Raw genomic sequence first — 144179 nt, 5'->3', positions numbered from 1 at the left:
TTTTCATGTATATCCCTATAGATAAAGAAATGGGCTCTGTGGAGTCTATGAAACTAATGCTTCTAGTTTGGAGAGCGAGGTCCTTAATGTTCAATGTATACCGGTTAATTCAGTGACTACGGTATTTGCTGTGCAAACAGGATACTTCCAGAACCAGGCCTGCCATATACCTTGCTGTGCAGCCTTTTTAACAAAATCACTTCGCTTCTACCAGATGCCAGTTTCTAACAAAAAGGAGAGCTGAGACTAGAAGAATCTGAATAGTCCGTGATGCTCTGTGAAACATCAGGGTTGTTGTCCTTGTGTCACTTTCTACGTCTAAGCCTCTGAAATGGGATCGGTCAAGGTGATGTGGAGAAGGGGCTGGTGAGTACGAGATTGGCATTCAGTGACCTATTAATGAGATGATGACAGAAGCCTTAATCCCAACCACCTCAAAAATGTCTAACGCTGATCCTCGGAGGAACCTGAGACTCCGCAGTGAACAAGCACAAGCTATTGGCGAGACAAAGCAGTGTGTTCCAGCGTGGAGGGCAGCATCCTTTAAGGCGGCGACACTGAACGTGATTTCACAGTAGCTCCTCCCAGGCTCCTGGTTGGAGTCACTGCAAGGTGGGGTCCCCGGCATCCTGGCCACCCCGGACCAGCTGAGCATGGCCAGGTGACGCTCCCAAACAGTGGAGATTTCAGGACAGAAATGACATCATGGAATTTGTTTACTGTGGCCTTCCCTCAATGACCTGAGTTTAAGAAGACAGCCTGTCACTTGGACTTGCCACAAAGTGAAAAAATGCTGGCTCTGGAGTAGGAAAAACTTGGATTCCAATACTCTGCCATTTGCCAGCACTATAACCCTGGGTCAGTGACTTAACCGTTCTGGAGTTCCCTCTCTCTCCTCTGTAATGTAGGGGTGATAGAAACAAGCACCCCACAGGACTCTTATGAGGACCAAATGAGATCGTGCAAGGGAAGTGTTCGAGCTTGGACCTGGACCACAGTAACCCTGAACACATTTAGCCATTAACGTAGCTCTTTTAGGCTTTACAGCCTAATACATATTTGAAGCTTTACAATCACATGGTCTCTGTTGCAACTACTCAGCTCTGCAAAGACATTCCAAGAGTGGCCCCAGACTCGAACACAAATGCACTGTCTCGTGTCCCCATAAAGCTTCACTTGTGGATGGGGAAAATCTGAATTTCATGTAATTTTCACGTCATGAAATATTGTTTTGATTTTCTCGCAACTCTTTGAAGATGTAAAAACCATTCTTAGCTTTCAATCCATATAAAAAACAGATGGAGAGGCACCTTTGGCCCCCCAGTTGTATCAATTACCAATCCCCACTCTACAAGAATAAAGACATGGAAAGATGTATAGACCTGTCCACCATGTTATAAAATATATTAGGGATCTGCAATTAGAAATTTAGTTGAAAACAATTTGCTATAAAACAGAATTTTGTTCATCTTGCACCATATCTAAATAAGTTTAATTTTCTTAATATATAAAGTAATCTACATAAGAGATAATGCCACGGTAATATTAAATAGCAAGATTAAAAATCTTCAATGACTTGTATGAAGTACGGAGGAGATTTTTGAGTGAATGAATATTTTATTTTTTCTAAGAGATGAATAATGAACAAAACTGTTGCAGCTTGTCACTAGGTGAATGTTTTAAACATTCTGAAGAGTTAAGAACTTAAAATTACACACATACACACTTTTATTTCTGAAAGGTGAATCATTTCAAAATTATCAAATGTTACAATATTTTCTTAGTATTTGTATATAAGAAAAAAGGGAAATATAATTTACATATAAATACATACATAAGGGGCGCCTGCGTGGCTCAGTCAACAGTCGGACTCCTGATTGCGGCTCAGGTCGTGATCTCAGGGTCATGAGATCAAGCCCCGCATCAGGCTCCACACTGGATGTGGAGGCTGCTTGAGATTCTCTCCCTCTCCCTCTGCTCCTCACCCCAATCCCTACGCGTGCCCACTCTCTCTCTTTCAAAAAAATATATACATACAGAAATATCAGTAAAAATAGTATAGCTGATAACTCCAATATTTAAAATATTTTACCAAAGCACTGTTGTACACAGTAGTTAAACACTACTATCTAGCCTTCAATTATTTTTCCTTCAACTACAAGTCATTTAAAGGTAAAAAATATTTAAATAAAACACAATGTCTAGCTACATTTAACGAACTCTTTGTATGTTTCACATCCAAGACTTTCAAATTGTCATTTTCATCTTAAAAGATAACATAGGAAAGCTACATTCTCTTCACTGATAGATGGTTAGTAGTACCAGAAAAACTGCCTTCTTTGAAAAAAATCTTTTTAATATGGAATCTAATAAAAATATAGATAAGATAGTTGAAGCCTGACATAGACATTAGGGTTTCCAGCAAAAATACATTAAAGCATAAAGAGCAAATATTAAAACCACCTTTAGTATTTTCAGGACATCAAGATCATCATTTTAAAAGTCCTAAATACTGCCTATAGGGAAAGGTGAAAAACATTTCCTTTTGATTAAAGAGCGTGATAAAATCATTTCATATATCTTTTATAATATAAATCTACATTTGACTGTGGCGGGGAGCATGGCGGGTATGGGCTTGGTTGTACTAACAGCACATTTCCACGTGGTACGATAGTCACGGACTTCTGGCTGTGCCTACCCACTCCTTTGCCTCTTTAAAAGGGCTAATAATGCTCTAAACTTCCTGCCGTCTTTATAGAGAAACATGAAACTGTCACAGGTGCTGGACAATAAAAGGGTTATGTTTTAAAAAAGGAAAAAAAAAGATATCCCCTATCTAGTCAATAAATCATGTGGTTTCACTAAAACGTGAATTTGTACCTTTTTCATAATTATTGGGTGGTTTTTACAAAGATAAACCTGTTTCCTTAGGGGGGGGAAAACCTTTTGCCAATCGTAATATCTTCATTCTGGAAAAAGAAAAAAAGACTTTTTCTTTGAAAATAATGAACTTCAGCGCCTAGCTAGATGAATGTTCACTGACATACTCAAATGAAAACAAATTATTGTGCTTCTAGAAACGAAGTTTTTTCACTAGCGCAGCCTGAGATAACATCTGGAAACTGTCACCCAAATGTTAAGATTCAGCAAGCATCCGTGTACAGAGTTGGACCTCCCTTAGTGCCACCACCACCAAAGGGACTGTCCAAAGGGACAGATGGCGTTCTGCAGGCTGGTAACATCATCTCGTGTCCTCTGCTTCCAACCATATGTTCACAAATGTTTGAATTTATATTTAAACTCAATATCATTTAATGGTGGTAAAATGCCCAAGCCTGCACGGGACTGGTCCAAAGGGGGACATTTAACCTGGCTCTCCACAAGCTCCAGTTCAAAATAGGAAAGCATCAGAATCAAAAACTGCTTGATTTCCTGGACAGCAAATATTCTTCCTGGACATATTGTTGCTCCTGACCCAAAGGGCATGTAGTAATACTTTAACTTGATTCCATTACTATAGAACGTGGTCTTTGTCTTCCCGTTTTCATCAAGGTATCGATCATATTTAAAGGTCTGCAATAAAAATACAAAGAAAACAAATCTATAAGCAGAGTTAAAGGAATTTATCTGTTTTTTGACGGGGATGCTCCAAAGAGTAATTTTCTTTTTTAATCCAATCTATCAGTAATTTAGCAAATTCACCAACTTGACTCAGAAAGTAATAAGGAATAAGAGTTTAACAAGAACTGAGTGGAACAGAAAAAGTTTTATTATACCTTCCATCCTGCCTGGGTGACTAGTTCCTCCATTAGGCAGAACAAGAAGGAAAAGTTCAGATTAGAAACTCGAAGAGCCAGTATATTAGACTCTAATTCCCTGGATTTGGGAGCAGGCAGTTGTTAAGAAAAAAGGAAGGCAGCAGCTTTATTATCATGATTGCAAACATAATCTAGCAGAGATGATGGGATGACAAGTATCAGGAATTTTAAAATTCAGGCCCTCATCCAGGTTTTCCAAAATTTATGAATATTAGACATAATTAAGAAGACAATGCCTCTGGTTTCAATGGTTAAATCAATTCTGCAATGGGAAATTTCCTTTTTATTTTTTTAAAGATTTATTTATTTATTAAAGAGAGAGCACGCATGCCCATGAAGGGGGCAGAAAAGAAAGAGAGAGAGAGAGTGAGAGAGAGAGACATAATCTTAAGCAGTCTCCCAGCCAAGCACAGAGCCCAACACAAGGGGGCTCAATCTCATGACCCATGAGATCATGACCTGAGTCCAACGTTTAACTGACTGAGCCACCCAGGCACCCCGGTAAATTTCCTCTTTATTTCCATCTGGATAGACATCACCTGGATATGGAATTTTGATGAACTTACCAAAGGGTCTGGGTAGATTTCTGGATCCAAATGCATTAACTGCGGATACAGAGCTATGATGTCATCTTTGCGGATGTTGTAGGAACTGTCCTGGAGGTGCAAAGTGAAATCCTCTTTAGCAGTCCGGATGTTCAGGGAGGCACTGGAGAGCCTCAGAGACTCCTTGATGATGCTATCTAAATATTTTTAAAGGAAGAAACAAGGAGAAGGAGGAAAGGAAGAAGAAATCAAGTATTTTAAAGGCCTCATAATATACAGTCTGAAATATTGCTAGCAGCTTATAACACAAGCTGAACAAACTAGGGGAAGCTGGCCAGATAAAACTTTCCCCAATTTTTTTTCTGTTGCCACTATGCTGTAATCAATGATTCAGTTGTGTCTGAATGTAGTTTTTATCTGATCATCTGAGTTTATGAAAATCATTTCATAAAGATATAATCTTCTTGGTTAACAATGGCAACTAGACTTTTAAAATTTTATGGAAAAATAATCTTATTTCTACATGACACTAGACATCTAATACAATTGGAAAAATCAGCAAATCACTTTTACGTGAATTATTCAGTTTATTACTTCTGAGATTTAATATACTGATACCATTTTCATATAGAAATATGTTTCCAGACGTTTAATGCTGCTTCAGTTCAGTGTTTCTAAGACCCCATTTTTATGATTACACTACCTGATGGTGTATGATAATGCCCTACTGCCTGATAAAGGGTAAGGGACAAAAAGAACCACCCTCCAAATAGCTAAAATGTGCAGATCCAATGAGAAGGTCTAGCCCGACCTCCCAGCCTCTATCCTTTTAACGGTCATGTTTTAGGTGGTCATCATATGATTGTGTGTAAAATCACAACATGTTAGCCTTTATTTTACAAATGAGAAAAGCAAGTCCCCCAAAATGAAGTGACATATCTGGGGTCATCTGTGGGGGGCAGACCCAGCATAGAACCTATGCTTCTTGTCTATGTCCCTTCCACTAAGACCTGCTGCCCCTGACAACATGTACTGGTTTCTTTCCTCAAGAGAAAAATAACAAAAACAAAAAGAAAACTTTTTATCACTATAAAAAGAGAGTACTTTGGTATTTCTGTAAAACACAAAGAAGCACAAATAAGAAACTCAAAATAATCTTCAATCCTATCACTCAAGCCATGCAGCTAATTGTGGTGTCTTGATGGTACTTTTTCCTCCTTTATTTCATGAAAATGAGTAATATGCTCCCATCAGTCATAACATCAGTGGTAAGGGTAATAATAATAAAGGAGACAGAGGAGGGCAGGGCAGAGAAGCGGTTGAGAAGGTAGGGTCGAGAGTCTCACATTAACACTGTATCTGCAGGTACGAACTTAGCCTCTCAGGGTCAATTTCCTGACCTGTTCTATAGAAACTACTCTCCAGTCATAGGATTTCAGTGCAGATCAAATGGGACAACACACTTGAAACACTTAGCTTAATGCCTACACGCAAGTACATAACAGATATTGACAACTGCTGTTTGTGGGACACAGTGAATGAAATGTAACACAGTAAGCATACCCAGCACTGGCATGGCATTCAGTTGCATTTGATTTAAACAAATGAGACTGCCGTCAAAGCTGATTTTTTGGCCAGCATTCTCTAGTGTTTTATTCACTTCTTCAGTAGCTGCTTTCATTGCTTCAGGGCTCCTAGCAAAAGTGGAGAAAAGAAAAGATGTACAGGAAATAAATGTTTTCTAGACCCAAAGATCTGCAAAGAGATAGGAGTTTTCCACTTCTTTTAACTAGGTGGTCAGGATACCAGAGAAGGTGGAAAAGGGACATTCCCAATTACTTTTTATTCCCTTTTGTAACTGTGCCAAAGCCCTTGGATATTAGCAATAATTGTTGCCTTAAAAGGCCTTGCAACATAAAAGTAAAACTTTGGCCATACTTTTATAAATAAATTATTGTAATAAGGATTAAATGGTCAAATTAGTTATATACATAGCAATTGAGAAGGAAATTTGCAGGTGAGATAACAATTACAAAATATTAGCTAAATTGCAAATGGATATCAAAATTTACTCTTAAAACCCATGCCACAATTTCAGGTAGGACAACAGCTTTTCCGTTCTTATACTGTTCTAACACTTTAACTTGTAAAATGAATGCTAGGTCCTTTCAGTGCATGGAGATTTACTGGATCCTTAGTGCCATGGGGAGGGATCTATATAACACGCTTGCAGTAAACTGAGTCTCAGAAATGTTTGGTAAGTATATGTGTGACTGTCATAAAATGGCTAGGATTACCTTTATGATATTACATTGATGTTGTAACCTTACTGAAAATATATGAATTTATTTTGGACGGAGTTCCCTCAAGTAAAAACTTGGGAAGACATTTAACATTTGAGACAGGTTAGTAATGGGTTTTTATATCTGAAATTGTTTCCAATTTTTTTTTTGAGAGAGAGAGAGAGAGCGCACGTACACACATGCATGCGTGAGAGGGTGGGGCAGAGGAAGACTCTTGAGCAGCCTTCGTGCCCAGGGCAGAGCCTGATGTGATCTCACAACCCTGAGATCATGACCTGAACTGAAATCTAGAGTCTGATGCTTTACCAAATGAGCCACCCTGGTGCCCCTAAAAGTTTTTTAAATTAAAAACATAAAATTATCAGCCATCAGTGGAAATTTGGCATTCCCAATGCTACAGAATAGTCATTTTGTGTCCATATGAACTAAACTCCCAATTTAACCAGAATAATCCTGTAAACTATTTGAATATCAAATTTCCAAAAGACTGACACTTTGGAACAAAATCATGTTATGTAAAGTATATGTTACATATAATGTTTCTGTTATATACATTTAAAAGGCAAAATTTAGCCAAAGCCCATCAATAATAAGCAGTAGGATAGCTCCGTAGCTAAGACAGAAATTACTAATGGGGTGGAAACAAACTGTTAATACACAAAGAACTAAGGCATAAGCACTGCCCTCTCACTGTCCCCAAGTCAGAATCATTTAATACATTTTTATGATTATGAAGACAGAATTCATCAAGTAGATGTCATGAGGAACAGCCTGAGGTTGTCTGGGCCCAGGCAGCCTGAACGGACCCTATGCAGTGCATTCTTTCCCCCTGGAAAGGTCTCTGCTTCCACAAGATGTGTGTACCAGGCATGGTTGCTTATGGTTTTGTGAGGATTGAATGAACCGATACATGTTAAACACTTACAAAGTAAATATCACATTCTTGATTGATAACATGAGAAAATACCATGACTCTTTTTTTTTAGTTAAAATAGTAGCTTTTCTACTTTCAATTAAAATAAAGAAATAAATGGATAAATTGCTAGTTACCTAATCATTTGAAATAAGCTCCAGAAAGTTGCCGGGATTGTGTTTGCTTGTGACGCCCAGAGGATAGCGAGGTGTGTCTTAGCCTTATCCGTGTCATCTAAGGTGGAAAGCATGTCATTCAGAAACCTGACCAGTTCCGAGATGTGGTCTCTCTTTCCGAGGTTCTCATGCCTCAAGCCCTCTGCCAGTTTTTCCCTAGCGTGGTGTGCGGTCTTGAACACATGAATGGGGAGGCCTGCTACCAGAGCCGGAAAGATCTTGTCAAATTCCTTGAAGTGGTCAAGGTTATTCAAAATGAGTCTTTTTTGTGCATCTTGCCCTGTAAGATCTTTGCCAAAGAGAGTTAAATACCCAGCTTCAAACATCACTCGGTAGCAGAATGAATACATCCCTTCTGTCACCCAGGCAGGCATCTTTGATTTAGATACCAGCGGACGTCTCATGACAAGTTGGAGGTTCTCCATCATGGCTTCTGTGAGGGAATTCAAGCCATCACCCTGCAGGGTTTTGACGAAAGTTTTACTTATATTATCAGTGGTATTTCCATCACTCGGGTCAATACTTCTGTGCCCAAATGCCTGATGGTAAACGAAATGTGTGAAAAAAAAGAGATTAAACCTGACACAGTGCTAGAAAATGGCTGAAAAACAGATCAGATACTTTCATAATTCTCTACTTGTTAAAAACAGGGCAGGAGGGAAATTGGCCTTTGCACATACAATTCCGTAGCACTTTCCAAATAAATGGCCAAATCCTACCCTTCCTGGAAGGCCAAGCTGCAATTCCAGCGCTTCAGTGAAACTTCCCTCAGCCACACAAGGTGTCCATTTCTTACTTTGCTTATGCTACTGCATATATTGGCATGTTAACTTGGTATTAATCCATAGTTGTCTCAAGCATCAGTTCTCTTCTCTATTTTTCGTACATGTACTGTAACCAGATTTTAGTCTACTTAGAGCCAAGATTGTGTCTAATATTTCCTTGCAGAGACTCACTAAATATTGGCTCGTTGCTTTCTCTCTCAAAGAGCCTCTCAGATTATTGTTAAACAATGGCAAAATATCTGATCAGCTGCTTAACAAAATTAAACAGTTGTGTGGCATAAGTGTGCTAAAACAATTGTTCAGTGCTAGGTTTCCGCCACATGTGCTCTGGGAGTTATGTAGATGTAGTTGACATGAGGGAGTTTGTAGCCATCTTACTGATACCGTGCCATCTGCCCCAGTAGAATATTTCATTTTTATTTCATTCTAGGTGGTTAAGGAATGACAAATCTATACCTATTTTGACTTTTGAAATGATTACTACCAAAAGCTTCTGTCTAATTGAATTCATTATATTTCTAAGAATCTCCACGGAAGGATATCTCTCAACATCTCTATTTTTAAGTCTACGTACAGCAAAAGGCTAAGTAAACTGACAAACTAAAAAGTAGAAAACAAGCAGAATGCTGTATAAATGGGAAACTGGTTACCTTTGCAGAAGTAGCGAAGTGAAACTTTTTCCAATCCAAGTATTTTCCATGGCACAACACCTTCTGGTAGGACAGGGGATTTGTGATGAAGTGGACATAGTTTCCCATCAATCTGCAAGTGAAAACGTGACCATGTTTCCTTTGATTTGCTCTCAGGAACTCAAGAGGATTGGCACCAAATTTCAGAGCACATCCCAGGTACGGAATCAAGCCATTCTCCAGAGGTGGTTCACCCATTTGTCTGTAAGACACAAACATATGATAAGTATGGGAAATTACACATTGCTTTTTTTACTTACACCTGATTTAAACTTTCACTACTGACTTCAAACTTAAAAACCCTACAGTTATAGATCGTTCTTTTGTTGATGGGGTCCTGCTCTTTTACTAAAATAATGGGTTTTATTAACCTAGTAATATGATATGTTGGTAAAAATGATTGCTAAATCCATCCATCCGTCCATCCGTCCGTCCATCCATCCATCCATCCATCCATGCATTCCACAAACATTTATTGAATGTCTACTATGTGACAGTCACTTTTTCCAATGATGAGGATAAAAGGATCAACAAGGCCTAACAAGATTCTTCCTCTCAGTACAGATGAAACTACATTCTAGTGTTTACATTTTTCCTAAACATCATTTGCCTGAGTCTCTCAAAATGTTTTACTTGATCGCTTTCTTTAAAGATGTAGAATACTGAATTGCAGAGAAGATGGCAAAATTGAAGTTTTTAAAATCTTCATAGTTTAAAGATATTATTATTCTACAATGATTGTTGAAGATAAGAAGAATCTCATTTGAGAAATTAGCTTATTATAAAAAGAAATTAAATAAGGTGAGAATTGACAGGATTACCAATTGTGATTTAATACTCTTTCATGCTATTTGTTGTCTCTTTTTTATTGAAGCATAGTTGACATACAGTCTTTCATGTTATTTTGAATGTTTTTATTAAATAATATAAATATTAATTTTCCAACATAAACTCCCATCCCTCTTGACAGAACAACTTAGCATAAAATAATTATGTTCATTTTATGAGTTCAAAGATAAGTAAGGTTAACTAAAACTAGAAATTATCGGACCTGAATTAGGATACCTTAAAGCACACACAACAGCAACAAAAAACAACCTGTAAATGAGAGAAACACATAGCAATCTACATAGCTGAAGATATGCTATGGGTAATTCTGTCTTTTGGAGATTGACATAACAAAATAGTTACATAGCCCTCCCCCAAATACTCTGAGCCAATCAGAAGGTAGATAAATACGGCTATGTATGTGACCCTATTTGTATTTCTTGTCTTCTTGAACCAGTTATAAATAAATGACACATAAATCAAAGTGATGTTACCTAAATTTAGCAGTTGCCCAATTTACCATAGTTGATTATCATTAATGAGAAGAAGGTAATAGAATGACCAATACAGGTCCTGTGCTCTTGTCCAAACCTAGGCTGAGTCTATTGAGCACACAAGAACTAGCTGAGAAGAGAACATTCATTTAGTCAGAGCATCTATTTAATCCTCATGCTAGAAAGAAACCCTTTCCATTGCAGATCCCACTTACCACTTACATCTTTCCTAATCCAGACTTCATCTTTATATCCACCCAGAAACATACCCAGAGACCTTATAAAATTTCTGTCCGTTTTGTTTAACAAGTTTGTACATTTTTTGCATGACCACGGGTATGTCAATACTAAAAGGGAAACACTGTCATTCAATCTTTTTTGTTAGATGTGATAAGATACCACTTCAAACTTTTAAATTATATTTTAAATTTAAAGTTTTTTTGTTAAAAAAGAAAATGCCAGTGAGAGTAAGTACAGAACACCAAATTTATTATGTAACAACAAAGGTAAAAGAACTTTAAATGGATGAACTAAAATGCAGCTTAAAGATAAAACTTTCCTTACCTTCTCCTCATTCCAAGAATAAGCCATAAACAACAGCACACTGCGACAACAATCCCCCAGATCAAAGATACGGTCATCATTTTGCAACTCTAATGCAAAACTTCTGGGGAAGACAGTCTCTGATTAGAAAGGTAAGGATGTCACTGAACAGAGACTCCAGCTAGACTTTTATATAAGGTAAGATCCTACACTTGAGTGACCAAAGCAAACAATTAACCATTTGTTCATCCTATTAGAAAAAAAAAATCACTGGCCTTGAACTAAGTCCACAGGTATCAGAAGAGGTTCCAAAACAATCAGAGACCTGCAATCCTTGATAAGTTGAAGGTCTCTCAAACAGATGCTGACTTAACATTCAGACCTGGTAACAACAGCTAATACTGCAAGTTTAGTAAGCTTATAAAAAAGACAAAACATAAACATGTTCATGATGAACATATCAAATAGCAACATAAAATATAATAATTTGAAGAAAAATAAGCATATGTTATCATCAAACTCGTGGTTGAATCTTGTTACCTTTTGAAGAAGAAATCAATTTAAATGATTAACAAGAGATATCATGGTCAAGATCAAAGGAAAGAGAACTGGGTGAAATGTTTCTGCTGCTTCATGTTTCAGTGCTTTTACAAAATCATAGACATTTTACTATATATAGTCACACATTACTTACCTAACATTCTCAAGAAAGTATCCCACATAAGTTCATCTTCCAATTAAACAGTTTATTTTAAGCATCACAATTTTATCAACCATCTTTGCTAATTGAAAATATGTTTAATTTTTCTAATTGTTAAAGTAATACAATTTCATTTCAAATCATTTAAGACTAACTGAAACATATCTTGGTAGAAAGTGAAAGTCAGTTTATAATTAACCTCCCCTACTACCGCCCACTCAGAAGCAACAACTGTTAAGTGTATGGTATGTATCTTTCTAAATTTTATTTCAATGTACACATATATAGTACTTGAGCATCTATTGTGTGCCAAGAATTCTTTAAAGGTATTCTGGTTATAAGTGTTAACAAAATGGACAGATTTCCTACTCTAATGGAGACTCTATTTCAATAAAGAGACAGATATTAAAATATAAGGGTTATGAATAAAATAAAACATGGTGTAGAGAGTATTGGGGATGAGAGCAACTTAGATATGGTATTCAGGCAAGGGCTGTCTGAGGAGGGGACATTTAAGATCCGAATGACAAGGAATGATTAATCAAGTGAAAATCAGAAGGAAGAGAATTCTAGGAAGAGGGAACACCATGAGCAAATGGCCTGAGTCAAGGATGAACTTGGTGTGTCTAAGAACCAGAAGGAAAGTAAGATAGATCAGAGCAGAGGCAATAAGGGGAAACTTCGTTAAGGTATAAAGACAAGAGCTTGATGTAGACAAGAACTAGCTCATATACAGCAATGCTTTAGAGTCAGGAGAGACAGATTTTGGAGGGCAATGGGTCAAAATACAATCTTTAGTTCTGTAGATTGCTGTGTGTTGTCAAGTTGACCATTGAACTTAAGAGTCTGAAGCAAGGAAGAAAAACCAGGTTAGAAATAGAAATCTCAAGTCTTCAGCATTTGGATGGTATTTAAAGCCAAAAGACCTTCTAAGATCACCAAGGAAGACAATAAAGCCCAGGAAAAGAATAGAGTCCAACACCAGGCCACAAAGCGCTCCATTTATGGAGGTCAGTCAGAGAGCAGGAAAAGAGGAGATAGGTAAGGAAGAACCAGGAAGAAAACCAGGAGAATATGGTGTCACAAGAGGCAAAAGGAGAATGAGTGCTGAACTGTATCACACGTTACTTTGAGGTCAAGAAAGATGACAAAGAAACCTTGGATTTGACAACATGGATATAGTTGGTGAGTCACACATAAACACATAGAGATGGGTTATACTGAATGCTTTTTTTTGTTTTATAGCATTAAAAAATGAAAACCACGTTATGGACATTTCCTGAGAGAGAGAGATTTTTTATGTGTGTATATGTCTCTTCACTTTTAATGTGTGTATAGTCATCCATTGACTAAATCGGTTAACTGATTCCCTACTGATGGACATTTGGTTTGTTTCCAGATTTGAGCCATAGAATCCACAGAATTATCTCATGCTTTTTTGCCTCCTTAAACAGAGACCGCAAATCTTTTTGTGTTTTGCGATCATAATTATTAATATCAATCATTGTATGGCAGTACATAGATTTCTCAATGAACTTAGGTTTTTTTAGGGCTTTGTGCATATTAAATGTATTTAGAGTGATGAGATTTTTTGAATTACTCTATTTTTTCTCTATGACTCTGAAAACTAAAACTTTACAGGCAGGATATTATAGTTAAAGAAAGCACCAACTTAATATCTGAACAATTTAACCCTTTAGAGTCACCTTTCAAACAAACAAGTGAATACAAACAAAACACCTAATGGAAAGGGGGCATCGGACCTCTAAGTATCATCTTGCAACTTCCTGTGAATCTATAATTATGTCAAAATTAAAGATTTTCAAATGGCGCAGGGGAAATACATTCACAACCCTGGGAAAACTTCCTTAGGATTTGTCTCAGAACCTTACAAATTCCTTTTAAATACAGCCTGGTTAGTATTTATCTCTATTTTCCTTACCCTGATATATTCCTTTAACTCCGTCACTTACTATCCCTCTTCTATACAACACAAACCCAGGAAAAACACACATGCAGTTTCCTTCAGTTGGCTGAGGGAAAGCTATGGCTTGAATATCAATATTCTTATTTTTTTCTTGTTATAAACGGTCTGTGTGTTCCTTCTGAGGATGTCACTTCTTGCTGCTGTCACATGGCCACAAAGGGCATCCATTACATCCCTAATAGGCTGCTTCTAATCTGATAAGTGGGAATGTAGATGCTTGTTACAGTTGTCAAAACTATTCATAGGCTTCATGGAAATACCTAAAAGATTTCCTGATGAGACAAGGATGTAAATTTTCATGCATGGATTTTAGGACATCTCCCTGTGTTCAGCATCGTGCTTGGAGTATCAGGCGTTAAATAAATGCTAGCTGAGTTGGAAAGCCCTTTTCTTGCCTTTTTATTCTCCACTATGTGCCAAAATGTGAAACTTTGTTTTCTCCCGCTCCCCTTCGCTCTCTCCCCACACTCATACAACTGAGTGACTCCCTCACACACACGCACTCATACTCACCCACATTCACACTGAGCACCTGCTCCTTGTGTCAGGCACCGCATCAATACTGTGGACACTGTGGTAAAGGAGGCCGTGAGCCCTGACCCTGTGGGGCTTCCACTGCAGCGGGGAAAAAGTAAGTGCCCCAATCCACAAAGAAGGACGTTCTAGTTGCCAGAAGACCCAGCACGATAACTGAGTTTCTCTGAACTCTCTAATCCCTCCATTGCCTGTCAATTCCCTCTTTCTTTGAAGAGAGTAGCATAGCGTTCATGCTTCCTGACGTGCGGAGGAAACCCTTGTTCTGAGACTCAGAGAATGTAGGACCCAAGTCCAAGACCCCATGGCCGCGAACAGATGTTTACAAAACAAGGAAACTCAAACTAGACCAACAGAAAGTAATAAAAAGAACAGCTGGAGCTATCAGGTTCTGTAAACTGATGACACATTTAAGTGGTTTCCATTAAGAAATGCAGTAAATATCGTTTACATTGAACTTGCGCATCAGTATGATTGCTTTAAATAAAATGAACTGTGAAAGGGGCCAGTTGAGTAGAACAAGTTGCTTTCCAGAATTTGCAAGTCAGACCAGATTGCCTGAATTAATGCAATGCTTTGCATTTTTTCAAGAGCGTCCCAGTTCCCATGGATTAAGAATGCACATCAGGTTCCTAATTCAGGGTAAGTCAGTGGGAGACCAAAGTCGAATAAGCTGGTGAAATTTTGTTATGATTAATTTGGGGTTTTTACAATAAGCATTTAGGAAACATGTCTATTCACACTTGACCCACATCATCTTTTTTTTTTTTTTTTAAGAAACTAAAAATCCCAACTCTGTTATGGCAGATAGAGATATCTCATTCTCAAGTATAGTTTTGAATCTTAAACACATGGTGTTGAGGTTGTAAATGCCTAATATATACACGTGTCCATTGAACAAATAACAATTTTACAAGACTAGAGAATAAGAAGGCGTTGATAAGTCCTGATTCAGAGAATCATGAACATTCTTACATTAGTTTTGAAGTTTTTACTTTTTAAAAGCTTCTAACATATACTTTCCTACTTGAATAATCAGCTCAGTTGGGCAGGGCAGGTATTTTAACTGTTTTAAAGATGAGGAAAGGGGCGCTTGGGCCCCTGGATTCTCTCTCTCCCTCCCCCCACCTCCTCCCATGCTCTCTCTCTCGAATAAATGAACGAATCTTTAAAAAAATAAAAATATTAAAAATAAAGATGAAGAAAGGGGCACCTGGGTGGCTCAGTCGGTTAAGCGTCTGATTCTTGATTTCAGCTTAGGTCATGATCTCAGTGTCGTGAGATCGAGTCCCTGCGTTGGGCTCCATGCTCAGGGGAGAGTCTGCTTGAGATTCTCTCTCTCTCCCTCTCCCTCTGCCCTCCCCCCTAAGCAAGCATGTTCACATGTGTTTGCTCTCTCTCTCTCTCTCTCTCAAATAAGTAAATAAATCATTTAAAAAAAAGATGAGGAAATAGAGGTGTGAAGGTTTAGTGGCTAATGTTGCATAACTTGAAATAGTTCAGATATCGGAGTGGAAGCTGGAATTAAATTTAGGTTTGCATTCTGACTCTACCACTGACTAAGCATATACCATTGAACAACGTGCTCTCCTCTCCAAGTCTTTGCTTTCTTATCTGTAAAATAGGGATGATTATAGTGCATGACTCATAATATAGATGTCAAGGTGAAATAACGCAATGTGTGTAAAATGTTTAGCCCAGGGTTTGGCACAATCAGTGACCCAAAATGTTTGTTATAATTATTAAGTAGCAAATCCAAGACAACACCAGATTCTTCAGAATTGAAGCTCAGCATTCTTTCCTTACAGCTCAGAACCTCACAAGAAGTTCATTGCAACCAGAGGGCACTTGATTACACGTTTAAGAAGGAGTAAGTGTCCGTATTCAGACATAAAATTGATTCATCAAACATGTTTCAAACATTCCGTATGTAGAAGGTGCTATTAAGTAATGAGGGAGAGATGAACAGATCATTTAGCAAATACCTATTTCATGCATTCATTCATATTAACGGCACTTACTTTGTGCAAGGCACTTGCTAGGTGCTGAAGATACAGAGGTAGAGAAGACAGGCAAAGTCTCTGGTCTCAAGGGGATACTGCCAGTCAACAGGAGAACAAAGCCAATGTTTGATTTCTGATAAAGAAAGCATTGTTTCTAGTACCAGAGAACGTCAGGCAATACATTAGTGTTTTGTGTTAAGATTTTCACAGGCTTGCTTCATTTGATCCACTTGGTACTATGAGATGGACACTATTGTCTCCCTTTGTAGATGACTCAGTGCTGTGAAGTTCTGTCCCCACACCCCCATGCAGCCCCTGTTCTGCTTCACTGTATCACAGAGAGAAGTCCTTTTTCTTAAGTTAAAGGCAAGCCTGAGGATCTAGAATCCAAGAAGGCTAAGTGGCTGCCTTGCTTTTTTCATGGGTCTCACCTTAATCAGAACTTTCTGGAGCTTAATCCAGGAAGCTCAACTGGACAGCAAAAGAAGAGAAGCAATGGTTCACTGGACTCACTGGGCCCAACCAACCTAGCCAGGAGGGTAAGGGGGCTCAGGAAGAGAGAGAAAGGAGAATGCAGCCAGAGGAGAGGGAATGAGCTGAGCCTTTTTCCACTTTTTCCCCCCACTTCTTACTTGTAATGAATAGTACTATGAACATTCATGTTCAAGTTTTTGTGTGAACTTTGAACTACATTTCAGATTTCCTGGGGATATAGCTAGGATTGGATTTGCTGGGTCATATGGTACCTTCATATTTAACTTTTTGAACTACCAAACTGACTTCCAAAATGGCTGCACCATTTTACATTTCCAGCAGGAATGATTGAGAATTCCAATTTTTCCATGTCCTGGTAAACACGTACTATTGTCTGCCTTTTTGAGTATAGCCATCCTAGTGGGTGTTAAGTAATATCTCATTATGGTCTTGATTTGCATTTCCCTAGTAACTAATGATGTTGAACATCTTTTTATATGATTATTGGCCCTTATAAATCCTCCTTAGAGAATTCAAATCCTTTTATTTGTTTTGGATTTTCTGGATCTCTTACATTTCCATGTGAATTTTAGAATCAGGTTGTAAATTTCTGCAAAAAGCAAAATGTAGCTGGGATTTTGATAGGGATTGCATTCGCTCTGTAGATCAATTTGGAGAGTGTTGTCATCTTGACAATCTTTTGATTCTTAACAGTCTTTTGATCCATGAACGTCGGATGTCTTCCCACTTATTTAGGTCCTTAATTTTTTTGATGATGTTTTATAGTTTTTAGTATACAAATCTCACATGTTTTTGTTGTTGTTAAATTTATTCTTGTTATTTTATTCTTATCGGTGCTGTTGTACAGAAGGTTATTTTCTTAATTTCATTTACAGATTGTTCATTGCTAGTGTATAGAAATAAACTAATTTGGGGATGTTGATTTTGCATTCTGTAACTTTGCTGAACTTGTTTACTAGCTTTAAGAAAATTTTTAATGGATTCTTTAGGATTTTCAATATAGAAGATCATATCTTCTAAAAATAGAGGTAGTTTTCCTTTCAAATATGTATGTCTTTTATTTCTTTTTCTTGCCCAAGTGCACTAGATATAATTTCCTATATAGTGTTGAATAGAAGTGGCAAGAGTGAATGTCCTTGTCTCATTCCTTATCTTTGAGGAAAAGCTTTTAGGCTTTCACCGTTAAGTATGATGTTAAGTGTGGTTTTTCATAGATACTTTTTATTGTGTTGAGGCAGTGTCCTATTTCTAGGGTTTTTTAAAGGATTTTATCATGAAAAGTTGTTAGACTTTTGTTAAATACTTTTTCTGTTGAGATAATCGTGTCATTTTTGTCCTTCTTGCATTAATATGGTGTATATCATTGATTAATTTTCATATGTTGAACCATCTTTGCATTCCTAGTATAAATCACATTTGTTAATGGTGTATTAACACCTTAACAAAATATAGCAAACAGTATTTTGTTAAGGACTTTTGCATCTATATTTTTAAAGAATGCTGGTCTATAGTTTATTTTACTTGTAATATCTTTATCTGATGTTGGGATCAGATAATACTGGATTCATAGAATGAATTGGGAAGGGATCCCTCCTCTTCTAATTCTTAGAGAATATGTGAAGAGTTCGTATTATTTCTTCTTTAAATGTTTGGTAGAACTCACCAGTGAAGGTGTCTGGTTTTGGGATTTTCTTTGTAGGAATTCAAAACATTTTTATTGTCAGTCTTTTTTCTTGTTATAGGTCTATTTAGATTTTTTATTCCTTCTTGAGTTACCTTTGATAATCTGTGTTTTTCTGGAATGCATCCATTTCATCCAGGTTATCTAATTTATTTGTATACAGTTGCTTTTAGCATGACCTTATTTCTTTCCCCCTTTTTATTTCTGTAATATTGGTAGTAATGTCCCCTCATATATTCTTCATTTTAGTAAGTTGAGTCTTCTCTCTCTTTTTTTGTCAGGCTAGCTATAATTTCATCAATTTTATTAATCTTTTCAAAGAACTAACTTTTGGTTTTGCTGATTGTATTTATTGTTTTTATTTATATTTCATGTATTTCTGCTCTGATTTTTATTATTTCCTTCCTGCTGCTTGCTTTATGTTTATCTTGCTCTTACTTTTCTAGGTTCTTGAGGTGGAAGTTTAGGTTATTAATTTGAGATCTTTCTTTTTTTTATATAGGAAGTTATAAGTTTCTAAGCACTACTTTTAGTGCATTAATTTTTGGCATATTGTGTTTTTAATTTCATTCATCTCAAAGTATTTTCTGCTTTCCTTTGTGCTTTCTTCTTTGATCCATTGGTTATTTAGAAGTATATTATTTAATTTCTGCACATGTGCCGAGTCCCCAGATTTCTTTCAGTTATTGAATTCTAATTTCATTCCATCATGCTTGGAGAATATGCATTGCATGATTTCAATATTTTAAATTTATTGGGACTTATTCTGTGGTCTAACGCATGTCTGTCCAGACAGTATTCCACATGTATTTAAGACTTTGTATTCTGCTGTCGTTGTGAGTGCTCTGTATACATCTATTGACTCTAGTTTGTTTATAATTTTGTTCAAGTCTCCTAGTTCCCTTTTGGCCTCTTATCTATTTATTATTGGAAGTTAAGTACTGAAGCTTCTATTACTATTGAATTGAACAGCCACTCCTTTAAATTCTGTCAGCTTCACTTCATGTATTTTACAACTCTAATGTTAGGTGCATATATATTTATAATTGTTATAATTTCTTGATGAATTGACCCTTTTATCATTCTGGAAAGTCTCAGTAATAATTTTCTCTTACATTTGCTTGATTTTTCTCCTATTAATGTACATTTTTAGAAAATATTAATCATGTTCCAACCATAGCACAAACCAGAAGGTAATATGAAAATAATTTAAACATTGATTGTTTTAGAGTTCATTATTTTTTTCCCTAGCGTACAAATATATTTGTGTCAGAAATCTGGCTCAGTATCACATTTAAAGAAGTTAATGCTCATATTGCTCTCTAGTGGACAAGAGTGCACACTGACGCTTCCTCTGTAGTGAAGGAAACCAGACGAAGCACCCATAACTCTCACTGATGGAACCATAGACTAGTGTCCTAGGAAGTACTATATAAATCCAACCTATAGAAACAGAACCAGTCTCCCACTCCACATTTGGGAGCCAGCAAAACCTGGACTTGAGGAAGCCTCCATTTTGTTGTTGTAAGCCAAGGCCCTGGGATTTACAAAAGAATACAGTAAGACCACTAAGGGGCAGTGTAACCAAAACAAGGTGAGTTCAGTCCTTTGATGAGTCACAGAAACTGTACCAGGTGAGTAGTCACACAAAGGAAAATTTATTTGCCACAAATAAGGAGATCATAGGGAATAACTTCCAAAACTGTGACTCTCCAAGTGAGGGTAAATGGATTTTCTTTTGTTTAGGTTTAAGATAAATATTTATTTTTATTTATTTAATTAATTTTTTTTTGACACAGAGAGAGCGAGAGAGAGCACACGCAAGTGTGCACATGCAAAAGCCATGGGTGGGGGTGTAGAGGGAAAGGGAGAGAGAATCCCACGCAGGCTCCATGCTCAGCATGAGCCCAATGTGGAACTTGATCCCACAACCCTGGGTTCATGATCTGAGCTGAAACCAAGAATCAGAAGCCTAATCGACTGAGCCACCCAGGCACCCTAGGATGAATATTTAGATAGGGAAGTGCTGTCATTATATGTAGAGGTGAGCAGAAGGTCACTCATGTGCCTTAAAGGAAACATGCCTATACACACATTATGTTATGTAAATGAGGCCCGGTGCTCCTTCTTGGGTGGAGATTTTAGTATTATAATGTCGTAAAGATAATTGTCAGTCATTCCAGAGGTCACTCCATGGCCCCTCTGTGGAGGCATAAGTCAGGGGTTTAGCTCAAGCTGGTTTGGGTGGTCTGGGCAGGCTAGAGGTCCTGTCAGGGCAGTTGCTATCACCTGAGGGGTGGTTTTGCTTTCAGCTAGCCTGAGTTAAGAGATAAGCTGGAAAGAAGAGCTTTAAAAAAAAACAACATAGGGCAAAGGTTAGCGAGTACAAGCTAGTGGGCAGTAAGGTCAGGTCCCGGGGTCTAGCTGGTGACAGCTAAGCTCCAAACCCAGAGATCCTAGGATAAGTTCATTTGAGTTTTCCTGTTTTCAAGCATGTGGACAAAGAACAGAAACCCAGCAGTGGGTCAGGTAGTCAGTGACAACTTCCACTTGACTCATACTGACCAAATGGTTGTTTTGCCAGGCCATGGTACTGGGTCTATACATAATGCTTTTCCTCTCCTGATTGCCTTCAAGATTTCTTTAACTTTACCCTGAAACAAATAATACATTATATGTTAATTAAAAAAAAAAGATTTCTTTAACTTTGGTTCTTAGGAGTTTGACAATGATGTTTTTAAGGGTTTTTTTTTTTTTTTCTTTAATAAATTTTTGGCTTGTGGGGCACCTGGGTAGCGCAGTGGTTAAGCATCTGCCTTCGGCTCAGGGCGTGATCCCGGCGTTATGGGATCGAGCCCCACATCAGGCTCCGCTAGGAGCCTGCTTCTTCCTCTCCAGCTCCCCCTGCTTGTGTTCCCTCTCTCGCTGGCTGTCTCTCTCTGCCAAATAAATAAATAAAATCTTAAAAAAAAAAATTCACCATGAGAGAAGGGAGACTCCATACTAGGAACTCTGATCAATTGGATGACTCTAGCAGAATATATGACTGAGGCAGAAAGGGCCTCTGAAACCAGGCCTCCATATAAGGCAGCCGTGCTTTGGCAAAAATAACTGTGTGAATATAAAACCTTAAAAGCCACAAAATAAAATATAAAGTCTAAGATACGCTGCAGCCTGTACGGGAATTCAGACAAGTAGCAACAGCATAGCAGGGATCCATCTGACTCTATGGAACAAAGTCTGTTTGATTTTAACTAATTTTTAATACAGGTTTAGGTTTACCAAAAAAATGAGCAGAAATCAAAGAGTTCACCTATACCCGCCCCCCCCACTTTCCCCTATTATTGTCTTGCATTGACGTAGTATATTTGTTATACTAATATTGAACTAATATTGGTACATTATTATTAACTAAAGTCCATGGTTTACATTGGGATTCATCCCTTGTGCTGTACAATTCTATGAGCTTTGATGAATGCATGGTGTCGTATAGCCACCATTACAACTCCACTGATTCGTTCATTACTTCCTCCCTGACAAACCCCTCCCAGCCACAATCTTTGTACTGCTGCTGCAGCTTTGCCCTTTCCGGAATGTCACAGAGTTGGAATCACACAGTATGTAGCCTTTTAAGTTTGGCTTCTTTCAGTTAACAATATATGTTTAAGATTCCTCTGTGACTTTGCATGGCCTGATAGCTCATGTCTCTATATTGCTGAACGATATTCCATTGTATGGATGTCGTGATGGTTAATTTTATGTGTCAGTTTGACTGGGCCATGGAGGGAAGCCTGGAAGAGGAAAGCGGGCAGATGTTAGATTAAATATTATTCTGGGTATGTCAGTGAGGGTGTTTCTGGATGAGATTAACATTTGAATCAACAGACTGAGAAAGCAGATGGCCTTCCCCAACGTGGGCAGGCCTCATCCAATCCACTGAATGCCAGAATAGAACAAAAGGCTGAGCCAGAGAGAATTCAGTCACTTTGCCTGAGGGTCTTCAAGGGGGACATCAGTGTTTTCTTGCCTTAGGACCCAGACTGGAACTTCAATCATCAGCTCTCCTTCTTAGGCCTTTGGACTACAGATGTAGGACTTTTTGGTCCCAGGTATATATTATATATTTAAGAGAAGAACAGAACAGCCCAGACAGAGAGCCAGACTAACTTATACTCCTCCATATAAGGCAACCAAATATTTACAAGGCCAAATGGGAAAAGGACGAGAGCTAAGGGCAAATGACAAGCAGTGCTCCATCCCTTGGGACTTGTAAAACATTGCACCTAGGACATGTTCTACTTTCATTTCCAGATACATAATCAATGTTTCTTCCAATGGTTCAGTTTAGTGCCTAGAACACAGAGTTGGTAGACCTGGGAGGAATTGAAGGTGTGTGTGTGGAGCTGAGGTACACGGTGTTGCAGAATGGAATGGGAAAACCAATAATTCACAGTGTGAAATGTGAACCAGAAACATACTGTTTTATTATTGTTATTGTTTGCCGACTGAATCCCTAGGCAAGTGTACCTGGAGAAACACAGATTATATGTAGAAATGTCAAGAACAATGAAGGAACACTGCATACCCATTATCCCACCACCCAAACTTGACTATTCTTAGCTTGAAATTTAAATGTCATCATTAATTTACACGATTTTTTGGGAATGTTATTTATCTGAAAGTACTGAACATTGCTAAGGTAATTTTCTCCTCTTGTTTTTTTGAATAAATGGGAAAGGGAGTTTGAAATCCCAGTTTAAAATTCTTGTAAAACATTAAGCTAAAACAGCAAGGTCTCGGGTGAACCTGTTTTTATAAATAGTCATAAGCAGCTAAGAATTGGAGTCACATAAAACATTTATACTTCTTTCTGTCTTATGGTGGTAGGCAGAGTTGGGAAGTGGAGAGCCAGAAGGCAAAAGAAAGATAAGCATGGCTTCGCTTGGCAGTCAGCTGACCAAACCTTCAGGTTTTAGCTAGATTCTTAAGGAAGATTTTACATAGATTAGATACAATATCTTTCCAAGTATATGCCAGTGCTTTGTAACACATTACCCTAGCTCGAGGTATAGTTATGCCAACTGCACTTTTATGTCTCCAACTAATCGCGTAAGTACCCAACTGTCTAAATTAGGACATCTAATACCCTCTTGTAAGCTCTTCTCATCAAGAAGACATAAGAACCCAAAGAACCCACTTAATCCGAAAGGATCAGTCTTATTCTGAAACACCACAAAGGCAGACAAGTACGAGATCCCATCTGTTCACGAGGAGATGCTGGTTTTAAAATATTGTTGCCACACTTTATGGCACTATTAAAAACTGGCTCCTACTGACAACACCAAATGCTGACAGCGATGTAGGGTAACAGGAACTCTCATTCGTAGTTGGTGGGAATGCAACATGGTATAGTCATTTTGGAAGACCATTTGGCAATTGATTACAAAATATAAACTACCGTACAATCCAATAATCATGCTCCCAGGTGTTTTCCCAAATAAGCTAAAAACTTACGTACACACAGAACCCTGGCCACAAATGTTTATAGCAGCTTTATTCATAATTGTCAAAAATTGGAAACAACCAAGATGTCCTTCAATGAGTGAATGAATAAACAAACTGTGGTACATCTGCGATGAAGGATAGCTGGAAGAAAGGCAGGTAGAGACAAGGCCCCCCCCCCACCCTAAGAGGAAACCACCCTTAAAAGGATTTTATACCACCCTGGAAGGAGAGACCCCCCACACACACACTCTTTCCCATGTAATGGATGACAAAAACCTGATTAGATAGACAAAAATTAATCAGATTAAAACAGCCCACCAACAAGCCCATAACAACCCCTAGACTTAGAAATTCCGGTGGTGGCAACCCTCTCTTGTCCCCTCCCTCCTCGGGAGCTTTGTACTATCATTTTGCTATTGCTCAAACCTTGCTTCGCTGCCCACCACTCTTCTTCTGGTCTACCTCTTCATTCTCCAGAGTGGTGTGATCAAGAACTGCGGGCATCAAAGGAAGAGAAATCCTGTAACATCTGAATTAGGGTTCTCTAGAGAAACAGAATGAATAGAATATATAAATATATGTGACTTTTATTTTAATGTGGTCAAATCTCTGAGTCTTTTAAAAAATATGTTGTGCTATTTGCATCTTGATTAAATGGATCTATCCTATCCCAACATCTATATCTATAGATATAGATAACATATCCTTTATATTTGCTTCCAAAAGTTTTAGTATTTTGGGCAGTGATTTTTGTCTGCTTTAATTACTACTATAGTCCAAATGTCTGGAAGAGTGTCGGCACAAAAAGGGCAGCCAACATTTGTTAAAAGAGTGAAAGGAGGGGCACCTGGGTGGCTCAGTGGGTTAAGCGTCTGCCTTTGGCTCAGATCATGATCTGCATGGGGCTCCCTACTTAGCAGGGAGTTTGCTTCTGCCTCCCCCTGCTCTTGCACTCTCTCTCTCTCAAATAAATACATAAGATATTTTTTTAAAAAGTGAAAGGAGAGGAAATGTTCAGGGGAAAACAAAGTAAGAATAGAACATCAAAATGGTTAAGGGGAGATGGAATTTCTTTCATCTGTGCAAGGTAGAGAGCATTGCCTTGTGGCATATCTTTCCGTACTTATTGATTGGAAATCAATGGGTGCCTATTTAGGGCATGATAAATCCTTGTATCTGGCCATTATCCAAGACAAAGTGAAGTTAGCTGCTGTCTGACTCAGCTGCAAGATAAAACCAGGAAATAATAGCCTGCAGATGTGGGGCTGTCACGCATGAGTGGCTTCACCCAGCTGCTTAGGCATCACCCATTATGAGTTCTAAACTGGTTCCTGATTTGACAATATGTTTACCCTATTGTTAGGTGTGTTTAATGAATACCTTTATAGCCTCTTTATATTGCATTTACTTTTTATACAGCATTAGATAACACTTTTATTTTGGCTTTACACTGATAAAGATAATCTAAGTTTTAAGCTAGTGGACCCAATGAGGTTATTTCAGGCAATCATAAATTTTAATCCAAACATCAAATTCTCCTCTTGAGGTACTTGATTTTCCTTGAGCTAATGAGGAGATACTTTCCATAGCCTCACAGGCTCTGACCTTCAAAGCTGTATCAATCATGACATCAATTGCTTTCATTAAACCCACATTCATTGTCCCTTGAACCAATGCAAGAACTGTCTCGTATTGTCCCAAGGAGTAGCGGTATGATATGGCGCCCATTGCCCCTTAGGCTAAGAGCAAAGGCAGATCTTTTTCAGAAGCTGCAGTGACAGAAACCAGGGTTCCCAAACCGAGCCAGTGAAATCTCCCGTAGGATTAGCACGGTTGAGAGGGAAGATGTGAATCACTGGGATAAGTTAAAGATTGACATCTGGCTAAAAGAAAAATAGAAAACTGGTACTTCTTTGAATGTGAAACTTCTGGGCAGAACTTACATCTTTGCATACCATGGGACGCTGATATCATACCCAAGAACTGAGGACATACTTTTTATCTCTTACTAATTATCTTGCTTTTATCAAGTCTGCTTCCTGTATGACACACATATTTAGCATATCATGACTCACGGTTAAAGGTTACTTCCCAATTTATCTGAACATGTTCCATCATGTCACTGGTTGTCCATACCTGGTACACAATGTCTTCTGGCTGGGCCCAATGTTACGTCAGATAACCCCTAAGGATAGCTAAATATTGAGGGCTCCAACACATGCATTGTGAGCTGCGCAGAGCTGCAGCCTTACCCCCAAATTCCCACAGTCCCTACCCCACCCCCACTGGCCCCACCCTTATCTCCTCCCTCTGCTCTCTACCTGGATTCCAGCCCCTCTCCTGTCCTGCATCTGTCCTACAGCCAGATCAGAGTTCATGGTTTTCTATGCTTTCTTATTCCAGTCTGCATGTTTCTCTAGTCCACAGAGCTTTTAACTGTCGGAGTGAAATCTCTCCACCTGGTATTTCTCTTACGTCACACAAATATAAAGTTTACAGATTCTATCACTTGAAGTAGTATCAATGAGCACCTAGTGAATATTGTAGGTAGAAATATTTTGTAGATAGAATTTTGTAGATAGAAATATATTGTAGATAGAATATGGTAGAGAGACAATGTAGATAGAAATATTTAACCTATACTCGAATATTGCTGGGTTTATTCTGGTATACTTTCTCACTCCATTCACTCAGCGGTATTCCAGGCATCGTTTTAAAGTCTGATGTGTAGACACCAATTGTTATCATTATTTGTTTCAATACATTGATTACTGTCATCCATTACTTGAAAGAAGAGCTTGATCACGTCTCTATAGCTTGGTTTGCTCCCATAGAGCTCAGCCTCTTCCCACAGATACCTCCCAAACACATTACTGGGCATTTTTAATCATTAAATAAGTTGCCTGGTTCTCTGAATAGACACCATTCTGCAAGAGGACGATGGTACATATTCAGTCTTCCCCAAATATAAGGGTTTACAGATAATTGTAAGTCATGCCGCTTATCAATAGAGGGAGAAGTCACTTGTTTTAGCTACTATATATGCCAGGAACTCCAGCTCTGAAGAGTAGCTGCTATCATCAAGAGCAACAGGATAGGGCAAATGTACTGGAAAAGGAGAATAAAATTAAAGGATCAACTTCAAAGACTGTTGGAGCTTGGGTTATATTGTATTTACCACATATCCTTTTGTCAGCTTACTTGATGGTTAGCTCTCCACTTTGTGGCTTAGTTCCTAGATAGTTCATTTGGACAAAGTTAATATTCCTTTTTCACCTAAATCTTTTGTTACATTAATAAAGTTGTGAATCCTTATTCTGGTTTGTTCAGTAGATTGCTATCAAATTGTTTCCCAATTTATGTAAATAAGAATTTATAAAGACTAAGCAAACAAGCAAAGTTTGATTCTAATCCAAATAGTACATGATTAAAATCAAGTCTGTCCATTTTGTTAAAAATGGTAACTGTCAATATTGATATATGTTTCATTTTTAACATTTAATTGATATAAGAAAAATAATACCCTAAGATAGCTGATTTAGAACACTTGTTTCTATTTTTTCTTTGCCCCAGAATAATTTATAGATTTTATTTATTTATTTATTTATTTATTTATTTATTTATTTATTGCAAGAGAGAGTGAGCCCAAGCAGTGGGAAAGGCACAGGGAAAGGGAGAGGGAGAGAGAGAATCTCAAGCAGACTCCACACTCATCGTGGAGCCTGAAGTGAGGCTCAATCTCATGACCCTAGGATCATGGCCTGAGCTGAAATCAAGAGTCAGACACTTAACCCACTGAACCACCCAGGCAACCTTGTCCAAGAGTAATTTAAAAGGGTGATTATAAATTTCCAAATGGAAGTATTACATTTTGTTTTGATTTTTTATTATTTTGTTGTGCATTTCCACATTTTTTTGCATTATGCTTGAGAACGTGGTCTTATGTGAATTCTGATCTGGGAACTCTAAAATGATTCAATGTGGCCTAACATATCATCAATTTGGTAAGTATTTGACGTGGACTTCACAAATAAGTGTTTATTTTCACATATTAAGTGTAGGGCTTGCTATCCTTTTATTAATAAGAACTGTTAATTCCATTAAAATTTTTCAATTTTTACCATTCCCATTTTGATATTTTTATTTCCGAGTTATAATTAACTTTCCTACTCTGGTTGGGGATTTCTCATTTTCTCCTTGTCATTCTGTCAAATTTTGCTTGCTATATATTTGAAGGTGTATTGATAGGTACATTAGCAATTCATGATTTTCTCACTAATAAAGATTTTTGCCATATAGTCTAGCTATTTTTATTTTTATATTGCTACATTTATCTTCTTTATATTAGTGTTTGCCTTGTATATCTTTCCCATTCTTTCTGGTCACTTTTTAATGTAAGATTTTTTAATATCAAAAAGTTAGAATTTGTTTTTATCCCCCACAGTATAACAGCTTCTGCTTTTTTTTTTTTTTTTTTTTTTTTTAGGTAGGCACCATGCCCAATGGCTCACACTCACAACCCTGAGATCAAAGGTCACACACTCTACTGACTGCGCCAGCCAGGTGCCCTTGAGAGCTTCTACCTTTTCATAGGATAAAACTATTTCATGTTTATTTTTCTTTCTCATATCTTCCTATCCTACTTTTTATTTGCCAATTATCACTCTTTCTTATTCCTTATCCTCTTCCTACCTTTGTTGGACTGAGGGTTTTTTTCTCTGTATACTTAATTTTGATTGTCTCCTGTGGCATATATATAGACAGATAGCTATATCTGTCTATTCATAGATATAGATACATATTACATGTCTTCCTAACACCTAATATATATACTTATATATATAAAATATATGTATAATTTTAATATTAATTATACTTATATTTTTAATACATGTATTTAATTGTATTCTTCTAGTAATATCTAAAGATATTCAGTGTTTTTTTATATTCTCAAACATAAGAAAAACCAAACATGTTTGCCTTCCCTCAGTCTAATGTCCCGGAATCTTCTATGTGGAGATAATTTTAATAAGTTCCAGTTTGTTGTTTTAAAGCTTTGGCTGTTTTCACATTATACATCAATAATTAGACTTTATATGTTTTGCTGGTATTACCACTATTTTTCACATCCCACATATATATATAGCCTTCATTTTTATTTTATTTTATTTTATTTTATTTATTTTAGTACTTAAATGTGCATAGCAGTGTTATTCTTTTTTTAATTTGTTTATTTATTTATTTTAAGTAAGCTGTAGGCCCAATGTGGGCCTTGAACTCACGACCCCAAGATCAAGAGTCATGTGCTCTACAGACTGAACCAGCTGGGTGCCTCTCAGAGAGGCTTTCTTTTCCCCCATTATTTTTAATTAACATATAATGTATTATTGGTTTCAGAGGTACAAGTCCTTGATTCATCAGTCTTATATAATACCCAGTGCTCATTACATCACATGCCCTCCTTAATGTCCATCACCCAGTTACCCCATCCCTCCACTCCCCTCCCCTCCTATCCCTCATTTTTAGAGTCACTGTTTAATTTACTAGAATTTATCTATCCTCAAACAATTCTTTCAGGAAGAATGTGTGGCTATGCCCTTAGCTTGCTTATCTACGAGGGCTCTTCAGTTTTTCCTGGAATCACTTACCTGCAGCCATGTCTGGCTTATCTGCTCAGTTTACACGCTCAGTATTCTACTGAGAGGTGACCACAACTGCCCTTTGTCCACATGGAGAGAAGGAGAGTGAGTGTTCCTGCTCTGTATCCTGCTACCGTGGATAATTCTGCCAACTACCCCAGTGACTTTCTTGCTTCTTGTATTTACTTATTTGAGCTTGGAGTTGCTGTGAAATGCCCGTGTATTCAAACCAAAACTCTTCTGCATGTCTTTTGGGCTACAATTTTCTTCAGTAGTATTTTCTGGTGAGGGAAGAAGCCAGCTCAGCACCTCTACCCATTACTTAGGTGTTTCTGAGCGTCCCAGGGGAAGAGTTTGTGTAGCTAGGACCTGCCTCGCTGTGCTCACAGCGGCAGAGTGGCCTGCCTATTGAGTCAGATATGGCTCTGGCGAGCTGTGTCCAAAGCAGAGAACCTAAGAAGTCTCTTGTTTTCACAGAAGCCATATGCGCAAGGGTGGTATAGTAGACAGAGTGATGACCTTCTCAGGGTGTCCTTGTACTCATGCCCAGAGCTTGCAGAAGCGTTCACTTATGTGGCAAAAGGGACTTTGCAGCTGTGATTAAGGATCACTGAAGTTGGGAAGAATATCCTGTACAGTAGTAACAAGGGGGCCCAATGTAATCGTGAGAGAGGGGAAAGGGTTACAGTCACAAAAGCAAATGTGGTCACAGAAGCTAAGTTTGGAGAGATGAACTTTGAAGATGGAGGAAGTGATATGAGCCAAGTAGGCAGCTGCTGTAGGCAGCTTCAAAAAAGCAAAGAAATGAATTCTCCATGACAGAAGCCATATGCGCAAGGGTATGGGACACAATTCTGCCAACACCTTGAGTTGAGCCAATAAAACCCGTTTCGGACTTCTGACCTACAGAACTGTAAGGTAAGATATTTGTGCCGTCTTTAGGCACTAAGTTTGCTATACTTTGTTTGTACTTTGTTACAGCAGCAATAGGAAGCTCTCAGGTGGCATCTTTCCCCAGCAATAGTGATTGGGGGGGGGGCTCCCTATTCCCTGTGCTATCTTCAGTGTAGGTTGGTCCCAGCCAAACCAGCCAAAGCTCTTCAGAGAAACCTTTTTCTTCTTCCCTGTCCTGGAGGCAAGAGAATGGACAGGTGCCAGTTACCTCACAAATGGGAATCCGCGGAGGTTCGCACTTCCGTGGAACAAAGCTATCAGGCCGTGCTGGCTACTGTAATGGTAAAACAGCCCAGAAATGTCACTGGGGCTGGTGAAAGGTGAAATCTTGTTCAGGGATGTGGGGAGGAAGAAGCAAGCAAAAGAAAGGCCCTCTGCCCCGATGAACCCTCCTGAGAGCTGAGTAGAAGGCATGGTCCTACTGGCTAGGTTCTCTGTTCTGGTTACTCCCCCAGGAACTCCTGGCTGTGAGTCCATAGCAGAAGGAAATCTCCAGATTCAGTCCTGACAGTTCTGCACCCCAACGCTTAAGTGTGAAAGCAACCTGCTCTGACAGCTGTGTAGCACCAGGTGACCTCTGGATGCTGGGTCAGGTTCAGTCCCTGGGCCCAACCTCCCAAGACCCAAATGTGCCATCCCTTCATTTCTGTCTCTGCTTCAGTGTCAGAGCTGGCTCATCCTCACCTTCACAGTAACTCTACTTCAGGGTCCCCATTCCCCATACCTAGCTTGGTTGATTCTGGAAGATGCCTGCAACTTCAAATCTTAGGGAACAAGAATTAGAATAGAGCTTCCTTGGGGCACCTGGATGGCTCAGTCGGTTAAGCGTCTGACTCTTGACTTCGGCTCAGGTCATGATCTTGGGGTCCTGGGATCCAGCCCTGTGTAGTTATGCTCACTCTCTCTCTTTCTCTCTCAAGAATAAATCTTAACAACAACAACAAAAAAATACAGCTTTCTTTCCTCCAAAAAGTTTCTGAATCGCTTAACCTCTTCTTCCCCCCCCCACCCCATAAGAAAAATCTGCTTCAAGGTGATTTTTCTGTCCTGGGCTGACTGTGAAGCAAGTGGCAATTACAAAGAGAAAATTAAACAATGTAAGTTTGGGTTGTGTACTCTTTGGTAAGGCACCCTTCCATGATTGGGCTTGGATCCTTGTTTTCTGACTTACCATGAATCCTTATGACTAACTCTGTCCATCATACTGTCGTGTATCTTTCATGATAGAAATCAAGTGACACGGTGTCTGGCATATTGAAAATGCTTAATACAGATGAATTATTTTGAAGTAACGCTGTGGCAAAGAATGCTGATTGCCTTACGATATCCCTTCTCCCTTCTCCTTTAATAACAGAACCTTGGGAAGTATGCTTGGCTGTAAGATGATCTTTCTTAGACCCTTTTGCAATTAGATGTGGCCAGTGAATAATAATGTAACTATGCTCTGAGGCTTCTAAGAAGGTTCCACAAAAGGCCTGTGCCCTTTGGCCCATCTGCTCTTCCTCTTTCCTGTTGTTTGGAATGTAAATGTGATGGCCAGAGCAGAGCAGGAACTTTGCATCATTTTCTTCTGGATTATTTTTATGTGAGAAAAATTAATGTCCATATGGTTTAAGTCACTTTTAGATTTCTGTATGCAGCTGAACACAATCCCAACTAAATCAAGCATATTTTTCCTTGCTTGTAGAGAACAGAAGAAAAGAAACATGGAGAGAAGATTGAGGAAATGGGGAAAAGACAAAACAAAACAAACTAGTGTTAAGATTCTAGGGGTGGTGCAGTCCCTCAAGTCTTTCAAAGAACAAAACGTCCAATCTCTTCTGCTATCACATGTGTTTTGGTGACACAAATGAGCTCACAGACAATTGGTAAGCAGGGAAATGATATCAGTGTAATAATGTTGAAGTCACTTTGGTTGGTAAACAATTTTTCCCAGCATGTGATTTCCAAGAAATCAGGAGCAAACTTCCTCCACAATTAAAGAGCACGCATTAGCAACAACGTATGAATGCTTTAAGAAAGAAATCCTACAGACGTACTTTCCTTTAGTGAAAGCAAGAGCTGGATTACTGGTTTCAACAACTGCTACGTATTTCCCTACATTAAGCTATTTGCTGAAGCTGTGAAGACAGATAAGGAAGTTGCAACGATATTTCCTTCTGTATTTTAAATATTTTTTAAAGACTATTTATTTATTTGAAAGAGAGCAAGGAAGCAAGCATGAGTGGTGGGCAGAAGCAGAGGGAGAGGGAGAAGCAGACCCCTGCTGAGCAGGAAGCCCAGTGAGGGGCTTGATCCCAGGACCCTGAGATCATGACCTGAGCCGAAGGCAGCCGCTTAACTGACTGAGCCACCCAGGCTCTGTATTTAAAAAAAAATGATGAATCCTCCTGAATCAGATTTTTAATTTTGATAAATCTGGTCTCTTGGAAGCAAATGCCCCTATATTTCAAGGAAGAAAATGCAACTCCCCAGATTCAAAGGCTACATAAGGCAAATTGCTAGTGGAGACCAACTGAGCCACTAAAAAAGGGGGGGGGCACCTGGGTGGCCAAGTTGATTAGGCATCTGGCTCTCGGTTTCAGCTCAGGTCATGGTCTCAGGGTTTTGAGATTGAGCCCCACACAGGGCTCTGTCCTCAGAGCAGAATCTGCTTGAGATTCTCTCTCTCCCTCTCCCTTTGCCTCTCCCCACACTCACGGGAGCAGGCGCTCTCTCTCTCTCTCTTTCTCTAAATAGATGAATAAAATCTTCAAAAAAATAGGTATTTATTGTTTTTGTTAGTGCTCCTGTTATAAAGTTAGACAGTGTGGTCTTCCCTAACCCTATTATCCCATATGACCTTTTTTTAGCACATGCTTTTGTAGAATGTAAAGCCTTAAATGAATGCATACATGATTTTACTTAAAAAAAAAAAAAAAACTAGCTGTACTGGGAAAACAGTAAGAATGGCTCTAGAGCAAACTATAATGGATACAATATTCCTCTTTCACATCTTAGCACCAATTCTTCAGTCACGGTTGGCTTTCCAACCTGCTGCCTTTTATAATTTCATCTGCTTGTTACATCTAGAAAAAAAGTCTTAAAAAATGCCAAGCCTTAAGCCTTTTACCTTTCATGCTCCTTTTCTCAGAAGGCTACAAGGGGTTATGCTCTTCCAGAATGAGAGCATGAATGGAGGGATGTAGGAGTCAGGGGCTCAAGGCAGGAGAGCAGTGGGGTGCGGTCTAGGGTGATAGTGATGGGAGGTCCCCAGAAAACCTTCCTGGAACTGACAGAAGACAAATAGCTCAGATGGGGTTCTTGGAAATGCAAATGAAGGGATATGCTTGAGCATATGGAAAACTAACATTTAAAGGTATCTTGCAGCTCTACTGGGGACACTGGGAAGAATTAGCTGTAAGGCCATAGAGAGCCAGTCCTAACTTGATTTGAGAAACAAGAGATAGGACAATACTTGCATTTCCCATTATATAGTGTGGACCACACATCCTACACTGGCCATGAGGACTGAAGAATAAAAAAACGGATGCCATCCTGTTATATTTCAAGAGTTCCAGTAAAAACCCTGTACTCTTAGTAGGAGCTTTATTTGTCCTAAACACATGGAATGCTTCATGCTTTTGTGCCTGTGGCATAGCTCAGAGGGCTTCTCTACCTCCCAAAACTCTGGTCAGGAAGCGCCATCTCTGCACTTCTCCCAGAGACGTAAAATTCTGATCATCTACTCGCTCTTTCTGAGTATCCTTATCCAGACCTTTGGCTTTAAATAGCAATAGTATACTTAACCTACTTCTCCCAATTTCCTAGGCCAGGCCCAGATCTTGCTCCTGAAAGATTCCTTTATGCCTCTTCGACAGATACTAAGTTTATTGTGATGTAGGCCTCCCTTGAAAAGGGTGGGCCTTCATAGGGAAACAACCTCTTAAAATACACGCAAGTGAATACCTACTCTTCTCAAACTATTCCCAAAAATAGAATAGGAAAGAAAACTTCCAAATTCATTCTCTGAGGCTAGTATCACCTGGATACCAAAAACAAATAAAGATACCACAAAAAAGGGAGAACTATAGGCCAATATCTCTCATGAATAAGGATGTAAAAATTCTGAACAAAATATGAGCAAGCTGGGTCCAACAATACATTAAAAAAATCCTACACCACGATCAGCTGGGATCTATACCTGGGATGCAAGGTTATTCGATATTGGCAGGTCAGTTGACATGATACATCACATCGACAAGAGAAAGAATAAAAGCCATATGATCATTTCAGTAGATGCAGAAAAAGCATTCAATAAAGTACAACATCCATTCAGGATAAAAACCCTCTGCAAAGTAGGTCTAGAGGGAACACCTCAACATAATACAGGCCTTATATGAAAAACTGACAGCCAACATCATACTCAATAGTGAAACACTGAGAGCTTTCCCCCCAAGATCAGGAACAAGACAAGGATGTCCACTCTCACCACTTTTTTTTTTTTTATGTTCCAAATGTGATGGGTTTATTTTATTTTACTCTGATGCAAACCCAAAGATTCCACTACAACACAGAGACCAATATATTAAAAGGTCATGAAAAAGTGGTGTGGGACTCACAGGACATGATATACAAACTGGAGGATCGGGTCATTTCCTTTGTAACGTGACACTACATTGTTGCTGTGGAACACGTTTAAAATAACACTGCGGAACTCAGCGGAAATGTGGCACAAACGTCACAACTTCCAGGCATGCCTTCAAGTCCCTCCCTTAGGATGGACTCACAATTTCTAGACTTCAGTGTGGGGTGGAATACAATTCTTTGGAAGAATAAAAATTTTACACTTTTGAAATTTCACAGAATTTTAAGGCCAAAACATGGTGGGTTCTCTTTACCTCTAGGGACAAATCAGATGCTTTACTCAAAACCACTTTAAAGTTCTAGTTCAAATCCCAACCTAACCTTGTGACCTCCTGCTTTGAAGTTCATTCCGTCCATTAAAGCTGATAGGGTTGGTTTGATGCCTGGTCAAAGAGTCTGAGTATAACCCAGTCCAATCAGGCTGGCATTATTTATTTCAGCAGATAGAGAAGTTCTATAATACAGCTTATATTTAGCTGCAATGCCAAGAGGGGTGTTATTACTGCCGGCCATCCCAGCAAGGTTTATTGATGTTTTAATCTTCTCGTTAACCTTCTGTTAGATAGACCCTCCAAATTCAGTGCCATCATTCACATGAGTGTGCAGCTGGAAGTCTGCAGCCTTGTAAACCAGGCCAAAATTATTCTGTGACAGTTTGGATGTGACTGTGTCAAAACTCACCTGATAGCCAGCAAGCCAACCTTCAAAAGCTAACACAGCCCAGCCATAGATGGTTGGTCCAGAAAAATTATACCAACATTACTGAAGAAGACCTTCAGCATTGCCCTGGTGGAGCAGGCCCTCTGGTCGGAGATATGTGTAACACACCGACTTACTGCGACCTAGGAAAGGCCACCAAGGATGTCTTCAATAAAGGATATGGATTAGGCATGGTCAAAATAGATTTGAGAACCACATCTTGTAGTGGTGTGGAATTTTCTACTTCTGGTCATGCTTATGCTGATACAGGGAAAGCGTCAGGCAACACAGAGACCAAATATAAGGTCTGTAACTATGGATTTACATTCACCCAGAAATGGAACACAGACAATACTCTTGGAAAAGAAGTCTCTTTGGAGAATAAGTTGGCTGAAGGGTGAAACTGACTCTTCTCAAATACCGTATTTGTACCGAACACAGGAAAGAGGAGTGCAGAATTGAAGGCCTCTTATAAACAGGATTGTTTCAGTCTTGGCACTCTTACCACTTTTATTCAAAATAGTACTGGAGGTCCTAGCCATAGCTATTACAACACATAAAGAAATAAAAGGCTTTCAAATTGATAAGGAAGAAGTAAAATTCTCACTATTTGCAGATGACATGATACTGTGTATATAAAACCCAAAATCTCTACCAAAAAGCTACTAGAATTGATAAATGAATTCAGTAAAGTCTCAGTTATTGTACAGAAATCTGTTCCATTCCTATGCTCTAATAATAAAGCAGCAGAAAGTGAAAGTAAGAAAACAATCCCATTTACAATTACACCAAATACAATAAAATATCGAAGAATAAACTTAACCAAAGAGGTAAAACACCTGTATTCTGAAAACTATAAAACACATCTTGAAAGAAATTCAAGACAATGCAAAGAAATGGAAAGACATTCCATGCTCATGGATTGGAAGAACAAATATTGTTAAAATAGCTATACTACCCAAAGCAATATACACATTTAATGCAATCGCTATCAAAATACCACCAGCATTTTTCACAGAACTAGAAAAATCCTAAAATCTATATGGACCCACAAAAGACCCCAAATAGCCAAAACAATCTTAGAGGGAAAAAAAACCCACAGAGCTGGAGGCATTACAGTTCCAGTCTCCAAGTTATAATACAAAGTGGTAGTAATTAAAACAATATGACACTGGCATAAAAATAGACATATAGACCAATAGAAGAGAATAGGAAACCCAGAAATAAACCCATGATTATATGGTCAATGAATCTTCCACAAAGGAGGAATGAGTAAACACTGGGAAAAAAGTCTCTTCAACATATGGTGTTAGGAAAACTGAACAGCTATATGCAAAAGAATGAAACAGGACCACTTTCTTTCACTATACACAAAAATAAACTCAAAATGGATTAAAAACTTAAATGTGAGACCTGAAAGTATAGTTCCTAGAAGAAATCCTAGAAGATAGCACAGGCAGTAATGGCTCTGACATCGGCCATAGCAACATTTTTCTAAATATATCTCCTGAGGCAAGGGAAATGAAAGCAAAAGTAAACTATTGGGACCACAACAAAATAAAAAGTTTCTGCACAGTGAAAGAAACAATCAACAAAACTAAAAGGCAACCTACTGAATGGAAGATGGTATTTGCAAATCACTCATCCAATAAAGGGTTAGTATCCAAAATACATAAAGAAGTTATACAACTCAAATCCAAAAAACAAACAGTCCAATTTTAAAATGGGCAGAAGACATGAACAAACATTTCTCCAAAGAAGACTTTCAGATGGCCAACAGACACATGAAAAGATGTTCAACATCACTCATCATCAGGGAAATGCAAATCAAAACCACAATGAGATATCACTTCACACTTATCAGAATGGCTAAAATCAAAAACACAAGAAACAAGTGTTGGTAAGGATGTGAAGAAAAAGGAACTCTCGTGCACTGTTGGTGGGAATGGAAACTGGTGCAGCCACTCTGGAAAACATTATGGAGGTTCCTCAAAAAATTAAAAATAGAACTACCCTATGATCCAGTAATTGCACTACTGGGTATTTACCCCAAAAATACAAAAACACAAACTCAAAGGGATACATGTACCCCTATGTTTGTTGCAGCATTATTTACAATAGCCAAACTTTGGAAGTAGCCCAAGTGTCCATCAATTGATGAATGAATGAAGATGTGGCATATATATATGTATATATATATGTATATATATATGTGTGTGTGTGTGTGTGTGTATAGAATGGAATTTTACAAATATTTATAAATATTATAAAAAATAAAATCTTGACATTTGCAATGACATGGTTAGAGCTAGAGAGTATAATGCTAAGTAAAATAAGTCAGACTTGAAAAGACAAATACCATATGATTTCACTCATATGTGGAATTTAAGAAACAAAACAAAAGAACAAAGGAAAAAAAAGAGAGAAAGAGAAACCAAGAAACAGACTTTCAACTATAGAGAACAAACTGATGGTTACCAGAAGGGAGGTGGGTGGGGGGATGGGTGAAATAGGTGATTGGGATTAAAGGGTACACTTATCATGAGGAAAAATAATTAAATAAAATATGCGGTAGGTGAGATATCCTCTTTCTGGCCTTTGTTGCTTTTATTTACTTATTTTATTTTTGAGAGAGAGAGAGAGAGCAAGAACACACAAGCACACTCGAGGGTGGGGGGAGGAACAGAGGGGGAAGGAGAGAGAGAATCTTAAGTAGACTCCATGCTCAGTGCGGACTTGGTCTTGGGGCTGGATCCCATGACCCCGAGATCATGACCTGAGCAGAAGACCCTCAAACAACTGAGCCACCCGGGTGCCCCAAGTTGTCTTTAATTGCACGGGAAATCTACAGCTTCTCTTGTGGTTTTTAGCTACTTCACCGTGTAACCTTTTTGAAGGCATTTTCAGCGACAAAAAGGAATCCAGACCTATGTTAAAAATTTAACAGGTGGAGTGGTAAGAATGCAAATAATGCAACCAGGTGACAAACTATTCAAGGGTACTTTTGGGCATGGCTACATGAGGAGGCCGAAAAAATGTCTCCGCTTACTCTTTGGCCTGGCAGCTGAAATATTCTATTGACAGTGACTATTACAGAACTCTTAAGCTCTGAGTTGTTAAAATGTGAAAACCAATGTGGATCCTAGGACCAGAAAAATACAGTAATTCTAGAATTACAGAAAAATTTCAGTTTCTCGGGCATTGTGCCAGGCATCAAAGACCATTTCAAGCATTGCCCCAGCCCTCAGGAAGTTTCTATAAGATGAAGTAATGATTACACAGAAGAAACAACCAGGAAGAAAAGCAAAGACAAGACCACTTCTGATTACATGTGAAATTACATGGTAAGGACTCTGGCAAGAGCTGAAGGATGAGAGTGCCATCCAAAGGTCAAATTAATACAATTGCCTCATTATCCACACACAAGAGACCAAATGTTTGAAACTATAGTAATTTTCCTTATGAATACAGTTCAGAAATTATGCATTTTCCTGGCCATGTAAATGCGACTAATATGGTTGATTCTGAACATCTGGAACACTTTTGGCCGCGTGGAACTTGGAACAAAGCATGTGGCATCCTTTTTAAGGGTGTGTGCTTTCACAATTTAGGGAGGAATCCCTGATAGAATTCCACAGTTAAAAGCAAATACAATGTTTAATATGCTGTCCTGCATGGTAGAGGAACACCCAGCTAATAAATGATGGGGCCCAGGGTAACCCAAATGTCAATGTGGAACATCTCCTGTGGAATGTGGATGCATTTAGAGACTTCAATGATTTTGCTTTCTTAATAGAACCCAAATGCTCTTATATATTCCAGATAGTATCAAAAATTAACTCGAATATAAGTGGACTCAAAATATTATAGTGTTCCTTTAATGATTGTTGTGGTCACTGATGTAGAAAAACAGCTGTGTCCTCCCTTTTATCAACATGGCTATTTCAAATGGGCTATTGTAAATTCTTGTGTATTACTGATCATTTCTTTATGTTTTCTGTGTAAGAATTAGGTATGAAGTGCATTAAAATATATTTAAATTTTGCTCCTTGTAAGAATTATTCATTATGGTCAGTGAAAGAATATAGAAAATAGAACCTTGAAATAAAGCAAATGACCCAATTGACAATTGAAACGCTTTCTTTTTTAAGTCATATTTCACTCAGTTTGGCTTGCAAATTTTTCAGCAGCCACCTAAAATATTTCTATTTTGCGGAAGGGAGGACTTTCTAAATGCAGTAAAATTTAAGTTTTTTAGGGAAGCAGAATTCAACACACATCATTGAAAGGAGAGTCACATAGCATACTTTAAGTTAATTTAACTATATTTACAAGTTATGTTTAACTTATTGGTATGTCATCCAACCATATTTTTATTACCTATGAAAGGTGTGGCTCATGACCATGATAGAATTTTTAGTACTAATGACCGCTTCACTATGGCGAAATAATCTATGATGAAGGAATTTTAAAACAGCTTTGTAAAAGAGTACAAGAACACTAATTCAAAGGGATACATGCACCCCTATGTTTATAGTAGCATTATATGCAATAGCTAAGATACGGAAGCAGCCCAAGTGTCTCTGGACTGATGAATGGATAAAGAAGATTTGGTATATACATATAATAGAATATTATTCAGCCATAAAAAAGGATGAAATCTTGCCACTTGCAATGACATGAATGGAGCTAGAGTATAATGCTTAGTGAAATATGTCGGTCAGAGAAAGATAAATAACATGCTTTCAAACATATGTGGAATTTAAGAAACAAAAGAAAGCAAATAAACAAAGGAAAAAATAAGAGAGAGAGAGAGACAAATCAAGAAACAGACTTAATTATACAGAACAAACTGATGGTTGGGGGGATGGTTGAAATAGGAGATGGGTTGAAGAAGTGCCCTTATCGAGATGAAAACAGCGTGATCTATGGAAGCCTCAAATCACTGTATTTTTCACCTGAAGCTAATATAACACTGTATGTTAACTACCTGGAGTTAAAATTAAAGCTTAAAAAAAAGTAGCTTTGTAAAAATTGTGAATACCTGGGAAAATGTTAATTTAACAACAGAAACTATTCATATTTACACACGAATGTTCTATCATAAAATAACCAGTTATACTAAATCCAAACTTAAGAAGTAATATTTATTAAGAAATAATGACTCATTTTTCACAAGTGTCTTTACATTTATTCCTATGTTCTTTTTTTTTTTTTTTAAGATTTTAATTATTTATTTGACAAAGAGAGAGACAACCAGTGAGAGAGGGAACACAAGCAGGGGGAGTGGGAGAGGAAGAAGCAGGCTCCCAGTGGAGGAGCCCAATATGGGACTCCATCCCAGGACTCCAGGATCACGCGCTGAGCCAAAGGCAGACGCTTAACGACTGAGCCACCCAGGCGCCCCTTCCATGTTCTTTTTCAATAGGGAGCGCTCCTTGTGCATTTAAAAAGTGACTGAATTGACAATATATAGTTTATATATTTGTTTTTCAGGAAGATATTCTTTTAAGTGAGATTCTCCAGAATGTACATAAACAAATTTGTTCCAGGAAAGTCAGCTGAGGAGTGTTTTAAGTGGCGGTTTCACTGTTCAATGAAACATTGTTCATAATCTTGTTGATGTAAAACCCTGAGGAAGGAAATGCATTCTGGAATGGAAGCAAACATTATAAAGAGTTTAGCGCAGTCTGGTTTGTCATGTGGCTGGGATTTCAAAAAAGGAAGAGGAAGTTGCATAATTCAGTTGAGCAAGTGACCCACAAGTGATCGACTATTTTTGTTCTTTATGGTAAAATTTCATCTTTAGAAATAGCAACAATGCTAATTATGGTAGTACTATTCATTTTTAGTGTTTCAAGGACCTTATAAAGATAAAGTTCTCAGTTCTGAAAATTGAATAAAAATGTATTGTAATCATTCTTATATTTACTCCTACCCATAAGCAACATTACAAACCAGGAAGAGATCCAACAGACACTGTTTTAAAATAAGAATATTGTACTTTAGGCATAGCATTGAATAGAAAGAGATTTTAGTATGCAGTAATATCTTCGGTTAGGCATACAGACCCTAGCTTGGTAAACTGTTAGAGTATATTCACATTTGTGGATCTGTTTTTGTATCAGACCAAAGTCCAAAGGAAATAACTGCATTAGCATTTATAGCTAACCTGTGATCACGGTTTGGGTCTAAACTAATAAATAATATATTGATCTTACTATGTTTACATAAATATTATTCAAAGATGAGTCACGTAAAGTGATATGATTACATTTCTTTTCTTGGTCAATTTGCCTCATTTCCCCCCCAACTGGTTTGTAGTCTGATTTCCTATTAATTCATCTCCCCTCTCCGAGAAACGGGAATCTCTTGATATGTTCAAATATGTTACTTTTCTTGGCAACATTCCCCCTAGAGCCCTCTATCATCCAGTTTCAAATGGGATTGCTCCTTTCTGAGCCTCCTGCATAGCTGTCATTCAAGGATCTCCCTTCAACACCATCCTTCAACAATGTTCACCTTGCTGAGGCTGAAGCTTCTATGTTGTGGGAACCTCCTCATCCCCCTTTCCTTTTCCTTCTTATATTCTTATTTTTGTGCAGCAAATGCACATTTACGTTGTCATTTACTTTCTGACAAAAAGAGCATGAGAAATAAACTTTATGATTCTTTGTAGTATTTATAAAAATGTCTTCATATATCACACTCGAATGATCTCAACGGCCTCAGTGTAGACCTCTAGGTTAGAAATCACTTCCCCTTATAATTTTGAAGGCATTGCTCCATTGTCTACTGGCTTCAGGCATTTCTGTTGAGAAGTCCAATCCATTCTGTTTCTCAGTCATGAGCACAGGACCTGTTTCTTCTACCTGAGAACCTGTGCATGAACTCAGTCTCTAATGCCCTTTCCTCCTTAAAGGTAGGAAACCGAGGCCGAAAGTACCAGCTCTCTAATCAAATGTGGTTTGGGTGTTTTTTTTTTTAAAGATTTTTATTCATTTGACAGAGAAGGCTTGGGAGACAGGGCTCAAACAGGGAGAACAGCAGGCTCCTGGCTGAGCACAAAGCCTGATGAGGGACTCAATCCCAGGATCCTGTGATCATGACCTGAGCTGAAGCCAGACACTTAATCGCCTGAGCCATCCAGGTGCTCCACCTCGAATCCAATGCTTGGTCTTCCGGACAACCGGCCTCGGTCATGAAGCTATCTAGGGCTTCTTCCCTGTTAGCCGCGTCATTAGCATAACAAAGACACGCCTATCACTCCTGAACTCAAAGGGTTTCCGAAGCTCTGATCCAGGACCTAGGGACAAAGACTAAAAATATATACACACACCACATACTGTTCTCTGGCTTTTGACAAAAGTAATGTCATCGTCTACCATTATGATATCAGACAAAATAGCTTCACCACCCTGTGTTTCACCTACTTACCCTTCTCCTTACTCCCCACGCTCTGGAAACTATTTTTTACTGCCTCTATAATTTTACTTTTTCCATAATGTCATATAGTTAGCATCATACAGAATGTAGCCTTTTTAGACTGTGTGCTTTCACATAGCAATATGTAGTTAAGGTTCCTCCATGTCCTTGCATGACTTGATAGCTCATTTCTTTTTCTTGCTGAATAATAATCCATAGCATGGAGGTACCATAGTTTATCCATTCACCCGTGGAATTTGCTTCTAGTTTGGGGCAATTATGAATAAAGCAGCTATAAATATTCATGTGCAGAGTTTTTTGTTTGTTTGTTTGCTTGTTTTTAAAGATTTATCTATTTATTTGAGAGAGAGCACAGGCAGGAGAGGCAGAGAGAGAGGGAGAGAGAATTCCAAGCAAACTCCGCACGAAATATGGAGCCTGCCTCGGGGCTCCATCTCAAGACCCTGAGATCACAACCTGAGCCCAAACCAAGTGCCAGAAGCTTAGCCAGCTGTGCCACCCAGGAGTCGCCACGTGCAGAGTTCTGTGTGAACATAAGTTTTCCACTCATTTGAGTAAATATTCATGAGCATGATAACTGGTTCATATGGCAAGACTATGTTGATTTGTGTAACAACTTCCAAATTACCTTCCAAAGTGGCTGTACCCTTTACATTCCCACCGGCAATGAATAAGCATTCTGGTTGCTCCATATCCTCACTGGCATCTGGTGTTGTCAGTATTTTGGATTTTAGCCTTGCTCATAGGTGTGCCCTGGTATCTCCTTGTTGTTTTAATTTGCATTTCTCTAATGTCTTATGCTGTTGAGTCTCCTTTCATACACTTAATTGTCATTTGTATATCTTACTTGGTGAGGTGTCTGTTCAGATCTTTTGCCTAGTTTTAAAATGGGTTGTTTTCTTGTTGTTGAGGTTTCAGTGCTCTTTGAATATTTTGAGTACAAGCCTTTTATCATATACGTATTTGCAAATATTTTCTCCTAGTTTGTGGCTTGTCTTTTCCTTTTCTAAACAGTGTCTTTCACAGAGCCAAAGTTTTAAATTTTACTGAAGTTTAACTTGTAAATTTTTTCTTTCATGGATTGTGTTTTTGTTGTATCTAAAAACTTATGACCAAACCCAAGGTCACCTAGATTTTCTCCAATGTTATCTCTCAGAGGTTTAGTTTTATGTTTTAAATTTAGGTCAATGATCCATTTCATTTTTTTTTTGAGATTGTATTTATTTATTTCAGAGACAGAGAGCGAACACAAGCAGAGAGGAGGAGCAGAGTATGAGGAAGAAGCAGACTTCCTGCTGAGCAGAGCAGGAGCCCAATGTGGGGCTCAATGCATGGACCCTGGGATCATGACCTGAGCTGAAGGCAGATGCTTAACTGACTGAGCCACCCAGGCGCCCCCAATGATATATTTCAAATTAAGTTTTGCAAAAGGTATAAAGTCTATGGTTAGATTTTTTTTTTTTTTTGCATGTGAATGTTCAGTTGTTCTAGCACCATTTGTTGAAAAGACTATCCAATTAGCACATTTCTCAAAGATCCATTGAATGTATTCATGTGAGTCTATTTCTGGGCTCTGTATTCTGTGCCACTGAACTATTTTTCTAGTCTTTTGCAATGCCACACTGTTTTGAATACCATAGCTTTATAGTAAGTTTTAATATTGGGCACTGTCCTGCCTGTGACTTTGTTCCTCTTCTTCAGTATTGGTTGGCTCTCCTGGGACTTTTGTCTTTCCATGAAGACTTTAGGATTAGCTTGTTGATGTCCAAAAAATAACTTGCTGAGATTTTAATTGAGATTACATCAAATCTATCAAGTTGGGAAGAACTGACATTTTTTTTTTTAAATTTTGTTTATTTATTTGAGAGAGAGAGACTGAGAGTACAAGAGGGTGGAGAATCAGAGGGAGAAGCAGACTCCCCACTGAGCAGGGAGACCAGTGCCGGACTCCATCCCGGGACACCAGGATCATGACCTGAGCCAAAGGCAGTCGCTTAACTAACCGAGTCACCCAGGTGCCCAGAACTGACATCTTGACAATATTCAATCTTCCTACTTATGAACATGGAATATCTTTCCACTTATTTGGATCTTCTTTGATTTCTTTCATCCAAATTTTATAGCTTTCCTCATATAGATTTTGTACATATTGTGTTAGATTTATACCTAAGTATTTCATTTTTTTGGTGCTAATATGAGTGGTATTGTGTCTTTAATTTCAAATTCCATTTGTTCATTCCTGGAAAATATAAGCAAGTAACTTTTGTATATGTTAACCTTATATCTTACAACTTTGCTATAATTGCTTATCAGTTTTAGGTTTTTTTTTTTTTTGGTTAATTTTTTTTGGGATTTTCTACATAATCATGTCACATATTTATTATTAAAAACAGGTATATTTCTTCCTTACCAATCTACTGTCTAATTATTTTTAAACGTCTAGTTTATCAGCTAGACCATAAACTCTCTGAGGGAGAGTTTTTATCTTGTTTACTTGTCATCTCTTTCATGTTCAGATTTTTATTAGTTTTACCACATTAAATTGTTGTGGCACTAAATAACTTAGCTAGAAATTAAATGCTTCTAAGTTAATGCTATTTTGTCAAGTACTCTATGTTGGTATTTGGTAACTATGGTACCTATAGTAACTTGGTAAACTTGGCTAATTTAGTGCCTCAGTTTCTCTGTGTGCTAACAGGGGTGTTGTATCTATGCTATAGATTGGTGTAAGGACTAAAGACTATATACATCAAGTTCTCAGGACAGTACTTTGAACATAGCCCTCAAGAAATACCGTTTTTTAGTGTTTGCATTAGGATATGGGTTATTACTTTTGTACAGTACCACACATAACCTTGAACAGCCAATGAACTTTCGCTCAGATGGACAAAGAGTAAAAAAAGCCAAAGAAAAAAATTGTAACAGGGAAGGAGTTGAGAAGGATTAGTGGAAGCAATGTTTCTGAGCCTGTGAGTGGAGCGGTAAAGTGAGAGGGTCGAGAAGAGTAGAAGTAAAGCGGTGGTAGTTCAAGGCTGGCAAGGAAATCTCCAAAGGATAGGTTCTCAGGACTCTCTTTGTATTGGAGGTGATGGGAACCAAAGGACCTTAAACACAGATGAACACAGTAGAGGGCAGGTGGCACGGCCCTCCCGCACTACCCCTGGGGAAGGTGGAGAAGGTGGGGAGCGTAACCACTGGCAGCGGGTGGGCGGCTTTACCTTACCCAACCCTAGCACTAGCAGGAGTGGCCCACGCCTCGCCCCCCTCACCCCGCCCCCACCCCCGCTGCCCTGTTACCATAGGGACTGGGTCACCTGACCGGGATCCGCGCGCCTGCGCGGGCGGAAGGCGGGGGCGGCACCGTGACGCGCCTCGCGGGCGGTCCTCGGGCGCGCGCGGCTCTTCTGTCTTCGGGTCTCGGAAGTCCGTGCCAGTTACCGGAGGCGGCGGCAACGGCGGTGAGCGGGTCCTTGTGGCCTAGGTGAGCAGCGGTCTGGGAAGAGAGGGGCGCTCAGGCCGTGTCCCGGGTGCGGGGACTAGGGGCAGAGGCGAGGGAGCCACGGGGCACCTAGCGGAGAGCGTCTTGGGCTCAGCGGTTTTCGGGTAGCGGTGGCGACGCCCTCTCCTCAGGGGTCTCCGCGCCCCTCCTGGCTCCCCGCGGGGTCCAGGGCGAAAGTTTGCCCCAGCAGCGCGCCCTGCCTGCGACCCTGTGGGTTTCATGGTCCCGCCCGGGACGGGGGCGAGGGGCGAGGGGGTGGGGGGACGGCGGGAGGTCGGCGGGGTTAGGGACAGCCCTGAGGCCCGGTCCGCGGCGACGCCGTCAGCTGCCGCCTCAGCTCGGACTCGTCGTTCTGGTCGGTCTCGGCCGTTCTTGTTCCTCTTGGCTGAGATCCCTCGGCACCGGCGGAGGAAGAGCGGCTGGCTGTGGCTCGTCACGGTGCTCTGCGTTCCTTGGACTGTACCCAGTCACCTTCCTGGGTGGCTTAATCGGACCGCCCTGGATTTGGAAGGAGGAAGGAGGTGTCTGTCTGTTGAGTGGGCCGAGCCTTGACTTTCTGGAAGGGGGTGGGGAGGGTTTGTTCGCTGCGCGCCTATTCCTGGAGAAGTTGGAGGAAAGGGAGCAACGTTCCAGAAGGGTGTGTGCAGAAGGAAAATCCCTTGAGATGTAATGACTCAGAGTTTTCGTTTCAGGATTTCCTTGTAATAATGGGAAAGTGAAGGCATATTGATGTGGAAAGTTTTCCTTTTCACTGAAGTGGAATTATTTTATCATGGAGTCTTCCAATGTGCCCGTTTTTGAAAGGAATTTCTAGGTTATCTAGTCTGTATATATTACCTGCATACGCATTTACTGTGATTTTTTTTTTTATGTAGTACATTACTTCAGAAGTACATTTGGTTTACCAAACTCTTAACATCTGCGTATTTGAAAGAAAAAAAAACAATTGATTAAAAAGGAAAATTACATTGAAAACAGCTGCAGGCTGTTAGCTTTATCTTCAGTGTATATGTAAGTGATTGAAATTCAGATTTTCCAATCTTTACCTTTTCTATTTGAGGTTGAGGGCAAACGGTTAAAAAAAAAAAGTTGTTCATGTTTTCTGTTACCAATTTAGTTCTATAAATTTTTGTCCTTTAAATGGTACGGAAATAGTATAGATCAAGTGGTTTGTGCCACAGAATGAAAATAAGGAAGTGGAATGTCTTTTAAAATGTTCAGGAAATAGTCCATTATAATACAAATTTAACTTCGACAACATTAATTTTTAGTTATTTTGAGCATTATAAGGATACAAAAATCTTTACCAGAAGAGGATGAGTTTATAAATAGCTGGCAGTTGAATGTACTCATCAGTAAATCCATTCCTTAAATTAAACATGACTCAACTATTTTTTTTTTCCTGTTTTTGCCAGATTTAGGTACTTTTTAAGGTAGTAAATGCCACGATTTTCTAAAAAAAAAAAAAATTCCTCTGAACAACTTTAAAATATGTCCTGTATATAGTAATAGTTATATTAGCATTTATTAATTTCTTTCCAAGTGCTGCCAACATTATTTGTATATTTATGAGGAGCTAGTAGTAACCTTTTGAGCAGTAACATGGCTCGAAATGTAAGCAATAAAAAAAGTGTGCAGTGTAGTCTCCTTCCTCTAAAGGTCCTCCAGCCAACCACATTTCCTTCCTATAGGAGCCAGTGTTTTTATGATTCTTAGGTATCCATCCAGGGTTATTTGATACCTATACAAACAAACATATATTCTCCCCCTTCCTCTTTCCTTTTTTTATTGTGGTAAAATACACATAACAAAATTTACCATCTCAACCATTTTTAAGGATGCATTTCATATACATTGACAGTGTTGTACACCATTACCACCATCCATCCTTAACAAACTCTTCATCTAGTAAAATGGGAACTCTATACCCATTAGACAGTAACTCCCCATTCTCTCCTTCCCCCAGCCCTTTGTAACCACCATTATACCTTATGATTTTGACTAAGTACCTCATATAAGTGGGATCACACAGTATTTGTCTTTTTGTGATTGGTGTATTTCACTTAACATAATGTCTTCAAGATTCATCCAGCATGATGCAGAAGTTCCTTCCATTTTAAAGCTGAATAATGTTCCATTGTATGTGTATACCACATGGTCTTGTCCATTTATTTATAGATGGACAGTTGAATTACTTCCATATTTGAGCTTTTGTGGATATTGCTGCTGTGAACATGGGTGTACAAATATCTCTTTAGACACAGATTTTAATTCTTTTGGATGTATACCCAGAGGTGGAATGATGGATCATATGGTAATTAATTTTTTTTTTTTTTTTTTTTTGTGGAACCACCATACTGTTTTCTATAGTGGCTGTACCATTTTATATTCCCATCAACAGTGCATAAGGGTTCCAATTTTTCCATTTCCCCGCTAATTGATACTTAAAAAAAAATTCCAATATAGTCAACATACAGTGTTATATTAGTTTTGGGTGTACAATATAGTGATTCAACAATACCATGTATCACCCATTGTTCATTAGGACAAATACATTCTTTCATCCCCATCACCAATTTCACCAATCCCCCCAGCTACTTCCCTTCTGGTAACCATCAGTTTGTTCTCTATAGTTGAGTCTGTTTTTTGGTTTGCCTCTTTTTTTCTTCCCTTTGCTCATTTGTTTTTTAAATTCCACATTCCACATATGAATGAAATCGTATGGTATTTGTCTTTCTCTGACTTACTTTGCTAACTTTATCCATGTTGTTGCAAATGGCAAGATGTCATTCTTTTTTATGGCTGAATAATATTCGTGTGTGTGTGTGTGTGTGTGTATGTATGTATGTGTATACATCCCACATCTTCATCTATTGATGGACACTTGGGCTGCCTCCATAGTTTGGCCATTGTAAATAATGCTGCAGTAAACACAGGGGTTCATGTATCCCTTAGAATTCATGTTTTTGTATTTTTTGGGTAAATACCCAGTAGTGCAATTACTGGATCATAGGGTAGTTCTATTTTTAATTTTTTGAGAGTCCATCCTGTTTTCTAGAGTGGCTGCTCTGGTTTGCATTCCCACCAACAGTGCAGGAAGGTTCCTTTTTCTCACATCATGGCCAACACTTGTCTTTTCTTGTGTTTTTGATTTTAGCCATTCTGATAGGTGTGAAGTGATATCTCATTGTGGTTTTGATTTGCATTTCCCTGACGATGAGTGGTGTTGAGCATCTTTTCATATGTCTGTTGGCCATCCGAATGTGTTTTTTGGAGAAATGTCTGCTTTTAAATTGAATTATTCTTTGGGCTTTGAGTTGTTTAAGTGCTTTATATATTTTGGATACTAATCCATTATCAGGTGTGTAATCTGCAGATACCCAGATTTCCCATTCAGTAGGATGCCTTTTAGTTTTGTTGATTGTTTCTTTTGCTGTGCAGAAATCTTTTATTTTGAGGTAGTCCCAAACAGTTCATTTTTGGTTTTGGTTTTCTGGCCTCAGGAGACTTATCTAGAAAAATGTTGCTATAGCTCATGTTAGAACCATAACTGTCTGTGCTCTCTTCTAGGTTTTTTTTATGATTTCAGATTTCACATTTAGGTCTTTAATCCATTTTGAGTTTATTTTTTGTGTATGGTGTGAGAAGTGGTCCGATTTAGTTTTTTGCATGTATCTGACCAATTTTCCCTCAATACTTGTTTTTTTTTTTTTTTTTGATAGTAGCCATCCTAATGGGTGTGAGGTGGTATCTCCTAGTTCTGATTTGCATTTTTTTTTAAAGATTTTGTTTATTTATTCAACAGAGATAGAGACAGCCAGCGAGAGAGGGAACACAGCAGGGGGAGTGGGAGATGAAGAAGCAGGCTCACAGTGGAGGAGCCTGATGTGGGGCTCGATCCTACAACGCTGGGATCACGCCCTGAGCCGAAGGCAGACGCCCAACCGCTGTGCCACCCAGGCGCCCCATGATTTGAATTTTTGTAATGATTAATGATGTTGAGCATCTTTTCATGTGTTTATGGCCATTCTTGTATCTTTTTTTGAGAAATGTCTATTCAAGTCCTTTGCCAGTTTTTTTTTCCTTGTTGAGTTTTTATAGTTCTCTAAATATTCTAGATGTTAATCCCTTATTGGATATATGATTTGCAAATATTTTCTCCCATTCTGTGGGTTGCTTTTTTTTGCTCTGTTGATGCTATCTTTTCATGTACAAAAATTAAAAATTTTCATGAAGTCTAGTGTGTCTAGATTTTTTTTTTTTGTTACCTGTACCTTTGGTATCATGTCCAAAGAAATCACTGGTAAATGCAAAGTCATGAATCTTTCGTCCTGTGTTTTCTTCTAGGAGTTTTTATTGTTTTACGTCTTAAGTTTAGGTCCTTTACCCATTTTGAGTTAATTTTTGTAGTGTTAGGTATGAGTCCACCTTCATGCTTTTGCACGTGGATGTCCAATTTTCTCTATTTGTTGAAAAGACTTTTACTCATTGAATGGTCTTGGCACTCTTGTCAAAAATTATTTAACCATATGTGTGAGGGTTTATTTATAGGTTTTCTCTTCTTTTCCATTGATCTATATGCCTTATGCTAATACCCTACCGTTTGATTAGTGTAGCTTTATAGTTGGTTTTGAAATGAGGAAGTACGAGTCTTCCACTTTTGTTCTTTTTCAGGATCGTTTTGGATATTTGAGTCCTTTGAAACTTCATATGGATTTTAGGATGTGTTTTTCTATTCCTGGAAAAAAATTACTGTGATTCTGATAAGGATTGCATTGAATCTTGAGATCAGTGTGATCTCATTTTAACAGTATTAAGTCTACCAATCCATGAACATGGGATGTGCTGCATTTTATATATTCTTTTTGATTTCTTGCAGCAGTGTTTTGTAGTTTTTGTTTAAAGATTTCTTTTTTTACTTTAGAGAGAGAGAGAGGGAGAGAGAGCGTGCACGTGCATGTGGAAGCAGAAGCAGGTAGAGGGGTAGAAGGGTAGAGGGGGAGGGAGAGGTTGAGAATTTCAAGCAGACTCCCTGCTGAGTGCAGAGCCTGACCTGGGGCTCAGTCTCATGACCCTGAGATCCTGACCTAGACCAAGATTGGATGCTTAACTGACTAAGCCACACAGGTACCCCTGTAGTTTTCATTGTACAAGGCTTTTACCTGCTTGATTAAATTGACAAATTCATTAATTAATTCCTAAGTATTATTTTTGATGCTATTGTAAGACCATAACAATATTCAGATTGTTCCTTTTTCGTGTATAGAAATCCACTGACTGTACCCTATGTTGCTGAATTTATTAGTTCTAACAACTTTTTTTGTGGAGTCTTTATATTTTTCTAAACCCTAGATATATAAATCAAATAATCTGCACGATCATTATACTTACCCAATTTGGATGCTTGTTATTTCTTATTTTTGCCTAATTCCTCTGGCTAGAACTTCCAGTACTATATTGAATAGAAATGGTAGAAGTGGGTTTCCTTGCCTTGTTCCTGATCTTAGAGGAGAAACAATCAGTCTTTCACCATTGGGTGTTATGTTTGGTGTGAGTTTTGCGTATGTGGCTCTTATTAAGTAGATGTAATTTTCTTCTGTTTCTGTTTTGTTCAATGTTTTTGTTTTTTTAATCATAAAATGGTGTTAAATTTAATGTTTTTTCTGCATCCATTGAGATGATCATGTGTTTTGTTTTTGTTTTTTACCCTTCATTTTGTTCATGAGACCTATTATACTGATTAGTTTTTTTGTATGTTGAACCATGGTATTCCAGGAATAAATCCCACTTGTTGAAAGGTGTATAATCCTTCAGTGTGCTGTTGAATTCCATTTGCTAGTATTTTGAGGATTTTTGCAGTGTTCATAAGGGATGTTGGTCTGTAATTTTCTTTTGTGGAGTGACTGGCTTTGATATCAGGTTAATGCTGTCCTCATAGAATGAGTTAGGAAGTGTTCCCTTCAACTTTTGCCAAATTTTGAGAAGGATTGGTATTCTTTTTTAAATGTTTAGTAGAATTCACCAATGAAGCTTAAGGCTTAGGGATTTTATTTGTTGGGAGATTTTTGATTATTGATTCAGTCTTCTCACTAGTTACAGGTGTATTCAGATTTTTAATATATTTGTGATTTATTCTGGGTAGGCTTAATGTTTCTTGGAATTTGTCCATTTCATCTGAGTTATCCAGTATTTTGGTGTACAATCATTCAGAGTGCTTTCAATTTATTTCTGTAGAATCAATGTGAATATTCCCATTTTCTCACTTTAGTATTTTGAATTTTCTTTTTATGTGTTTGTGTCTTGCAAAGGGTTTGTCAATTTTGTTGGTTTTTTTTCAAAGAACCAACTTTTGGTTTCATTGATTTTTTTTGTTTTTTTTTCTATTTTCTAGTTTATTATCTCTATTCTAATCTTTATGATTTCTTTCTGCTAGCTTTAGGTTTAGTTTGTACTTCTTTTTCTAGATCTTTAAGCTCCCTCTTCCTTGTAACACAAATGTTAGCATGTTTATATATTGCTCTAAAGCACCCTTTGTTTTTCCAGGTAATGATATTTTAGATCCCTTTCAATATTGTATATAGAACTTTCTTCTTTGTTTGAAGTCTTTTGCTATTGCAGTTGGTGCTTCAGTGAATAAGATTTTAAATATGTCACTTTTTATGTGCAAGTATATTTGTGGACTGAAGACCTGGATTGCAGGGTTGGAGGGTATCTGCATTTATAATTTTGATAAGATACTGCAAACTTACTCCGTATGGAAATTGTACACTTCCATGAGTAATGTATGAGTGTTTCTCAAAACCTTACTATCAGAGAGTGTTGTCAAACTTTGGATTTTTACTAGTCCAATCGGTCAGAAATGGAACCCTATAGGTATGAGGAAAATCTTCTCCTTAACAGATTTATATGACCACATTTCACAATGGCTTATGAGAATCTCCCTGGATAATTATTAAAAAGAAGAGTTCCTAAGTCCTTCCATGAAATCTGTGTCAGCCTAGGAAGCTATTTTTAACTACTGCCCAAGTAATTCTGATCTGATGATTAGCCAAGTTTGAGAACCATTGCTCTAGATGACGGTTATGACCTTATCAAAGTGAGTTCATTGATATCATTTATGAACTGTCTAGAATGCTTTTTATTCCTTAGTGTATTATAAAACTTGGTCATCACCGTTTACTGTCTGAGCCCAATGGACACTTCTTTTATTTTTTATATTTTAGTTTATCTTCAGAAAAATTTGCACAAGTGAAGGTAAAAGGGTCAGTTGAAGCACAGTTTTACCAGAAATACAATTTTAATAACTGGAACACAAGAAACCCATGAGTTTTTGTTGTTTTTCTGTTTTTAAAGATTTTATTTATTTAGAGAGAGTGGGGGAGGAGCAGAGGGCGAGGGAGAGAGGATATCTCAAGCAGACTCTGCACTCAGCACGGAGCCTAATGCAGGGCTCAATATCATGACTCTGAGATCATGTCCTGAGCTGAAATTAAGCATTGGATCCTGGCATGCCAAAAAACCCATGTTTTTATTCTGAATTTTCCTGGATTTGAAAGTATATGTAGCTGAAATGGGCAGCATCTTTTTGAGTACAACTAATTGCTCATCAGTTGTCATAAGTGAAATTAGCACATGTATTGTTCCCAGGTTTCAAATATGTTTCTGTTACAGCTTATCATTACTTGTGGTTCTCCTTCATGAACTTGGTTTTCAAAATACAGTACTGATTCTACATCTCAAATACATCTCTAATTCTGTTGTTACCATCTGGTAATTTTTGTACTTGCATTGTCAAAATGCAGTACTGCAAATTGTAATGGTCCGTGATTTTATTGAGAGGATGACCATCTTCTTCTGTATTTGTAGAGAATTTTTATTTATACCTTATATTATAAACACCAATTAGAATAATCAATGTGATAAGTTTTTAAAAATTTCACTATATTACTGTTTCTTTCCAGTCATATTTGTTTAAAGGCCAACCTTCATTTGGCCACTTAAAAGCTATATCAAGTAAATTTTGGTCTACAAATATGAAAGAATATAAGATGGTAACAGTAAAACAGGATCAAGGGACTTGTTTCAAAATATTGCATGGTAAAGTTCTTTTGAATGACTGAAAAGTTTTATTTCTTTTATTAACTACAAATATATTGCTTACTTTTAAATTTGAAATATTTCAGTTAGGATATCATGGTCTGAAAATGCATGGTCTGTGATTTGCTTATATAATCAATTTCCTCATTATCATAAGAGTCTAGGGTATAGCTACATGTCTTCTGATTTGTCTAATAAATGTTTTCCTCCTGTTTCCTTTTCTCTGCCATCATGGGTGAAAAATGAAAAATTCCAAGTGCTCAAGGAAACTTTTTTAGAAAACAAGCTACAGATAATGTCTTCAGAGTTTGTTCTTGAAAGAGGAAGCAGTACTCTGGGCAATACAAACTGAAGGATGAAAGAATGCAATTATTTCAGTATTGCATCATTCTAGGTGATCTTATTTTTTGTTATTTTTAGTTTTTTAGCATAGTTGCCAATAACTGATGAATTCTGATGTACTAATTTCTGGATTGATGAAATGGGCGTTTCAAGATAGAGGAAAACAAGTTCACTAAAATACCATAATAGACCTTAGATTTATAAAAAAGTTCAGTTGAACACTTATGATATTTAAAAGATAGAGTGATTTTACTATATTTAAAGATTTTTCTTTCTCCTTTTTCCTTTGGAAGCTCTCTAAGAAAGAATAAAAGTCACTAAATAGAACTGCTGAGAAAAGGAACTCTAAAATTAAAATTGAGTCCATTGGACCCTGTTGGAATACAAAGGGTTGAGGGCAGATTTCTGAACCCTAGTCTGCACTTAACGTCGAGTTTCAGTTTCTGGGCTAGGACTCTGGAATCTTTATTAACATTTCTGATTTATCCTTATGGACTTTAAATTTGAAGAAATGCTGTTTTAGGACCTTAAGATGGTTTTTAATTTGCTATCATATGGTAGTATAGTAGTCGTCCCCCCCCCCCCCCATCTGCATGGTCAGCTGTGGTCTGGAAGCTGTAGTAGCCTAACACTAGGTCACAATGCCTATGTCATTCACCTCACTTCATCTCATCATTTTATCGTCTAACATCATCACAAGAAGGGCAGGTACAGTACAGTAAGATGCTTAGAGAGGGAGAGCACATTCATGTAACTTTTGCAGTATGTTGTTTTATTGTTACTAATTTCTTACTGTGCCTAGCTGTATTTTAAACTTTATCATAGTTCTGTATGTATAGGAAAAAGCATAGTACATATAGCTTCAGTTGCTGTCACTAATTCAGATATCCATTAAGGGTCTTGGAATGTGTCCCTTTCTGATTAAGGGGTACTTTAGGTTCCTGATGTTCATTTGTTGGTTCTTGTGCTAATTAAAAAAGTTTTGTACTGCATTATTGAAACTAATTAGGCTACTTATATGTTGAAATAAGGGAATAGTTTGATATGCTGCCTTCCTCTGAAAATAATTTATGGTACTAGAACGTTCAAGCCCTTTGCTGTTGAAGAGTTCCAGGAACATAGCATGTAGTGGCAAATATTTAAAGAAAAATGTGTTCTAAATTTTTTGTCTTACAGAAAAGATACTTTGTTGGTTTACTGTATCATACATTAAGTTGAAACCCTGGAAAGAAACTTTACGTTGGTGGTAGAGCTGAGACTAAGACTTGGCTTTCCGCCCCCCCCTCATATTTTTTAATTTTTTAAATGTTTAAAAATTCAAATGTAATAGAGCTATAGTGGATTAGTTTTAGATGTACAACGTAATGATTCTCTGTGCATAATGTGAAATGATCTCAGTAAGTCTGGTTAATACCCATCACCACACATGTTTTTTTCCCTTGTGGTAAGAATTTCTAAGATTTACTCTCTTAGCAACTTTCAAATATACAGGACAGCATTATTAACTCTAGTCATCAGCCTGTACATTACATCTTCAGGACTTATTTTATAAGTGGAAGTTTGTGCCTTTTGACCCCCTTCGCCCATTTTGCCCATCCCTTTCCCTTCCCACCTCCCTCCGACCTCTGGGAACCACCCATCTGTTCTCTGTATCCATGAGGTTTTTTTTGTTGTTGTTTAGATTCCACATATAAATGAGGTCATATGGTTATTCTCTTTGACTTATTTCACATAGCATAATACCCTAGGGTCTGTCCATGTTGTCACAAATAGCAAGGTATCCTTTTTTGTTTTGTTTTTTTTAATGGCTTGAAAATACTCCATTGTGTGTGTTTGTGTAGTCTCACATTTTCTTGGCAAGATTTCCTCTTCTGTTATGGCTGAAAAATATTCCATTGTGTATATATACCACATTTTTTTTTAAATCTGTTCATCCATTTGTGAACACAGCTTGCTTCCATGTCTTGGCTATTTTAAATGGTGCTGCCCGGAACATGGAGGTGCAGATATCTTTAAGTTCGTGTTTTTTCCTTCAGATAATACCTGAAGGTGGAATTGCTGGATCATATGGTGGTTCTTTTTTTAATTTTTGGAGGAACCTCTATGCTGTTTTCCACAGTGGCTGCACCAATTTACATTCCCACCAGTGTACAAGGGTTCCTTTTTCTCCATATCTTCACCGACATTTACTTCTTGTCCTTTTGATAATAGCCATTCTAACTGGTGGAGGTGATAATCTCATTCTTGTTCTAATTTGCATTTCCCTAATGATTAATGATGTTTAGTTGAGCACCTTTTCATATACTTGTTTGCCATCTGTATGTCTTTGGGAAAATGTCTATTTGAATCCTCTATTTTTGAATCAGATTTATTTATTTATTTATTTATTTATTTTATTTTTCTCTTGAGTTGTAGGAGCTCTTTATTTTGGATATTAACTCCTTATCAAGTATATGACTTGGAAATATTTTCTCCTGTTTTGTAAGTTGCTTTTTAGTTTCTTGACTGTTACCTTTGCTCTGCAGAGGTTTTTTAGTTTGACATAGTTCCCACTTGTTTATTTTTCTTTTGTTGCATTTGCTTTTGGTGTTACATCCAAAAAAAAATCATCACCAAGACCAATGTCAAAGAGCTTATCTATATCTTTTTTCTAGGGGTTTTTAAAGGCCTTAAGTTCAAGTCCTTAATCCATTTTGAGTTGATTTTTGTGTATGATATAAGATATTGGTCCAGTTTCATTGTTTTGTATGTGTGTGTCCAGTTTTCCCCACCATTCATTAAAGAGACTCTGTTTTCTTCATTGTATATTCCTGGCTTCCTTGTCGTAAGTTAATTGACCACACATGTGTGGGTTTATTTCTGGGCTCTCTTTTCTGTTCCATTGAACTGTGTGCCTTTTTTTTATACCAATAGCATACCCTTTTGATTACTACAGCTTTGAAAGATAATTTAAAATCTGGAAGTGTGCCGCCTCTAGCTTGTTTTTCTTTCAAGATTGCTTTGGCTGTTTGGAGTCTTTTGTGGTTCCATACATATTTTAGGATTTTATATTCTAGTCCTTCGAAAATGCTATTGGAAGTTTTATAGAGATTGTATTAAATTTGTAGATTGCTTTGAGAAATATGGACATTTTAACAATATTAATTCCTCTGTGAGCACAGAATATTTTGTCTTTATTTGTATTGTCTTCAGTTTTTTTCATCCTTATGGTTTCAGTTTACAGGTCTTTTGCCTCTTTGATTAAATTTATTTCTAAATACCTTATTTTTTTGATGCATTTGTAAATGGAATTGTTTTCTTAATTTCTCTTTTAGCTTATTAGCGTATAGAAGCAGGTGATTTTTGTATATTGATTTTTTTTATCCTGCAACTCTACTGGACTTGTTTATTAGTTCAGACAGTTTTTTGATGAAGTCTTTAGGTGTTCTATACATAATGTATCACCCACACATAGAGACAGTTTAACTTCTTTCTTTCCAATTTTGATGCCTTTTTTTTCTTACTTAATTACTCTGGCTAGGACTTCCAATACTGTGTTGAGTGAAAGTGGCAAGAGTGAGCCTCCTCATCTCTACATTCCCCCCCATCTTTTATGTTTTTGATTTCATAATTTACTTTATTTTCTGTGTATTCTTCAGCAAATTACTGTACTTACAGTTATTTTTATTTTTGTTTTTTAGCATTCATACTAGTTTTGCAAATGATTGCATCTTTATGGCACTAGAGTATTCTGAATTTTGCAATGTATTTATTTTTAACAGTGAGATTCATATTTTCTTATATTTTTCTGTAATTAGCTCCCTTTGGTTTCTTTTCCTTTTCTTTTCTTTTCTTTCTTTCTTTTTTTTTTTTTAAGATTTTATTTATTTATTTGACAGAGAGACAGCCAGCGAGAGAGGGAACACAAGCAGGGGGAGTGAGAGAGGAAGAAGCAGGCTTCCCAGCAGAGCAGGGAGCCCGATGTGGGGCTATATATACCAGGGCTCTGGGATCACGCCCTGAGCTGAAGGCAGATGCTTAATGACTGAGCTACCCATGCTCCCCTCCCTTTGGTTTTGTAAGACACATCTAGTGGTGATGAACTCCATTAGCTTTTGCTTGTCTGGAAAACTTGCTATTGCTCCTTCAGTTCTGAAGGACAGTTTTACTGAGTAGAGTATGCTTGGTGGCAGTTTTTTTCTTTATATTATGGCACTCCTTTTGGCCTGCAAAGTTTCTGCTGAAAAATGTGCTTATAGTCTTACAGAGGTTCCCTTGTACATAACCTGTTTTTCTCCTCCTGCTTTTAAGATTCCCTCTCTCTCTCTCTGTTTTTTTTTTTTTTTTTTTTTAATTTTTGACATTTGGGGCACATGGGTAGCTTAGTCGTTAAGCGTCTGCCTTCAGGTCAGGGCGTGATCCCAGGGTCCTGGGATCAAGCCCCACATCGGGCTCCCTGCTCCACTGGGAGCCTACGTTTTCCTCTCCCACTCCCCCTGCTTGTGTTCCTGCTCTCTCTGGCTGTCTCTCTCTCTCTGATAAATAAATAAAATCTTTTAAAAAAATAAATTTTTGACATTTATTTATAATGTATTTTGATGTGGGTCACTTTGGATTCATGTTATTTGGAACTTTTTGAAGTTCCTGGATCTGTATATCTGTTTCCTTTCCCAGCTTGGGGAAGTTTTTAGCCATTGTTTTGTCAAATAAGTTTTCTTCTGCCTCTTTCCGTCGTCTTCTGGGACCTTTATAATGGGAGTGTTGGTTTATTTGATGTCCTGTTAGTCTCTTACTCTGTCTTCCTCCCGCCCCCCTCCCCCCCGTATTTTGTTGCTCGAATTGGATAGTTCTATTACTCAGTCCTTGAATTCACTGATTCTATATGTTCTACTTTATTTAACCTGTTGTTGAACCGCTCTGTTGTATTTTCAGTTACATTATTGTATTTTTTCAGCTCTGTGACTTCTACTTGGTACTTTCATTTATTTTCTTTTGGAATTTTCACTTTTTTCACCCGTTGTTCTCCTGAGCTAGGTGAGCATCTGTATGAAGGTTATTTTGAACTCTGTTGTCAGGTGAATCGTTTATCTCCATTTCATTAAGGTTTTTTACTCAGGTTTTGTCTTGTTCTCTTACTTGGAATATTCCTTTGTTTCTCTGTTTTCCTTGATTTTCTATTGATTTCAGTGTTTAGATTAAAAAACCATCTCTCTTGGTCTTGAGTGACACACCTCACTTAAGAGATGGACCTCATCATTTAACTCAGTTCTCAGTTATCTCTCATAACTTTTTAATTGTCCAAGCAGCCTACTTTATTCTTAGTTGCTCCTAGTAGTTGAGGGTGTGCCAAGATCTGTCAGTGTTCCAAAAGGGAGTATCTCAGTCAGCACCTAGGTTCAGGCTGATTGGAAGCTCGACCTTCAGGCAGCAGCTTTTAAAGTATGCAAAATACTTCTTTCAGGGGAAGATTTCTGTCTGCTCATTCTGTGTTGTGCCCTAGGGTGATAGCCAGTTCACTTTTTTCGTTCGTTGTTGTTATTATAGTCCTGTTGAATTTGGGAATACAGGCTTCCTGGCTACCAAAGCCTGTTTATCTGGGGATGTGCCCTGTGGGCAGCAGCCTGTGTGCCAGGCCTGTATACTAGCTTCTTTCTTGGAGACACCAGTGACCTGGTATGGGGCAGAGGGAGAGTGCAAAGATGGCACTCACTAGCCTTCCCAGTCTCTGGAGAGAATTATAGTCAGCTCTTAGATGTGTGTTTAATTAGAAGCCTGTCCCTCAGGCACAGCAATGAAGATAAGCTAATTGACTTCTTTCATAGAAAGATTTGGAGGGGGGTGGTATTTATTTCAGTCTGTTGTCTCTGCCTTGTGCCCTGTTGAAGGTTGCCTGTTAACAACTGTTTCTGTTTGTTACAGTCTTAAGGGATTGATGAATTTAAGCCTTGCTGGCCACTACAGCCAGGCAATCAAGGAGTATCTTCTGGGCAGCAGCTTCCTAGAGTACCAGATGTGTTGTAACTGCAGTTTAAGATCACTGAATCTGCAGTCTCATATTTTCATTATCCTATGGGTTTTTTTAACAGCTGGGATTAAATAAACAAATGCCATTTTAACTTAATCACTCATCATTTTAAAAGCGGAGACCGGTTGTAGTAGTTGGTTTGATTGAGGGAGTGAGGTCAGCAACTCAGAAAATGATCTGTATTGCCATTCTAGGTCATATTATCTGGAAAACCTTACTAGTATGTTTCCTACCTCATTAACCTGGGTATTGCAGTTAGAAAGCAAATTAACTAGATGTCCCAAAATATTACATATGGTACCTGAGTTACGGAAACCTTTAGTCTGTACACACATAAAGACTTCAAGGAAGCTACCATGACATTGCCTTGGAGATAGAGAGTCAAATGGGAAAGTTGATACTGAGGCAGAATAGTCAGGTATTTTTTATTTTTAGATGTTCTAAAGGAACCCTGTAACTATTCCAAGTTCTGAGAAACCTCTTAGTAGAAACTAACTTGGGGGTTATTTTCTAAATCTAGGGATGCAGTGGGTACAGGGGCCTTTCGTTACTCATGGAGATAGTTGAGAGTCAATGAGGTTGCAAAGAGTTTACAGTGGGCCAAACCTGGTCTAGGGGTAAGTGGAGAGACCAGTTTTTTCCAGGAACTAGACCAGTGAAACAAAGCTGTTAGGAATGTTGTGCTCATACTGTGGTAGAATAGATGGCAAGATGTTTTGCCTACTAATCCTCAGGGTCAGTGGAATCTTGTGATTGATTCTTAGTCAGCTGAAGGAAAGGCCTAGAAATAAAATTCTGTAGTCAGTACAATAATAGCATGTGAGAAGAATTTTAAGTGAAAATAAAACGAGAATTCACATACCGATGTAATAGAATTATATTCACAATCCCCTTAAATCTCATTCTTGGTCATTTTGAAATTCCATCCATACGTGAAAGGATTTTTCAAAGGTAGCTTGGTAGTTCTTCAAAAAGGGCTAATTATTTTTGACATTAGATCAAAGGTTAACTCATACAAGTTAATGGAATCCTTCAGAAAAATAATACAAGAATTTATTATTCTCCCTGAAAACTATGAACAGTTTGTGTTCAAAGTTGTAGACTTGAAAGATAAGAAAATTTGAACTTTTCAATGAATGTTTGAAAATATTTTGTTACTGCTTTTGACAATATTGGTCAAACTTTAATAAACATTTGATTTCTTTTAGGATAAGGAATCATGCTAGATAAATAAGAAATTAAAGGCCTTGCTCTCAAGAGCAGAGCGAAACATAAACTAACTGTATAACATAAGGCAGAGTGAAACTTCTGAAGTGAGGGAAACGGTGTTAGACTGACGTCATCAAAGCTATCCTCACAGAAGTGGCTCTTGACTGGGATTTTGATAGAGAAGTCCTTGAAGGACATTCTGGGAAGAGGAAGCAGCTTTTGCAAAGATATGGGACACAGAAGAACTCAACCAGGGTGGGAAATAGCAAGTAGTTTGCGGCTAGAATGTTGTAATGCTTAGAAAGAAATTACGTGAAATGAGGCCACGAAAATAGTTTGTGAAGTAAAATCATTGAGGAATTCTTTGTATTTTAGGAGAGTGATGAGTTGATTAAGGTTACACACTTAGAGCAAACTTGAAACTAAATTTTTAAAAAAGCATAAGGTGGGGTGATATTTGTTATTTAAAGCATGAGAAGCCCATTTTATTTCTGGGATTGAGTTTGAGTATTTGTGAGTATGAAGTAACTTCTGGGGAATGAGTGACCTAAGAGTTGTTCAGACAACTTAGGTTAATATTTGTTTAAGGAAAAGCTTCTATGAGGAAAATATTTGAGAAAACTGCTCACTGAGTTTTGAAATTTACCACTCATCCAGTTCCTTTTTTATGAGGAAAAGGGGATCTTGTAGGTGGCCAGTGACAGAACTAAAAGTGGAAACCAAAAATAATAATAGTACTAGATTAAAAGTCAACATTTGTACTAGTGAATTTAAAATGATTTTATGGATATTGATAAAATGGTTGGAAATGTAAATAAAACGTGTTTAAGTGGGAAGCTTAATGATTTTTTGAGACACAGAAAAGGTGCTCCATTTTGTTTCCCTGGATTAATAGAATTAAACCATTTCTTATTGTGCTTTCTCATGAATTTGCATTTTATTCACAAATACAAGCCTTATTTCCCCCTTAAAAACTGTATCAGGCCATTTTTTTTAAAACATTTTGTTTATTTTTGAGAGAGTGAAAGGGAGGGGAAGAGCACGAGCAGGGAGGGGACTGCAGACTGCACTGAGCACAGAGCCCGATGCAGGGCTTGATCTCAAGACCCCGAGATCGTGACCTGAGCCAAAACCAAGAATTGGATGCTTAACTGACTGTGCCACCCAGGTGCCCCAGAGTACATACATTTTTTAAGAAGTACTGTTACTCAGCATCTAGCCAAGAGACAGAAACCATATAGTAATTTGAACAGTGAAAATTTAATGTACATAATTATTAATTATAACATTAAAGGAACAGGAACTGTAAAAAGTAAAGTAGTAAAAAGTAAAGAGAATTTTAATGAATACAGGAAGATCAAATTTAATACGTATCTCCTAACCCCAGGGCTGAGTTAGAGTGCCCCAAGAAGAGGCTGCCCTCTTCCTATGCCTAACAGCCCAGGCCTTGTTGGAGAGTGCAGCTTTTACTCAGTGGATAGTGAAGTTGGTTTCTCAAAACGAAACTTACTGGAGATTCTCCCTGTGGAGTGCTGGTAGAGGCCAGCTATAGGAAGGTGCTGCACCTTGGAACTTGCGGCACATGAGGGGAGTGTTACAGGGAAAGCTACTCATGGGGCGATGCCTTGCAGGTGGCAGCATGCTTGGGAAGCTGCTGGACAGAGTGCTGGGGTCAGTGTTGGTTTTGTGCACTGCGGGAACTGGGTGCTTTAGAAGCTGCTCCCTGCGAGGAGCAAGATGCTAGAGAAACAGGTACTGCAGCAGCCTGGCTGGAGTGGTATACTGGAAGCTGGAATGAAAACCATTTTCTCCAGTGTATCTCCAGCTCCCTGCGCTGACAAAGCTCAACCTCATGCTAGCTGGCCACAGAGCGATATTTAAAGGGCCCAGCTCCATTTTCACAGCTCACAGTAATGTGTGGATTTGGAGGTGGGAGGTAGTAAATTGATAGCCAGCTCAAGAACCTTTGACATACCTACCCTATGCCAGTTCGGGATATATTCTGTTTTGTTGGGTTTAAAGAAAGTACCAGATACTCATCTCAAAAATAACAAAATTTTTCAAGTACATATCTTTGTGATACTTTCAGAGAATTTTGTTTTAAATTATTACAAAAAGCAGAGGTGCCTGGGTGGCTCAGTCGGCTAAGCGTCTGCCTTTGGCTTAGGTCATGATCCCAGGGTCCTGGGATCGAGCCCCACATCGGGCTCCTGCAGGGAAGCCTGCTTCTCCCTCTCCCACTCCCCCTGCTTGTGTTTCCTCTCTCGCTGTCCATCAAATGAATAAATAAAATCTTTAAAAATAAATTATTACAAAAAGCAATGGTCATTAAAAACATTGAACAGTATAGAAATGTTTAAAACATAATAATTTCCATCTTATTCCTCAGTCCTTTAGTATCTGTATCATTTACGTCTTCTAAAGATAAAATTGTTAACAATTAGTATGTATTTTTTCTAAGTACATCTATAAGAATATATGTGTGCCTATATAAATATATATATGTATTTTTTTTCCCTAGTGATAGAGATTTCATAGATACTGTATAGGAGCTCTTGTAGTTTTTTGTTCAGATATAATTCTTGCTCATTTTCTAAGCACTTGTGTAAGCTAGGTAAGTCACATAACCACTCTATTTGATTTTTTAAACTTTTGAAATGAAGGGACTTTGAAGGGAAATTTGATCTGCAGTGGATATAGTTTGATAGTAGTAGTAAGGGAGGGAGAAGTAGTTTGGTAAACAGTAATAAGTTTTTAGTGTAGGCTAGATGTTCATATTTTTCCATGTGTTTTGCAATATTAAACATTCCTTATTGTGTTGAAAATTTATAGAAGTTTATATGTATCGCTGGTTTATATATACTACTTAAATTTCAGGGATGCCTGGGTGGCTCAGTTGGTTATGCATCTGCCTTTGGCTCAGGTCATGATCTCAGGGTCCTGGTATTGAGTTCTGCATTGGGCTCCTTGCTCAGCAGGGAGCCTGCTTCTCCCTCTGCCTGCTGCTCTGTCTGTATCTGTGTGCATGCACGCTCTCTGACAAATAAATAAAATCTTTAAAAAAAATTAAATTTCAATGAAATTTGAATTACAGAATTTTTTTTAATTTTTTCTTTAGAAAAATCCTGCAAAAATGTCTCTGTACCCATCTCTTGAAGACCTGAAGGTAGACAAAGTTATTCAGGTATGTTCAAGTTGTTTGTGTAATTTTGTCTAATATATACAGTGTCATCTATTCTATTTACAGGTGAAGTGAAACAAAGAACTTAAATAGCAGATGTATTCATTTTTACACTTACACATTTTTCAGTTTGTTGATTATAGACTAAAAAGTTACAGAAAAGCTACCAATTCTTTTTCATTTCACTGTGAATTAATGGACATGGGATATTATTTCTTTAAAACTGTACTTAAACTCTTTCAACATAGCTTGTTTTTAAGATTAAAATTTAAATTAAATATCATATACTTAAGTTGATAAAATACACTTCAACTCTTTAGATGGTCATAGTTTTGTTTAAAGTTAGTATGTACTTTGGATAGGACCTATCTTTAAAAATAATTCTTTGCCTTTACTTTGAAGTTAAAAATTACAGAAATGGTGAATTCTGTTTGAAGTAGTGTAAAAGCACAATGAAAGCAAAGTGATTTATTTCCTTTTAGATGGAAGTGGCAGACATTTCATGTGTTTATCTTCTAAATGTCTAAATGTTAGATATTATAGTATTTCTAATTTCATGAAGTCCAAAGTTCTTTGTAGTCCTTCAGGTATTAACTTTGAAAATAGATGCTTCTGTTTAAGAAAGCTTGGAAATAAGGGTCAAGTCTTGCTGTTTTCTAAGTTTTTATTCTGTTTAGCTGGGGATAATTTGTAGTACTTCAAAGCTTCTTACCCTGAGAATCCTTTTACTTGGGCCTTGGCCCCAGTTTACGCTAAGTAAGATTTACTTCTTAATAAGTATTTAATGGGCATAAAAATTTATTACAAACTTGTGATAAGTCTTAAGCAACGTCAAGGATAAGAGTGTCTTTTAGGCAAAATGTTGGCTTTTCTAGGGTGAAAACCCCCAGCAATAATAGTGGCAGCTGTATGGCTGAAATTGTTATCTGTAGCAATAATTGGGTAAATATGGGGGGAGATCATGAACACATATATTCCATCATATATCTACTGAGGATATTAAAATGTGGCTTATAAAATCTCTGATTTCTGTTCAGCTGCTAAAGTCTTTGATGCTTCAATTTTAAGAGGTTTATTCGGTAACCTTAAATGCTGTATTCTTTCTGCAGTATTTTGTCAGTATTTTTCTCATTGGGTTTTTATTTCTGCACAGTTCATCTGAACAAGCATACTTAGTTTTTAAAAAGCTTTTATCTGAAATATGTAACCTTCAAGAATAACAAGCCATTAATACAACATCAGAGCAGTAAATGATTTGCATACGGATGTGGAAGAATGACTAATCTGTTTTCATTCTTTTTTGTTAGTTTTTATAGAATTGAACTGTTAAGCATCTGCCTTCGGCTCAGGTGTTGATCTCAGGGTCCTAGGATCGAGCCCCACATGGGACTCCCTAGTTGAGCCGGGAGTCTGCTTCTCACTCTCCCTTTGCCCCTCCCCCCACTTGTGTGTGTGTGTGTGTGTGTGTGTGTGTGTGTGTGTGTGTGTGCGCGCGCGCGCGCGCGCACACACACCTCTCTCTCGCTCTCAAGTAAATAAATAAAATCTTAAAAAAAAAAAAAAAGAATTTGAACTCTAACCATAGTTGACTTTGAGCAGAGGTTTTTGGTTTTTGAAACAGGAAAAGGAAAGTTGATATTGACAAATGTTTGGAGAATAGGTCTACAAACACATCACACTGACCTCTTTAAGGAAAAGCAAATTATATAGATATTTCCATTAGAAGACCTTTTATGTTCTGAGCAGGAAGTTAGCTGCTTGGAGATGTAACCATGAGTAAGAAGGGGGGAACATGAGTTTTCATTCTTTCTTTATTTGAAAATATTCCTGCCTTAGCCACTACAGTCTTGGGCTGGTTTTTCTTGTTGCTGTTGTTTCCTTTTCTCTGATAGAGGTATTTAAGTTTATTTTTGTTCTTGAGATGTCCTTGCACAGGTAGCATTTATTTCTAATCTTCTGCCCTTGTTACACCACAGCAAAGCTAAATTTGCAGCAGTGAACTGGCAGTTCATATTTTGTAAACTATTTTACAAAAGCCATTAGGCTGTTGCTTTCAGCAGCATAAAATCCCTGAATCTCTATCCATTGTGAATCCTTAACAGTAGTCTGTGGTGGTTATGCCTATATAAAGTAAGCTTTTAAGAAGCAGTGATGTAACAGAGACCCAGTGCTTATAGTCTCCTAAGACAGTGAGCATGGCTCCACATGCTCTGGCAGTAACTGAGTAATCCTTGGGGAGCCTCATTCCTTTTTTTTTTTTTTTTTTTTTTTTTTTTTATAGTTTGAGATTTCACATGAGTCTGAAATAATGCTACATTTAATGGCATATAGTCGTTAAGCCCTTGATGTACCATCTTCTGTTTTATTTTTATTATAGATTACATAAATATATAATTATTAGCTTTCTATATATATTCTCACTTCAGTATTCCTTGGGTAAGAAAAAAGCAATGAGTAAAAGAACAGAAAATAATGTAAAAAGGAACAATTTTTAAAAATTAATACATTTTATTATTTTTTTATTTTAGAGAGGAGAATGAGCAGGGGAGAGGGAGAGAGAATCTTAAGCAGACTATACACTGAGTGCAGAGCCTGACTTGGGCTCTCATGACCCTGAGGTCATTCATGACCTGAGGTGAAACTGAGTCAGGCACTTAACCGACTGCATCATCCAGGTGCCCCAATACATTATATTTTTTAAAGCAGTTTTAGGTTCACAGCAAAATTGAGTGGAAGGTACAAAGACTTTCCATCTTAATTCTCCCTCCCCCAGCACATACACATAGCACATCCTCCCACACTGTTATTATTCTCATCTGTGTGGTACGTTTGTTACAATTGATTAACATACACTGACATGTTATTACCACTCAAAGTCCATAGTTTACTTTAGGGTTCACTCTTGGTGTTGTATACTTGGTATTGTTTTGACAAATGTGTAATGACATAGAGGCACCATTGTTGTATGGAATCTAGTATCACATAGAAATCTGTATTACAGAATACTGCTCTAAAAATTCTTGTCTATTCTTGCCTCCCTCCCCACTCATTTCTGGCAACTGCTGATCTTTTTACTGTCTCTGTAGTTTGCCTTTTCCAAAATGTTAGACAGTTGGAATCATACTGTATTCAGGCTTTTCAGATTCGTTTCTTTCACTTAATAATATGCATTTAAGTTTCCTTCCCTGTCTTTTCATGGCTTGATAGTTCATTTCCTTTGAGTGAACAGTGTTGTGTTTTTTTCCTTAGAGATTATCCAAGAAATAATCCACTGGCTCCTAGCTCTTTTTAGCTGATAGCTGGTGAAAGAACTTTGAAAATTCAATATACTTGGAGCTTTTGGACTATTATTTAAAATTGTAGAGATTTTCATTGCATTTTATTTCAGTTTAGAATGTGACAAATTGTAAAACAATAAATACTAAAGTATGATGTAATAACAAACATGCCAGAACATTTACAATCCAAATGAGTGAAGTAGGATCCAGTGCTTTTATAGGCTATACTTATTTAAATTAAGCATCCATCACTCCAAGCATCTTTGGGACTATTCTTGTCATTATTTTCAGGGCTAGGTTAAGGTATAGGTATAAACTTCATTATGTAATACACATATTTCCAATTAAGTAAAAAGTGATATGAGAGATTGGCCATACAACCAATCTTGTCTCTAAATGATACATGGCTGTTTTAGAAAGTCAGATCTATTTGTATAGGAAAAAGGATTTCATCTTGGAATACTTCATGTAACATGGGCTATGAAGGCAGCCTGAGAGGAGTTCCTGGCATACTTGAGCATGAGTAGCATTTTGATAAATATATACATTGCAAAACGATTTTGACAAGTTTGTTTAAAAGTTACAAATTACATTATTTCAATCATTATCCTTTTATGTCTGTGATAAAGTATGCATTTTTTCATACTTTGTAATTTTTTTGTATTTAGTAGAGTGTATCCCCTTCTTGCAGTTGCTAAAATGAAGATGAAGATAATTTCAGTAGGATATGCTGGAATGGCAAATACTAGCAACGTAGTAAGATTTAAACTTTGGGGTGTTTTTCCGATATGTGACTTGCGTGAATATGGTTGAGCTTTTTCCTTATGCAAATAAAGTATTATTAGACTAGCTAGTAAAAAAAAAAACAAAACGAAAATGTAAAATGTGTAGCCATACATTTTATAATGCATTTTCAAAATACTAATTTATTAATTTTCAACAGCAGTATGAAATATTGGCTGTATGGTACTTAGTCAAATTTTATATCATAGTGTTAAAATATTTAGAATATGAAATGTGTTTTAGATTTGCAGATTTTCTTTGAAAAACATGTTGAAGTGTGTAAAATTAAACTACTGTTTAAATTTTTTAAAAAAGATTTTATTTTTTTAATTTATTTTAGAGAAAGAGCAAGTGCAAGCAGTAGGGGGAAGGAGCAGAGGGAGAGGAAGGAGAACCTCAAGCAGAGACTCTGCCCTGAGCGCAGAGCAGATGCAGGGCTTGATCTCAGACCCTGAGCTCAAGACCTAAGCTGAAATCAGGAGTAAGATGCTCAACTGACTGAGCCATCCACGCACCCCAAAATTAAACTTTATTGAATTAAGACTTCAGTGTTTTAGTTTCTTCTTAGAAGTACTAAATTTAACTTACAAATTATATAAGAATTTTTAAGTAAGTGTATATATAACATTGTTATATATATGAATTTTCTTTTTTCTTTTTCAGGCTCAAACTGCGTTTTCTGCAAACCCTGCCAACCCAGCAATTTTGTCTGAAGCTTCTGCTCCCATCTCTCAAGATGCAAGTAGGTTTATACTTGAGTTCATTCTTCCTGAACTAATATGTTCGAGTCGTCTTTTACTGAAATAGGGAATCCAAGATTTTTTTAATCTGCAGCGTGAAATAATGTGGTTAAAATTCTAGTAATAGTAAGAAAAAAATGTTTCCTTCAAAAAAAATAACCCTTTAATCAAGAAAGTAAACTGTGAATATGAAGATAGGTTTTATAACTTAATCAGAATTAAGTGAATTAAGTAAAGTCTCAACCCTCATAAGACCCTAACTTATGACTGATTGATTTATGAAGAAAACTTATATGTGAGCTATGCCCCATGCTACTGCTCTTGAACTTCCTGAACTGTCCCTCCATCTTTTGGGGTGAGGGTGGGGTTTGAAATTTTCAACCACTTCCTTTTGGGGGAGCTTCCCAAATTCTGGAATCTTCATTAGGTCTCCATATACTTATCTTTGGTTCCTTTTCCTTCTAAGTTTATAGGGATTTAGGACAGAGCCCCTAAATAATACGACTTAAGATAAAAAGAGTATTAAAATAGGTTTTTGTAGCCAGATATAGCTATTGATAACATTCTTTCAGAAAATTCATTTTAATCACAAACTGTAAAAAAACATTTGGAAATAGTACCTAACTCTGCTACTGGGTTAAGTACTGTTAGTGTTTAAATACATTGTTTCCAAGATTTCACTGGAATGTGGTTAACTTTTTTTAAATAAGATACTAAATAGACTTCTATAAGCTTTGGGTTTTTTTTATTGTCATTCAGAAGAATCATTTCATAGCAGTGTTTATTAAATGAGTTGTAAAGTAGCTGGCTTGACAATAAACATTTTAGTCAGTTGTTCTGAGGTGGAGAATCACTGGTATGCTTATGAAATTCCTAATCAAAGAGGTGTATTTTAAGAAAAAAGAAAGGCAAGATAATTTATTTGGAATAATTATTTCTATCTTGACTGTTTCAGCTTTTTCTATATTTCCCATTTCTAATTATCATTATAGAGATAAGGGGACGATTTTCCAAATTGCTAATTTAGATTCATTCTAGATTTTATAGCATACATGTAATTTTTTAACACAAGTAGAAGCCCATAATAACAGTTTTCATTTTAAATATTCTAATGGGTTTTTAAAATCTATTTATTCATTCATGTTAGATCTCTATCCTAAATTGTATCCGGAGCTCTCCCAGTACATGGGCCTGAGTTTAAATGAAGAAGAAATCCGTGCAAATATGGCCTTGGTCCATGGAGCATCAGTTCAGGGGGTACGTATACTGTACTTACTTTTGATTTGTATAAAATCATATTTTAGACATAGACAAATGCTCTCCTCCTCTTCATGGCCAACTCATAAATTTATAACTTTAGCGTTGACCTCTCTTCTCTCATTTTAGACTGCCTTCTGGATATCGCTTCTTAAATGATCTACTTTCTTTTAACCTTTTACCACTTTCCTAATTTATTAGGAGTTAAAGATCCAAATGCCTTTGACTAGTCCATTCTCCTTAGTCTTCTGCATTTAGTCAGTTACTAAGACCTAGTGATTCTGTCCTTCCCATGTTTCTTGTATTCACTTTATCCATTCCAGTCCTACTATAACCCTCTTCAGGGTTTCTGTACTTCTAATCTAGAGTATCACAGTCATCTCTTAAGTTTTCTCTAGTAACTTCTAATATCAAACAGTACTAAGCCGCTGCTAGGTTAATCTTTCTGAAATACAGGTCTGTCATACGTTTTTTTTTTTTGGTCATAATCTTTTAACATTCCAAAGTCTAAATTAGCTCCCTATAAAAGACCCCAGATTCAGGCTTTTAAATATAATGTATCTCATAGCCTCTTATCACTTATTATTATAGTTAAATCATGAAGGACAGGGTTGATAGTTGTTTTGTTGCCATAACCCCAGTGCTTAATACAGTACCTGGCATTTATTAAATATTTATTAAAAACTTGCTTATATTAAGGCCCATTTGGTATGTCAAAAGAAGTAATTTAAGAAATTAGGCAAAAAGGTTGAAGAATTGAAACACGCAGGCATTGAACAGAGATGTAATTACAGAAAGTCACTGCTCCTTCTAGGACTGGAGTGACACAGGGAAGAGTTTGGAGAATTCAGAACCTAGAATCTTGGGGAAAGAGCTCCTTGGAGCTGGGCCTCATCACACCTTGGAGGAGCGGACACTACTGTCAGTACTTGTATCTGTGAGCGGTTGCAAGCCAGGCTGGTTCTGGGAGTGTGGCAATAAAAGCTGGAGAATGGAATCAACTGGTGCCACCAGGGTTAAGGGCGAGGCCCAGGCAGAGCTGATAGGAGCTGGAAACAAAGAGGAAGGAACAAGGCACTTCTCTTCCAGCCTTCCAGCCTCCTGTGGTGGATGCTAACCAGAAGTCTGCTGACAAAGGAGTATGTAATTTGCACAGTTTAAGCTCCATCATCACTATGTACGGTCTAGGTGGGTTTGGAGCTGACAAACAGTTGCTTAATACCCAGCGCTGCCTACTCCTTTGACTACTCTGTATATCCACACAGTTTTTAACTTCAAATGACAGCAATAACTGCATAGTTTCCCTTTAAAAGATGCAATTCTTGGTAAAATTGAGGTTCAGCCCACTTTCTGTTAAGGGGGACCCTATGGTAAGCATTTTAAGCTTTGCTGGCCACACATGGTTTCTGTTGCGTATTCTTGTTGGTTTTTTTGTTTCTTTGCTTACAACCTTTTAGAAATATAAAAGTAATTTTTAATCCAGGGGTGTACAAAACCAGGCCAGTTACTTCTGATATAATGAAGTAGTCCTGCCCTTACCCCAGGATGCAACAGTGCCAGTTATCATAGCCATCTCTGGGCATCGGCCTGTGGTGTCAGTTACTGTGCAATATTAATTACCCCTTAGTATTCACATTCCCAGCTGAATATTTTTGACACGAAGACAAAAGTATAAAGTTCACTGCTATAAAAAAATTCACGTATTTAAGGTAAAGGAGGTATGGAGGAACAAAAAGATTGTTACATTTACAGAAATTTTACAGGTACAATCAAAGAAGGTAGTCATTGGCTACTGGGATTCTTATTTTGGCAACTGATCAGGATGCTGTAGTTAGTATTATGACTTCTTTTGTCTACTACACATTCTTTACTCTGTTTGCCCTTGAGCCAGTCTTTTCTTAATACCTGCTGGGATGACCCAAACATTTTGAAGTGTCAGAATCTCCTCCTCAAGCATCTTGCTTTTTCTTCCATTTTTATTTCGTTGCTGGAGACTTCTAATAACTGTTTCCATCTAGTGAATTTTTCATTTTACATACTGTATTTTTCTTTTCTAGATGTTCCATGTGGTTTTAAGCCTTGAGCATACTGAACAAATTTATAATAGCTATTTTAAAATCCTAGTTTGCTAATTTTTTGATGTTATTTCCGAATTTCTATTAACTGATTTTTCTCCTGATTATAGATTACATTTTCCTGCTTGTTCACATGCCACCTATTTTTTAAAAATCAGAACAGGACATTGTGAATTTTACATTTTTAGGTGCCGGATTATGTATCCTCTAAAGAGTGTCAGCACTTGTTCTGGCAAGCAGTTAAGTTACACGTGCATCAGCTTGGTCCTTCTGAGGCTTGATTTTACATGTTGTTAGAGTGGGTCTGAAACAGCCTTTATTGTAGGGTTATGTAGCCCCATTACTCAAGATGTGTGTCCCCTTGGGTTCTCTGCTGAAGGCCCTGGGTATTCAGTAAGCACACCACTTTTGCTGGTAGGACCTTGGATGTCTCCCAATCCTGTGTGATCTGCAGGAAGGCTTAGCTTACAGCTTCCTGCATGTACTTTGCTGGGCCTCCGGAGCTTTACCTCACAGATACTGAGATTAGTACTTAGCAGACGGTTCAAGGAGACCTGTATATAGATTTCTGGAGCTTTTTCTCTGTGTAGCTCCTTCCTCTTTGAGACTCAGCCATGAAAAGTCTTGCTGTTTTACTAGCTCTTCAGCCTTCCTGATTTTTGTCTCCTCAGCTTACAAGAGTGCAGTGCTCTGCTTGGGATTTGTACTTCTGCGTTCCAGTCCAGATAGTGGTCTGGGTCGAAAGCCAAGAGATGAAAAGGCTCACCTCACATGTTTCCTTTCAGGGATTACTGCTCTACATTGCCTAATGCCCAATGTTCAAAAACTGTTGCCTCCTATTTTTCCAGATTTTTAAGTTATTTATAGCAAGAGGGTAAGCCTGGCTCCATTATGACTGCCAGCAGAAGTCTGGGTTTTGTTTTTTGTTTTTTGGGTTTTTTTTAAATTAATTTTACTGTTGGACATGGAAGACCTAAAAGGCACCTCAAAGAACCCCCTGGATTCCAAACATAGTCTCGAACCCATTATCTAGCAGCAACCCAATTTCTTCTTGGTAACTAGGATTAGTCACACTAGCCAGTTCAATAATTTCTTTTTGCCTATGTTTCAGAGGCATATGAAGTCCAAAACAGCAGTCAGATGATGATCTTCTAATTCAGGGGAAACGTTGTGTTCCCCAGTTGAGGCATTCCTCCCTCTTAAATAAGACCTTCACACTGTAGAGCTCAAAATGTGGGGACAGGATGCAAAAGTTTTGTGTGTGTTTAGATATAAGAGTGAGAGGAACCATTCCCATGGCCACACCTTCGTTTCCAGACCTTTTATTTGGGCCTTGGAAGAAAATGCATCATGTATTTGGTTGCTCATTCAAAGCATATATTGTATCCTTTAAGGTAGAACCCCTTTAAGTGTGTTGTCTCCCACTGGCACCTTAAATGAGTAGAGATGAGACTCGGTAGCTTAAGAACCCACACATTCCAGGCACTGTGCCAGGTGCAGTGGATACAATAGTGAACCACAGCACACACTTCTGAAGCTCACATTGTAGACAAATAAACCAGTGCTTATGACATGAACCAAATGAAAGAAGAGTAAGTGAATAAAGTGCTAGGGCTATATTTTGACATAGTGAGCATGTATGTTCTCTCTGAAGGGTTAACATTTGAGTAGAGAACTGAGTGAAATGAGGGAGTAAGGCATGTGAATGTCCGGTGGGAGAATATTCCGTACAGTAGAGACGGAACTTGAAGGCTTTCAGGCAGAAATGAACTTAGTGGACTTGAGAGAAAGACTTGTGTGTTGAGCAGAGGAAGCAAGGCAGGACATGGCAGCAGATGGCATTGGAGGGGTAGTGAAGACCAGGTACTGTGTGGCATTGTACACCATGGTGTAAGGGATTGGGATCAGAGTTGTAGGAGTGGTCTAATCATGATTTCTTTTCCTTTTTTAAGATTTCTGTGCTCGCTCTGTGGAGAATCAGGAAGACAATCTAGAAAGTTATTGTAGAAATTTGGTTGCTCATTCAAAGCATATATTGTATCCTTTAAGTAGAACCCCTTTAAGTGTGTTGTTTGCTTACAGTGGGGGAAGGGGACAGTGGTAATGTGGTATTGGTCATAATAAGTAAGAACACCTAGTAAGTCAAGTACTTTAAAAATATTGCTGGAAAAAATATTTTCCAATGGTAATACCCACTCAACCCTTTTGTTCTGTATTCCAGCTAAACTAATTCATTTGCTCTAAGTTTTTCTGTTTCTATCCCATTACCTGATTTTCCTGTGTCTCTTATAGCTGTACTCATTTCTCTTTTGAACCTTTATAATCTCACAAGTAATATTTTCCGGCATTGCATTCTGATTTCTAGTGTAGTTGTGTATGTACAGTATTCCTGTTAGACTATTAGCTTTGGAATATGCTATCATAATTACCAGGAATTCTGAACAAAAAATTTGCCATCTGTGGTGATTATGTAGTTGAGGTTCCTCTTTCCCTATTAATGCTGCTCTGAGCATCACAGTTCTTAGGTAGGTTAGAGGTTTTGTTTTTTGTTTTTTTTGACAGATCCCAACAAAGAAGCCTTTGATTAGCTCTTCTCTCACTATCTTTTCGGTTGAGAAAAGGGTTCACTTAAAATAAAAAACCAGTTTTGGTCAAGAAAACTTGAGATAGTGATCACTTAGAACATTCCATTTGAAACATTCAAAGATCGTCTCAGCCGACGTTGGATTCACCCTCCTAGCGAAAGGGTGTATAACCTGGACTTTAATCCACGTCATGTACATGGGATTGATGACATCATGGGTGAACCATTGGTCCAGCAGGATGATAAACCCGAAGCCAGGCTGCCAGTCTAAGACAGTACAAGGATGTGGCAAAGCCAGTCATTGAATTATACAAGAGCCGAGGAGTGCTTCACCAATTTTCTGTCACAGAGACTAACAAAATCTGGCGCTATGTTTACATGCTTTTCTTGAACATTGTCAAACCTGTTCAGTCCAAAGAAGCATACTGAGCCCGCCCAGTGGAAGAACCAGGAAAATGTCGTTCATTCAGTTGTATGTGTAGTACTTTGGTGCCATGTCCAAGTTAGAAGCTAGTGGGGATAGCTTACAGCGTCTTCTCTAGTTTAAGTGGTGAACTGAAATGAAAATGATTGAGTAGGAAGTGTACCTGAAGAGGCGGAAGTGTTCCTGAAGCGGCTCCTCTCTGTCTTTCACGAGAAGGGTCACCTACACATGTCAGAGATGCCTCTGCATGTCTCAAGCCCTGCACGAGAAAGCAAGTGCAGGCTGGACTTAAGCGGTGTCTAACTCAGACTCTAGCTGATTTCCGACTGTCATGTTGTTCCCATAGTAGCCTTTTCACACGTGACGGTGTTGGCCTTTGGTTCCCTCCGTCCCCCGAAGGCTGTTGAACCACAATACCAGGAAGGCTTGTCCCAAATTCTCTGGTATGTGCGCTTCCTGGTGACCATGCAATTGAAGCATCAGTTGCTCTTTCTGGTTGCTTCCCTGGCCTTGAGTGAGTGTCCACAATTTATTTTTTGTGTTAAGAGTGATACCTTTTCTGCATTACATACTCCATAGAATCTCTCCTTTGCAGACATCTGGAATGAACAGATTTGGCTTCTAATATTTTTATTAGACTGTATTTTTTTACATCTGTTTTCTCCCTCTCTAGGCTATGAAGTAATACAGATAGTTACTGCTTTGATCCCTCTCAGATCCGTTTCTAAGAGCTGAGAGCGAGGGGAGGGTGTCAAATCACTTCCTGCATCAGGAGCTGAGCTCTGCAGAGGGTCTACTTACGCTGCTGGGCTGACTCTTATGGGTTGACACTGCCCTTTTCTTTTATTGTGAAAAAATAAAATCCTCAAAGTCTTTGGGAGTTTTCAAAAAAGTGGGAGATATTTACCTACATAAATGTTAAAGGATCATATCTTGTGTATAAAAGTAATAAGACATAAGTTACTGCACTAAAAGAATAGCTTTTTATTCAAGACAAAAAAAACGTATTTTGAAATGCTGCTAAATATTGATGCTGACAGTGTTCTCCTGTGAGTGACCCAAGCATATTACGAATAGTTGGTAAAGGGAATGGAGCCTGTGGGTTGAGGAAAATGTTGCACTAGCTGTGCCCAGACTGCGTATGGCAGCTTTATGATTATGGGAAAACAAATTCTTAAAATCTTTTTTTCTATTCCAAAGATGCTTTCTATGGGATGGCCATTAAGTCTAGAAATATAGATAATACAATTTTGTCATTCTTTGTAATGTATCAATAAACCATTTATTAAAAAAAAAAAAGAAAACTTGAGAAAATTGAAAATCTGGAAACAGGGTATCTGCCGTTCTTGGTCAGTCTGGTTTGTGCATACAATTGGTTAATCCATAAATGTTCATTACAGAGAACGAGAACTATATTATCCTGTCTTGTGTGTGCCAGTACTCACGTAAACATGCAGTTTTAATTCTCACGGTGGCACTGTGAGGTAAAAAGGTTCCCTCTCTATAGAAATGCTGAAAGGATCAGTAGATGTCTAATAAAGATCAGACCACATATAAAAGAACCCTCTGGAAAATACTGTGTGAGTTTCAGCAGTATGGTATGGCCTTTAAACTCAAGGATAATACATTTGGAGACAAGCCAAAGTATACATGAAGCACATACCAGTGAATTCAGAAGGTATGTCATTGAATCTACTGGAGGTGATAATTTCCTTAAGAATTAGTAAATAAAAACTAGGGTCCTTTTTGCATAAGTCAAACTTTATCTGAAGGAAACATGTGCAGATTACTTTTTGGGAAAATATGACTGAATATATTCAAGTTAATTTTCATTTTAGGTTTTTCTTTTTTCATGTAGAATGTTTCTAAGTATTGACACATTGTGTGTGTTTTTATTAGCAGTTGGTAGCAAGACCTTCCAGTATGAACTATATGGTGGCTCCTGTAACTGGTAATGATGTTGGAATTCGTAGAGCAGAAATAAAGCAAGGGATTCGTGAAGTCATTTTGTGTAAGGATCAAGATGGAAAAATTGGGCTCAGGCTTAAATCAATAGATAATGTAAGTATTTTAAATTGTATTTCAGTTTGTCCAAATAGCTTGAAATATTAAGTAATCACTATTAGAATAATTTACAGTGGGAATGTTTTAATTAATTATAATATTACATTTATAATCAAGATCATTTTAAATTTGCTAATTTTAATTTTTCCACTTGGAGATGCCTTATTCTGAAGAGGCAGAGTTGGTACTTCATTACCTTAAATGAAATTTTTTTTTTTGAGTCTTCTTTCTGGAGTACAGTTCACTGGTCTTCATATATTATAACATAGTTTATACAAATAAAATTATGGCATTCAAATAGGGCATCATATGTGATGTTAAGAGACTGACCAGTGAGAATCGGTGGCCTTTATGGCGTCTATTTTTAAATTAAATAATGATCATTTGTGAAGTGGGTTTGCTGCTTTATTATTTCCATCCTTCGTTTTGAATTTAATAGGTCATTTTTTGAGTAAAAGTGATTTTCTAATTAGAGCAGCCATTCCTTTAGCTTTGTAATTACTTTACCTCTTACCTCACCATACTGAAGAAATTAAACAGGGTTACTCTCTGAGGAGGCATTTAGGGTTGTTAAGGATATGCTGAGTCTTTTATCCCGATTTGTGGCTCTTGGATTCCTTATTAGTCTTAAGTCTTATTGTCCAACTTTTTCACACAGAAAATGATAATGAGTGTCCCACACTGTGGTAAATGGCTGAGGCTGGTCTTGGTAGGAAGCCCCAACCCTGCCTGCCTACCCACCCAGAGGGCTGAGGACATCAATGACTACAGACATGTAACTTATTCAGGACACATCAGTGTGCTTCTTTCGAAGCCCTGACTTCACTGCTTTCCCTTTCCTTTCAGTGATAAGTATATGCTGCCCATCTGCCAGGATTTCTTCTCTGCTCCTTCCTCTGTCTTAAAAGACAAGACACTCTTCATAGGCCCCTATCTCCAATGCACTTATCCGTGCAGTGGATTTCTCCATTTGGCCAAAACTCACTGCTCTGACCATTTTACAGGGTGCCGTCTAGTTTTCAGTACTGCCCTAAAGTAAACTGTAAGACACAGGACAGAAGTTATGTTTGATCCAGCCTAAGAGGATAGAAAGGGTCCAACTTTGTAGAACTTTCATATTTTACCAATTTTACTCTTTTTATACTTGTTTGTTTACATTTTCTTCAACATCTGAGTTTGGGAATTTATAGAAGTATAAATACCCATGTGGGTTGACTAAACTTGAGTTTTCTGTATTTCATAGTGGATTCCTTCTAAGAACTGGAGTGGTATTGAATGTACCCACCTTTTTAGGCTGTTCAGTAAACCCAGTCTTATTTATCCTATAATTTAGCAAATGGGTTAAGGAGTCCTTCAGCTATAAGGAGAGTTATGACCTTACACTAAACTATCATTTTTTAAACTAAAAGAAATCATGAAATTTCTAACAGTTGACTTGCTTTCCCCCTAAACAAGAACCATGTGCCAATACCTATTTTTGTATTCTACCAGACCCATAGAAGCTTACATTTACTATGGAAACCCTACTTTATTTTCCTTAGATTTTTTATTCCAAGATGAAGGGGATGATTGAGGTTGGTCAGGTGGGTGGTGGGTCATGATTTGAGGTAGAAATTACTAGTGAGATCTCACATTTTTCTGTTATTTCTTGGGGTCATTGCCTTGATAAAATTTTCAATTTCCTTTTTGGGAGTAACGACACACATATTCATGTAGTTTCTTTCTTTCTTTTTTTTTTTTTTCACTAGGGTAGATTCCTAATCTGAACAGTTTGTTCCTAATTTTCCAGCATTTTTAAACCATATCATAACAGTGGTAAATAACCAAAGTTATTTTATTATTCTCTAGGGCATATTTGTTCAGCTGGTGCAGGCAAATTCTCCAGCCTCATTGGTTGGTCTGAGATTTGGGGACCAAGTACTCCAGATCAATGGGGAAAACTGCGCAGGCTGGAGCTCTGATAAAGCACACAAGGTGCTCAAACAAGCTTTTGGAGAGAAGATTACTATGACTGTTCGTGACAGGTGAGTTGACTAGACAGTTCACATGGAAACTTTCAAAGAGTAACTTGGACCAATAGAAGAGTGAAATTTTTAATTTAATCCATTATGTTTACAGGCCCTTTGAACGGACAGTTACCATGCATAAGGATAGTACTGGACATGTGGGCTTTATCTTTAAAAATGGAAAGATAACATCCATAGTGAAAGACAGTTCTGCAGCCAGAAACGGTCTTCTCACAGAACATAACATCTGTGAAGTCAATGGGCAGAATGTCATAGGGCTGAAGGTAAGGAATAGAACTCATGTCTTGTGCTGCAGTTTTATTTTAGCAGATGTCTTTTCCATTTGTGTATTTTGGTGGTGTTTTCATGTTGACCTTCAAAATAAATAGAAACTCAGTGGGGAGATGGGTGACCTGGGGCTCTGGCTGTGCCCTCAGGCCAAAGGAATTACTTGGGCTATTTGTAATTAATGTTCCTATAGCATAGGGCTTGACTCTGTGATCTCAGCAGTCCCTTGAACTAGAATTCTGTGGAGACGTGGGCATTGAAGATTTTGATGACATTCTGAATGAATGATTGCTCAGCTTTTTCAACCCAGGAATTGGTAGGAAATGAGTCATAGTTTCTGTTTATATTAATACCTTGTTTTTTTCCTCTACAGATTCCTAAATATGCCTATGTTAAGGTGTAAAGGTTTTCATTAAGACCTGTTTATTTCATAAACTTCGTTAAGAATGCACCATTAACTGAGGGTAGTATTGTATGTGAGGAAAATTATTTCATCTTCAGTAATGAACAGATGATATTTTGGCTAAAATATCTACTCAATTTACTTAGCAATTTTGCTTCCATCTATAAAATGGTGATTCTATAGAATTAAACTTGGTAAGAAAAACTGGAAAAAAAATTATAAATATCAAGGGTCAGATTTTAGAGATCTTAGCAAAAAGTAAGAGGACATATTTATCAAGAATAACATAGTTTCATATTTATGAAATAAAGCCTTAGTATTAATTTTCATTACGTGTTTTCAACAGGATTCTCAAATTGCAGACATACTGTCAACATCTGAGACTGTAGTTACTATTACAATCATGCCTGCTTTTATCTTTGAACATATTATTAAACGGTAAGTAGACAGTACTTCAACTTGGTGCTTATGGTCGTCTGAGTTAAAAGAAAGTACAGTGCTTATATTAAGTCTCAAATCTTTGGTTCTTTTACCTAAGGGATGACATGGCATTTATCTAGAAATTTGAAGTTACTTATTTATATCAGAAGAATTGGTAGGTAAGGACAGTCCCTCACAACTTCCCAAGTACTGAATAAAATTCACCATACACTTCTGAAATGTTGACGTTTTCTAGTTGAAAAGAGGTATATGAGCAGAAGTGGGCAGACTTTCATTTCAGCTTGCAGTAAAGTTGACTGCAGTTGCACTCTGCCTGCAGCTCCTCTGCTCAATAGAAATCTATTCTGGTAGTTCATGATGGAGCATTCTTGCCTATGGGATGTTAGGAGTAATGGTTTTTGTTCTGAGAGCATCTGAGGGGGCAGGTAGATTCATGTAGGGGTGTGGGATGTGGTGCTAGGATGGGCCTCAGGAAATGAGGATTGGACAGCTGAGTAGGGGAATAGAAGAGGCAGCAAGTGTTGTTATCTTCCTAGAACTTTTAAAATCCTGGCTTCTATCATAGCTGTTTTTGCCAAGCCAACTTAGATCCTTCTTTCAGAATCTATCTTGCCTGTGGAAGTAAGATTTAAAAGATTAAAAACATAATAACCTTAATAAAATTTTTCAGTTTCTGGGTAGAAAAAAAAGGCAAGTGTTATAGTCAAGACTACTTGTTCTCTTAAACCAGTGATAGGTTCCCTCTTCCCATTTCCCTCCCAGTGCATAACAGTGTTGTCATTTTCCTTGTTTTTAGTCATCAGCTTTAATATACCAGGACTTACTTGTATCTTATCTAATTTTTCTAGCCAAGGTACAGATGGCATTTCACACTGGATACATTTGCAAACAGCTAGATTCCCCTGAGGCTCCTAGATCTGAACTCATTAAAAAAAAAAAAAAAAAGGCCTTCCCTCTCCCCACAGTCCCACTAAGTTTGAATGGGAGTTTTCTTGGATTAGCATAGCCTTTTTGAAAAAAGAAACCCAAACCGCACTATTTAATAAAGTGACTCTCTCATAGGATGGCACCAAGCATTATGAAAAGCCTGATGGATCACACCATTCCTGAGGTTTAAAAGTCATGGCACAGTGGAAATTTCACCGAACTTCTCCAGTTTACTTCTTGGGCAACTTAACTTTATATTATGCACATGAAGCTTTCTAGGAGCCAGAGAGCATATGCTGCATGAAGACCTTTCTATCTTACATTATGGCTGGGAATCTTACTGTTTTGATTGGATATCTTGTCCACACTTCAAGATCGTTATAGCCTTATCCTGGTTTTACAGATGTGAAACTTTGGACAGATTAACTGATTTTCATAGAGTAGTTTCTCTACTGGAAACCCAATGCTTTTATAAGCCATTATGATTAGAATGACTGATACAGGCTTAGCTCTGTGTTAGAACCAATCACCTTTATCTTACATATCAAGTAGTGCTGTTCATATTACTTTACTTCTATGGTGTAATTGCATTTTTAATGTGTTACCATAGTACATATAGAATGATTGTTTTTGATGGTTTTTTAGTTTGTGAGTGTGTGTGTGTGTGTGTGTATGTGCCTGTGAACACCAATTAAGTACACTGGTTTCATTCCATGTAAGCATTATACAGTGTATGTAGGTTGCAAGAGATTGTGTTGATCATCATTAACTTGTAACTACCTTTACTTAATATGCTTCAACTGTCGCCTTAACTGTGTAAAGCATCTAGAATAAAAGCCAAAATAGAACTATTGCTGCCTTTCTACAACCTAAAATGCAGTTCTATGTTAAACTGAAATGTACACTAGCCCAGAACAATTTCATGGTACATACTGAGCTACAACATAGCTGCTTAGTTGCATTTGAGATTTTCTAGTCGATTGTGTAATGGAAATTTCTTTCTTTAAAAGTTACTGGTATTACTTTCTGAGAAATGAATCACTATATATTAAGTGTAAAAATTCTCATACCAAATAGGATAAACTCTTGACTCCCTTTATTCATTTGTAGATTAAGTGGAATAATACCTAATTTTGTCATTTACTCTTAACATTCTGTAACCTAGCTACTTTGGGATGGTCTTAGGATGTTTCCCAGGTCATTTCCTGACCCCTCCCTACAAACAAAATGGCAGTGACCTTTACCCTGATTTTTTTCTTTTTGGTTTATGCCTATTCCATCTAATTAAATATGTATAAATAAAGTTGACTTTTAGTCTCTTGCATCATTTGGAAACTGTCCGTGCCTTTCACCAAACTTGAACGTGAAGTTCCCACCTTGGGCCCATGGGAATTGTCTCCCAGAGCAGTGGGCATCCAGAGGCCCTGACAGAAGCGCTCTGCCGAGGGAGTAGGAGTGTTAGGAAAAGTGCTTCAACCTGTGAACCGCAGATGGCCAGCCTGCACGCTTCAGGCTGAGCATCGGGACTGCACAGAGGCCACGGACGCTCCCGGCAACACCGGGGACTGAGTCCTGTTTAATGACACTTAAGACGGACTTTGAAAACTGTTACCCTGGGTCATTTTTCCTCCATGTCATACAGCCTACAAAATAAAACTCTCTTCTATAGTCTTTAAAAACATTGTCATGATATAAAAGGAAGTCAGCAGTGTTGCTTTACAGCTTACCTTGTTGAAATTCGGAAAAGCAAACCGAATGTTTCCCAGTTTACCTACCTTGTTACCTAGATTTGGGTCTGAGGATGGTTCCAAAAATGTAAGAATGAATGACATTCACATCACTTAAGTATGGTTTTCTAGAAGGATCAATACTTGAAGCTCTTAAAAGGTACTAGTCTTGGTAATAAATCACTTAAATAAGAAAATGAAAACTGCTTTCATTACAGAAAAATATTTTTAATGTAGAAAAGAGCATTTAATAGCTATAATGAAATAAACCATTCCTATACACAGTAAACTTACTGTTACAAGAATTGCTAATCTTTCCCCAGGTTCTTAGAATCTGAGGACAGTAGGTTATACAAAGTAACCACTTCATGAAAACACATACCCAAAAACCCAGATGGGCAGCAATTCTGTAGGTTAGGAAGACAAAACAGAGTGACTCAGAAGTAGTAGAGTATACTGCACATTTTCTTGGAAAATTCCGAATTGTTCAATGTTTTCTGAAAGTTTTCCCATTTCAGTTTGGTATCTCTTAGCTACTTTACTTTGCCACCCAAACCTGTCTTCTGACCATCAGCATACTGGGATGATCGTCTGCCTTACAAATGTGACGCTTCCTCCCTAACACTGCCACATCTGTCTGCCTTACAGGGTGGCAACCAATGGCTTTCATTGAAGTTGCCATGATTTAGGAAGTTTAAAACCACAATGTCTCATGTGGTAAAACTTCTAATTACTATCATTGCACATTCACCAGTTCATTTAAAAGCCTGGTTTAAAAGTACATTAAATAGAGTTCAACTTAACATTCAAGAGAGGAAAAGGCACTTAGTATTGCAATTTCCAGAACATAATTTGTCTGTCTTCCCCTCCCGTGATGATACTGCTACACTGTTCATTCATCCATATACATGTCACAGCACCTAAGAGAGAGAGACCTTGTGGTTAGGTAGTAAGTTGACCAGGGGCCCCCCAAAATATACTCTGAAGTACTATGTTGCCTTCTCTCATCCTGTAATTAGGTGTATAAATTAAAAATAACTGCTTGGTACAAGAACTTCTGAGTAATAAAACCACTTAAACGTAAAGCTAAAATAAGGGGATGCAAACAGCGATTCCTACAGCAGTAGTCAGGACACGGATGAGAGGAGAAGGTAGGGAACTGGTAGAAGTTTGCTAGTTCTGTTTCTATGGGAAGGAGTCAAATGTTACTTAAGCCAGTAAGTTGAGGATGACGTAAACAGATCACTTTACGATGTTAAGGAAATAACCACATAACGGAGTGACAGAGGGAAGGGAATAAGGGGGCAGTTACTGGTCACAGTGGAAAGTAAATAGGTACTTATAACCATAGATACTAGAAGAATTAAAAACCATAAATCTTCCAGAAGATCAGGAGGCAACCATGCCGAGGTACGCAAATACCGTGAATCTCCATGAGATACTAAGTAGAAAAACCCAAGTGGACAGAACGGTTAATATGCCTACAACCTACCCTCTCAATCGTAAGAGGGCACACCTCCAGGATAGACTGGAAGGCATCCTTCAGGGAGGAGAACGTTGGGGGTGGGGTGGGGTGGGGTCAGTGGTGGGAAGAAGATCCTTTTCATTGTAATTTATTATTTTTGTGTTGTGTTTGGGTTTCTTTAAAACTATGGGCATGTACGTAAAACAACGATTCCAGCTTTTACTATGGTTTTTAATTCTCCACGTGGAAGTTAATTTAAAAACTTCCTTTTTGGAATCAAATGTCTGTCAACATCAATCTCAGTCCTGAAGGACCCAAGAGATTGCAGATCACCTGGCCCACCAAGGTGCTGGAGGGGACCATTGGCCAAGTGGAGGGAACTGGTGTGTTTCCTGCCTGGGAAGAGGATGTTTCCTGATGGGAAGAGCAGGTTTGAGTTCAGCATTTTAGGAAGAAAGGTGAGTCAACTGTATAACTGCTTACCTGTGTGGCCCTGTATTCTCTCACTGATTTTTCCTCCGAGCAGGTCCCAAACAAGTAGCTCACCAGACTGACTTCCAGATAAAACAGAATTTCCATCCCAGATAAAGCATCTGCGAGCATGATTTAGAAATAATCATCTGATTAGTCCTCATGAAGGAGGGGCTGTGTACCCTGGCCAAAGCAAGCCCAAATGGCAGGGTCATGAATTTGTACATGTCTTCCCTCATTAGCAACTCAAAAAATATACCTCTGGGGCTCGTCTGAAGTCAGAGAAGAGATGAGCATCCCTGTCTGCACATCTATGACGTTTAGACAGCCATCTTCCCCTGTGCTGAGGACGTGGCGACTGTCTGTAACACAAGGTGACATGGCTTCAGAAGTGTGTGGGAGATTATTCTGACATTCTATCTCTGGCACAACGTTCACTTTAATGCTCCTTGAGCTACTTGTACTGGACTGATGACTCTCCTCTCCTTGAAATGCTTCTAAGACACAGGGCTGATGACCCTTTGGTGTGAGTTCATTTCCATATTATAAATTAATTTCTCCTGTGAGTTGACGAATTAAGAACAATGTCTGCTACTGCTTTTCTGTAGGTGCCAATGGCATAAGTATACGGTATTGTGCCATGAAGCAGTCTCAGATACAGGCAACACTTTTTATCGGCAGACTGTTTTCCTTTTTACATTCTTACTTTAAAGTAATAATTCCAATTCCCCCAGTTATCATCTGTATTGAAAAGGATCATACTACCTGGGCTAAAAGCAGTATCACATACAGTCCCTGAGTGGCATGGGATCTGGTGCAATATGGTGGCCGTAGTGAGGTCCCAAATATTCACTGTGCCTTCTTTGGTGCCTGAAACCAACAGTGTACTTGCAGCATTTAAGCTAATTGTATCTACCTAAGGAAGAAAACACAAAGTATCCATTTAGGGTTACGGTCAGTAGTGGTTTGCCCAGGCTGACCCCACTATCTGGACTGATAAGGTTAAACTCCACTGTATGGCGTACTGATGAGGCTGATTCAGCAGACGGGTTTCAGCATCGCCTACTGAATTATTTAAAAATGAACTGCTTCATATGCTAGTGAATAAAATGAAATATTGGTAGGGTAAATGTAATGCTGGATTTTTTTTTTAAGATTTATTTATTGTTAGAGCAAGCATGTGCGAGAGTGAGTCAGGGGGGAGGGGTACAGGGAGAGAATTTTCAAGCAGATTCCCCTCTGAGCGTGGAGCTGGACACGGGGCTCCATCCCACAACCCATGAGATCACGACCTGAACCAGGAGTCGGATGTTTAACTGACAGCCACCCAGGCGCCCCATTTGCTGTTTTAAAATAGCCTACAATTGCCAGGTTTCAGAATGATACCTCCATGAGTTATAAATCGTACCACGGTGCCAGACGGCGTGAGGCACAGCTGACCTGTGATTTTTTGAGGGATTTGGGAAAAGCAGGGGCATGTCTGCGTGCCCACCTGGAGTTACAGACTACATAAATAATTCTCAACCTCAGCTCATTTGTTGGCCATTCAAATCAGGCATCTGTTCGCCACCTCGGAGATAAGGCAGTGCTGTCACCTCTAGTGGGAGGTGCGGCAGTGGGACTAGTGGGACCCGGCCAAGCGCAAACAAGGCTGTGGCTCCGCCCCCGCTGGCGTGTGCTTACTGGGCCGCCCCAGACTGCCAGAGGGCATCACGCTGGACAGATGGCCCCTTCTACCGTCTGTGTCAGAAAACACGAAAGACGATGGGGCACACCTTGCTGCCGCAAATAGTTTGAGAGTGTCCAAATATTCAGTGTCATGCTCAGAAATTGGTATTTTGGAAATCTGATGGGACCATAACTAATTCTCAGGGAAACAGCAAATTGGAGGGAAAAAAAGACAAGACCTGGAAACCCAAAGAGTCAAGTCAAAGAAGAGAACGGAGAGCCATGCTCTCTTCCGGTAAGCAAAAGCCAATGAAACAAAAACAGAAGCACATAGGTAAAACCAACCGCCCCCACCCTCCGCCAGACTCCATCTCGGCTTCCGAGCAGCACTGTTGCCGGTACTCACACTGACGTCGTGTTCCAGCTCAGCCAGCATGTCAAAGCGCTGTCTTCTGGTGCAGGTCATTTCTGCAGGAACGCCAGACCACACCTGGGGTGGAATATATTGCAGAAGGTATTTGAAAACATTTAGAACAAAAGCATTTCCAACACATTCAAGGAAAACGCTCTTGATCAACCAACAGCCAGTTAACTTGCCAACAAAATACAGCCCTGAAATGCTTCTGGCTCCTTCCTGCAGCGCCCCCGCTTTTATCCCCGCCACAGGTGCTCACTGAGTGTCAGCTGCACCTGTGTGTCTCTTTCTATCCTTTGCTGTTGTATTTGGTGGTTTTTGTGCGAACATGAGTGCAAAAGTGTTGTAGTGTCTACTAATGTATTGAGGAGACGCAAAAAGGCAAGTCACCAAGAAAATTATTAAAATTTGGTGTAGGCAAGAAAATTTATCTGTAAGAATGGGGGGAATCCTGAAAACTAGAAGGAATTCCAACAGTTTTAGGTTCTTGCTTTCTTTTTATATAAATGCAAACTGGAAACTGAGGATGATGAATACTGGTGTGGTCTTTGTAAGATAGTTGTGTAGGCTTCCAAAGAAGAGGCCAAGGATGGCCCACATCAATAGAATGGTGAATGAATGTGCATTTATATGTTCTAACTTGACATGATTCCCCACTTTAACTTGACATTTTCAGCTAGTTCCAACTGTGTGAGATAAGAGGGCTTGCTACTGTATACAGCTGGCCCTTGAACGATGCGGGGGAGTTCAACTCCACTCCATGCAGTTGAAAATCTGCGTATAACTTTGACTCTCCCAAATCTTTACTGCTAATAGCCTACTGTTGACCGGAAGTCTTACCAATAACATAAAGAGTTGGCTAACGTATTTTGTGTTACATGTACCAAATATGGTACCAAATACCATAGTCTTACAATAAAGTAAGCTAGAGAAAAGAAAACGTTAAGAAAATCATAAAATAAATTTACAGTACTGTATATATTTATCGACAAAAATCCATGTCTAAGTGGACCTGTGCAGTTCAAACCTGTGTTGTTCAAGGGTCACCTGTATTTCTCTGTAACTCTGTCTCGTGAATTCCACATCATTCCAACCCTGTTAAGCACACAGTACAAAAATCGGGAAGACTTCCTATTGAGAAGTATGGATGTTGAAAACACATAGGCAATGGCATTCAGTATCTTTACAGAGGACTTATACACTTAGTGAGAAAGAGTGAAGTGACTGAGCACATTAACAACAGGTGTAGAATGGTTTATAATGCTTGCAGTATCCAAACATTTTAAGTCAGAAATTCTATACAAACCTTCACCGTGGAGTCCCACGATGCGGAATACAGTCGGTTGTCGTGCCAACAGATCTTACTAACCGCATCGTCATGTCCCATTAACGTGTCCTGGCGTCTCGCAAATGCTATAGAGTAAAAATAGCTAACGGAAAAGAGAATGAGACTATTAAAAAGCATTCTAGCTTAATTTTGAAACCCTCAAACACATATTCAAGGAAAATTATGTTGTTTAATTCTGCACTAAGACTCACTAGAATTATAAAGTACTTGTTCTCACATTATTAAACCAAAATACTCAATATCTGAATTTGAAACTAGAAATCTCCAGGTCTGGCTCATTTGTGTTTTCACCTCAGGTTAAAACACAGAGAAAAACAGAGTCCACTGGGAGGAATTATTAGATGCAAATAATCACAGTCAAAGCCACCAGAACTACCCTGATCTAATATCTGTTCCTTTTTGAAAACAACTCAGTGACCCACCAACGGAAGACCTGTCCTTTCCTGCCTTCCGTCCACAAAGACAGCTATGCCACGCAAGGAGCGTGAGCACGCTCAGATACATACACGTTATTGTCCCACGAAGAACTTATGACAGTGGCATCTCCTGGCAAAAGTAAACAAGATGATAGAGCCTGAAATACAAATGGTTCAACATTAGTAACTTACCATAATTAGTTAATTTCTAAAAGGGTAAAACTATCTTATAAGCTACCCCCAAAATTAATGCTCAAATTCTATTTATTTTGGCCTTCCTTGTATTTAGGAAGTTTTTTTTTTCAACTGGCTAATTCCAGATGCTTAGTTTCTTACCACATGTAAGAAAGTCAAAGTTTGCCCAGGGCACATGGAGCTAGCCTGCGGATTCTCAGGGGCTCTGGATGGCCCTCATGGCAGCCGTGGGCTGGAGGAACTCCTCACATAGGTAAATCATGAGGGGAGGGTGGGTTCGAGTTATCCTCAAGGAGCCTCTCTGGATTACAGACTTCCACACGTAAGAAGAACTTCCAAAATTCTTTAGGGAATTTCAAAACCTTTTGGATGGTTTATGTGAACAATCAAATGTGTTTTTTTTTAGAAGAATTGGTTTTCTAGTATTCGGTGTCCTATCCACTCAGAAATGCATACATTATTTAAAAATACAGACACGTTTAGTTTGACGGTTCCAGAAAAGGAAAGACTGATTAAGGAGAATTCTGCTGGTGGTACTTCTAGTTTTCCAGGCTAAAAACAAAATCACTGTATTTTGAGAAAGAGGCACTCTGAAAAAATTTTAAATTGAATTTAGAAGTAATGTCACTGAGGCATTCTGTAGACACCACACAGGAATAAACCCAATTGCTTGGGGAGAAACAAAATGCCACCATATGTGTGTATAAAACAAACTGCTACGTGAATTACCATCATACCACTGGTTTAAAATTAAAATAAACTCACCATATTTGAAAACGATATACTTCTTTGTAGCATTTTGGATTCCTTGGAGAACATCTTCAAGGTAGAATCTGATTTAATGATAAGGCAAACATATGAGAAAGATTTCCTGACCCTTACAGAGGACAAACAACAGCGGAGGCCAGCAGGCAGCAGAAGCAGGGTGGTAGGTGGGGCCAGAAGACCTGGGGCCCCAGCCGGTGACCTGTCACCCCACGACAAGGAAACCGGCACATACCCAGTGCAGGCCCAGCACACTGCTCACATTTCAGCATGACTGAACACGGAGCAGGCCTAGTCACTGACAGAAGCTCAAAGTGAAAAGGGAAGGGGGGGCTCCTGGGTGGCTCAGTCATCTGAGCGTCTGCCTTCAGCTCAGTTCTTGATCTCAGGGTCCTGGGATCGAGTCCCACATCAGGCTCCCTGCTCAGTGGGGAGCCTGCTTCTCCCTCTCTGTCTCCCCCCTCCCCTCCGCTCATGCTCTATCTCTCAAATAAATATATAAAATCTTTAAAAAAAAGTTAAGGAGGAATAAAATAGCAATTTTAAATTAAAGACAACAAAAATCATGGCAACATGTTTTTTTTTAAACAAATAGCTCAATTATGGTGTGATACCCCTGCACTGAATTAGCATTTATGAAGCAACCACTGACCTCCTAAAGAATAATAAAGCAGGGATTCAAATTTCCTTGCCTAACAGAAGCTTAAAAAAGTGTAGCAAAACAATCTCTTGGGAACCAAGACCTGCAAAAATGACCATGAGCTCCAAACATCCCATATTTGAAGCAAATAACACATTTCCTAATTTGTAAACACACAACATGATGCAGAAAAGATCAGGATGAGCTTGAAATGATTTCTGTGTAGTAATATTTAGCATTTCGACCTCATTTTTGTGACACCAACACACGCGAGTCCTGAGACTATCATCAAGCTGAAACACCCTCCAGCATCAGCTTGCCAACGAAGTCCGAAGAGTGAACACGGCGTTGCCTGAACTTGACCCTGCGGGGCATTCTCAACTCTGAGCCTCTTCCCGACCGTGCTGACTCTGAAGAATGCGCTTCCCATCAGACACTTTTGAGTGGTCACCACGAAGTCTCCTGCCGCTCATGAATCTGGGGCATCAGACAGGAAGCCGCAAGCCAGCCCGGGGTAAGGATGCTGTCCTCCAAACCAAAGATTTCATGCCCGTGCTAGAGGTGACCCTGCCGAAAGCCGTTGCCCCGGCCAGGCTCGCAGCTGGCAAGCCCCCCACCTGCCCACGCAGCTAAACGGGGACCACTGTGTGGGGAAGGACGGTCACTCTGCAGTGGTGGTCAGGATGTGTATAAATCAGTACCACAAGTTACTGATAGAAGCAACAAACAGAAAAAAACAAAGGCTTTTGACTTAAAAAAAAAAAAAGAACCCTGTTTCCCCTTCACTTGGTAAATTTACAAAGAAGGGATGTCATGCTTAATGAGCGCCAGGGGTTTAAGCCTCCATGCTCCCCCAACTCATGGTTTACAAGGTCATAAAAGTACAGCACACTGAAGGACTTAAACCCTGGCAACAAAGCCAGCTAAGAACATAGGTTCTGCTTAACGATAAAAAGCTTTAGAGATAAAATGCTTTCAAGATAAAGCATTCAGCCTTGTGTTACGATGCCGGCACACTGGGCGGGCGGCGCCCGGGGAGAACGTGGATCGCGTCCCTCTACCAGAGCCTCGTCTTGCTGACCCCAACGGGGCCCAGCGCGCGTCCTGAACGTTAACTTCCTTTGGCCTACGGTAGAACCATTATCTATGCTTTGGGGAAAATTCTGTTTTATGCATCCTGAGATTGTCCTTGGAAGAGCAAGGAAGGACATGCTACAGATAAGAAACCACCATTACAGAACCCGAGAGTGGTAACTCTGATTTCTCTGGAAGGGTTTAGTTGGATGGCACCATTTCCAGACTTAATCAATGAAACCCGTGATTTCCTATGATAAAGGCTAAAGGACAAGTCCCCTCCAGAACAGCTGGCTGCTAACCCTGCCAGATCAAGCTGTCTTAAAACATAAGCAGATGACTAAGACAGAACCTGATAACGTAGAACACTGACAATGCATGAATTAGATTGCCAGCGAAATTCGACAACAAATCCCCGAAAGTATGTATCAAGGGACACAAATGAGACATCTAACAGCAAACGTGCACTTGCCCGTGCTCCAGCGCACCGTGCCCAGGGGCGCCCCTGCTGCACCCCGCAGCTGCCCAGCCCTTCTGGGCTCAGGTGACCTGCGGCAAGCACGTGTGCCCCCCGCCAAGCCAGGAGCCGGGAGTAAGCTCTTTTGGGCCCGTCCCTTACATTTCTGGAAACGTCATCAGCAACAGAAAGGTAAGCTCATGATTGTTTCTGGCAAACTACAATGACATTTTCTGTTAAATGCTGCCAACTGCTGAAAATTCAGTGGAGGCAGCACGCGTAACCAAGAGTTACGAAACGTGGATGCTTCGTGGTTCCGGGTAAACCAGTGTTCAGGCGGAAAAACATACCTTGCGAGGTTGTAAAGACGGAAGACCCGTTGCAAGAGACGGCTATTCCAGTAACCGCCCTGTTTAAAGACAGAGTTTTATAAGTTACCAACAACCATGTGCTGGGACGCTCATCTCTTTCAAGTCCTTGCGACTTTTACCAAGTGTCTGTGGTTTTTTCTGTCACAGCTTGTCTGCTGGATCTGCCCTGCACACATCACACCTGCCACAACCAAATCATCGCTGGGGAGCTTCGAATTTTGTTTCCGTGAGACCCGTGGCCAGAAACCATCCCCACTCTTGGCTTCTCTGGCTGCCATATTCAAAGTGGAACACCTTCCTGACCGGAAATTCCACCTTATCTGACTATCCCCCAAGTTACTGAAACTCTGCTTTACCAGCACGTCACTGTTTCGCTGCTGAATCGAGTTTACCGAGCCTCTGTTCGGTGATGATACCACTGCCTGGTTTTACCATTTCCTTTTACAGGTTCATTCATGACTTCACTGTCTGGGATGCTAAGGCCTCTTTCTATGTGTCACTCACAGAAGTTGAGAAAAGGAAAGCCACTGTTATAATGAATTGGGTGGAACTATGTATTTCTTTGCAGGAGGCTGTGTTCGGGTCCAGCGCCATGGATCTGAAGTAGATTGGGACATTCAGACCCACCCCTGACCCCTGGTGTCTGTGATATCAGCATATCAGACAGGATGTCTACGGCCATGAAGCACGGCAATGGGCTCGTCTCTGAGCCTGGGTTTTCCCATCCGTAACACGATGGCTCGGGGGAGGTCAGTGCTTCTCAGGCTTTCTTACCAAAATGTGTGAACATCCTTAATGGCAGAAGTCTGACCACTCATAACTCCTCTGGGTCTGACAGCAAGCGCCCCCCCCTTTTCTTTGGAAAGTATAGTTATCATTTTTAAAACTCCTGTGAACTTAGTCCTTTGATCTTTCTCTCTCCACACATACACACATTTATTATAATTTTTTAAAAAGACACATTTTCCCCTACAATATCTGTGAATTCAACACTTGGGGAAGATATACCATGTTTCTCCCATCAAAGACTCGAGGGGCTGTGTACCCCGGTTTGAGAGGCACAAAACTACCTGCTGGCCGTAGACCCCATCCTGGGCTCTAGAAAGACCAGGGGAGGAAATGACACCATGGAAGGCTGACAAAAATTCATTTTGTGCCAAACCTTCCCTTGCCACATTGACCTCTACAGGTCACTACAGACATTTTGGGGGCAGAAAAACCAAACAAGACAACACTGAGAGAGAATTTCCACCCCCTTGACTCCACTTAAACCGCATCACTCCAGGCCAAGACCCCAAGGACGGCACAGAGGTGTTCTTACTCTTTGTGGATTTTATATTGCTCATGTAACTGCAGTTTGGTGATGTTATTCCAGGCCAGGCTTTTGCTTTCTTCGGTCAGGTCTTCAAAAGACTCTTCACCTGGAGAGACTACATTGAGTTGTTGCCAAGTGAGTCGGCTGAATTACTAACAAGCACCAGAGACAATAAGCATCAGAGTCACAGTATTTTCTGTTAAAATCAAATGACCAAGGAAACACAGTGTCCCACTGAAATAGAACTACTCTGAAATGAACCTGGGAGCTCCATGTTCGTCAAGGGAAAACAATAATATATATATCATCTAAATAACATAAAAATCCTTTGGAGAAAGATTAAAAAGTATCTTTGAATACTGAATGAAGGCTTTTTAAACTCTTATCAGTGTTCCCAAAGTTTTCACTCAGCCCCTGACTTAGGAACTTCAGGAAGCACAAGACTGAGTAACTATTTCGTTGTCAGTAATTATTGCAAAAGCCTGATTGTTCCTTACAAATTCTGTGGTTTCCTTTTGGTTTTGAGGGGGGAGAAAGCAGGCGCCCGTTCCGAGCTACAAGTGCCCTGGCCAGGACGAGGGAAGCCGTCCCTCCTGTCTTCTGGGCAAGTACTCCCTAATATAATCACAAGACAGTGGTATGAGCCTGGTGACTAAGCGGGCCACGGGTTTAAGAGGCATCACAAGATGATCTTATGGTCTTTATGACTGAACCCCGTGGGCATTATCACCTAGAGAAGAACTCTAGCTAGCCCCTGCGGGCCCCTGCGAGCTATTCCTCCAGGCCTGAAACAGTACTCCGCTCTGGGCACGTACAAAGTCCTCAGATGCCTGGAACAGACAGAAGTGCAGATATAAGAAATCATATGACTTTGCTCCCAAGGTTCCACAGAGTGTCAGACTCCTTCTGGGGGCCTGTGGGCTTGAGGCTGTCCTATGTGAAATGTGAAACACGGAGAACTGGATGAAGGGGGAGTGTTCTTTCCTCCTTCTCCAAATACTAGATGTGACAACAGGGTCAAGTTCACTTTAGCATCCAGCATGTGCCAGGCATACAACAGAGACTGTACATGTTTGTCAAAATGACTAAGAAAATGAATCAAAGAAAGAAAACAAAGCACCTTAAATTCCAGGTCTGTATGCGGGGAAGGAGGAGGAGAATGAGGGATGGAGGAAGTCGTTTCTGGGAGAAAGCAGGGGAGCGCAGGGTCAAGGGTGACCGTGAGAGCGGCACGGCTGGCATGGGCCAACGTGAAAGCGAATGGCTAAGCATCACACACTGACTTGGAAAACCACAGAACAGAAGGAGCACTAGAACAACGACAAGACACTGCCGAGTCTCGTGTAACAGGAGCAGTACTACCGGGAAATAAAAGTAACTTGATTTTCTTTAAAATCAGCAGTTAAAACACAAAAGCAACAGCAACAAAACAGGCTTGTCAGAGTTGCTGTTTTTCAGGAGAACTGCAGTCGGACGCCCAAACACAACCCCTCTAGGCCACATGACAACTCATGTCTCACCTACTCTTCAGAATCTTCAGGAACATCTGAACTAGAAAAGAGAAACAAAGGGTGCTCACATTTATTCTCTTTACAAACTTACCTGGGGAATCTGCCAGGGGGGCATTGTGACTGCAGGTCTGGGAGAAATTTTTAAACTTTGGGGTGATCCGTCGAGGATGTGGTGTCACAAAGAGCTGTTTTGGCGTCTGGCCAAACTCCAAGATTTGGGTCAACATGGCGACTTTCTCATCAGGGTCCTCGATGCTTTAGGACAGAACACAAGTAACGCAGTGAACCATGGGGTTCCAGTTCCCTGACGGCACAGATGTCAAATACTGCGGCTCAACAGGACAGAGACTTAACCCTCAAAGAGTAACAGCGACTTTGTGCCAGGACTGTCCAAGCCTCATCACAGACCTTTAGAGAATTTTCTGAGGCTCGGTAACTTACCTAATGGGGAAAGCAAGATATAATTCACTGTAAAATTTCCACACCTTCATATGATCACAGAGCTGCATTCATCATTTAGACAAGGAGGGATTTCGTAATTCAAGTAGAAACTCCTTCTAGACATACAGTACCTGTTCAAGTCCACACCGCCTTCATAGGTCAGAGGATGAAATACTGAAAAAGAGATGAAAAACCCTCTTGAAAGAGGTTCTGTTTGGTTATAATAGACACTCTGCACAGAATCTTAAAAACTCAACTACTTCAAATTTCTTTTTTTTTTTTTTTAAAGATTTTATTTATTTATTCGACAGAGATAGAGACAGCCAGCGAGAGAGGGAACACAAGCAGGGGGAGTGGGAGAGGAAGAGGCAGGCTCATAGCGGAGGAGCCTGATGTGGGGCTTGATCCCATAATGCTGGGATCACGCCCTGAGCCAAAGGCAGATGCTTAACTGCTGTGCCACCCAGGCACCCCTCAACTACTTCAAATTTCTATTCAAAGAAACTAATGGTTACTTTGAAAAAAAAAAAAAAGACTAATAAAAACTAACAGCAGTAAATATCAACCCGAGTTATCTTTCACTGAGCAGAAATCCAATTGGCAGGGGAGACAGCCTCTTATCTCCAGGTATTTGCCAGTGAGCACCTCTGCCCCCAGGGGAAGCGCAGATCGCCCTGCCCTGTGCGAGGTCCGGCCTGACCTGCCAGCTCCTCTTCCCTGGCTCCACCACCCAGCAGCCTGGCGGCAGGTAAGAAGGGACCTGAGGAGGGGGTGTGCTGCTGCTGGTTTCTTTCTGCTCCATTAATAAGCAGCCCTGGGGCCCTTCAGAGGAACTGGGGGTGCTCTTCTATCATATTCTGATTGAGTTTTAATGGATATTAGTGAGTGGGGTGGAGAGTAATGCTAACATTGGAAGACTTTAGAAGAACACCTCTGGGGATCGTAGTGAAGTTGGGGTTCTTTGGGCAAAAGTCCTTCCTCCTCTGTTACTCAGTACCTGACCCAGGGCCATGGAGCCGGGAGGCACTGTCTGCACACAGAAGATGCTTCTGCCAAACACGAGCCTGATTGCTCTGCCGCGTTTTTTCTCTTTCTTTTTGCTTTTGTTTTCATCAAATGCTATATGAAACTTCCGAGACTCTCACATACCATTATGGGCCCCAATGGCATCACTCCCTTTTTGCTTGTAGCCAAATATTAGATCGATCCACTCGTGAAGGTGCTCTGACACGTAATTGCTTTCCAAAGCGTCTTTGCTCTTCTGGAGAAAGTCCTCGGGACCTATGAGATTAGACTCGATCAAAACATCACTGTCTCCATTTATTCTTTCCCATTTATTTTGTCTATCCATATGCAGACAAAGCTTCTAGGAGAAGCAAGGGGTACTTCTTTTCTTTTCTTTTTTCTTTTCTTTATTTGTCAGAGAAAGAGAGAGCTAGAGTGTACAAGCAGGGGGAGTGGCAGGTAGAGGGAGAAGCAGGCTCCCCGCTGAGCAAGGAACCTGATGCGGGGCTCCATCCCAGGACCCTGGGATCATGACCTGAGCCAAAGGCAGACGCCTCACTGACTGAGCCACCCAGGTGTCCCGAGGTACATATTTCTTAATGAGGTTTTTGTGCCCCAAGAATATAAAATATAAATTTTGGCGGGGAGAGGGGAGTGGTGAAGATCACTTTCAACAGCATTTAGGTCTTTCAAATACATATCGATGTTTTGACATCATAGACTTACAGACTAGTTCTGATTTGGGACACAACTGATAGTGCCTCGTTTACATAGAGAATTATACTGTTACTTTAAAAAATCCAGGCAAGTACATCATAATACTGAAGTGGCCCCCCAGGTGCAAAACTGCTGTAATTTGTTACTTCCCAAGGCGGTACTCACTCCGGGCCCAGGGCGGAAGTTCCACATCATCAACCATCTGCCCTCCTTGTCTCTTTCCCAGATCCAACTTCAGACTATTGACTAAAAAGCTGACATCATCACCATAGAATTCAGGAATCAACTGAAGGTTTTGGGGGGGTGGGTGATGGGGTGGAAAGAACAGCAACATTTTTAAAAGCAGTTAGAAACCACAAGCCCAGTGAATTATTACCTTTATTAACTGCTTACCTCTTTAAAATCTGTTGCACCATCCAAACAGTTTTTCCAAGTTTCTGCAATACTAGATGCAAAAAACCCCCCAAAAAGAAAAAACAAAACAGAACAAAACCAAATCAGCTGATCTGAAATCTTGGGTCTGGTAACAGCAACCACAGGGCTGTCTATGCACCTAGGTGGTGTCCTGCACTTCACCTGTACTAACTCATTTCTCTCATTAACTCTTAATTCTCAACATCTGTACGAGGATCCCCTTTGACAGAAGAGACGCCTTCTCTGAGCTCATGCAGGAGTGACACGGGTGAGGACACGGACCCACAAAGGGCGTCTCCAAGCCCACTCCGGGAGCCTCCAACCACACACGGCCTCATCGATGGGCCAACACAGCCTGCTGCTAAAACACGGAAAACCTAGCACAGCTGTTTTGAGTAGCTCATTTCAAAAAGGAATTATAAATAAACATGTATAAATCTTAGAAAAAGACTGGAGGGACGTAGATCAAAAGATTAACAATGAATATTAGCATGGTGGGAGGCCACGTGAACTTAATTTTCTTCTTCATATTTTCTGACTTTTTTTTGGCAAGGAAACATTACTTTTATAATTTAAAAAGCCATTTAAACACCCACAGGAAATTATATTCAATTCACAGCAGAATTATTTAGAATAATGAGATGTTGGAAGCAGTCTAAACGTCCAACAATAGAGAAACAGTTACAATACTTAAATTACGGCATACATTAGGGTGGGATACAATCATTTAAAAGTCACTGTTTTGAAGAACATCTGATATATATGGGGAAACTTCAACATATAACACGATGAGGCTACAACAGGCAGGACAAAAGCTGTAATTAAAAGATGTTCTTACAGTTACACACACACACACACACACACACACACACACACACACACGACTAGAAAAAGCCTGAAAGGAACAGATGTACCAATCAGTGTTTCTTGGCATTTCTTGACATTTTTGTATCCAGTTTTTTGAAGCAAACATATTGCACGTTTATAATTAGAAAGTCTAAGAACTGGTAGGTGAGGCATTAGGGCAAACCTGTTGAACATTCTATCTGCGTTATCAAATCTTCCATTCTGCAGGCACAGCATGTACTCGGGTGCTGGGGGGAAATCAGAGTGGAGTGAGATGACGGAATCCCTGCCGAATCCACCAGAAACAACACTGAACTGGGAGCACTGGTAAAGAATCTTACCGATCCTGACTAGATAAAAGAGCACATAACCCGGGGAAGAGTAGTGACTGCCGTACATGAACTTTGGCTCGGGCATTTCCTGGTAGCGTGTCTGCAACAGACGGAGAAAGATGTGCTAGGTGTCGGCCGTGGGAACTGTAACCGCCTCAAGTAGTCAAACCTCAAATCGTGGCATGGGTACGTTATGTCCCTTCGGTTCTCTCGTAAGTAGGAAAAGCAGAAGAGGAGGGGGAGAAAAACCGTGAACACACACAGTATTCCCGTAACAAGTATTTTGCTTTTCTCGGCTCACTGGGAACAATGTTGGGCTGGATCGAACAGAATGCATGTTACGTGTCTCTTGTGCAATTTACCAGAGAGCACCTTCATGCAACTAAATCCGTAAACATGTGATCAGGCCAGCCTCCTACTTCCTGAATTGGAGGCAAAAGATGCCAACAACGGGTGGGTGAGCAGCTAAACTCACAGGGGAAGGCAGGGGGCAAAGAGGGGAGTAAGAAAAAATACGACATAGGTCCTCTAGTCACTGGGCATAGAGCTCCCCTAAGTCTTGGAGAAAGGAGTTTCCCTTACTATAAAGACAGAGGCCATGGCTCAGGGAGCTGCTTAGAAGCCGGGCACCCCCAAATGCACGTACCAGGAGTCTCTCCAGCCGTTCCTTGTTTAGGGCCCCTACTGGCCTGCTAAGATCCCGGAAGGTTCCTGGATTTGACAAATCTGTGGAAATAAATACGGTTTAAAAAAATGAATTAATTAAAGCAAGCAAACTTATACTTAATAACATTACCCCCCATGGATATACATGCACAGATTTATTTCCAAAATAATTTTTAAAAATTGAGACGGACCCATTAGAATTATAGTATTTCTGAAAGTCACTTATGTAACTAGTTAGTAAAGGTTAGGGCTTGAGTTTTAAGTCAGCAAGTCACTCAAGAGTAGCATCTCTAACTTGAAAATGCCCTGATTATTGACTTTTTTTTTAAGTTTAAGAAAACCATATTCCAACAAAAACGACAATAAAAAATAAGCACATTTTAAAAGTCTGTATTCTTCTACCACGATTTGCTGAAGTTTGAATTACAGTGAATATTATTATTGTGCAATAATAACAGAATTTGAGAGTTGGGGACTGAATATTATCAGAGAAATAAATTCTCATATTCCCAGAAAGTCTGTCATTTCAGACAGAAGGGTTCAATTAGTAAACTGTCTAAGAGGAATTTATTGTTCACAATATATAATTTAGAATATTACAAAATCAAATCATAATATAGCCACATTTTTGTTTAAATAATTTGAGAGAAACACATATACCACAAGGTTAAAATGGTTATTTCTCATTAATGTAATTATTGATGATTTTTATTTCCTTCTTTAAATATGTTAATACTTTCTAAATGTTCCAGAAGGAATAATTATTACATTTGGCAATCACACTTTTGAGTGTGCATTTTAAAACAATATGACAACCCAAATTTTCAAAGTGAAAAACTTAAGTATCTCAAATGTGGTCATTATAGGTAATGATGATATGGCTTAAAAACACAGCCATACTTTCTGCACATGTCTTTCAAGAAGTCTGTGAGTCCTTTTTTTAGGATTAAAAGAATATACGAGAGAGTGGAGAAAACACACATAAAACCCATATAACTTAGAGAACACTGATCCAGTACCTCAGAATGGAAACTAGCAATCGTTAGTACAAATATCCAGATGGGTTCGAATCTGTTTACACATCACAGTGGAACTCCTGCTTTTCTCTAAACACCTGGCTTTGTGGCATTTACCCAGTTCGGCGCTGCAGTAGTCGTCGATTACCCACGGGAACACGGGGTACTGAGAGAGGTCGTTGCAGCTGCGGTCCGCCAGGTTGTTGAGGTGCAGGAGGTACTGGTAGTTGGAGAGGTGCCCGCGCTGCCACTGCAGTGTGTAGCTCTCGGCCGTGCGCTCCGCGACGTGGTGCTCTGGGGAGGACAGGGCCCGCAGGTCGCCATTGAACTTGGAGAACGCTGGCTAAGTGGTACTGAGTGTGTAGAAACTAGACGGTTTTTTTAAATATATTCTTTTAAAGATTTTATTTATTTATCTGACAGAGAGAGACAGAGAGGGAGCACAAGCAGGGGGAGCGGCAGGCAGAGGCAGAGGGAGAAGCAGGCTCCCCGCTGAGCAGGGAGTCCGATGTGGGGCTCCATCCCAGGACCCTGAGATCATGACCTGAACTGAAGGCAGACACTTTACCGACTGAGCCACCCAGGCGCCCCAAAAACTAGGTGTTTTAAACGTAGACCCCTCAATGCATTTTTGAAAAATACATTTTAAGGAAATGAAAAGTAGGCCGTAGTTGGTTTTCACTAAATACCTGTTACATTAAATATGAATATCTCCAAGGATATTCACCAGGTGGGAATATTATTACATATATAAAACATATCGTATATATTAAATATACAATAAAAACAAATATGAAGGTATGGAGCAAATACGTATTACATGGTAACACATAATATTTACTATATGATATACAGCCTGCAAATATACAAAGTGCTTGAGTTTTAACGCCTTTAAGAAGCCATGGCCGTTTGTAAAAGCTTATTTCCTCCATTTTTTATGAAACCAAAACAAAAACAATCTGAGTTTTCTTTTAGATCAGGAAGAGGTCTACTACCACAGATTTGCCAGTGCCTATGTATTAGGTATGCATGTGAGGAGTGAGGCAAAGAAAAGAACCCGCTGAAGGAGAAAAATGTGTCTGGCAGGAAAACATGATTTCTCCAAAGAGAAGAACCAGAAAGCAACACGCCCCTACCCTTGCACTCCCCACCCCCCTCCGGAGAATAGCCTCAGGAAACAAGGAATCACAGAGTGTGTGGCACCAAGGACAGCCGTCCTCTCAGAGAGCATGGAGTGACTCAACTGTTTTATTTTGTTCAGGAAATTGTGCTTTCAACGTTTTGTTGGTTGCACCAAGAAAATTATCTAACTCATCTGTAAATTCAATATTTATCCTTATTTACTTTTACCAAGTTTCTTCTCTAACCAGCTACAAGGAAAGAGCTTAAAAACTCAAAACACTTATTCTCATTCGCCACACTCACACCACCTCAGAGAAAGTCCGACCAACCTGAGGAATAAGATGAGAGGGAATAAGGAAGCTCTGTAGAAGGCAGGTTTTTAGGTTTAGGTCACGGCAAGTGTTTTGACTTGAGATTTTAGGGCTCACCATGAAAGTTGAGTTTTTGTTGTAATCTTGTTATATAGTTAGAGGAATAAAATTAAAAAAATTTAATCAGGAGGCAGAGAATAACAGTCACCTTGTATCAGAGCTTACTTAGGCATTAAACGTAACAGCTTAATGGAGAAGAAAAAAATTTGAACTCTAAGCCCACTACAAAATAAAATATATTCCTTATTGAAAATAAATTATTCTTCTGAGGGAAAATTCTATTTCTAAGGGAGTAAGAACAGCAAACAAAGTTAAGATGGCATTAATAAAATCCCAACATCTATTTTTGAAAATCAACCCATTCTAGTTATGTAACAACTCCGTATACAAGAATAATTCAAGCGTGCAATTTCGTATATTTATGCCTAAAAAGAAAAATCAGGTATTCTTTCTGAAAAAGGTGGGAAAATTCACATTTTTATGGGAGACTGAGGAACTATTAATTAAAAGCAAATCAAGTCTCATGGTACCATTCTGAATACAGAAGGCTCATGTGTTCTTTTCGTGTTGTTTTCCAGCTTTGTGATTAAGACCACAATTAATGATCACAAACACATGACTGGGCAACTCACTGCTTCATATTAAGAAACCAAGGCTTGGTTTCCACAAACGAATATAGACATGACTAAACAGAAAAATAATTAGATGGATTCTTTATAATCCATTCAACTCGGGGGTTGTTAAAATATAAAAAAAACATTTAAATATATTTATCGAAAGTTTTTCAAACACACAATTGGAATGGACTACTGCCAAATTCCATTTATATGAAATTATGATTTAGTTTTTAGAATGCCATTCTGCCAACCCCAGTTCCTGATGAGAAGAAATAAGGAGACCCAGAGAGGTGATTCTAGATATAGCGTATCTCTCCTCCTATTTCCTATCCGAGGTACTGAGGAGTTGAACTACCCTCATATGAAGAGAGACAATGAAGGGTGAGCACCATACCTAGATACGTGGCAATATAAAAATAGAGGTCGTCTCTATCTTGAGGTTCATAGAACTTTAGGTAGATGTCAGAACAGAGATCGTCTTCTGTGCAAAACACTTCCAAGCCCTATAAATTCAGAAAGAAAACAGTAAAATAAATAGCACTGTATTTACCTTGCAATCTCAAAACAAGCTATGTAAGTACAAAAGCATTTCAATTAAAGATCTATATTTTTTATATGTAGGTCTTATTTATTTATGTTCCCCACATATAAATTTGATTCAGCGATGCACATATGTGTGTGTGTTTGTATGAATATGTGTGCTGTGTAGGGACGCGTGTGCACACACAGCTCATCCAAAAGAAAGACTTGGAGTCAATGTGCTTACAATACAACATACTTGGCACTTTTCAGACATGCCGTGAGTGTTTACAAGTCAACAAACCACTGGCTAAGCTGAAAATATGACAATCATCCACCCAGAAGTGACATTCCATGGAACTCACCAAAGGCATGAGGCCGTGCCTCCTTTTGTAAATGCGGCGGACATCTTGGAGTGTTATCTGGACCACAGGTTTCTTTAAAAGTAGAAAGAAAATCTCAAACATCAATGTTCAGACACAATTAGAAGCTGCCCTTTAGTATCAGAAAGGTGAAAAAGTGGCCAAATCTTGACTTCCCGATGTGTTACATGTGAACAATCGGAAAGGCAGCTCTTAGAACAAGGCGTTTCTGGTTTTACGTCCTGGTCTGCCCTTTTCCATTAACTTTATGACCTTGGATGAGTCTCTTTACCCTCGCTCACGACCCCAAAAATGATAATGCACTGATCTATCATTCAGGGTCCTGCAAGGTTGCTGAGTGATAAGGGATATTAAAGTGCTGGTACAGATAACTTCTCAGGAATTCTGCTATCTTTGATTTTCTTAGAACTGACACAGTACATCTTTTTTTAGAATCCTGTCCTTTATCTCTGTAAAAACTACGTTGTATGAAGGCTCATAAGCAACTACGGTATTAAGCAGGGCCTCTAAATTTTTTTCTTTACAAGGAGGAAAATTTTCTTGCTTCTCAAGAGGCTTAAAACACTAGTGAGAGGAGAACGAGGTTAGAAAAGCTGCTGAGATTGGCTAAATGCTGACACATCCACCTTCCCCCGAGAAAGAGAGGAAAAGCCCACACGTGGAACTGTGCACACTGCCTGAAGACTGCTCAAGGATCCTAGCCCAGAGATTTGGGATCCTGAAGCTACAGCACATACTCAGATATTATCCCAAAGGTTTTTGATCCAAGCCATAGTAACAGTAGTGGCCAAGCCAACTATTTTTTTTTTAATTTTTAATTTTTTTTTTTTGAAGTAAAGTTCGATGATTCATTAGTTGCGTATAACACCCAGTGCACCATGCAATACGTGCCCTCCTTACTACCCATCGCAAGCCTATCCCATTCCCCCACCCCCCTTCTCCTCTGAAGCCCTCCAACTATTAACACCAGGTAAGAACGTTTTGTGTCGGCAGAAGGGCTTGGTGAGGGTGCCCCGCCACCTGGTGGAAAGAATTGTCATAGCACCATTTTTCACAGAAAAGTATTATCTGTTTTAGTGGCAAAAGGACTGACAAACCAGCCTGGAGGAGAATTTCTAGGACGCGGCCTCCTATGACAGAAAACACGTTCTTTAAGCTGCCCTGCCAAATGGTCCAACGCACTATCAGAGTGTATTAGCATTTCTGGTCTTCTAATGAACCATTCCAAAAAGTGTTCAGATCTAGATAAAGCAACGTATCTTTACAAATTTTAGTGTGGAAATCCGAGTGTATCTTTACTATCTGGCCCAGTAAGTCTAAAGTCATTGTGAAGGAGAAGACTGTTTCCACCATCACGGTAGAAGCACTACAGCATCTCCAGAGGCGCCCGTGCGCTGGCTGGTACAGAACACGTCATCCTGCTTGAGACAGACTCAGATCTACTGACTTTGCTCCTCATTAAAGAGACACAAGAAATAACCACATACATGTACACAGAAGCAAATATACAGAAAATACCCATTTCCCTTTCATTTTAGTGTATTTCATTGGTCTCTTCCAGAAGTGCTTCCGAGGAGAAAGGTATGAACCTCTAACAACCCTTTACTAAAATCGGGGCAGGGAGGCAGGGTTTCTTTCACAGCAAGAGCTAGTGACCCCAGAATTACTGGGAAGAGACCAGAAGAGCTCGAACCTGGATGAGCATCAGGAGGACATGGGGAGGCCTGTTAAACTCACAGCTGCTGGAGGGGAAGGGGGTGGAATTTCTATCCTCGCCAAACTATGAGGACACCATAACTGTGAGGCCGAGTCCCCAGGAAAGCTGACCGCTCCGGTGCGAAAGCAGCTCCCCATCTGACCCTGTGTCTCTCCTTACCGGGTGCCCGTTGAGAGGCTGGAAATACAGGTTTGTGTCAGTGATGCACACGTGTCCAGGATTCGTCACCAGCGGCGTCACCATTTCCGCTTTGCACTCCATGTGCAGCTTTTCAGACACACTCTGGAATCTGACAATACAGTTTTCAGCAAAAGTAAGAAAAATCACAAATCGATCTACTTCCTAGGTTTAACCTTCTCGAAGGGAGCTACAGTGTGACTGCGCATGGCACCTGTCTAAACACTACACTTAATACAAGAAAAATGGTACTATAAATTGGTTGTTTAAATAAAACTGACATTCTTTAAAAAACAAAAACTGGACATTCTTTTCTTTTTCTTTTTTAATGTTTTTTTATTACATAATGTTAGTCACCATACAGTACATCCCTGGTTTCTGATGCAAGGTTCGATGATTCATTAGTTGCATATAACACCCAGTGCACCATGCAATACGTGCCCTCCTTACTACCCATCACCAGTCTATCCCATTCCCCCACCCCCTTCCCCTCTGAAGCCCTCAGTTTGTTTCTCAGAGTCCATAGTCTCCCATGCTTCACTCCCCCTTCTGATTATCCCCACACATTCTTTTCAATGGTCTAGTGAGAACTCAAACAACAACAACAACAACAACAGATGGATTTATCTATCACAGAAGAGAAGACAAATAAGTAATACCAAGCAACCCTTGACAGCTGAACTCTTCTTCCTCCCAAAATAAATTGGCCTGGAAACTATTCCTATATTGACATATTTTTCTATTGTTGTGTCTCTGAGACCTATTTTCATAGTCACAGGTGCCATTTACTCCACACAGCACTTTATAAGGCTATGAATCCATAATCACAATTCCTTGAATGTCAATTCCAAGCTATGTTCTTTTGTGGCTTTACTGCAGTAAAACCAGTCAAATGTAATTTTTCCACTACCCCTCCTAAATTATTTAGTCAAAAAAGTCCATTTTCTTTTTGCTTTACTAACTAGTGAAAAAAATGAGAGGGGAAACAACCAAGTCATCAATATTTGAAGGCAATTCCTTAGTTACATAACTTGGTTAAAAATAAATCCCCCCATTGTTATAAGTGACAATGGGATGAAAGCCCGCGGGAGAGACTTCTACTTCCTTAGGAAGTGAAGGGGACCTCAGAGCTGCCACCCTAACCACACACACCGACTAGAAGAGCTACACAAGCCTTTTTAAAAACCATCAGAAAGCTTAAGATGCAAGGAAACCTGAAGGAAGAGAGCAACGGTTGGGTGGCGGGAAGAGGAGCCACTGTGACAGATAGAAGGGGCAGGGCTGCGGGAAGGAGAGAGGTCTAGAGAGAAGCAGAAAGCAGAGTCAGGACTGAAGAGCACAGGTGCAAAAATTGCCACTGGGTGGAGAGCGGGGGGGCGGGGGGACGGGGGACGTCTCCCAGGGTTCAGAAAGCTGGTGGCTCAGCTGTAAAGCACAAAGATATCTCTAGGGTCCTTCATGTGCTCAGGTCCCGAGCCCCAGTGGAAGAAAGTCTTGATTGCTCCCCAGAAAGAATCGTAGGCAGCAGAGACAGGGAACATAACTATGGCTGCCATGAAGCCTTCACCCCCTCAGTCACGGATCATGCTGTCAGAGCCCCCTGAACAAGAAGGGGTGCGCGCGACCACTTCTGGAGGCAAACAGCATTTAGTTGGGTCTCTACGTCCAGATAAGAGAAATGAAGAATTATGGTGACTAACATATCAAAATAAAAAAAAAAGAGAGAAATGAAGAATTACTTAAACAAGCTGAACAACAGACTGGACACAGCAGAGAAGTCCAGTCAGGCTGAAAGCAGGTCACGACAAAGTGGTCTAACTGAAACAAAACAAAAGAAGACAAAAGAAGAAAAAAAAAAATACAGAGCAGAGTATGTGAGACCTGAGGGAATATATAAAACAAACTGACATAAGCATAACTCCAGTTACAGGGGAAGAGACAGAAAACGGGGCAGAGGAAATGGGGAAGGAGGGAATGCGGATTCCTAGGCGTGTGTCACCCCAAAACCCCGAGGTCCCTGGGCAGGATGAGCACAGAGAAATGGACACGTGACACGGAGGCAACAGCGAGACAAATGCTGTGGCTTCACAGCCAGCACTGGACACCAGCAGACAATGGGATGAGAATGTCTACAGCAGTGAGTAACACCTGCCCACCTAGAAGTCTGCAGCCAGCAAAAATGAAGGGGAAACAGAGATCTGCTAAGCTGAGGGAAATCATCTTGAACAGATCTGCACTATAGGAAATGCCACAGAGATTTCTTCAGGCTAAGGAGAAAGGACACTGGATTAAACACACGGGGGCTACAGAGAGGAAAGAAGAGCACCGGAAAGAGCAAAGAGTTAAATATCTGAGTAAAGAGAAGAAAATTTATTTTTCAATATTTTTAGTTTACATAGACACATATGTACATATCTAAATCCTTGAAAAAGCTAATGACTTTTTGAAGCAAAAATAAGAACACTGTTTTATGGGTTTTGTGCAACATGTAGAAATTTAGTATAAGGCCACAAGATGACAGTGGGCAGGAGAGGCTCTATGGAAATCCACTGGTGTAAGGTTCTCGGACTGCTGTCGAGTCCTGTCATGTTACTAAAAGCACACGGCGGTACAAGGGGCATAACGTGATCTCTGGAGCAACCGCTAAAAATGACACATAAAGTGTCATAGCTCAAAAATTCAAGAGAGTCGATAAAGTGGAATACTTAAAAATATTAGAAAGACCCAAAGACAGCAAAAAAGGCGGGTCAGAAAAACAAAGAACAAATAGAATGCTAACAAACAGTAAGAGGGTTTAAAATTAACTATATCAGTAATTATATAATTGTAAATGAATTAGGGGTGCTTGGGTGGTTCAACTGGTTAAGCATCCGACTCCTGGTTTTGGCTCAGGTTGTGATCTCAGGGTTGTGAGATCGAGCCCCACATCAGGCTCTGCACTGAGTGTGGAGTCTGCTTGAGATTCTCTCTTTCCCTCTGCCCTGTCCCCTGTCGTGCTCGCTCTCTTTCTAAAAAATTAAATAAATAAACGAATTAAACATCCCCATTAAAAAGGAGAGGTTGTCATACTGTGTAAAAAGCAAGAATCAACTATACAAATTGTGTGTTTTTCAGAAACAGAATAAAGACACAGGTTAAAAGTAGAGGGATAGACAAAGACATTAATGTGCAATCATAATGAAAATACTGGCATGACTAGATTAAAAGAGGACAAAGCCAACTTCAAGACAAATGGATAAGGAACGATACTTGCTAATGATGGAAGTTCAACGCCTCAAGAAGACATTACACATCTAAATGTATTTGAACCTAACAATATAGTTTCACAATACACGAGGCATAAGTTTAACAGTAATGGGGGGAATAATTCCACAATCATTACTGGCCATTTTAACACCCTTCTCTCAGTAATTGATAGAACAAATCGACAAAACATCCACAAAGTACAGATGATCCGAACACGATATTCAACAACTGCAGGGTCCACATGCCCCTGAGGGACACGGGCAGCATTCACCGCGACAGACCAAGTGCTGGGCCCAAAACAAATCTCAACAGTAGCAAAAGACTGAAATCATATAGAATATACTCTCTGAACCGAGGTGGTATTCAACTGAACGTCAATGACAACAAAATAATAATAAAATCCCCAAATACGCAGAAGTTAAACAACATACTTCTAAATAAGCCACGGGTCAAAGAAGAAATGACACAGGAAATTACAGAATATTTTTACAGTAATGACAGTGAAGACATAACGTATCAAAATGTGTGGGATGCAGCTGAAGCCGTGCTTAGAGGTCAAGTGACATTTAAGTACTACTTGTATTACAAGAAGGTCTAAAACTGGTGATCTCATCTTTGTAAGATGGTAGAAAAGGAATGGTTAAACCCAAAGTAAGCCGAAGGAAGGAAATCCTAAGAGTGGAAATCAATTTTATATAAAATGGAAAAGTAGAGAAAAATCAATAAAGTCAAAAGTTGGTTCTCTGAAAGGTTAATAAAATTGGTAAATCACTGGCAAAACTGATAAAGAAAAAAAGAGAAAAGACAGCCTTGGTGTAAGGACCGAAAGAGAGACCAGCAGTACAGATCCTACTGACATCAAAAGGACCTTAAGAGCTTCATACCAATGAGCCTGGGATGAAGTGGACACATTTTTTGAAAACCACAACTTGCCAAAACAGGCGCAAGAAGAAAGAGACAGCCTACACAGTCTCATGGCTAGTAAATAAATCAAATAAATAAGAATACCCAGGCCTGTATGACTTCATCAGTAATTTCTATTAAAAATTTTAGGAAGAAATACAACCCAATACACACTCTTTCAGAAAACGGAGGATAAAGGAACATCACCACACTGACTGGATGAGGCTGGCATAACTCTGACAGCAAATACTGACAAATATATTGAAGATTTACAGAGCAAGATCCCTCATGAACACAGATGCAAAAATCCTTTACAAAACACTAGCAAAGCAAATCCAGTAATATCAAAGCATATAAAAACAATACTTCATGATCAAGTTGGATTTACCTCATGAATAAGGTTGGCTTAACATTGAAAAAATTCAATGTAATTCACAACATTAACAGAATAAAATAGAAAAAAATGTGATCATTTCAGTAAGTGTAGAAAAAAACATTTAACAAAACTCTAAACCTATTACTGAAAATACTCTCAGCAAACCAGGAATAAAAGGGAGCTTCATCATTCTGCTAAAGGGCATCCATGAAAAACCTACAGCTAGCCTCATCTTCTAGTTGTGAAACAAACCCTTTTCCTATAAGATCAAGAACGGGGCAAGGATGTGCTCCCACCACATCTATTAATTAAACGGTACAATGAAGAAAGACATAGAAATAAAAGCCATAAGGATTTCTGTGAAACTGTCATTATTCACAGATTAAACAGTTATGTATATAGAAAACTCTATGCAACATAAAAAAAACGCACAAGGACCAATGAGTAAATCTGGAAATGTCACAGAATACAAGGTGAATGTAAAAAAAAGAGAAAACCCACTGTATTTCTATATGCCAGTAACAAATAACTGGAAAAAATCAAATTTAAATAGCATCCAAAAAATCACCAATCTAGGAATCCATCCACCCAACTATGGCCACATGGACAGACAGAGCATCTCTGGCAGTGGGGGAAAGCGGGGTAGGTGTAAAAGACCTCTGTGGACTATCTTTACACCTTTTCTTCAGATCTAAAATTAGTCCCACATAAAGTACTTTAAAGGGGATGTTTTGGGGTACAAATGGGGGACACCTGAATATGAAAGTATAAATTACATGGCATTAGAGAATCATCAGTACTTGAGTATTGTATAGTACGGAGGAGTGCCAGAGAATACCCTTCGGAGAGACACGTGTTGAAGTAGTTATGGGTGAAGTGTCATGACGTCTTGTAATGTAATTTCAAGTGATTCTGAAAAAGGTCTGTATTTTATACACAATACAAACATATACATACATGTACACATTACCTACACGTACATACACGTATGTATACATGCGCACACACGTACTCACAAGCACGTGCAACTAAAGCAAACTGACAAAATGTTAACAAACTAATGCCTGGTGACCCACAGGGTATCTGTGTTCATTATGTTACTCTTGCAATTTGCGAGGATTTGAAAATTCCCAGAATGAACAGTAGGGAAAAATAAACATGGTTCTCCTTCATTTCTTCAATAAGAAAGTATTTCCTCAGAACTATGATGAAAGCTTATTTTGGCAAAAGTTTACTTTTTTCTTTGAGAGGAAGTATACAACTCTGGAATATCTTATTTTATACTGCAAATTTTCTTCCCCAAATTCTTCAGCCTAACATTTTAGAGACTGGGTTAAATTAAAACTTCCAGAATGAGCCATTTTTAAGTAAATGTCACACTGAGGCCCAAGATTGAAAAAGTCGCTACTTAGAAGCATTATGCATTCTAAGTAGGTCAAAAGAAGCTAATTCTTCTTATTCCTTTTCCTTCCTAAAATGGAAGCTATTCTTCCCCCGGCAATCCGCTTACCTAATATATCCTGCAAGTATTAAAACAGAAAGAAAATTAACGCTATGAAGGTGAAACAGAAAAAGCAGCAAACAAATATACACACAGAAACATTATTGGCCAGATGGCTTTCCTGACAGTTCTTCAACACCTGAAAATGGAGTGTGAAGGTCAGAAATCTCACAAAGATAGCAATAAAACAGAATATTACACACTAACCTCATTTATAAACATAAGTGTCTAGCAAGAGCCTAGCACCTCATAATCCATAAATGAATCTATTCAACCATTACATTCTATGTTGTCCTAAGCTGTAGTGATCTACAGATTCAGCAGAACTCTAAAATAAGAATGTAAAGTAAAAATATATAGTGAATAGGGCCTGAAATAACTTATCCATAAGATTTTGTACATATTAAAGAGTTTACATATAAAGTTAATGGGCCTGATGACAAAGTTTAGCAGGGTTGCTGGAAACAAAATGAATACACAGAAATCCACAGCATTCTATATATCAACAATAAACAGAAGATGAGGTTTTTAGGGCATCATTTACAACACCATCAGAAATATGAAGTACTTGGACTACATCTAGCACCAGAGAGGAAAGACCTTTATGGAAAGAACCATAAGGAAGACATTAAAGGAGGCCTCAATAAATGAGTGATTCATTGCAATCACCATCAAAATCTCAGGGAGCTTTCTTTTATGGAACTCAACAAGCTGTTTCTAAATTTACACAGAAGTGCAGCATAAGGCCAAGAATAGTGAAGACATAAATTAAAAAGGAAAATAAGCTGTGAGGCCCTGAAGCTGCAGACGCCAGGCGTTGTGATGAAGCTACGTGGTTGATACAGTGGTATTGCAGATGAGATACAAATCTACTTAGTACCAGGCAAGAAAGAAATAAGAGAACAGGTTCATATAAAACCATAATTATTTGCAGGAAATATATTGTATACTTAGAAAAGCCAAGAAAATCAATGAAAAAAACAGTGGACCAGTGGGAATGTAGTCTCCTCGTCCCTGCAAGACACTTTAGTAAGATACTGATCACAGCCTGAAGGGTCAGGAAAGACTTTCTGGAACAACCGACAGCTAAGCTGAAATCAGATGAATAAGTAAGAGTCAGCCCCGTGCAAAAGAGGAAGGAGGCCGAGCAGTCTAGGCACAGGCAACATGTCCAAAGGCTCAGAGGGAAGAGACCAAGCGGTAAGCTCTGGATCCGCATAAATGCAAAGAGCTAGCACACAGAATTCGAGAGAAGCCACCAGCGACCAGAGTAGGCACAAGGGCTAGAACCTAAGCCATGGAAGGTTAAAACTTTACCCTGAAGGCAATGGGAAATCTTGAAGAGTTTTAAACAGACAAGTGATATAATTAAGTAAGTTCTTTAGAAAAACCACATTTTCAAAGTACACTTGGTACAGTAGAGAAAAGAGGACAGGAAAAGGGAAGACTGGGTCAGGCGGACAAGCTAACAGCTGTTACAGTGTTCCGAGCGAAGGTGTTGGTGGCCTGAACTCAGGCAACAACAGTGGGAAACGATGGTGGCAGACTAGAAAGATCTTAGGGAGCATCGGTCAACAGGCCTGGCTGACTGACCAAAGTCAGGATGGAGAAGCAGAGGCCAGGGCATTCCCGACCACAGGTCTGGGCGCCACAGATGGCAACATGGGTGGTTTGGGACAAGCTGAAGGAGGCATACGGGTTGAAGACGTCCGATCCTTTTAGAATCAGGGAATGAGGGGCGCCTGGGCAGCTCAGCTGGTTAAGCATCCAACTCCTGATTTTGGCTCAGGTCATGATCTCGAGGTCCTGGGATCAAGCCCTGCATTGGGCTCCATGCTCAGTGGGGAGTCTGCTTAAGATTCTCTCTGCCCCTTCCCCTCCTTGCACATGTGTGTGCGCTCTCTCTCTAAAATAAATAAATCTTAAAAAAAACAAATTAGAATCAGGGAATGAAATCATTAACTTACCTGTTTTTGTCAAATGACGTTCTAGCCAAACGTGACTGCAAAATAGCTGTTATCTAAGAAAAAAAAAACATTTAAAAATAAGTATTTATGAGTAAAACATCAATATAATTTAATTCACGATAAAGGCAATTTACTTTAGAAATTCTTACCATAGCAGTTTGGTCCCCTAGTTTGTCAAGGCAGGATGCTCTGTGAAGCTACAATATTACAGATATACAAGAATTTATTTTTTTCTCTAAAACAATATGAAGGTATTTCCTTAGAAGCAATGAAAAACAGCATTGTTATTTAGCAACAGTTAAGATCACTTCTGATATATCTATGACTTCTTCCTAGTATACAGTTTTCAAATTCAACATATTCAAGTAAATCTGCTTCATATTTATAAAGGAAATTGTGGTTTTAGTGAGATGTATGAATATGATTTTTTTTTTTTTAAGTTTCTGCCTAAGTTTGCTTTGAATTCTCTGCCTGGTGAATGCCCAAGTGAGGTGCTGGCTTACCTGAAGCAAGGTCTCCACAACGTCCTCCACTTTCCCTGAAACATCCAATTCAAACACATACTCCATTTCGCCCTAACAAAAAAGGGAAACAAATCAAAGGAAGAGAAGAAGCATTTCAAACCATATTCCTTTAAGAACATCTGCAACCCCCCTGCTGACCTGTGCATGTATCTGCCTGCACCCCACTCTGGAAGGAGAGAGTAGATTCTGTCAGATTTCCTGCTACATTGATTATTTTCTCCCTTCTGCTAACTTCGGGCTCAGTTTGTGGTTCTAGTTCTAGTTTCTTGAGGTGTACAGCTGGGTTTTTAAATCTGAGACATTTCTATTCCTTAAGGTAGGCAGGTATCACTACGAACGTCCCCCTTAGGACTACTTTAGCTGCATTCTCTAAGTTTAGGCACGTTCTGGTTTTGATCTTGTTTGTCTCAAGGTATTTTTTAATTTCCCTTTTTATTTCTTCTTTGGCCCACTGGTGGTTCAAGGGTGTTATTCAACTTCCACGCAGTCTTCTAGGTATTTCTAGTTTTATTCCATGGTGGGCAGAAGGGATACTTGATGCGATTTCAATCCTGAATTTGTTTTGATTGTTTTGTGACCTAACATGTGGTGCATCCTACAGAATGTTCCATGTGCATGTGAGAAGAATGTGGACTCTGCTGCTGTTGGGTAGAGTGTTCTCTATGTGTCTCTGAGGTCCACCTGGTTGGTCTACAGTGTTGTTCACACCTGCTGTTTCCTAAATGACCTTCCGTCTGGATGTTCTACCCATTACTGAAAGTGGGGCGCTGAGGTCTCCTATTATTACTGGGCTGCTGCCAATTTCTCCCTTCAATTCTGTCAATGTTTGCTTCAAATACTGAGGTGCTCGGAGGATGGGGGACTATATGTTGTGAAGGTTAATGTGATGTGTCACATGCTCTCTTCTTCTCCTTGCCCCAAGGAAAAGTCTGCCAAGCTGTGCTGTCCTCTGTCTGCTGGACTATGGGTCCCCTCCTCCTTGTTTTCAGTGGCCCCAAGCATCTAGGGCATATGCCAGGTCCTGTCACCACTCCAAGACAGGCAAGACCGAAGCCAGTCCCTTGGGCAGCCACCCCAACAGTCAGAATACTGGACACATGGTCCAGTCTTGTCTCTCCCTCCCCGGGAGAAGTTGGGAGCTGAGCGTTCCCTCCCATCCCGTGGTGCTGTGTCTAGGGAGGGCCTACACTGACAGGATATTACAAACATCCCTATCAGCTTCAATGAGGCTGATTTCATGCTAAGCTGGGGTGCAGGGCCTCTTAATTGGTTTCCAGGTTTGTCACAAAAGGCATTGGTCCATGTATTGTTGATTGAATCAGTGTCTCCGTGAGAGGAACAAGGACTTCCTATTCTGTCATCTCTCATGGTCACCATCAGTGTCACTGTAGCCCTCTTTTTAAACTCTGGAAATTCTCGGGTGTTCTAATTCACACTGGAACAAAAGAGCTTTTCTTTGCTTCAGACAACCTCCCTCGTCTCCCTTTACATAACTTTACAATGGGCCAAGAACAGCTTTGCACTTCAAGTGGGTATCAGGAGAGCTTTAGGAAGGAAAGTCCCCCAGGCAGTGGTTCTCAGCGTGGGGGGTATCCTACCAACCCCATGAGGCTTTTGTCCATGTGTGGAGGTACAAGCCAACAGCAGGGGTGATGGTGTAGTAGGGGTGTTTAGTTTAGCCTGGGAGCAGGCTGCAGGGCAAGGGATGCCCCACACAATTAAGAACTATCCTTCCCCAAATGCCAACAGCCCCACCTGAGAGTTATTAAATCTCATATTTACAGTTTCTGACTAACTGGCACATGCAAGTGTTTCTTGTGCATAAACCCCCAAGGCCACAGCGTGTGGTCCGCGTGTCCCACAAGTGCTGGCTGAGAAACTGCAGAGACAGAGATTTGGCCTATAGGGCTGTCTGCTCAGAGAGGGTGGCTTTTCCTCATTCGCAGAGGTGGTGGCCCTATCCAGAGCACTAGCCTGATGCAGGTCCTATAAAGTATTATCCTATAATGCAGGTCCTATAAAATATCTTGTGGTAAAAGTACTGGTAAAAGCTGAAGCAAAAGAATTAAATAAAGCCCAGAATGGTTAAATGTAACATCTATGCTTACCTGACAAGTCCTGGAAAGCCAGATATTCTATTCAAGTCTACTCATAGCTTCTCCCAATTAAGAGAATTTATAAATTATGACTAAGCTCCCAAATAAGGGTACTTTATAACCTATAAATATTTCTCAAGCATTTAAAAAAATACATTCTCAGTGATATCCAGCAAATAATCTTATAAATGATACATATTCTGATTTCAATTTTTAATCTAATAATTAAAGCTTTTTTCTCCCCTATTTGACACATTTGTTTTGAAGTCAAAAAGTTAATTGAAATCTCTTGGACTGAACTCTCCCTTGGGTAATTCTGTTTTAAGTGCTGGTAACAAGGTTCTAAATACTCATTATTATTATATTTGATTAAAGATGTTAATAAAGTCACAAAATCTTATTGCTTAAAATCACTATACAAATTGCTAGGAATAAATGAAAGGCTTTACTTACCCTTTCGATTTTATATGGGGCAACAATGTTGTGTTCTTTAATGAAATATACCTGAGAAAAACAAATCAATGCTTGTAAAATAACTAAAAATTTTCAGAGTAATGAGTTACCATAAATCAGGATATTATGAATTGAATTTAAATCATTGTTACATAATCTCAATTTCAAGCCCTTGCATTAATCTTAGTATGACTTTAATGTTCTGATGTTAGAATAACAAATATTAAATTAAAAAGAGATTCATCAAGGCAACAAGTTAGCAATCACTACTGGATAAATAAAATATTTAAGATGTTTTATGAATGTCGGTACTTTTACCAAGTAACCAAGTAGACGGCCGAAGGAAGGTAATGTAAGGGCCAATTTTCTAAGAAATGGGTAAAACAGAGTCACTGTGGTATGAAATACATTTATTAACATAAAGAAATTTCTCTTCTCTAGAGGTGATCTGGGCACACGGTATTTCATATACACTTACACTGTATGTCAGCAACCATGTCTAACAAGCAACGTCAGCCCCAGAGCCATTAACATGGAGCCTGGACCCTTAGCCCTGCCTTCCCGACTGTTTTGGTGAAGGGTTGCCTGGCTGGGCCCTCAACACCAGCCACTTGACTAGGCCACAGAATGCAGACCTCCCTCCATCTGTCAGCTGTTCAAAACCTTTGCTTCTGTGGTAATATGCTCGTGCACTTTCTCCCATTTGAAACAAACCATAGATAAAAACCCTCCCTTGGTCTTATATCCTCCTTTTGCCATTTCTGTTCCTTTTTGTGGCAAAACTGTTTGCAAGAGCTGACTGTACTTTCTCTTGGGCTCAGGACTGGTTTTCAGCTGCACCACATTACAGAATCCAGTCCTGAGAAGGTCACAAAAGGTGCAAAGATCGCCATGTCACCAAATCCAAGAGTCTGTTCTAAGGACTTCCTCGATTCTGTTTCTCAGAGCACAGGACAGAGTTGATAGTTCTTCCTGAAGCAGTTTTCCAGTTGGCTTCCAGCCACCGGCTCCTGGCCCTCCCCGACCTCACCCACTGCTCCTACTGTCTTTCTTCGGACCCTGTCTTCCTAACCTCCCCCCGGTGGAGCTGCTGGGGCTTCATCCTCAGATGCCCTGTGCACAATGGAAGCCTCATCCAGCCCCAGGGCGTTACCCAGGTTCTCTTTCTCATCTCCGCCTCCTCCCTGAGACCCACACCATTGCTCCCAAATGCCTACCAAATGTTTCCTCTCAGAGGCAACATTCTGAACAAAGCCTGCTCTTCTCCAGGCTTCTTTACAGCAGTAAATGGCACTGCTATCCACCCTGCTGGAGTCATTCCTGACTGTTTTCCTTTGTGCCTTACAACTAATGCATCAGCACATCTGTGGGGCTTTCCTTCAGAATATATCCAGACGCTGACCGCCTCTCACCCTGCATCACTACCATCCTGATCCAAAACCTCTGGGTTCCCGCACCCCTAAAGGCCCTCCTTGCTTCTGCTCATAACCACTCCCCCCACAGCATATTCTCTACCAGGCCTCCAAGAGATGTGCAAATACATACGAAGCAGATGGTGCCCCTCTTCTTCTCAGCTCTCTAGGGGTTTTTATCTTTTGTGCTTTATTCGGACTCCTTACTGTGGCCCGTAGGCTCTCCATGACACAGATCCTGCCACTGCTCCAACCCTTCTCCCAGCTGCCCTTTGTGCCTTGCCCCAGGCACAGTCACCCTCACCGTGCCTGCCACCCACCAGGACACTGGTCTCGCAGGGCCTCCATTGCTCAGGATACTGCCTGGCTCATTCACTCAGGCCTTCTGAGCGGTTGCCTTCACATGCACCTCCTTAGCGAGGTGCCCCGGCCACTCTATCTACAGCAGCACATGTGCTCCTCATCCTTCTCTATCCTTTCGTCCTGTTGGCATTGTCTTCACTATAGAAGATGTCTGCTTATTGTCTCTTGCCCCCATCTCAAGATAAAGTCCATGGGGAGAGGGGCTTTGGATATTTTATTCTTTCCTATAGCTTCATAACCTTGAATATACTTACTGAACATACAAATACATGAATAAAAACTATTATTTACACCCACATACACCCCTCTTTATTCTACAAAAGAAAATTTGGAAGCAAAACTCTCTAAAGCCTAAAGGACCATAACATATTTCTGAAACAGTGTGACCACTTAAGGTAGTCAAAACCCACAAAAGTTGAGTTTTTTTTATTGTGTACTCAATCCAGAAGTTTGAAATAATTCTAGATTGACTAACTGGTCACCCTTGGAGGTGAGGCTGGTTTTGAGTTTGCCTGACATGAGACCTCTTCTTATGGATAATTTTTATAATGGAAACCACACTTCTGACTGAAAAATTACCTCTTCCTTTCAAGAAACAGACTTTCTAGCATTCGACCATGATGCAGAAGAATACTTCAGAAACAATGAGAGCACAGGTGCAGGCCACAATGATTAAAAATGGTGTTCTGCCCCCACCACCACCACCCAGAGTGGCTACAGACCGTTTGCCTATATGCCAGTTAAAACAACATGAAGTCAAAGATAGGCTGTGAAATGCTTTCTTCCTTAAGATTCATTGACTCATGGAAATCAGACCTAGAGAATCGCCTAAGCTGATATCTCCCAACTTTCATAAAATACTTTTCAATATGCATTAAAAAGTGTTCCATGAGCAGAAGGGGTAAGTGATCTAAAAACTCTGTTCCCAACCATCTGCCTCCTTGAGTCCCTCATGGCACTTCCTCTGGACCCTCTCTCTGTCTGTTTGCTAAGGCTTCGAGTCAAGTGCTGAAATAAAGAAAGGTGTGTCTTTGCTTCCCACAGCTTTTCCTAAACTTACCTGACCGCAGAAGGATTTTCCTTTGAACACTTCACCGAATTAGGGCTCTGTACATAGTTGGGACAACTTGATCTCTAACCCTCTCATTTTAGAGATGAAGAAGGTAAAATCCAGGGCAAAAAGCAAATGGGAGAGGCCCTCTACTCCCGTATTACATATAATTAAAAAAAAAAAAAACACTATAGATGAACTAAGTGTATGATAGGAGAAAAACTGTGTTTTAATTTTTCTCCATGTTGCGGGTATTAAGCACAATACTGGGAATATATATGTATGGCGCATAAATTTGGGATGAATAAAGGTCAGAATCCCAAACCTCATTAATTTGTATGAGATGGCACATCCTGAGTTGGTGCCCTGGTTGTCACCATGAGTCAACCTGAGATCTCCCTCAGTGCTCTGCTGCAGGCCTCCCACCTTCTAAATGGCTCAGAGGCCACAGGAGGGACCACAGTGCTTTCAGCTCAACCCCCACACGCTGTCAGAACTCAAGAGGACAAAACCACCAGCCTGTGGGTGTCACGCAACTCTATAAACATTAAGGATCTCGGGGCGCCTGGGTGGCTCAGTCAGTTGTGTGCCTTAGGCTCCAGTCACGATCCCAGAGTTCCAGGATTGAGCCCTGCATTGGGCTCCCTGCTCAGCTCCCTGCTCCCTTCTCCCTCTGCCCCTCCCCCTGCTTGTGCTGTCTCTCTTGCTCTCTCAAATAAATAAATACAATCTTTTTTTTTTTTTTAAGATTGTATTTATTTATTTGACAGAGACAGCCAGCGAGAGGGGGAACACAAGCAGGGGGAGTGGGAGAGGAAGAAGCAGGCTCCCAGCAGAGGAGCCTGATGTGGGGCTCGATCCCAGAACGCTGGGATCACGCCCTGAGCCGAAGGCAGACGCTTAATGACTGCGCCACCCAGGCGCCCCGATAAATACAATCTTAAATAAATTTTAAAAAAAAATTGAGGATCTCATGAGGGAATCACAGCTTTTAAAAAAATATAGTTCTCAATAGTTCAATCTTAAAAGCATATAAACATCTATTCCAACAGTCTTCATCTGAGATTTCTATAAATAATGTCACCGTGCTAAAAAAAAAAAAAAAAAAAAAGTGTGTGTGTGTGTGTGTGTGTATGTTCACTGAGGTTAGGAAAAAAATTTACTATGTGCTGCTTACCTGACTGAAAATGAGTGAAATCTCCCCGGATTTTGTCCTACAATGCAGATAGAAGTCATTAAAAATATATAATTTTGGGGGGGGGGGTAGAAGTAAAATTAAACAGTAACAATGACATACTTTGCAAAGTGTCTATTGGATCCATTTTCTCCATGTTTTCCTATTTTTATGCAATCTCTCAAAGGAATCTGCATAAAATTGAGAGAGAAATATTATAGAAATGAGCAGGGTAAAATATACACAAAAAGTAAGAATGTCTCTGTTCATATTTAAAATGCATTTACCTTAATGATGGGCTGGGATATTGCATCTGGTTCAAAAATAACTGATTTTGAACATATTTTTAAGGAGCCTCTGATTTTCCTAGGGATCAAAGTACTAAGGATTATTATTAATGAACATAATAAAAGTCACTAAAGAATCATAACACATTTTAACTAGAAAATAGATAACTAAAGCATTAACTGAAAGAACAATGTAATTAATTGTAATTACATTGACCCCAGGCTGATGGTTTGCCAACCCGATCCCATTATTCATTAGGGACTGAAATTTTTATCACTCCTTCTGTGTTTATTATCTAGAATTCATCAACAAAGAACAACTTTATAGTATTTATTTATGATTTGGAGTGCAGTATTTATCTATGATTTGAAGTACAATTTGTACAAAGAAAGCAGAAAAAAAATGCTTGATTCTTTATCTCTATTTACCAAGTTTTAGAATAAAGAGTTGGGGTCCTAGGATCCCTGCCAGGTAATATATATATCTCATGAACTGGTGGATTTTAACGATTCTGATGCATCTCTACCACTGCAGGCACTGTTCTTTTTCAATGTCAGTTTGTCTCATTTGTTGCCCAACTCTTCAAGTTGGCCCTTGTGTCCTTTTAATTCGATGTATGGTAGGTTTCGGACACCTCTCTTACTTGCCAGTAGGACAAGATGTGCCAGGCTCATCCCGCACCCTTCCTGCCCCAGACTCAGACTCAGCCACTTCTCAAAGAGCCCTCATTCCTTTTCTTGGGAAGCGGTATTCAGAGAGCACAATCTCATTGCTATGGGGTTTTTTCTAGGACTTTCCGGAGGGGAGAGCTAGAAAATACTTTCTTTTAAAAGAAAAGTATATGAATTGATATAAACATTTCCAATTCAAACGTAAGATTAGGCTTTTAACTTAACTCCTTTACTATTAGATTTGTGTCTATTTCATCCTGAAAGTCTTGTCTTGGCATCAACATATTACTCATTTGCTTCATTTAACTATATAAATCAATGTGCATGTGTGAAAAAAACCAGTTTCAAAATAATAATACCATAATTACCAGCAATGATATTACTACTAAAACACGTACAACCTTTCTTGAAATTCTTTTTCTACTCGGGCTATATATATCTCACCAGACACACAAATTACTATGTTGTGAAGGTGATTAAAATAATTCTTCTCTGTGGTTAACCTTCCAACTTATATATACTTTAGTTTACTTGTTTCATTTTCTTTTTAATTTTTAAGATTTACTGTTTCTTCTAAAATTTAATTCTGTATTAAAATCTATGTAAAATATTTCTACATTTCCAAAAGCAGAGTTATAAAATAAGGGGCATTTGGAGAAGTCCAGTTGTCATTTTATATTATTTCCCCATTGTTCCTTCTTCTGTGTAGATAATTGCTTTCATTAGCTTTTAGTTTATGCTTTTTTAAGTACATAATTTAAAATGTTTTGTTTTTAAAAATAGAACCAAAAAATTATCCCTCTCCTTTCATAATTATGTGAAAGAGAGCATACAATACACAATATTCTGCTCTTTACTTTTTGCACCGAGTGCATGCTGGCGATCAGTCCACAGCACTATACAGACCTCCATTCCTTTGTTACCTCTGCATAGTACTCCATTATGAGGACACGCCACTGTTTATTCACTCAGTCCCCTAGTGGATCGTTTCCAGTATTGCAATTACAAGTAGTGTTATGATAAATAACCTTGTACATATGTCCGTTTCTATATTTCCCAGGGCACCTCTGAGACAGTTCCCTAGAAGCAGCCTTGCTAGATCGATGGGTTAATGCACATGCAATGTTGCTAGATATCACTGAATTTACTTCCATGGGTCGTACCACTGAACTCTAATAATAACTTAAAAATTACAAAAACAGGTTTCAATTTGCTAGCTTATATCTATGTTTAATAATAAACAAATGCACTTAATTTTAAGCAAGACATTTTATGGTATGAGGCAGAGAAATATTGAGAGGAAAAACAACAGTACGGAATTCGGGAGAAGAATGTGAGCAAAATTCCAGAAGTAAGAAAGCAAGGTGCTGCTTTCAAGGAACCATAATTGTCTAATTTGAATGCTCAGGAAACAGACATGTCATAAGCTCCCAAACAAAAAGCTAAATAATTTTCACTTTAGGTTGTATTTAAACAAATGCCACATGGCCTTGATGGTCTTTTCAAGATAAAAACCTGAAGAACACTAAAAATTAAAGAGTTTATCTAATATCAAAGCGTTTCAAGTTGTGGCCTATAGTTAAGGGACATCTCCAAAGGAAATCATTAGCAGATACAATTTTGCGGGAACAATTCTGATCTTAGTTAATTCCAAGTTGGCATTTTAAACAAAATACTTCATTACACATTTTTGTACACAGCTTTCAAAAGCTATGGCCAGAGAAACCGAATCTGTTTTTATAGCAATAAGCACTAATGATTACAATATAGAGAAAACTGATTTTGCTTCCAGTTCAAATCAAATTATTCATTTTGAAAGTACTGATTTTTATGCCGCTCTGGTGTTTTATGATTATTACTTTACAACACCATAACCCAAATAATTGAGAGTGTAAGTATAAAAGTGATACAGGAAAAAAGAGCTGGAATGGATCAGTCCTGTCCAGCTCAGTTAAGACACCCACATGAGAGGAATTCATATACACTGTTTCTCAGCTTTAGAAACTATCTGAAGTTACGACAGCAACTTCTAAGTCCCCATTTCCCGTTACTTTCCCAGTACGAAAGGGGGGCAAATCTATATGACCATACATTTAATTTTAAAGATATCAGACAAGGGAAAGGTCTGCTGGTCCGTAGAGATCCAAAAATCTCCCTTACCTTTCATTCTGACCGCCCTTGTTCTGAATATGATTAGCTGTGTGTTGTTCAAAGTAGTATTCCTCCAAGTTAAGTAGGAGCAAGGAAAATCTAAATTTGGAAAAACCAGAACAAAACAAAACCTCATTTTTGTTTTTTAAAGCATCTGTTCCCAAAATGATTGTCCACTCATTAAATCAACAAATACCTGTTCGGTGTGTATTATACACCAGATGCTCTTCTCTATTCAGTGGGAGAAAGCAACAGACACACTTGCCCAGCCGAGCCAAATATAAAATAAATAAAATTACTCAGAGGTGGATTTTTAAAATTCCTTTAGGAGAAACCCCAAATTTCATGAAATAAAACTTATTTTTGCCTGAACCAAACCTAGGGCTTTCCCACCTATGGAGTTTTCATCCTTTGTTTCTGCTGGCTGACCACCAAGCTTCCCTACCTCCCCTTCCAGACCACACGCCCCTCCCGCTTTAGTGTTCTGCCTCCTGGTTAGTTGCACTTATCCTACCACTTCCACAAGATCACATGCCTCTGAGAGGCAGATATCTAAATATCTCCCTGTAATAACCAGTCTAACACTTTGGTGTTGAATAAATAAGTAAATTGAACAGAACAGGATTAAAATATAGTTCTTTTAAAAGTTTTAAGTGTTTTAAACTTTTTTTTAAAAAGGTTTTATTTATTTATTTGACAGAGACAGAGAAAGCACAAGCAGGGGGAGCAGGAGAGGGAGAAGCAGGCTCCCCACTGAGCTGGGAGCCCAGTGCGGGGCTCGATTACAGCACCCTGGGATCATGACCTGAGCTGAAGGCAGACGCTTAACTGACTGAAATACCCAGGTGCCCAAGTGTTTTAAACTTTTAAAAACACAATAAGGTAATAAGAAAATGTATTAATTCAGTTGTATGGCCACAGAAACAAATACATGGCAAATAACTGGAAACAAGTGTTATTCGTTCCGGAAACATCAGTGGCATCTAGAGTTACAGGAAAAGCTCTCAGGGGGGAGTGTAGGACAGGAGTTCTGGTGTGTTGGAGTGTATGTGTTGGTGTGTGTATCTCCAATAAACATAGCAGATTGGGCATGTATGTCTATTTCTGCTCCCTCCAGAAGCACCACTAAAACTTGAGTGAATGAAAATATTTTTTAAATGGTAAAACCACAGACCAAAGAAAACTGAAGAGTCACAAACAAAGATGAGAGCAACAAATCTGAGAGAAATGGAAAGCAGATGGGAGGAATCAGCAGTGATCAGAACCAGAACGGCACACACCTCCAGTAGAAGGTACCAATCAGAAGAAAACCAACTCAAGTCATAGGACTTCCAAAAAGTCCCGAAATTGCAGGTATCAGGTACAAAGAAGAGAGGGAGGAAGCATGGGGGGTAGTGGGAAGTCTGAATGAGTCAGTACCCAGATTCCTCCCCTGATGCTTATCCTACCTTCCTCTGGTTTTTCTAGAGAAAAACCAGAGGAAGAGTCTCCAAACTAGACATCAAGCACAGTGGAGAGCAGGGCTATGGTGTAAAAAGTAGGAAGACATAACCATTCCAAGTAACAGTTGGTAGATAACTTTTAGAAAAAAATGAAATAGCTGTAGAGAAAAGACCCATGGATAGGGGTATCTAATCTGCAAGAGCCAGGTCTTTACAATATCATCCCATACTGAAGCCCAACAGAGAAGGCCTGCCCACAGTGACACAGAATTACATGCTTCACACTTAAACAGGAACGGATAACCCAAAATCACCAGCCTCTAATATGAAAGAACTAGACCAAAACAAGCAGAAGAACACAACTTGAAGTTCTAGACACAATACAGAGAACAGGAGGTCAAAATCCTATAATAAATATACTTACAAAGAAGAAATTATATTCATGGAACAAGACATTGCTCATTACAAAGAAAATTGAACCAAAAGAAAAATAACTCATAAAGAATAATGACAGCAGGAACCAGCTTTACCATCTAATAGGGTAACTTTTTATTAGCCTATTTATGACTTTAAATCCATGAACAAGAATTAATCATATGCTAAAATGCCAGAGCTCAAAGTAAAACGCTCACTATTAATACTCACTCTGCATTTCAATACAATCACAAGAGTTAGGATTGCTAGAACAGTCCTTTGATGCATCAGATAATTTCCATGAAGGCTTAAATCAGAGAGATATTTATTAGTTAACTTGCCCCTTATTTTCAGTTTGTGCCTTAATGACCTGAAACCCTTTGCTTGGGCTGGAGATTTAACCCTGTCTTCCCACTCTTCATCTCCCCACTCTTCCTCTTAGACAGAAGGTAAAATAAAATAAGTATCTTTAATAAGACAATGGTGTAATTTTATTGCTATGAAGCACAAGTAGCCATCATAGACAACCAGCTCTTCCGTATAATTATTAAAATATAGTCCTATTCCTTGCAATAGCATGAATGGATCTAAAGGATATTAAACTAAGTGAAATAAATCAGAGAAAGACAAATACCATATGATTTCACTCATATGTGGAATTTAAGAAACAAATGAATAAAGAAAAAAAGAATACACAAAAACCCACAAAACCAGATTCACATATAGAAAACTGGTGGTTGCCAGAGGGCAGGTGGATGGGGGATGGCTGAAATAGGTGAAAGGGTTTAAGAGTACATTTGTGAGGAGCACTAAGTAATGTACAGGATTGTTGAATAATTATATTATACACTGAAACCAATATAATGCTGTATGTTAATGATACTTAAATTAAAAATAAGTAGGTTTTTAAAAAAAATGTATAATCCTATTATATCTAATAGAATTATATTAATAATTTTATTTATATGTGTTAATTATATGTTTTTAGAAGAAAAATAAAATATATTCCTATTATTATATATTATGTACTATATATTACAGTACATTATTATTAAATGTCCATACTACCCAAAGTGATTTGCAAATTCAATGGAATCCTTATCAAAATCTCAATGGCATTTATTAGAGAAATAGAAAAAAAATCCTAAAATGCATATGGAATTGAATAGCCAAAACAATCAAGAAAGAAAAACAAAGCTAGCAGCCTCACAGTTCCTGATTTCAAAACATATTACGAAGCTACAGTAATTGAAACAAAATCAAAATCAGCAAAAAGATACATACACCCATGGAACAGAATAGAGTTCAGAAATAAACCCTCACATATATGGTCAAATATGAGTTCCAAGGCCACAAATAAGAAAAGGACAATCTCTTCAACAAATGATGCTGGGAAAACTGGATTTCCACATGCAAAAGAATGAAGTTGGGCCCTTACTTTATTTATTTATTTATTTATTTATTTATTTATTTATTTATTTATTTTAAAGATTTTATTTATCTATTTGACAGAGATAGAGACAGCCAGCGAGAGAGGGAACACAAGCAGGGGGAGTGGGAGAGGAAGAAGCAGGCTCATAGCGGAGGAGCCTGATTTGGGGCTCGATCCCATAACGCCGGGATCACGCCCTGAGCCGAAGGCAGACACTTAACCGCTGTGCCACCCAGGTGCCCCTGGGCCCTTACTTTAACATCACATACAAAAATTAACTCAAGATGGATTAAAGACTTAAATGCAAGACTTGAAAGTATGAAACTCCTAGAAGAAGACTTGGTGGAAAGCTTCACAACATTGTATTTGGCAGTAATTTCTTGGATAGGATACCAAAAGCATAGGCAACAAAAGCAAAAATAAACAAATGTGACTAAATCAAACTTAAAAACCTCTGGGTGGCAAAGAAAACAATCAACAGAATGAGAAGGCAACTTAAACAATTAAAAAAAATATTTGCAAACCACATATCTGAGAAGGAGTAACTACCCAGAATATACAAAGAACTCCTACAGCTCAACAAAAACAAAATGTAACCCAATTAAAAAATGGACAAAAGACTTGAATTGATACTTCTCCAAAGAAGATATACGAATGGCCAAAAAGTATATGAAAAGATACTCAATATCACTAATCATCAGGAAAACACAAACCAAAACTACAAATGAGCCATCACCTCATACACTATTAAAACAAACCAGAACCCCAAAAATAACAAATGTTGGTGAGGATGTGGAGAAACTGGGACCCTTGCCCACTGTTGATAGGACTGTAAAACGTTGCAACTGCTATGGAAAACAGTATAGAGGTTCTTTCAAAAATTAAAAATATAACTACCACACAATCCACAGTCCCACTTCTGGGTATGTATCCCAAAGAACTGGAAACAGGATCTCAAAGAGATATTTGCATCACCATGCTCACGGCAGCATTATTTACAATAGCCAGGAGGGGGAAGCCACCTAAATGTTCATCAACGATGAGCTGATAAAGAAAATGTGGTTTATACATACAATGGAGTATTATTCAGCTTTAAAAAAGAAGGTAGTCCTGTCTAGGTGGAGGAACCATTATGCTAGTGAAATAAGCTAGTCACACAGAAACAAGCATTATATAATTCCACTCATATAAAGTATCTAAAGTCGTCGAACTCTTACCCAGAAAAAACAGAATGGTGGTGGCTAGGAGCTGGTAGTAGGGGAAAAGCAGAGCTGCTTCTCAGGGAGCTGCTCTTCAGTGGGTTGAGAGCTCCAGTTCTGCACGATGGAAAAGCTCTAGCGACCCGCTGCACAACGTGAGCCCACTGGACACTACTGTACTATACACGTAAAAGTGGCTAAGACAGTAAGCCTACATGATGTGTTTTTTACCACAATTAAAAAAAATTAATATCAACTACGTAGAATTGGAGTCACTATCTTGGCAAGTAACTTACATTCTCCTTAATTTACCAAGACGCGCATTTTGTAAGAAATGTAAAACACACGGTACACAGATAGAACCAAATCATATTATTTAAAGTTAAAGGATTAAGGAATTTTTCTGAGTTTGCATTTTCTTTCTACTGAAGTGTTCAGTGACACCTGCTTTAAAAATGTTTGTAGGTACAAATTATTACAATAAAGTTTCATGGTATTTTGTTTTGTTTTGTTTTTGTTTGTTTTTTTTTTTTTAAAGATTTTATTTATTTATTCGACAGAGATAGAGACAGCCAGCGAGAGAGGGAACACAAGCAGGGGGAGTGGGAGAGGAAGAAGCAGGCTCATAGCGGAGGAGCCTGATGTGGGGCTCGATCCCACAACGCCGGGATCACGCCCTGAGCCGAAGGCAGACGCTTAGCCGCTGTGCCACCCAGGTGCCCCTCATGGTATTTTGAATGATGATTTTCAAACCATATCCTCAGGAGGAAAAGGTTCTGTGAAATCACTTTTTAAATGTTTTCTTGAGGAGACTCTCGGCGCTGCCCCTGGAGATTCCTTAGCTTAATCCGTCTTTACAGAAGTGTGGAGGGCTCTTTGGATTCTCTTTGATAAATTTACTCATTCTGCAACTTAACTTTCCTAAAAAGATGCTGCCCCATCCTCAGGTCACCTAATTTGTAAAGCATACTATTCAGCACTCCACCAAAGCATAAAGTAAGTTCACTCAAGGCGGCCCTCAGAGTAACCTTGCGTCTGTGCCCACTCACCACTCCATGCTCTACTGATCAACAGTATTTATAATGGATCCAGAAGATTCGGCTAGTCCATCATTTCTCTGGATTGGAGAGGTTTCACTGTGTTGAGGAGAACTGTTATGTGCTCAGTGAGAGAAAGTGCCCGATGCCGTGGTGACGTGTGTACATGGACAGACACAGGAAAAGGCACGAGCCCTGCACTTGCCGTCTCTACTCTGGGTCAAACTAGACTCTACGGCCCCTACTACTCAGAGAGTTGGTGCAACTATATTGGGCATTTTTTGTGAGCTTCCTAAAATGGCTCTGAAATGAGGACATTAAGAAAAATGTTGAATGGACAAGGGAGAGAACACAGTCTTGTGACTCACCATGAAAATGTGCACCCTGTAATATATTTGACAGTGACCTCTGAATACAGTCACATATTTTCCCACATATCTATATTAACATTAATTTCTCCTTTCTTGATTCTGCTATTAAGACATCAAAAAAAAAAAAAAAAACACCCCAAAAAACAAAAACCCACCTTATGCTCTAACAAATTTCCGATAAACTAAGCTGCTGCATTTTCCTGACCTACCAGCCAGAACTCTGACAAAGAGATTAGCATGATGTAACTTTATAGTGGATTCATGCTGGAGCCCGGTGGCAACAGCTTCCTCTTCTAGTGGTTTGTAAATGATCTGTCTGATCTAGAATTAGCACTCAACTGACTTACGCACATATGTTCTTTCTGCACCTTTTCAAGTTCCTAGATCGCGGAATGAGTCTGTGGTCCCAAACTCAAATTGTCCTGGCAGCTTGCAGCAGGAGAGGTAGCACGCATCTTCGCCCATCTCAGGAACATTGATTCTGTCATTTCCAGGCTGAAGGTCAGTATCACTAACACAGTACAAAATAAGAGCCACGTCCTCGGTTATACATCAGTTTTCCACTACCGGCCCGGGCCCTAGGCAGCAGCCTGCTTTTAAATTCAACTTTATGATATTAAAAAAATTTTTTTTTTAAATCTGTAGCATTTTTTAAATCCACCACTCAGTTGGGGCTTTAACTTTCTTGATGCTAATTGTGCAGGCCTGTGACATTCTCTTAATCTGTCCCTGGTTGTTGTCCTTCCTATCTTATACTTTTAAAAAATTATAAGCTCAGAGGAACATTACCTATACAACCATCCTATGTTTAATTGCTTGTCTGATTTTCTATAACTCTTCACTGAAGACCACTGGGCTTGGATGTTCTGAATTTTATTTGAAAGTTTCAAAACTTTCTGGATCAATATCCATTCCAGAACCGTCCAGTAATAATAGCTATCTTTTTGTTTTTTCCTTGAAATTTTCAATCTCTGCCTTCTAAAAAATCTACTTCCGTGTTATGACAGAATCCTTCTTGACTCCCCCCCACCCTGGGCTTCAATGATAAACAACGGACTGCCTTTTCCGAAGGTTTCCAGGACTGCTCCTTAATTAGTTTCTCTTTAATATTCAGAATTTTGCAAAGGTCTCAAGTTCTCTGCCTTAAAAGAGATTAAAATTTCAACAAGGAAACTCAAGAAACTGTAATTATATCTCACTAAGCATTGACTAAGTAAGCTCTCCTGTCATTGTCTGTGTTGCTATTTCCTGTTTCAATCTACATCAGGTACATGTCTGCCATTTTTTCTACTCACTTAGGTGGCCTGTCACAAAGGAATGCAATTATCCTCCGTTCCTCTTTCTAATAAGTTCTGTGGGTTTTTCCCCTGTATTCACGGATTCCCCTGCAGTTGTACTCCTTGACATTCAGGACCCACTGTCGCACCTACCAACAAGTCATTCCTTTTGAACATCTCTGTAGCTTTTCAGCACTAGATTCCAATCTTTTTTTTTTTAATTTCATTTATTTAGTTTTGATTGAGAGAGGAAGAGAGAGAGTGCGTGCATGAGCACGGGGGAGGGGCAGAGGGAGAAGCAGACTCCCCACTGAGCAGGGTGCCAGATGTGGGGCTTGATCCCAGCAGCCCAGGATCATGACCTGAGCTGAAGGCAGACGCTTAACCGACTGAGCCACCCAGGCGCCCCTAAATTCCAATCTTGAGTTCCCATCCTTAGAAGCTCCAGTAACACCTAAGACACACATTAATCCTTTTCTGTAATAAAATTTAACACATTTTATTATCCGTGTTCTACATATTTGCATAGAGACATCTGAGTGACTAAATGTTATTTCTAGGTCTGGAACTGATAGCTTTCTCACGTAAATTACCGTCCCCCTCTTCCCCTGGAGTAGCATTTCATTTCCTACCAGCTGTCCTCCAGTGTAACCAGTGTCACCATTTCATCTGGCCCTGTGATCGTTTCCTTTGGGGGTAAGTTGAAAACTCTACCACTTGGCCAGACTCGGAAATTACATCCCCCTCTGCCTATGTGAGACGCAGTTACTTCCTGGACAAGATGGTTCAGATACTGAAATCCCTTTCATTGTCACCATCCATAGGCCAGTCATTTCCACTTTCAAGTCTCAACTATCTATGAGAACAAATGGCAAAAATATCATCTATGCTTTCAAAATCTTTCAATTTCCTCATCAAGGGTCATATGAGGGAGGATGCTCCATGAGCCTTCTCTAAACTATGAAGAAGATAAACTCGGAAGCATAGTTCAAAGGAACCAAAAAAAAGGGGGGGGGATGCTTAATTATTGTTATCTAGAAAGTGCTTCTCAAACCGGAATGTGTGTACGATCATGTGGGGATCACATTAAAATACAGATTCTAATGCAGCACATCTGGGGTGCAGCCTGAGACTGGCCATTTTCTTTCTTTCCTTCTTTTTCTTTTCTTTCTCTCTTTCTCTCTCTCTCTCTCTCTTTCTTTCTTTCTTAAGATTTTATTTATTTGTCAGAGAGAGAGCACAAGCAGGGGAAGCAGCAGGCAGGGGGAGAAGCAGGCTCCACACTGAGCAGGGAGCCCGATGTGGGACTCGATCCCAAGACCCTGGGATCATGACCTGAGCCAAAGGCAGATGCTTAACCCACTGGGCCACCCAAGCGTGCCTAGACTGTGCATTTTGTAACAAGCTCCAAGGCAACGCAGAGGCTGCTGGCCCATGGATTACACTGAGAATAACAAGGTGCTAACTCATACCCATGTAAACCGGGCTTCTATCATTCCTCAATCATTCTAAATTTCTGAGATACCATAAAAATAAGCATTAGCCTCATATTTAAAACAGAAGCAGCACGTTATGGTGGCACAGGGGGTGGCCTTGGATCACATAACAGCTGTTTTAGCCTTAGCTCAGCCACGACTTAGCTGTTAGACTTTTAGTCCAATCACTTTATCCATTTAGGCCTCAACTATAAAATTGAGGGAAGGGAGACAAATTAGATTACCTCAAAAGTCTCTTCTTAACCAGTGGGTTTATAGATTTACTAAATAGACCCAGGCTTACACAAATCAGCAGGAATCCCACTTCAGACATTATTGGCAGATTACATGTCTAGAACAATCTCTCTATAGATACAGAGCCTCTAAAATTGCTAGGTAAATTACTACCATCATTTTTTTGAAATGCTTGGCTGAGGTGATGGGAAAGTGAGGGAAAGCCTCAGAAGAGAGAAGTTAGCAGGTACTGGAGCAGATTTTTCCCCTGGGGCTTTGCCCAACTCTGAGTACTAGACAGCTACATTCATAGGGCCACGTGCCCTGAGAGGACAGGGTGGGTGGGATAGGGGGTGAGCAGGGGCAGAAGAAGCTAGGATCCCTAAAGTTAACACCGTTGGAGGATGGAAATAAAACCACCTACCCAACCTCCCATTCCCTGGGGGGAGATGGTAGGACCTGGGCTCTGAACTGGGGGCAAAGTCAGTCTCCCTTGAGAATATGAAACCACCAGCCTGCCTTGACACACATTTGGGGCTAGAACTCACACTACTTATGTAGCCCAATAAAACTCAAGACAAACCAGGGTGGTCTCTCCTAGCACCCCAGGCAGAAATGAATGCAAACACTTTCTGGAAAAATCCACTGAAACTCAGGCCTGCAAGAATTCCCAAGGATAAGCTTCCAAACAACAAGAAGCCACAATCAAAAATCCTAGAACAAATGAGAAACAATATTACCAGATGAGGGTCAATATAAGCAACAGACTGTTCAGTCAAACCTGTAAAAGCTACAGATAATTTATTTTCCATATCTCATCACTCCAATAGATAAGTTTAAAGAAAGAGAAGGACATCAAAAGTATAACAAAGAAACAGACTTTTATCGAAACTGATCAGGCAGTTATAAATGACCCAAATAGAACTAGAAATTTAAAAATAATTGAAATTAAAGCAAAGGAATGATATAGACAGCAAATTAGGAACTAGAGAAAAAATCTGTAAATTTTAAGATGGATTTACATAACCCAGAATGCAGCACAGAAAAATATAGATAAATGTTAAAGAGTGTTTATGAGAAATAAAAGCAATATTCTAAAAGCTGAAGGCTTGGTTCTAAATTTTCTAAAACTTCAGCTTTAGGAATACCAATCAGGACAGGTAAATAAAAAGAAATTTCTATACAGACAAACAGCAGAGCACTACAAAGTGGAGATCTTAAAAACGGCCAGAGAAAAGATAGAGTCCTTACAAAGAACAGTTAGACTTAAATGACAAGTGTTTGTTGCAGGCTGGGCTCCCCCGGAATGGAATGTGGCCTCTTGCAAAGCTCCACAGAAGCCTGCTGTGCTCCTGGGTCAAAGGCAAACAGCCCCAGCCAAATGCAAGGCTTGGACCACAGTGTCTTAATTATGCCAGAGAAAGTGCTGGTGGTTCCCTAACCATGAACACAGATAAAACAAGTTCTGCCCCTATCCTGCCACATCATACAGACTCAAGTGCAAGGCTTAACAGCCCCAACCAGGCCAGGGAAGGGGCAAGGCCAATGCACAGCCACAAATGCTGAGCTGGACATGGTGAACCAAGGTTCCATCACAGCACAGCTCTACTGCATCATGGCTCCTGATCATTCCACGGGATCCAGGTTTCTCCTGGAGTCTGAGGCCTGACCCTGTTAGGCAGCTAAGAGCTGCACCACGGCGGGCACAGCACACCTGTTACTGACCTTTTCGCTGAGTTCAGGAATTGAGTTTCCTCCCACCAACAACTGCTCCAGCAAGTTGGGTGCATATTCCCTGGCTATCTGCCTTCATCTGCACGATCTTCAAAATGCTGAGAACATTACAGTTGACCCTTGAACAACTTGGGTTTGAACTGTGCTGATCCACTTACATGTGGGTTTTTTTTTTTTTTTCAATAAATACACTACAGTACTGTAAATGTATTTTGTCTTCCTTAGGATTTTCTTAACAACATTTTCTTTTCTCTAGCTTACTTTAAAAATACAGTATATAATACATATAGCATACAAAACATGTGTTAATCGACTGTTATTGGAAGGCTTCCAGTAAACAGCAGGCTACCAGTAGTTAAGTTTTGGGGGAGTCAAAAGTTATACACAGATTTTTGACTGTGCAGGGGGGTTGGTGACCAGCCCCGGTGTTGTTCAAGGGCCAAAAGTATGCATCTAGCAAAACTGATCTCCAAAACAAGAACATAAACACACGTTCAGACAGACAAAAACAGTTTATTATCATCAGGGGGAACTTCTAAAGGATATTCTTCAGGAAAGAGAAAATAATTAATAGAGAAGATATGATAGGCAAGAAGGAATGCTGAACCAAGACAATGGTAAACATGCATGTAAAACTATATAAACATAAACATTAACTAGACAATTTTAATGTCTAATTTGTAGGTTTAAAATCTAGATTGAAAATACTAGACAATAGAGACTACAATTTAGGATGGGACAACAGAAGTACTCTAAGGTCTTTACAGTGTTAGGGAGAAGGGTTAAGAGAATGATTAGTTTCAGATCTTAAGCTAAATATCAATGTTAAAATTTCAAGGTAAGCTCTAGAAAAACAGAAACAGAATATATAAGTACCGTACTCTTCAGGAAAAATGAAAGAGACCAAGGGAGTCTTAATCCAAAAGAAGGGGAAAAAAAAGACAAAATTAACCAAAAAAATTAAAAAATAAAAATAAATTCAAATACTTCTGTAATATAATAAATGTAAATGTACTAAATCTGTCAAGACAAAAATTATTGGAAAATGAATTATTAAAATATCCAACCACTATTCTATTAATAAGAAATATGCCTAAAACATAAGGACACAGAAAAGTTGAAAAGTAAAAAAATGAAAAAGTCCATATAATGCAAAGAAAACGGATACAGTTATATTAATATCAGACAAAACAGAAAAAAATAATTACTAGTAGAGATCATTATATATTGATAAAAGAGTCAATTTTCTAGGAAGATAGCAATTTTAAGCTTACATAGACTTAATAACATCCCCTGAAGATATTGTAGCAAAAATTGATAGAAATATAAGTCAAAGTTTGCATCATGAAGCATCTCCCAGTAATTGATAAGTCAATCAGAAAAAAATTCATTAAGAAAAATGAAGGATCTAAATCTAACTAATAAGCTTAATGTAACAGATATATAGATACTATGCCAATGTTAATATACATCTATTTTCAACCTCACATCAATTTGTGAAAAATGACTACAATCTAAGTCATAATAATTTCAAAGAATTAGTATTATACAGAACTTATTCACTAAACACAAATTAAAAAATAAAAAACAGGGGCGCCTTGGTGGCTCAGTCGGTTAAGCATCCTACTCTTGATCTCAGCTCAATCTTGATCTCAGGGTCCTGAGTTCAAGCCCCATGCTGGATGTGGAGCCTACTTAATAAAATAAAAACAAAGAGATAATTTCAAAATCTTAGAGTTTTAAATGTTAAGTCACAAGTGTACGTGTCTGAGGGATAAAAGATGAAATTGCAATGGTATTTAGAAAAAAAACAAGCGATGAATTCATTAAATGGCCATACCCACTTTATATCACATCAAAAACAATTTTTTAATAAAAATCATAGAGCAAACGCACTCAAAGTTTATGGTTATCTTCTTGTGTCTTCTTAAATGGTAACCATTTTGGAAGAAGCTAATTTCAGACAACGATAAGGGCATAAAGTAAAGGACCAGTAATGCAGTTTGGGTAAAGCCAATGTAAATTCCGAGTCAATCAAAATATTTGCAACATTTATTTCTCCTCCCACTATTTTTTGTTTTGTTTTGTTTTTTTTGTTTTTATGTGAGAAAAATAAACCCTGTTTCTGAGTCACAGGTAGATTTCCTTCAACCCTTCAGCATTCCTGACTAACTGTGGTTCTGCAGTTTATTTCCATTTTCAACACCTGGCATATCCCAATGAGATATTATAAGAATAGGATGGTAAGTCTTAGAAATAAAAGAATAAACAGAAGTATAGTAAAGCACTTTGCCCTCTCAACCAGTACTTTTAGTATAATAAATACAGAATCAATTGATAAAATAACTTATTAAGTAAAAGATACTTAGTGTCAGTGAGAAATTTAATATCAGCATAACCAAGAGAATCACATACACATGGAATGTTTGAAAGCAAAGTTGAATTCTAAGAAGTGCCCGTAAAACTATTAAGGAAATATGTGTGCTCAATATAGAATTCATGATTCATGACAATGTTTTATCCTGGGATGACAGCTTACAAGCTACACCTAAGTAATTTGTTGTACAACATTATAGAGAGAAAAATTTGACTCTCCCCTAGTAAGAGCACGCCTCAACTATCTAAATTTCTAATCGCCCAAGGAAAAAATAGCTATTCTTCCATCACACCACTCCCAGATGTGAAGATAAAAAATATTTAACAATTAGTCTACTCTTAAATCTTAAAATAGAAATATCTTAAATAGCAGCAGTTGTAAAATATCCCTATCTGCTAACCCACTGTACACATTTGTTATTTCCAACAGCTCCAAAGAAAGATATGTGAATTGTCTTTAAAAAATTTTTCCATTTATCTTAACACCTACACAGTGCATTTTTTAAAACCAGCAAAATCAATATAGTTTCTGACATCTAAATCTTAACCAGGATACTAGTGTACTTAACTTTAATGACCAAGTATCTCTTTGTTTTCTAATACTGACAATTACCAAAGCATTTCTTTATAAACATTACTAATAGGTGGCACAGTTGATCAAGCCAGAAATCTGAGAGGACTGCCATGTTGAGCAAATAAAAATACAGGACACCTAGTTCAATCTGAATTTCAGAAAAGTTACCAAAAATTTTAGTATAAATATGCACCAAATATTGCATGGGACATACTTACACTAAAAGATTTTTCAGTATTCATCTGAAATTCAAATTTAACTGGGCATTCGGTATTGTATCTGACAACTCTAGCTGGGATTCTTTCTCTGTTACCTTCTATATGAAATCCACCACTCCAAGACCTGTCCATTCTACCTCTTAAAAACATCTAAAACCCATCCACCTGTCTTCATTTCTTCTGCCCCCATCTTGGTCTAAGCCACCAAACCAAGAAACTGCCAACCCGTCTCTCTGTTCTACCTTTGTAGAAATATCACTTACTCTAAATGCAGTAGCATGAGTTTAATACTAAAGGAAATAAAAGCTAACTTCAGTTGTCTCCTTTCCTGGGGTCATTATTTGGTAGTGGTAGAAATCTAAACTCTCAAAAGCAGCATGAGAGGGGGTCAGTGATCTCACAACTCTGAAGAAGTGAGGCCTTTCGCTGGGTCAGCTCTGAAGCAGTCCCAAGGAAAGTAACAGTTCTCTTGGGTACACCTGAGCCAATGACATAGCTCAATCTTTGTGCTAATTGGTGTTTATTGCCACAAAGGGATGAGCCAGGAAAAATCTGTGCAGAAATAAAGTTGGTTTAAAATATTCTTGTCTTTCAGAGCTCATTCTAAGATTTATAGGGACTGCTTGGTTCTAGCCCACACCTCATTGTGAGACAGATGCCTTTCATCCAACTAGTACTCTATCGACACCTTCTGGGTCAAAGTCCACTTATCAGCCCAAGGTTGCAAAGCCAGGGAGCAGAGCATTAAAAAACTGGAGCAGTCAGCAAGTAGAATTCAAATATATCGAAGATAAGCAGCACCAACTTCTTCAGATTACTGATGTTCAGAAATGGCTGCTGCCTTCTGACAGATGAATACATGTTTTGGTTGTGAGAGCTACAGTTATCTCAGTGCGCTGCTAGCCTGTCACATTGTCTGATCAATAGATACCAACAAAGCAGATTATACACCGAAACCCAAGTGCAGACTTGAAGATTTGTGTGACATTGCAGAGCGATATAAGCCAACCAAATTAAACAAAAATTACAGCTATGGAATTAACTGGCACATCTAAAGAAAACAGGTTTTCCTCTTTATCAAAGAGGCCACAGAATTGTTACAAATGATTCTTTGATCACAGAACATGATGGCAATTCAAGTGCTTGTAAGTTCTTACAATGCGAATTTGCACATCCATCTACTTAATACAGAATACCCCCAATTCTTAATGTTGTTGGTACAGAACAAAGAAGCTCTACTCAAGTTCCTTCCACATGAAACAAGCATTATAAATGAAGTCAGAAGAGCCTCTACAAGTGTGAGTTACTTTATTTACGGTCCAGTTATTATTTATTATTAAAAGATAAGTCTTTCTGTGGATAAAACCTAATCACAAAACCAAAACGTTCTCAGAAGCCATGTCCAAGATATGCTTTTTTAAAATACATCTTCTCTACAGCACAGAATGAAATTTTAAACCATGGATATCCTGGCCAGCCCAACATTAGAGATTAGAAAAGGACATGAATGTTTGGACAAAATGGGTCAAATCAATACCTATAAAATAAGTGTGGATGCTGCAAGATCACACAAACCTTAAAGCCTACACATGTATTTCCATAATCTGCTTTGTTGGTGTTCACTGTAGGGGCCAAGGGCAGGCTGCCCCAAAATGTGCCCCTTTGGCATCTTATTTGAAATAAAAGTTACTTAAGAAACAGCCAGTGCAAGGTCACTCAGACCCTCCTCTGTCCTCTTGAAAGCAGGAAACAAATCTCCCATATGAGAAATACCCTCCCTGTACCATGAAGTAAAAAAGACATCTTTATCACCAGAGATACGGACTTAGAAGCCAAGAAAGCTGTAGAAACAAGCCTTGTTTTTTTTTTTCTAATCTACTACCTCAGCCTAAATTCTGCTTAGAATTCCCTACTAATTAAAGCTCCCAAACACCTGTTTTCCTTTCCTGTCAATGCCTCACAAGTGTATTGTCTCTTTGTCTAAAATGAATAAAAACTACCTTCCTTCATCATTTCTTTAGGTCTCTATATTTTAATAGTGAACCTCTAACTACAGGTAGGAAAACTTTGGCTTTCTCCTTCTGTTAATCTATTTTACATAAATTTCATTGAGTCCAGCTGGAAGCCCTTCAAGGGTAAAGAAGATTTTTTTCCTTCCCTACACCATTGATCACACAACAAAGTGACAGGCTAGCAGCACTCCTGGTTAACTTGTTCTCACAATCAAAATAACTGTAAAACAATTCATTCCCAGTTCTTTCTGGCACCTGGGACCACAGACCCGAAAATCTGCAAGTTATGTCTGTCACCAGAAATATACTTAGGGCAGAAGTGAGCTTTTTTTTTGTTTTGTTTTTACAAACAACTTCCTTTGGAGGCTGAGCATCAGAAACTAAATCGGTGCTGCTTTGAGATCATTTGAGCTTCTACTCCTCGTGGGACCCCAAATCCTTACTAGGATCTGGGAATAATGACTGCTGTGCCTCACCGCGCGTTCGAATCCAAAGCCTTCAAAGACACATATATAATGAGGCCCATTGCTCGGCAGAACACGTCTGTGGGGTTGGCGCTTGGTTTTCTCAGAGTAAGGCCTTTCTTGAGGCCCATCTCGCGGTCCAGCCGGATAGGGGGCTGGGCAGGCCTTAGCCTTCCGTCCGAAGAAGTTGGCAGAAAAAGGAGCAGTGAAGCGGAGCGTCCGCGTCTGCCCCGGTGCAGGCGGGGTGGTCGCTGCCCGCACGGTGCCGCCTGGGCCGAACAACCCTGCGGCTCCCACGCAGTGCCGGGACCCAGCCACCGTGACCGGGGGGCCAGGGGAGGCCGCCGGCCCGCGCACCCCCAGCCGCACCCCTCCAGAGAACGCCGGGCTCGCGTTCGGGGCCGGGCGCCCGCGAGGGAGTCCACGCCAGGACCCGCGCGGCCTCTTCCGGGTGAGCCGAGCCGCGGCCGCCGGGACCGGCGTAGCCCCGCCTGCGCTCCGCTCGCCGGGAGACCGGGGCCCGGACGGGGCCCAGACCCCGGCCGGGTTCCCGGGCTCTGGCCGCGACCCCCGCCCAGCGCCCAGCTCGCCCCGGGCCTCGGCCTTTGTGCCGGGACTCCCACACCGGGACCTGGCTCTGGGACCCCCGCCCGCAACCCCGCTCTCGCCCCCGAGCTGGTCCCCGGCCTCCGACCCCCGCTCCCGCCTTCCCCGCCGCCGCCCGCGGGCCCCGGGCAGGCGCTCACCGCTCTTTGGAGTAGAGCTGCAGCTGCTGCTCCCGCCGCTTCTTCCGGATAAACGCCATGGAGGGAGGGCAGGGCGCGGGCGCGCGGGGACGCACGGCTCGGGCGCCGCTGTCGTCCTCGAGGAGTCAGGGACGCGGCTGGGAGGCGGGCCCGGCGAGCCGGCCTGCGAGGTCCCGGCCGGGCGGGGAGGGCGGCTGGGGCCTGGCTTCGCGTGCAGTGGCGGCGCTGGGCGCCCCGCAGCCCGACCGCCCGACGCTGCGCCCCAGGGCCCGCGGCGTCCGGGCCGCGCTCAGCGGAGCATGTTCGCGTGGGGACTCCGGCGGCGCCGTGACTCAGGCCGGAGGAGGGGCGCGCGCTGACCCGAGGCGCCCGACACTCAGGCCCCCGGGGGCCCGCGAGGGACCCGGGCCAGCCTGCGGTCTGTCCTTACACGCCAACGTTCTCCGCTTCACCACCCGCTGCACCGCGGCGTTTTCAATGTTGCACATACGAAGACGGATGCTAGCCGGCGAACTACCCCGCTCTGCTGGCCGCGGGGACTCGAAATAACGTTTGGGGCTCTCGATCTCTTGGTAGCTGAAAGACTGGGTCGCATGATTTTTTTCTCTTTTTCTAACAGCTTTATTGAGATAGAACTCACGTGCCAAGCAATTCACCCATTAGACTGTACCATTCAGTGGTTTTTAGTATAGTCACAGATACACACCACTGTACCCTTTAATTATTAGACCCCCCGCAGTACCCTTCAGTTATCACCCCCACACTCCCTAAGCCCAACCCTAGTAAGCACCGATCAACTTTTCTGTGTCTATGAATTTGCCTAGTCCTGACATCTCATGCAAAAGCAATCATACATTATGTAGCCTTTTATGTCTGGCTTCTTTCATTTAGCATAAATGTTTTTCAGGTTAATTCACATATCTGTACTTCATTCTTTTTTATTGCTGGAGAGTATTCTAGTGTATGGATATACCATATTATGTTAATCCATTCATCATTTGGCTATTATGAATGATGTTGCAAAGAACATTGTTGTACATATTTTTGCATGGACAGATGTTTTCATGTCTACTGACCACATACTTAGGAGTGGAATTGCTGGGTCATGTGGTAACTGCCAAAATGTTTCCCAAAGTGGCTGCCCCATTTTACATTTCCACCAGCACTAAGGGTTCCAATTTCTTCACATCGTTGCCAACACTTGTTATTATCTGACTTCTTGATTATAGCCATCCTAGTGGGTGTGAGTGGTATCTCACTGTGGTTATGACTCTTTAACATATCCTGAGTCTGAGCTTGTGGCTGTAAAGGGATTCTTGAATAACAAACTTCTCAATTGCAGATATGCTGACACACATCTGATATCGTCTTACAGATCAGGTTCTGCAGAATTCGATTTTTAAAAGCTTCAAGTAAATGTGTATTTCACCTCGCTAGGATGTGGCAGGACTCCGAAGGGAAGATGGAGAGCCAAGACTAAAGCCAGGGCTGGATCTTCTTGTGCTTCATCTCAGCAGCATTGGAAAAATGATATGCATGAAGTGGGCATCCATTACAACCATTTTGGAATGAGTGAAGGTGCATGGATACCCTGTAAAATTGGATTAAGTCCCTTCCATGTGACCAGGTGCTGTGCAGAACCTGGAACTGTAAAAACATGTCAGAGACATTAGCCCAGGGCACTGATAGGGAATTGTGGTGAATCAGGGAATCCAGACAAATACATGAACAGATACACAATGAAATAGGATAATAAAATTTCCAAAGAGGGACAACATGACAGCTTTCTAATGAGAAGTACTACAATAAATAGGAATTCAGAAGAGAGATACCACTTTGGCTGGAATAAGGC

General features: G+C 39.3%; 3 protein-coding genes and 1 pseudogene across 6 annotated transcripts; 1 reads left to right on the top strand and 3 right to left on the bottom strand.

The window, feature by feature from the left end:
- Positions 1 to 1593: 1593 nt before the first annotated feature.
- Positions 1594 to 11293, bottom strand: CYP7A1 (cytochrome P450 family 7 subfamily A member 1). Its single transcript, XM_045789154.2, has 6 exons — positions 11116 to 11293; positions 9191 to 9431; positions 7717 to 8294; positions 5927 to 6057; positions 4385 to 4560; positions 1594 to 3573 (listed from the first exon to the last, which is right to left on the bottom strand). The coding sequence occupies exons 1-6, from the start codon at positions 11193 to 11195 to the stop codon at positions 3274 to 3276; spliced, it is 1506 nt and encodes a 501-aa protein (XP_045645110.1). The 5' UTR covers positions 11196 to 11293; the 3' UTR covers positions 1594 to 3273.
- Positions 11294 to 35509: 24216 nt separating this feature from the next.
- Positions 35510 to 35965, bottom strand: LOC148109492 (non-selective voltage-gated ion channel VDAC3 pseudogene; annotated as a pseudogene).
- Positions 35966 to 46693: 10728 nt separating this feature from the next.
- SDCBP (syndecan binding protein) lies at positions 46694 to 84273 on the top strand. Of its 2 annotated transcripts, none has more exons than XM_045789053.2 (9): positions 46694 to 46844; positions 65633 to 65698; positions 70420 to 70498; positions 71644 to 71753; positions 78739 to 78897; positions 80749 to 80924; positions 81019 to 81190; positions 81944 to 82035; positions 83101 to 84273. In XM_045789053.2, exons 2-9 carry the CDS (start codon positions 65648 to 65650, stop codon positions 83153 to 83155), a joined length of 894 nt encoding a protein of 297 aa, XP_045645009.2. In that variant the 5' UTR covers positions 46694 to 46844; positions 65633 to 65647; the 3' UTR covers positions 83156 to 84273. The 2 variants fall into 2 exon arrangements, with proteins under 2 accessions (XP_045645009.2, XP_045645008.2); XM_045789052.2 differs by having other exon boundaries at positions 78736 to 78897.
- A 623-nt stretch (positions 84274 to 84896) lies between these two features.
- Positions 84897 to 142880, bottom strand: NSMAF (neutral sphingomyelinase activation associated factor). 3 transcript variants are annotated; one of them, XM_087864870.1, is made up of 31 exons: positions 142328 to 142880; positions 125332 to 125421; positions 122500 to 122578; positions 122336 to 122403; positions 122216 to 122252; positions 118213 to 118263; positions 115643 to 115714; positions 115289 to 115336; positions 115140 to 115192; positions 107129 to 107258; positions 105235 to 105306; positions 104745 to 104853; positions 102358 to 102534; positions 101205 to 101284; positions 100568 to 100658; positions 100411 to 100474; positions 99360 to 99411; positions 99132 to 99252; positions 98394 to 98525; positions 97376 to 97418; positions 96895 to 97058; positions 95299 to 95398; positions 93957 to 94015; positions 91436 to 91503; positions 90566 to 90633; positions 90018 to 90141; positions 88703 to 88786; positions 87394 to 87544; positions 86888 to 86990; positions 86641 to 86750; positions 84897 to 85612 (listed from the first exon to the last, which is right to left on the bottom strand). In XM_087864870.1, the coding sequence occupies exons 1-31, from the start codon at positions 142384 to 142386 to the stop codon at positions 85518 to 85520; spliced, it is 2754 nt and encodes a 917-aa protein (XP_087720996.1). In that variant the 5' UTR covers positions 142387 to 142880; the 3' UTR covers positions 84897 to 85517. The 3 variants fall into 3 exon arrangements, with proteins under 3 accessions (XP_087720996.1, XP_045645006.1, XP_045645007.1); XM_045789050.2 differs by having other exon boundaries at positions 95299 to 95407; positions 142328 to 142878; XM_045789051.2 differs by lacking the exons at positions 93957 to 94015; positions 95299 to 95398.
- Positions 142881 to 144179: the final 1299 nt, after the last annotated feature.

Source organism: Ursus americanus, chromosome 9, assembly GCF_024610735.1.
Source record: "Ursus americanus isolate L20-20 chromosome 9, mUrsAme1.1.p, whole genome shotgun sequence".
Taxonomy (NCBI): domain Eukaryota; kingdom Metazoa; phylum Chordata; class Mammalia; order Carnivora; family Ursidae; genus Ursus; species Ursus americanus.
Note: the sequence above shows the minus strand (reverse complement) of the source record. Positions and strands in the feature narration are given on the sequence as shown.

Bases quoted from the DNA above. Each gene is read 5' to 3' on its own strand.
- NSMAF (XM_045789050.2), bottom strand. From the start codon at position 142,386: ATGGCGTTTATCCGGAAGAAGCGGCGGGAGCAGCAGCTGCAGCTCTAC. The intron at 91,504-93,956 runs GTATGTTTTTCC...TCATTAAATCAG, and splicing joins CGTCTTTACAACCTCGCAAG to ATTCTACCTTGAAGATGTTC. The intron at 86,751-86,887 runs GTATATTTTTTG...TCATGCTCGCAG, and splicing joins ACTTCAGACGAGCCCCAGAG to ATGCTTTATCTGGGATGGAA.
- CYP7A1 (XM_045789154.2), bottom strand. From the start codon at position 11,195: ATGATGACCGTATCTTTGATCTGGGGGATTGTTGTCGCAGTGTGCTGT. The intron at 9,432-11,115 runs GTAAGGAAAGTT...TGTGTCTTACAG, and splicing joins ATTCTTGGAATGAGGAGAAG to ACAAATGGGTGAACCACCTC. The intron at 8,295-9,190 runs GTAACCAGTTTC...GTTTACCATCAG, and splicing joins ACTTCGCTACTTCTGCAAAG to GCATTTGGGCACAGAAGTAT.
- SDCBP (XM_045789052.2), top strand. From the start codon at position 65,648: ATGTCTCTGTACCCATCTCTTGAAGACCTGAAGGTAGACAAAGTTATT. The intron at 78,898-80,748 runs GTAAGTATTTTA...ATTATTCTCTAG, and splicing joins GGCTTAAATCAATAGATAAT to GGCATATTTGTTCAGCTGGT. The intron at 80,925-81,018 runs GTGAGTTGACTA...TTATGTTTACAG, and splicing joins ACTATGACTGTTCGTGACAG to GCCCTTTGAACGGACAGTTA.